Consider the following 136,963-nt stretch of genomic DNA (forward strand, 5'->3'; position numbering starts at 1 on the left):
AAAATCTTTCGTATCATTTGCTTATTCCCTTCTTATGTTCACTCACTGAGTTTAGACTCATTCTTTTCAACTTCATGTTTTAGTTTTCAGGATCGAAGATAGTTGGATCCTAGGTCGAGGTGCTCCCTCCTATTCATCTTTCGGTAGGTTCACTACAACTCTCAATGATAGCACCCATGCCCAGAGTCACTCTGCTGGTTGTCAAGGGTCGGTTGTATGTTTATATGTGATGGTTTAATGTAAATTGTGAGATTTGTTGTGAACTTTGTATGTACTTGATTTTCACGATTTAAATTTGAAGAGATTGTTATTAGAAATCACGAGTCTTAAATCTTAAAAAAAAAGAAGTAATAGATGGACTACTAACGGGTTTACATAGAAAGACTTGCTTGGGCCTAATGGGCTAGACCTATTGGGCCCATGCGTTAGTCATGGACCCTAGCGAACTTGAAGGCAAGTTCTTTAGGAGCCTAAGAATAACATGTGGTGTAAATTCAAGATAATGTAAGGATATAGTATTAATATGTATCTATTATAATTTTTTGATTTAATATATATTTTTCTTGGTTGTAGGAATCTTTTACATGGGTTGTTGTAGATGCAACGGAGGTCTGGTCTATATGGGAAAAGATTTGCAAGGATCGTCTCAAGGATCTAGTAGCGAATAAACGCAAGAAGGTTAAGATGGACTCAGACGCATGCACGTCGATCTCCTATTGATGAAAGGTAAGGCGTGACCTTGGACCAACTAATTGATAACATATAGTTCATGCTTGAGTAGTAGTCACACACACACACAAGGCCAAGCAGAACAACCTAACAGAGAAGGACAGTAATGTTGCAAAACATACTAAGGGTTCCTTGCCTTTCACCCTACACCAGAACAGGATGGTACGTGATTTTATTTTAATACTACAAAAATCATTCACTTTAATAATACAATTCTTTATGTTGTTAACGATTGCGATACTATGCAATGATGTGTTTTTTATTCTTACTCTTTTGTTATTATTATAGTTCGAGGAAAAGCAGCGTCAAGTGATGTTCTCTGACCTCTTCGAATGCATTCACAAACAATAGAAGGGTACTAGAGAATTTGTGGACAATAAGTCCAAGACTGTTTATGTAAGTAATACATGTGTTTATATATATATATATATATGTATATTGCTTATCGATTAAATAACTTGATAATTTTAATTGCTTTTCTATTTATAGTAATCATACGTTTCAGCTTTATTACATAACTACAGTAAGGAGCTGTCGACTCAACCGAAGTTTGATCCTGAGGCATGGATCAAGGCCATTGGAAGGCCCAATAATACTCGGACCCACATCTACGGATTTGGTACTAGAGTCCTCGTTTCAAGACTTCTAGCTCCATCCATGATGTTTGAGTCTGCTTGTGGTCTTGATGTTGCATGACCTCCTCTGCCCCCTACACTTGAGCTCGGAGGATATAGACAATTGGTTAATACTATTAGTACCTTGATAACGTCGATGGGTAAAATTAATAACTTATTGGAAGTCATTGCAGCAAGGTTATTACCTTTCAACGCCTCTAAGTTTTCCTCATCACAGTAATCAAGTCTGCCACATCCACCACAGTAATAGCAATAGTAGCCACCCTCATCCCCTCAGTGAGCTTTGTATTAGATACTTATTTGGATTATTATCAAATGTTTACATTGAATTTTTTTATTAATTATAATTTGTATTACATTTTTATATTTTTTATATGCATATATGTTTGCTATTATCAATAACAACATCATACAATAATTTCATTAGGAACAAGACAAAATTTAATATAAAAAAATCGGTTATACAATTATTACTGACGAAATTCATCCATTACTGAAGAAATTCATCAGTTACCACCGAAATTATTGATGGAATTCATCCTTTACTGATGGAGTTCATTCACAATATCAACAAAATACCTATTGATTTGAAGTCATTGCTGACGAATACTGCTAGTGATCTTTAAAGTCAACTCCATTGACTATCCATCTATAATTACCAACGGATCCTAATTTGCCAGTACTGTTATTGACAAAAATTATCGATGAAATTTTCCCATTATTGACGAGAAACCGACCAATGAATCTGAGCCTTTATAGACATAATTACCAACGAAATATTCGACCTGTAACTTACCGATGAAATATTTCATCACCAATGGATTTGCCATTACCAACCACAGTATTTTCAACTGAATATCAATGAAAATATTCGTTGGTTTTTCCGTTGATAATATAACATACTAACGGAATCTTAACTATTACTAGCGAAATTTTTCATCAATAGTGTCTTGTTTTTTTGTAGCATAATGAATGTTATTCCCAATACCAATTTTTATTTACTGTGTACATGGGAAATGACGTAGGAAAGTGGTTGTTCAAAATACATAATAAGGATCAATGACGTGAAAATTATTGTTGTCAGTGTGCCTTTTTTGTCTTTTTTCTCCTTTCACCTGTCACATGTCAAAGGCTAATTGGCTGGTTGAAACAAGTAATTAAGGTAAAAATGTTTGAAGAAATCAACCTAACAGGAAAACCCTAATTTTCTTATTTATGTTAAACCTTGTATGAAACCTAGAACCAGAACCTCGATTTGGAAAAGATTTGAATAAAGAAGGAGAAAGAGAAATCGATTTCAAAAAAAACAAAAGAGAAATTGACTTCGAAGGGAGATAGATAAATCAATTAAAAAATTAAATTTAATGTTTCAAAAATTAAAGGTAGGCCTCACTTCGAAACTAGTAATCCCAAAACACGAAGAGGAATCTCTTATTTTATTAAGGTACTATGAATTTTGGATTTTTATCTGTTTTGAAGATTAATGTGTTTAGAGTTTATATTTGTTATTTGTTTTCAAAATTGAGTGCCAAATACATTTTGGAGATTGTATAATCGGTTTTTAATTTCGACTTATGGTATGAAAAATTATTTTTTAAGCCTTGTATAATAGTAGCTTCTTTGTGCTTGCATATGCTTATTTGTTTTGACAAATAATGGCTTTTGTTGGTTGGACAAATAGTTTTTATTGGTTAGACCATTAAGTCTCTAAATTATATCAATCTTTTAATTAAGTTTTTATATTTTTATTGTGTCCAAATAAACTTTTTTCTTTTATTTATATCCAAATAAGATCCTATTCTTAAATTGTTTACCCAAAAAAACCTTTATCTCGTAAAGGAAATATAACAAATGTTAGTCTTAATACCAGTTGTCATTTATTGTGTACATGACAAATGACGTAAAAAAGTGGCTATTCAAAAGACATAACTAGGATCGGTGATGTGGAATTTGTTGCCGTTGGTGTGGCTTTTTTGTCTCTTTTCTCCTTTCACCTGTCACATGTCAAAGGCTAATTGGTTGGTTAAAACAAGCAATTAAGGTAAAAACGTTTGGAAAAATCAATTTAATAGGAAAACCCTAATTTTCTTATTTGTAATAAACCTCATATGAAACCTAAAACCAAAACCTCGATTTAGAAAAGATTCGAATAGAGAAAGAGAAAGAGAAATCAATTTCTTAAGAAAGAAAAATTGATTTTGAAAGGAGAAGGAGAAATCAACTTCGAAAGGAGAAAGATAACCAATTACAAAAAGTCAAATTTAGTGTTTCAAAGATTAAAGGTAGGCTTCACTTAGGAACTGATGATCCCAAAACAGGAAGAGAAATCTCTTGTTTGAGTAAGGTACGATGGATTTTAGATTTTTGTCTTTTTATTTGTTTTGAAGATTAATATGTTTAGGGTTTATATTTGTGATTTGTTTTCAAAATTGAGTGCCAAATATATGTTGGATATTGCATAATTGGTTTTTAATCTCGAGTTGTGGTATGAAAATTATTTTTTAGGCCTTGTATAGTAATAGCTTTTTTGTGTTTGCATGTGCTTATTGGTCCCTATAGCCAACATAAAATTGCATCTATTGGTTGTTTTGATAAATAATGGCTTTGGTTGGTTGGAAGAATGGTTTTTATTGGTTAGACCATTATGTTTGTATGTACTTTTGTTAATAGAAAATAGTATAGCTAGACCACTGATGTTGACAGAACACTTTAAAAAATGCAAATTTAATTCATATGCTATGCAATTTTGATGTTGATAAACCTGAGGTTATATATTCAATTGGAATTGTCCATGGTGGAAAATTTATATATTTTCTGAAAATGGACTATTTGAATGGCATGCATGTTAGATTTAAAATTGATCTTCATATGTTATTCTTTTTTTGACATAAAAGGTTTATTATAGAATTAAGGTATTTAAATGTGCCATTTATTTACCTTAGAATCCCTCAGATGGAGTTTTTCAACAATTTGATGGTGGTATATGATGATGAGAGTGACTTAAATTGAATTTGTATATTGACAAAATGGGCTTTTGTAGATTTATATTGTGACCAAGTAGTTGATGTGTCTGATATTATAGATGACACTCTTTTTCTCCTTTAATATGAAAATGTAAAAGGTAAGAATGATGTGGAAGGTAAGGACAATATTGGGGTTGATCACAATGAAAACAACAAAGTTGATGTCGATGAAGACATAGATGTCGTATATGGGCCCCAAGCCCATGAGACAATGAATAATCTTGATGTTGAAGTTGATGATGAAGATAATAATGTGGTGATAAGGAATGACTTGAAATCGAGACATACTTTATTAGTTGATGTTGAGTGTTTAAGTGAAAGTAAGGATACAAAAATCCAAGAAATTAAAAAAGTTTAAACAAAGAAGTTGTAAACAAAGTGATGACTTAGAAGACACAACTATTCTAGTTCCATCTAATGCTGTAAATGAAAATGCTATTGATATGGTAAATAAAGGTCATTGGAAGGTGAATATGGACACGCAAGTGATGATGAGTGTGATAGGGTGAGTATTGAAGAAGAGGATCAGGAAAATGAGAGTGAGTGCGTGAACTCTGATGATCTTAGATATTATTCCAATGATGTCCAATCTAATGATAAGATTCTTACAAGGAAGAAATGTTTGGGATCTAAGTGTGATCCTAACTGTGTCATTTCAATATAAGATCAATGTATGAGATTTAAGAATAACAAGCAATTTAAGAATATGCATTTGCAAAAGGTGTGCAACTAAGGTCTGTGACAAATAAATCACATAAAGTTAAAGTAAGTTGCAAAGAGGGTTGTGAAGGTTGTGTGCAAGCTGCGAGTCTAGATGTCACTGTTTTTGTATTAAGACATATCACCATGAGCTTAGGTGTATAAGGAGCAACAAGAATAAGTTGTTTTCGATATAATACATCTTTAAACATTTCGAGGATAAGATATTATCTTAACCAAGTTTGAAGATTAAGAATTTAAAGACATTATGCAACAAAACGTAAGGTGGCGTTTGGTATCTTACAAAGCAATGTGATTATAGGAAATGTGATTGCAGGTAATGTGATTGCAGGAAAAATAACATTACAGTATTTGGTATACAAGTAAAGTAATAATTAAAATGCAGGAAAGATAACATTACAGCATTTGGTTTACAAATACTTTATTGGGAATGTAATATTAATTTTCAGAATTACCCTTATTTATTAAAATGCAAGTTTAATATACTTGTATTTTTTTATTGTTAATTTTTATATAATATCAACTCTTAAAATATATTTTTAATGTCATATATTTTATTTTCAATTTTTATTACAATCTTATATATTTTATTTTCATTTATTTAATATAATTTTTTGTATTATATATTTTATTTTAATTTCTTTTACCTTATTATATAAATTTTTAATTTCTTATATTTTATTTTATTTTGATTTCTAATTCTTATATTATATATTTTATTTTAATTTTTTTATTAATTTTAACTTTACAAAATGTTTTTAACAAAGTAATAAAATTGAAAGGCAAATGTCTTTAATAACATTGCAGAATGCAATGTAATGTGATTGCATTGATTTTGGATTGGAATCACATTACATCCTTAAGTTGTAATGTGATTGCATTACAATCTTACATTGTAGTGGTTTGTTGCAAATAAACACTACAATATAATTTAATTTGACACATTATAAGAAATATACTCTCACTTTCCTCATACCAAACACTACCTAAAAAATATATACCACAGTGAGCATATATTAGAGGACTAGAAGGATTATGAGTCATGAGAAAGGAGTTAATTGCATATAGGAGAATGGTAGGTTGTGAGGTTATGCATTAAAGTTGATGCATGGTAATCTAGGGATCCCAATTAAAATTCAAGTGGACACAAAAAATGCAAAAGGTAGGTAGTGCTTTTGAGGTTTTATGTATGTTTCAAAGCTTATAATAAGGAAAGGTGGATTAAAAGTTGTAGGTCTATTGTATGAGTGGATGACTGCTTCCTTAAAGGTGTTTGCAAAATAGAGTTGTTGGTAAGGGTGAGTATTCAGTTAACTTGTTTAATTCAATCAAAAAATTCCAACTAATCGACCTCTTTTTGAATTTTAATCGTATGGACTGAATTCATCTTTTTATGACAAGTGACATTTTGATTAAGAAAAATAGTTAATCGTTAATTATAAAAGTCTATTTAAATCAAAATAAAAATGTAAAAACTTGATTGAACGTAATAAAAAAATAAAAACTTATTTAAATTTTTTAAGTAATTTTTTTAATATTATGCCAAATTTAATCTTTGCAAGCCTTTAAAATTGCACAATTATCAAGGAGGAGTAGATTTTTATGAGAAAACTTGTCTAAATACAAAAATATGTAATTAAAGAGAATTCAACCTAAACTTTGAAAATATTCTCATAATGTCAGCTTTGATTTAATATTGGATGTTTTTATAAATAAATTGAATTCAAATTTTATCCATATTATTTAAGTGAACATGGAATTTCTATAAAATAGTGTAAAAAAAAATTCAGAGTATACCAACCTACACCTTGTGTAAGAAGCAATACCACCCCTACCAACCAATATAAAAACATTATTTCTGGGTTTCTCTCACTGTCTTTACAGATTTACTCGCTTTGATCTCCACCATTTTCTATTTTCCGTCAACTTTTCTTTACAACGACCTCTTCCTTCTAGTTCTACATTTTCTTTTAGTAGCAATCATTACACTTTGCTTTCCTACAATGAATCTTGAGTCCACGAAGAATCTTACTGGTACTCTTTATTTTATTATTTACCTCTCTCATTTACTATTGTTTCAGATGATTTTGCTTTGTTTTAGAATTTTTTTAATACAATTTTCACTACCCTTTTCTTGATTTCCTCTACTCTTGCATGCATGAAAAGCATGCATCTCGGTTTTCATTATCTGAGCTGGTTTTCATGGGAGCTTGATTTTGGCGAATATGGGTCCTTGGAATTTAAGTCTGTAGTATGTTTTTGCTAAGGGAAATCAAAGTTGATTTGTTTCTGTTGATGCAACATTGTCATTTTGGATTTATTGGTGCACGACTGCTTTTCTTAGCTTCAAGCCTTCATTTAACTAAATTACTTTGTTGACTACATAATTGCTTCGTTGGTATTCATATTTGTAGTCTACGGATACCATGCTTACACTCACCCAAACTGTTTGAGCTTAATGTTCTTTCGTTTCCCTGGCCTGTTATTTATTTCCTCTGCTTCGTTTTTGTTTACCTTTTGCAGCATTCTTGACATTCGTTGGATTTCGTCGTATATTCTTCTTTAGAGCTCAACATGAGCATTTTAAACGTCGTAGATGTAAGTTGTGACAATGTGACCAAAGAGACGAATGCAGAGAGTGGGAGAAAGGACCTGGGTTCAGTTTTTGGACCACCCCAAATCATAGATAATGATCAAGTTGGAAGAGGTCGACATCGGAACTCGAACCTTCAATCTATGATACAAGAAGAAGAGGAGAACAGAGACGTAGAGGCTTGTAGAACTGGAAATAGTAACTCCAGTGTGCCATATCAAGGGGGTTCTACAGTTAATGAATTATGTCTTTCATCTTCGCCTGCTGCTTCCTGTGTTATACCAATTTGTCGGCAATTTTGGAGATCTGGGAACTATGAAGTGGGGGACAGGTCGAAGCTTAAAGCAGCAAAGCAAGGTAATTGGCTGCCACTTGCTTGTCTCAACATATTATATGCTCTGCAACATGTATGGGATGATGAAAACTGATAGAATAACTAAGAAACATAACCATCAGCATGCTTGTATGTACATGCTCTCACCAATATGATTGTTCCCTTATTTTGGTTGTTAAGAAACTTTATTTTATGATCTTGTTTGACAGATGGGAGAAATCAGTTTCGTGTACATCCAATGTTCCTTCATTCCAATGCCACCTCTCATAAATGGGTCTTTGGTGGTACGTTCGTTTGTAATATATGTTTTATTTGTTTTCTTTTTGTAATGTTATCCATAAAATATAATGCTAATATATGTTTTTTTGCCTCTGTCTCTATTCTTCCTTTATGTTTTGCCTTTTGTTGCTTACTTTGGCAGCCATAGCTGAGCTGCTTGATAATGCATTTGATGAGGTAAGTTCCCTTTGTATACTTTTTTATCAGAACTTGTTATAAAATTTTGATTTGGCAGAAGAGTCACAACCAGGTTGGATGATCAGGTTAAGAACATTGTACTATGAAACATAATTATTAGAGGATGTTGAGCTCTTCAAATTCAGCCTGAAGTTCTCGTATTCTATGCTGGCAAGGAGATTGATCATTGCTTAGTTGTCAACAATGTGCTCCTTTTATTATTTTCCTTTCTATTAAATTTTATTCTGAATTATGCATGCATACCAGTGACCTTACGTAATAAAGAGAAAACAAAATAAGAATCTCCAAGAGAACATGGCGTAAGAGCATTAAGGCTTCTCATTCTTGTTAATTGCACCTGTGTCCATGTGTATTACATCGGCTCTATGGTATAGGTACGAAATGGTGCTACTTTTGTTCATGTTGACAAAATCTCAAATCCTCGGGATGAGAGTCCAGCTTTGTTAATCCAAGGTACTTCTTCCACCCACTCTAAATAGTGTTGAGATTTTATTAGGAAATCTTAGTTGTGTTCTTCTGCTCCTTACAGTTTTCTCATTTCAATTTTCTGTTTTCCAAACTGAATTTTCAATAAAGATAATGGTGGTGGAATGGACCCAGAAGCTATAAGGCTTTGTATGAGCTTTGGATTTTCAGATAAGAAAATGAAACATGCTATTGGACAGTGTATGGTCTTTGCTTTGCAATTCTCTCTCTCTCCCCCCCCCCCCCCCCCCCCCCCCCCCCCCCCCCCCCCCCCTTTTCTTTTTTTTCTATTAATTGGTGGATTGTGGAATTTCAGATGGAAATGGTCTCAAGACTGGCTCTATGAGAGTGGGAGCAGATGTTATAGTCTTCACTCGTCACATGAAAATGAGGTCTATTGTCTTTATTTTCAAAAGCTTCTAAAATATTTTATGCTTGACATCCTGCTTCAAGGAGGCAAAAGAGAGGGTAAAACTTAAAAGGATGGGGAAAAGGAAAGGGAAAATTGGTACCATCTTAATACAGAACCAGTCATCTTATGTTGAAATTTAACTTTGGGCTTTCATGAATGTCTCTATTGATTTCTTGCACTGATATTTACTTGGAATCCTAACCAGCAAATTCTGCTCCTTTATGGCTAATATTGCTTGGCATTGCACACAAGAACTTTCTGCTAATTATGAGTCCTTCTTTAATACCTAGTTTTTAACTGTGTATTTTTTTATTCAATACAAGTCTAAAGAAAATGATAAACTATCAGAGTCTGGTTTTGAATAGTGGGGGTCCAAGTACAACTAAATTTCTTATTGACTGGACAAAAGGTTAATATTTTTCATGTACATATGAAACACCTGCTCATGTGCTGTCTGAGTACTTATGATCCTTTGTTTATTGTTGGTATAAACTTGTGCAGTACTATGACTCAAAGTGTTGGACTCCTCTCTTATACATTTCTGAGACAAATGGGTTATGACAGGATAGTTATACCAATGGTAAGTTATCATTTATGCAGCTAATTTCTATGGATATTTGGTGGTCTATCTCCTTCATCTGCAAACTGCACATTGGTAATCAATTCACAAAACTCATGTCCCTGTTAATTATTATTTAGTTAAACACAGGCAAGAAGTCAAGGTTATCCACTTGAGAATTGTCTCCCTGGAGAATAGAAAACTGGCCAAGCTGATAAGTCAAACTTATTTTCTGCATCAAAATTTGTTTTATGTATAGAAATGTTACTTTCTATCAGATAAATATGCACATATCCTGGCTAACAAAAGAAAATGGAGGACTAGATTTGGAGGTCATTAACTTGTTGGAAGCACTAAAGTCACCTTCCTTTTTGTTGATATTTTTGAGAAAATTAAAAGTAATGCTTCACTTCTACCTTGGTTTCCTTAAGAGTAATTTGAGACCTTGAAGCTATTGTACTCGAATATGGTCATTTCCTGCCTTCAAACTCACTGTTAAATCTTTCTCACTACACAGGTGGATTACGAGTATAACTCATCAACTAAAGCATTTGGGCCCATACCTGAACATGCCAAAGAACACTTTGCTTCAAACCTCTCAACGTTGTTGATGTGGTCTCCTTATTCAACGGAAGAGGAACTTCTGAATCAAGTAAGCTTAATTAGGAAATTTTCACTTTTGCTTGATTAGAATCATATATTTGTGCAATCTTTAGAAGAGTTTCCCTTTTACAATCAGATGTTTGTGCAATGACAAATGGTATTAAAATTTCTCTTCACTTTTGCTTAGTTATAGACTTGCTGTGTGAAAACCAAAAAGAACAAAAAAACAGGAACTATCTTGATTTGGTTTAGCTGTAGAACAACCACAACACTAAAAAAAATATATAGATTCTTTTAAATGTCTTGTTGGGCCTTTATACCCATAGTACAGATTGCTGGCTTCAGAGGTGATGGTGGCTGTGCAGTTGAATCGCTGGTGATGAAGGTGATCCTTTACTGGCACTGGTTTGTCATAATTTGGATGGCTGTGTACAAAATGGTATCCTTAATTTGTCAACTGAGTGTTATCACTGCACAAAGTTATGAAGATTGAATAATTGGTTCATTTAATACAGTCGACAAAGGAGCATAGGTTCCTTACTTTTGCCTTGTGGGATTTTGATAAAAGATGTTGTGTATCTGAGGCTTGAAGGGTGCGGTTTTCTTGTGGTTCTTGTTGCAGATGTCATGACTTTCCCACTTTTCTAAAGCTTTATGTTCCATCATGTTTTTCATTTCCCTTGTTTTGGATGATGATGTTAACTCAGTTCTCAGTTTGATGATGTAGGCCATCATGGAACAAAAATTGTTATCTACAATCTTTGGTTAAACAATGATGGGGATATGGAGCTAGATTTTGATTCTGATCCCAAGGTTTCCTTCACCCCTTTGCCTTTATTTCCTTCTGAAGTAGCAATTGCAATAATGTTTTGATGGTTTAGCACTGTGTGATCGATTGTTGCAGGATATTCGTATCCATGGGCACCCAAAAATATGTCCGGGAGGTGACAGCACAAAACAAAGCTTTGATCAGCACGTAGCCAACAGATACCACTATTCACTTCGTGTACGTTTAAGATTTACATCTTGATCTTGACAACAAATTTACTTTTACTTACTCCTTCAAGCTTTACAGGCATACTTATCGATCCTATATCTGCGGCTACCATCGCGCTTCAATGTTATACTACGTGGACAATTTGTCAAGCACCATAATATTGCTGATGATCTCATATATCGTGAGTTCATAGTATATAAGCCTCAGACTGGTAACACTGAGGTTCGTGCTAGATTCTCTACTTGTGCTCTGTCTGTGCAGAATATTGTGCGTTATTGTGTGCTTGCATGTATTGAAGCCATCGATGGCTGCCTGTGGCTGATGGTTGCATTTTTCAGGCTGTAGTTGTTACTACCATAGGTTTTGTGAAGGAAGCTCCTAGCGTAAACATTCATGGTTACTGCATCTACCACAAGAACCGCCTTATATTGGTAAAACCTTTCATCATTTTGTTGCAGCCTTAAACTCATTTGATATGTTTAGCTTGTGTGTCCCTTTTTTTTTTTTTGTCCCTTTTCTTGGATTTGCTTGATTGAATTGTATATCGGACAGTGACACAGATCCAAACACCACTAACCAAATAATTTTTCAAATTTAAATCATGTGAGCTTTAAACGTTGAAATTCAAGTTACCAATAATAATTGATTTAAATTTTTATAACTTTTCTCAATCACGCACATCAAATGTGAAATGAGATATTACAGTTCTATCCATTCAAATCTTTAATATTCTTAGAAAGGTCACATATTATAATTATAATCAAGACTTGCTTTATAGGATCAAGATCGCACAGCAAATTATAGAAGTTTACGTTGGATTGGTACATGATCAGATTCTAATTGTAATAACCTAGATTCAAGCACCGTTAACCTAACAAGTTTTCAAACTTAAATCATGTGACCTTTAAGATTTAAAACTCCAAGTTACTAGTAATGATTGTCTTGGATCTTTATAAACTTTTTTGCTTTTGAAATTTCATGGTATATTGAAAGTTGAGGTAAGTAAAAACGTTACCCCTGGGAAAGAACAAAGTGATTCATGTCTAAATGCTATCTTGGATCTTTATATGACTTTTAACAATCACGCACATTCGATATGAAATGAGGTATTATGATCTTATTTATCTTATCTTTTCAAATTTTTTATATTTTCATCAAGATCATACATTATAATAACAATTTATGTACACTCTATAGGACCGAGACTTCACCAGCAAATTGTGAAAGTCCACATTGGGCTAATACATGCGATCAAATATCAATTATAACAATCCAAACTGAAGCACCATTAGCCCAACGATAATTAAGATCTTAAACTCCAAGTTACTAGTAATGATTGTTTTAAATCTTTATATTATTTTTAGTAATTATATTCATATCATATGTGATATAAGATATCACAATTTCAACTACTCAATTCTATAACACCTCAAATCCACGTTGAAAATTTTTAAAAACCTACTATAGTATATATGTAGAGATTTAAACTTTTACTTTCGAGATGTTTTTCGTGAATAAAATCGTAAAACCTTTCAATTTGAAGGGAGACTGTAAAGTCTCGTCAACTAAGTTTTCTTGGTGACGTAATTCTCTAATTAAGCTTTAACTAGATTATTAATATATATGCACATCATATTAGTTGCATATGCACATCATATTAGTTGCTTCATCCTTTTCTTGGTCTTCTCATATCTTCAATTTGTCCATGCAGCCATTTTGGCATGGACGTAAAACTACAACAGGCAGTCGGGGAAGAGGTGTTGTGGGTGAGAGCTGCTCATGTGCTTAGTCTCAATTGTTCAAGGGGTTTCATTTAAATCAAATCAAATTGTTGTGAGCAGCTGATGATTTGTTTATGGGTGTTGCAGGTGTTCTTGAAGCAAATTTTATTGAGCCAACTCACAATAAGCAAGATTTTGAGAAAACCTCCCTCTCTCGAAAGCTTCATGACCGCTTAAAGCTAATGACACAGGAGTATTGGTGAGTACATTGGGTATCATTGGAACTTTTTAATAAGTCAAAAAGGTGAAAGAAATTCAAATATACTCAGCATTGAACTGCCCCTTACCTCCACCATTATTGAACACCCAAGGAAAATTGTTATTTGGTTTTTGATTTAAGGCATTTGCTCCAATATATAAGGTGAACTTATTTAAATCATTAAGGGTTGGATTGAAGGCAATTCCTTTAATATCATAATTTTTGTAACTTTCAAGATATCATAATCAACCGGAAGTCCTTTATAAACTTTTCTTTTAATTTAAATTCACCTGGATTTGAATTCATTCGGCTCTAATGAAAAATGTCACCTCAAATGTGTCTGGATCTCTTATGTTCTGGTGAACTAACGTGTCAATGGCACTTTTGTATCTTGGCAGGCGTTTGCACTGTGAACTGATTGGTTATAAACCAGGGAGAAAAACTAAAGTAACATTGTCTTCTCGGGCATACTTGCCAGATTTTGTGGTCCCAAAAAGGAAGAGATCTGCTTTAAACCAAACCAGGTCCCAACAAGGTGCTTAACCTATCAAAAATTATCAACAAAGATGCAAATGCTTGAATTTTTTGTTGCTGGCACCAATAAGTTGATGTGGATGACTTGTTGGCATATCTTACAAGTTCCTATTTATCTTAAACAGGTTCAAATATGAAGAATAAGGAGCTTAATCCCCCAGAAACTGATATTGTCCACCATGGAGAATTGCAGGTTTATAGAAATATCTCTTTCTTAAAGTTCAGTTGTGGTGAAAATATCATCAAGCTTATATTATGAGATTAGAATAGGTTAACTGATATAGAATGTCTATCTGGCTGCTTTCATTGTAACTTCTTTTCTACAACTGTTTTATTAATTTTACCGAGTCATCCCTGTGTAACTTAATTTCAACTATTTATGGAAGTAAAAACCATATCCGTCGACGATGATGTTTGAACTTGTCTTCATAAGTGTTAGCCTCCAAGGATCAGTCTGAGTACCTAGGAACATGATGGGATAGCAGTTTCTACTGTTTACCATTTTAGTGTGTTGTCTACACTCTTCAGCAGCCCATCTTTTTCTTCATTGTGAGTGGTGGAAAAGGGGCTTATGAACATATCATATCATTGTTCTGCGGAATGATGTTCACACTGGGTTAATTGGAAGTTCTCAGGTAAAACTGTTTGCTGTGCATAAATGATTCATGATCTAGCAGACATCTTTTCTGCTGCTTTACTTATATTTACTTGAACATGGATCTTATTACTGTTCTCTCCACCCATTATTTCATATTCAGTTGATTTACTGGATGAGGGATCATTATTACCATTCCTCGTCATATTGTGTTGACAGCCTGAAAAAAGAATCAAGAATGAAGTGGAACATTCAGAGAAAATAATTTTGATGCAAAGAAACAAAAGGCTGCGGTCACAGTGAGTAGAACACTTCAACAATTTATTGTTATTTTCCTAGAGATGGTATTAGGTTGGGTGGGAAGCTTTTGAAAATGAAGATAGATAGTTTATGCTTAGACAACCTAGAGCCTGGCCTGACTTGCATCCCAACTGCCTGCCAATACTTTCACAAAATAACTAGTATACATCATCTTAGCTGATTTCTTGCGTGATTTGCAGGCTATTGGAATTAGAGAAGAGGGAAAAAGAACTTAACATGAAGGTAAAAAAGCAATCTGATTGATGCATTGGTAAACCAGTTGGAAAGACTTTTCATTTGGTCAACTTTTGGCACACCTTAACTTCAAGTTATATACATCTGCTCACACAAGAAAAATATATGCACTGCGCAGCCTTGATTTGGCTTCACTTTCATTATCTCATCCTCGTTTGCAATTGTTGCAGGTGCAGCAACTTCAAAGTGAATTACAGGATGCCCAGCATGAGTATAAAATGCTGGAGTCAAAATTACTCGACATGTCTTCGAAGGATAAGCCTGTAAAGGGGTAGATTTGGGGAAAAAAATCTCCCATCTGTGATGAATATTTGACTGTGATCTTCTTACTTCACCTAGCATGCAGCCCTCCACCTGCATGCTCAGACCATTCAACCCTGGTTTTCTTCAATTGAAACCAGGACTCTCTTGTCTTTGGAAACAAAATTTCAAAAACTTCTTTAGCTGAGAAGAGGGCGAACCTTTCCCCTCATGGCTTAACTTAGTTTGGAGGACAAAGGTATAAGTAGAGAGACTAGACACAAGACTTGATATGCTCTGATTTTGCATCAAGAACTGCCAAACTTGTCTCTCTGATGTTTATGCTACAGCTGCAACCGATATACAATTATGTGCCCTTATTTGCAGCCCTTTAACTGTCTGCTCGAAAGATGACAATGCACGTTTTCTCGAAAAGGTAAATGGTCTATTCTACAGCATAGAACATCCTTGAAATCTAGATCATTTCAGCAAGTCAGGGGAAGGTGAGAGTGTCAGTTAGAGAAGATATTTCTAGGAGCCCAGCATTTCAGATCTCAAGAGCTCCAAGATATCATAAATCTCAGCTGATTCTGAGTGTGTTCCATCTTCCGAATAAAAAGAATGTACATGGTTTCTCACCTCAACCCAACTGCAGCCACCACTCTTTTTCAATCCCTTCTCCCTCATTAACTTCCTAATATTTGAAACATCAATCCATCTCCCAGCTGAAGCATATATGTTAGACAACAAGACAAATCCAGCGGAGCTTTTCTCTGCTAGTTCACCAAGTTTCCTAGCTGTTCTCTCTGCTATCTCCTCATTTTTGTATGTCTTACAACCACTTAGTAGAGCTGCTAATGCATTGGCTTCAGGTTGAAATGGCAAGGAATTAATGAAAGCTTCAGCTTCGTATAGGCGTCCAGATCGAGACAGCATATCCACCATGCACGTGTAGTGTCTTCCCTTTGGCCTTATACCATATACTCTCTCCATTTCTTCAAAGAACTGGAGCCCTTTATCAACTAACCCGGAGTGAGAACATGCAAATAGAACTGATAAAAGCATGAGCTCATTAGGAGCAACAGAGGAAGTTCTTCTCATTTCTTCAAACAAAGCAAGAGATTCTTCCACAAAACCACTTTCTGCAAGTCCTTGAATCATCACAGTCCATGAGATTTCGTTTCTCTCCGGCATTCTATCAAAGACCTGCTTGGAGCTCGCAATATCTCCCGATTTTGCATACATGTCAGTTAAGGCAGTGCCCAAGAAAACATCATTTTGGAACCCAAGTTTTACAATCTTTCCATGGAGATCCTTGCCTTTCTCCAACGAGGCCACGCTTGCACAGCCACAAAGCACACTCGAGAAAGTGGGCTTGGTTGGAATTTCCCCTGTCAAAAGCATCTCATTAAAAACTTCAAACACCTTATCAAATTGCTTATATTCCAAATAGCCACCAATTATAGCACCCCAAGAGACATTATTTCGAGTAGGCATGTGATCAAACAAATTCTTGGCTTCATCCATTTGTCTATTTACACTGTACCCACCAACCATAGAATTCCATAAAACCACATTCTTCTTTTCAATTGAGTCAAAAACCAAGCGTCCATCTTCAGTCTCCCCACATTTACAGTACATGTCAACAAGAGAGCTACTAATGAAAACATCTCCCTCAATCCCAATTTTCTTAACATGTGCATGGATGTTCCTCCCTGCTCGTAAAAGCTCAAGGCTAGCCAATGCACTGAGAATACTAGAGAAACAAGAGATAGTTGGCTTGAGGCCTAGTTGAACCATTTGTCGAAAGAGGTTCAAAGCCTCTCGATGGTCACCACTCTGACTATACCTAGCAATAATTGCACTCCAAGAAACTTCATTTCTTTCCGGCATCTCATCAAAAATCCTCCTTGCCTCTCCCAAGTCCCCCAGCTCCACATACATATCTAGTATTGCTGTCCACGAAACAACATCTCTAGTTTCCATGCGATCAAACAGCCTCCTCGCCAAATCAAATTCACCCATTCTTAGACACAACGTTATCAAAGAGTTACAGACCGATACATTATCCTCAAACCCGGTTTTAACTATCAATCCTACAACACTCATTCCCAACTCGAAGTCACCTGTCTCTATGCACGCGCTAACTACAGAAGTAAAAGTAACTTGATTTGGCTTAACCCCAGATTCAAGCAACCTTACGAAAAGCTTCAGACCATGAAAACTGAACCCGTTTCGCACGAACCCACTGATTCCCGCGGTCCACGAGACTACATTCTTAAATGGGTTCCTTTCAAAATACCACATTGATTCTTGCACTCTTCCATGTTTCATTAAACCTGAAATCAACGTCGTCCAGGAAACCTCGTTTCTCTCAGGCATTTCATCGAACAGTTTTCGAGCTTCGCCTAAATTTCCCCACTGAACATTGGCATTTATCAAACAATTTCGGACAACTAAATCAAACCCATCAAGCTCCTTCACAATCTGATTAGCTTCGGGTAATTTCCTAAAATTAAGGTACATTATTAATAGCTTGATAGCTATAAATCTCTCAGAAAAAACACCCTTTTTAAATAAAAGGCTATGGAGGAGAGTTCCTCCTGAGACTAAGCCTTTGTCTGAGAAATTTTTCAATAAAGAAGCACATTTATGAACATAAGAGTTGAAGTTTTTTCTTGGATCAGTTAAGAAAAGGGCTTTCAAAGCAGAGTTCATGCTACGAAAATGGGATTGGAAAAATTGTGTTTGATAAAATTTGGTGGGTATTTATAGGGAAGATGGTTCAATGTGGCGGGAAAATTGGAGGAAACGACATGAATTTTGGGGTAAATTATAACACTTCATTAAAAAGAAAGTAGAATGTTGTGGCATACATATTTTATTTCTTTAAATTCTTCTTAAAGTTTTATTAATTAATAGGTTATGTATACTATATGTTGTACTTATATGAAGAAAAATTATCAAAATCTAGTAAATAAATAAAAAAATTAATTTAAATTAAAAAAATACAAGTAATAAGCATAACCTAATATGTTTATTGAATTTTTTTTAATTAAACACAATTTAAAAAGGATATATATATATATATATATATATATATATATATATATATATATATACACATATATATTTGCATGCATCATGTGGTCCTATGATTGAAAAGTGGAGCTAATAATCATATTGGTTATAAAAATAACCACATCTATTCAAGAAAAGAATTGCTTGGATTTTCACTTTTATTTCAAGATTGAATGCTTTCCAAAAGTTGTATGAATTATATATGACATTAGATAATACATTTTTTAAAAGGAGAATTTTGATATAAGAAAATCATTCATTATTGATGGAAATTTTCCTTCTGTAATAATTCGGAATTTTTGAAATAAATTAAACAACATCAAATGGATTTTTTTCAAATAAAAATGAAAACTCAAATGAAATTTTTGAAGGAATATTTCATCGATAATAAGTTGATGCGATTAATTACTACAAAAATTTTAATTGAAAATATTGGTTCGTATCAAATATTTATTTAACATCAAAGATTTACTAACAATTTTTTTCACAAATTATTTTTCATTGTTAAAATTCGTTGATAATCCATGAAAAATACTTCTGAAATCCATAAAACTTGTTCCGATAATCCGATTAATTATAATAATAACTACACTTTGAAATGATCTATGTTTCCTATACTATACTCTAACTTAAATAATTGCAATAACAATAAGAAATAAAAATTCCCCCTGTATCTAGCTTCATACTTGTATCACTATGCCCACCCAGTCCTTTATTCCTGAAATTCACATAGAGATTGTTGAGAAGGTGCTTCACATCCAATGCCTTGCTCAAATGAATGTATCTCTTTCACATTGATATGCCTTAGGTGGCTGCCCACATGCCAGCCTGATTTTGGACCCCATATAGCAGCTACCCCAGATCACAACAAGCAATGATTCTCTCAACACAGTAAGGCTCCATACTCACATCTCATAAAGCTATATATATATTTACTTAAATTTTAATCGATTAAATGTCTTTTTAAATTAAATTCACTCTCATTATATATACGAAATAATTAATTTTGATATTCCAATTCAAAAAGGTTTATTTTATATATATAATATCATTTAATTATAAAAGGTCACTTTATAAATTTATAAATTATTTAAAATAAATATTTACTTTTAAAATTTTTATTAATAATATATAAAATTTAAACAGAAATAATATTCCAAATATAAACTCAATTCAAAATATGTACGCCTCCAATCCAATGTCTGCGTCAAACCAAAAGAACTCAACAATTTTGCTTCTCAAGTTTGAAGTTTGTACAAAGGGCATATATTTCTTTGAAAAAGATGTTTGGGACCTAAATTATCTAAATGCCTGCCTGCATGTTACCTTCACCGGATGGTCTTTTAGCAGCAAAGCCATCCCACAAATTACAGCAACAAAGAGAAATTGCAAAAAAGAATAAAACTTGATAAAAATTACAGCACCTATTAACTTAATTAGATTATGTAATAATTAATTTGTTCTTATTATACATCGGTCAATTAAATATCTAAAATGTTAACTTTAAATAATAGTGTTAGAATATAAAAACTTGAACAATAAAATGACTTGAAGACATGTTCTGTTAGTATGCAAAAGAGTTGCAAAGGATGAATTTAGAGAATATAATGAAACTTAATGACTGATTGCATCTTGTAATTAAGACCTCCAAGACAAAATTCATAGCCAAACGTGATACGACAACCACCATGAAAAGGCATGCACGAGGCCACATTACTTCCTCAAACGCTGGAACTTTTCGTAGAATCGATGGATGATGCCATGCTATGACCTACCATGCTTGTTCTTTTCCTTCTGTTACCCCCATACATTATCATGTCATTATCCTCTGCCAAACCACAAATTATATAAACTGGTTCACTGTTTGGAAAAAGGGCTTCATATTTCAAGGAGAAATTTTATATTTCAAGGTTCTGAAATGGAGAAAACAGTAAGAAAAATAATTAAACATAAAGCTAGTCAATCGATCTCAAATGAAAAGTACCCAAACATATAATTTAATAGCCAATGCATAATTTTTCTACTTAAAAAACAGAGTTCGAATCTTTAAAAAATATTGATCTCAAATGAAAATCATGCATGCCCCATAGTTATTTTACCATAAGAGGGCCATGATTTGATTGAGATAATAATTACATCCTTGCTATTAATTAATTACCACTTATTTAATTTTAGCAACAATTCCATTATTATGACAGAGATGAGATATTAACTTCCATTAATGACTGGCGACAAAACGTTAAAGGAGCCGTGTAGTCCAATATGAACAACCCAACTTGGCTTATCTTTATCAATGCAAAGAACTTCAAGAAAGCTTCTCTAAACCATTAAACACATTTCTGTTTCTGTTGCAAAACCAGAATATCCTTACCTCCATGGAACCTTGTTCCACGAGAAAGCTTCCCTTCTCTCTGCCTGTAGACTCTGATAACAAAGCAACTGAATTCCACCCACTGTCCTCCTCACCACCTCACATGCGTGCCTTTCACCTAGCATGGCTCTCTCTTTTCGCTTGTTTCCTTTCCACCTTTTCCATCCCTCCCCTTATACCAGTTATCCGCAATGACCTTAACCTCTCCGCCACTGACGTAGGCACTGCCGGCATAGCTGCTTTCGTTGGCTCAATCTTCTCTCGCCTTGCCATGGGACCTGTATGCGACCTTGTTGGCCCACGTATCGCCTCCGCCTCACTCTCTCTCATCACCGCACCGGTTGTTTTAGCCACGGCTTTCGTCTCGTCGCCAACTTCTTTCATTCTCATTCGGTTTCTTATAGGGTTTTGTTTGGCTAACTTTGTTGCTAACCAGTTCTGGATGAGCTCAATGTTTTCTAGCTCTGTCGTTGGCCTTGCTAACGGAGTATCAGCTGGGTGGGCTAACATGGGAGCTGGGGTGGCTCAGTTAGTCATGCCGTTGATATATTCCCTAGTAAAATCCTTTAACGTACCAGAAAATACTGCATGGCGTGTCATTTTTGTTGTTCCTGCTGCTTTCCAGGCTCTAACAGCAATATTGGTCCTGGTTTACGGCCAAGACCTGCCTTGTGGGAACTATAGAGATTCCGGGGAGGCTTCCAACAAGCCAAAGGACAACTTCTTTAAAGTTCTCTTTCATGGCTTGTTGAACTATAGAGGGTGGATACTAGGTTTGACATATGGTTATTGTTTTGGGGTGGAGATCACAATGGATAATGTTATAGATCAGTACTTTTACTATAGATTCGGAGTGAATCTAGAGGTTGCGGGTACGATTGCAGCTTGTTTTGCTTTGACAAACAGCTTTGCAAGGCCAACGGGTGGGGTGCTTTCTGATCGGTTGGCTAAGACGTTCGGAATCAGAGGCAGGCTATGGGGCTTGTGGGTGGTGCAGACGGTGGCTGGCTTGCTGTGTGTATTGCTGGGGCGACTCAACTCCCTGGGGGCTTCTGTTGCTGTGATGTGTGCCTTCTCTGTGTTTGTTCAAGCATCTTCTGGCCTCACGTTTGGGATTGTCCCTTTCGTTTCCAAAAGGTATGATCTAGTACACTTTGTTTGCTATGATGACTTTTCACAATTTTCTATTGCCTACAGACCATCAATATTTTAGCGAGTGCCGTCACCAACTGAAACACCATTGTCTTTAAACTGTTCTAACAAACAAACATGTTGAAGAAAAAAAGTAATATATTTTAGCATTTATTGTTGATGTAAAGACAACAGTTAACAGTAATTGGGATATTACAATTCAATGGTTGAAGGTCACTGGGAGTGATATCAGGGATGACAGGAAGTGGAGGGGCGCTGGGGGCTATTGTGACACAGATGCTGTTATTCTCAGGGAGTACATTCTCGACACAAACAAGCATTTCTCTCATGGGCCTTATGATGATAGTATGCACCCTTCCAGTCACCTTAATACACTTTCGTCGAGGGGGAGGCATTTTTTGTGGTCCATATTCCTTCAGTGAAAATTCAGCTGATGAAGATTATCGCCTGCTCGTATAAGATGAAGAGGGGAAGACATATAAATAATATTTATTAAAGTTGGTTTCAGATGAAAGAGATCAGAAATTGAAAAAATGAGACAAATCGTGTGCTGATACAAACTGGTGACAATATTTAGTAGAAGCTTGTTAGAATGTTTAGAAAAAATTGTGAGAAATAACTCTCTTCAAAAGCTTAATTTAAAAATATTTTTCATTATAATTTTAATTATTTTTAGTCAATTTTTAATATAACTTGACAACAATACCCTTTAAACAATTTTAGATAAATTAAAACGATTTCGATTTTCTCTATTCCGCCATTCAAATAAAAATTTTAAAATTAAATCCTGATTTCTCTATCTTGTCAAATACTGTCCATCTCGCAATCCTAAAGAACAGAAATGAGATCAACGTATATGTTTTAGGTTCTTAGATTTATTAGTTTATACATAGAACCTCAAAGTTGAAAGTTATAACTTTGATAACTTAAGCCTGACTGCGAGCAAGCAAATTAATTAATTATTTATTAGGTATTGTATTACTAGTTTTTAGGCATTGTGTTACTAAGTTTTAAGCACTACGATATTGATTTTAAGTATTGCGTGACTTAATTATTATTTTTTTTTATAATTGAGAGAGAGGGATTTGAACCCTACTCTATAGATAGGAGATAATGCATCAACCAATGAGCCAAATACTTAGGTGCAAATTGATTTTAGAAATTACGTTATTGATTTTAAACATTACATAACTGGTTTTAGGCATTGAGTTACTAATTTTTAGGCAATGCATAAGTCACACAATGTCTAGAAACTAGTCACGTAATGTTTTACTAACTAATCACGCAATGTCATATCAACCAGTCACGCAATACCTAAAAATTAGTAACATAATGTCTAAATACTAGTCACACAATGTCCAAAAATCGGTTATGGAATGCCTAAAAACCACCAAAACTACTTAATTTCATTTAACAAAATCAATAACTTCAAACAATACATCATATTCCACTTACCAACGTAATCAACGAATATACCTACTTGCCGTAGAATGCTTAAAATGCTCAAAAAAAAATTTTTATATATCAAAAGTCACTCCAAAATACTTCAAAATACTTAAAACGTTCAAATATTTTTTCTTTTAATCAAAAACCACTCCAAAATGCTTAAAAGTTTTCCTTTCTGGTAATGAATACTTCAGAGATGAATGGTATTATGAGAAACGCTCAAAAGATATGAGTCGGTTTGAGGCGCGGACCTACACATATGGGTCGATTTCATTAAGAGTAATTTTGTCCAAAATTAATTTCTATTGGTTAAAAACAGTTAAAATTATAAAGATTTTATTTTCAAAAACACCTTATGTAAAAGGAATATTTTTGAAAAAAACTCAAATGTTTATTATCTATAATGTAAATGATCCATACCCCCAGGAAAGTAATGATTGGGTTTATCAAGTCTCAATCTTGTATTTATAGAGGAAAAAGAAAACATTGAAGCAGAAAATACTGCATGGAACTATAATATTTTTTTTTTTTGAAAGTTGCAAGGAACTATATATTGAAGTGCCATCTAGTCTGGTTCACAGCCATTAAGTACAAATAGGAACATTTGTACAAGAGTAATAGGATTTCCTCATCGAATTAGAGGTAATGGCTAATGCAAAGGAATATTATGGGTCAATCCTCCAGATAAGGTTGTGCGTTTCCATTTTTGCACCTAGAGACCATTAAATGCAATCTTTTTGTTTCATATTGCAGTGCAAACAACGCATATGTTAAAAAATAAAAGCATGGAAAGGGAGAAATTAACAATGTAAAGGACAAAGGGTTCTTCAAATAGATTGTAAGCAAAGAACACAGGTAAAAGAATGCCTTTTAATAAACAATAGTGCTTGAAGCTAAACATTAGGAATCCTACCTTAAATAGTGGCTACTTTGAGTTGAACTTCAATTTACCTTGTTATCTCTGTGGTGAACTAGAGCACTGCTCCTGATCAAGGAAATATATACCCAGTGATGATGGCAACGTCCACCAACCACCAAGAATCCCAATTACACGTAACTTCTGGTCCCCAATTTCAACTTTAGCAATGCAGAGAAGCTTATAATCTTGGACTTCAACGTTGCTGGCATGCAGTGACTGCATGGTAAAGTAGTTGTCATTTAATACAAGCAGCTTAAAAGCAAATCCAGCATATTACACCATGAATAGATTCTAGACTAGACACTCATTGCAGTGATTATTCCTGTTATCAGATGACAAATAATTTTCTTTCCATAAAATTCCATTGTTCACATGCCGATAGGAGTTGGAGAGAAATGTTATCCTTGTCAGAATAAGTCAATAAAGCCCAGCCAAGAAGTAAAACTACAAGCAGAATGGTAGTTGGTGAGGCAACTTTAGTTTTCGCTCGCTATTGATGATAATTGGCAAAAAATTCCATGCCGATGACAGACAATTTATTGAAACTAAATGGGAAAATATCAGATTAAAACAAGAATCTTTAATTAAACCTCAAACAATTGTTCTTTAACAAGCATTAAAAGAAATAAAGCAATAAGAATAAGAGCATACCTTATATATGTAAAAATGAGGTTTGTGGTGCATATATCCGTGACATAACTGCAAAATCAAAACTGCAGTCAAAAGGTTGTAATGCATGAGGCACTTTATCAGATTGCAACTTAGAAGGTGAATTCCAACCCAATTCTATAACTAGAAAAGGACTAGAGCAATCATATCAGAGTTCTGATACAATAACAGGGCAATGAAACTCAAGTCGCAGCAATCATCATCTCTAATAAGAAGGCACCCCTGCTTTTCACCTCCCAGTTCAACAAGAAGACCTACTACCTTAGGCATCAAGCAAAGTTGTAAAGTGCTGGGTTGGGGTGGGCTTTCCTTGCAAAAAGGGATTATAGCATCATCCACTCAACTACTCAATTTGGAGTCATGCCTGATTCATTGGCCACAATGTTAACCCTATTGGTCTTTATTGCTCTTCAATCAATCGCTAATACTATCATCCTCGTAGTTGTACCAACTCATTTAAAAAATGAAGGCGATCTGGACTGCTGGTGATGATGATCATCACACATATTTATCAACATATAGCAAAGTTGTATTAGTTATAATTTTCACTTTCACATATGCTCAAAATAAGTATATAAAGCATTTATAAATCTGACATCCATCTTCAGCCTATGGAGCCAGACACGCTGACACCAGGATGCAGATTGTATTACAATCATTCCCAGCAGTATGCTCACAATGCAATACTCTTCAAGCTTAATAAATTAAATCTCCTCATTAGGCTTACTGCTAACATTTAAGTGCTAGATCCAAGCAACTAAGTCAAAGAAAGGATTTTCTAACCCTTTCAACAAAAAGATAAATTGATGAAGGGCTTGGTTTGGTGCTGAGGAGAAAAAGAAGGACTCTAATTGCAACTGCGGAGGGATTATCCCAGTTCACCAAGATAGTAAATACGAAAAAAACAGGCAGCCATAATTTTTTCATTAACATCCAGAGTTTGTGACGATCATCTTCTCCTTCTGAAGCATCAAATGACTCTATATGATAATCATCTACCAAAATGTCGAGACCTACATTGTTGAAATTAAAAACATGCAGGCCAGTAAGAACAAGTATCAAAGGACAAGGAACAAGTATGTGTAACTAAAAGTAATAGTTTGCAATCATGGTAGTTGGTACTATACCAGACAATTGACTTACCATCCATCGCATATGTAAAACGTGGCCAACAGTAGACAACTCCAAATACAACTGATACACCAAAAATGCTTCTGGCATTTCTACTTCCTGGAACAATTCCAACATCAAGAAGGATTCTCAACAATAAGGACCAAATTTCATCATGAGCAAACAAAAAACCAACTATTACAATGATAACCAATGCCTCAATCAAAAAGAAAATAATAATCAGCCTTCAAATTAACTTAAACTGCAGCTTTAGGAAGATTGCTACTTCAAAGAAAACCTGACAGGATTGCTACATAAGAAAAATAGCATGCACTAGCAATTTGTGAATAGAAACACCTACTACTAGAAGCAATTTGATCATACTAATGAGTGCAAAAATGGCTACTTCCATGAGATCTATGGCAATGGCTTCAAATCATGAGATTCAAATTCTCTGAGGTGACTCATCAACCTTGTTCATTGTAGGCGAAAATTCAGTGCCAAAACTCAGAAAACAGTTCCTTCAAGTCATAAACATTGGCATGGAACAATTTTTAATCTACAAACCAGTTCAACAATTACAAATAACATAACTTCAGAGAGAAAATAATCCAGAAACAATGAAATTCATATAAACAAAAAAAAGGGTATTCGTAAAACCAATAATCAATAAAAGCTGCAAGTTTAGTAAAATGGGTAACAGTCAAATTTCGCTAAAATTCAATCAAAAAAGCAAAATTTACATGAACAGGCAACTACAACAGCAAAGAAAAATCATGTAAAAACGAAACAAAACAAAACTTTCCTGGTAAGCAAAAATCTTGAACATATTTTCTGTGTATATTTAGTTTATACTCAAACTTTGAGACCCTGTTTTGTAGTGTAGGTTCCATACTCTCTGCCCATGTTCTCAAAGGTCCAAATTTTCCATGAACTGCAAGGGAAAAAAAACAGTGATAAATTAAAAAAATTAAAAATATATAAAAAGAAATGAGAATTTTGTTAGATAAAACTTACATAGTTGCCGGGATTGAGAAATTGATTGTCTAATCGGAAGCAGAAATTTGGCTGTCCATGCCATCTTTTTCCACCGCTGCAATTGCCTCTGCTTAGGCGCCGCTCTATAGTTAATAACGAGTAATGACAGTACATAAAAAACGACGTCGTATTTTCTCCTTCCAGCTGACAAGGCATCTTTCACTCCTATTGTCCCTAATTGCTGACGTGTGAAGTTGGGATTGGTTGTTGGGTTAAAAAGTGAAAGCCGTTGAATAAATATCCACTAAAATATCTATATATAGAAGTAAAACACACCTGAAAAGGACAATAAAATCAATAATGATAAGCTGTGGAGTTCCAATTTACCAATTCTCAGTCCCAAAATCTTCTCATATTTATGGCAAGTTCAACCCAAACAAGTCTAATTCAAGGTAATTCCATGCAAATCTTTCAAATCTTTTGTAAACTTGCGGAAAGTTATATGATTGTTTTTCTTTGTCAAGGTGGGGGAAGAAATGGACTGAGATTAGATGTTGCAACCAAAGGGTAGGAGAGAAGGCTAGAGCAAAGAAGAATTATTATGAGTTGCTAGGAGTTTCTGCCGATTCTAATCCCCAAGAAATAAAAGAGGCTTACAGGAGGCTGCAGAAGAAGTATCACCCTGATATTGCTGGCCAAGAGGTCCAAACTTTTGCTTACTATCTCTTTGATCTAAGTGTTTTCCTCCTCCTGATTGGAAATGCTAGATTAAGGTTGACAGAAGTTCTATGGTCTATTTCTTATGTTAATGGTTTGGATTTTAATGGAGTTAACTTGTATTGTGATGGGTTTCTTTTGTTTAGGGTCATGAGTATACTCTAATGCTGAACGAGGCTTATCAAGTGCTGATAAAAGATCATCTGAGGAGAAATTACGATGCTTCCATTGGTCCAATCAAAGTACAATTTGGAAACACTGTATCTGGTTATAGCTCTTGGAAAGGGCCGTTGAGACCCCAAGCTTTATTTGTTGATGGAAACGCATGCATAGGTTGTTCTTTTACCCCGTTTCAAGTCACTTATATTGCATGCTATGGTCTAAATTCCAGCCTCTATTGCCATGCAGATGGATTATCTAGGTAATGGATGAATGTGTTGCTATACAAATTGGTTTGTTGGCAGGTTGCAGAGAATGTGTCCACCATGCAAGCAACACATTTGTAATGGATGAAGCTCTTGGATGTGCACGAGTTAGAGTTCAATATGGAGACGATGATCAGAAAATCGATGTAAACAATATGTTGAGTTAGAATCTGTGTTCTGCATCATAGCATCAGTTTGTTTTAACTGCTTATAGGGATGCTTGGAAAATTTTGCAGGTTTCAGTTGATTCATGCCCGGTGAACTGCATCCATTGGGTGGATAGAGAAGAGCTGGCAGTGCTTGAATTCTTGATTCAACCTCAGCCGAAGGAAGGGTATGGCGTATATGGAGGAGGTTGGGAAAGACCTGCAAATGTATTTGTGGCAGCTAAGGCTTTCAGCAAGCAGTTAAAACAACAGGCTGAGGCTGAAGGACAACAAAGAAATGGTATGACTTTAACCTCTACATTAATGAATTCACTATTTTCTATTGTTTATGATATTTGTTTAAGTGAAGTGATTCTTGACTGCTGCAGGGAGAGTGGCAGTTGATGAAGAGACCCCTGCTCAAGCAGAGGCTCGAGCCAATGCTAGCATGAAAATAAGGATGGAAAGGTTCAGCAGAATTTGGAATAACTTAAAATCATTTTTTGGCTCACATATATGAGATTGGAAGTGACATATGCAAGACAGCAAAAGAACATCTTCAATCTTATTATCCCCTAGAGCAAAAAGATGTCACTCAAATGTAAATAACTGGAGCATGATATAGATACAGAGATAGGACCAAAGACAGATCTGCTTCATCGTTGTTACCTCTATTTTGCATATATGAACTGCATACGTGGTAAATGGAGGACTGTGTATACTGCCTTAGTTCTAACATCTCTCTTTCAATCTGTAGTATGCTGTTCTCTTTCTTTTCTAGTTTCAGAAGCTGTCATCAATGTGGCCACATGATCTTAATCTAGAGTTCTTTATACGGAATAAAACATTACACAGGATATTAGTGAAACTATGTTCTTTCAAATAGCAGGTCAATAGAAACAATACATCATTATGATGGTGAAGTCAGCTATGAAAAGTGAAAAGGATGTGAACTTTTATACCAACAAATAACTTAATCTGTATTGCACATAAGATTTTACAAATCATGTTTGGTTGGTTGCCTGGAAAGGAAGAGTGGCATAAATTATAGACAGAACATCCAGAAAGATGGGAAAAGAATAAAATTACAATGCAACAATTTGCATTAACCTGTAACTCCTATGCTAAGATCTCCACTTTCACCAAAATGGGAACCCTCCCAATATTCAATCCCAAAAACTTAATTTTTACTTCCATGAGTCAATAGAGCTTGCACTTGCTTGTTCCGGCACATGCTGCACACTCATCTGCATCTCCTGCTACATGGCTCAAGCAGTGTTTGATCCTATCATTCACAACATCCTGCAATATAGAACAAAATTTAAAGAAGAAGATACTTCACAGTCAGGTAAAAGTAACATAACATGAGAGTGAAACTATTCATGACAATGATAGTAGATCAAGAAAAATCGAAAAACAAGACAAGCAAAAAAAGAGCAATTCACTTTTGATGTTTGAGCAATAACAAAGAAAGTTTCACAAAAGTCCTGTACTTAATAATATATTACAGACTCCTTTGTCTCAAAATCTTATTACACAAGCTAAAGGCAAAACTAACGACCATTTTGAAACGTAGCAGGAGGAAAATATACAAAACTCATACAGAGTCTATGGCAACCAATGCAAAAAATAAGAGAGTTCATACCACAAGCAGCTCGTGCAGGCCCAGTGGTGCAGTTACCATATATGATACACCAGGGTGCTCTTTTGCAGCATCAGCAGTTAACAATGGGATATCCTGCAAAACAACATGGTATCATACAGCAAAATGGTATTAACCAAACCTCTTTAAATGCTACATTTGTTCTTTGTCAAGTTATCAGATGCAAATATAATGAACTACCTGGTACCAATGCCTTCCAGGGAAGAGAAAGAATGGGCTTACAATCACGCGATTTGCCCCACTCTGAACACACAAACCAAATGCATCTCTTATCGATGGCTCTGCCAACTCCTAGTTACATGTAACTGAAAATGTAAGAATTCAGTGCCCCATATATGCTATAGCATCTTAATAAGCATAAAAGACATGACATCTACTTCAAAACACCGAATACAAAAACACATCAAATTGCCTTCTAACAGAACACATTCAAACTGGGAATTCCTCTAGCATTCACGGTTAAAAAGCAGTAACTCTTTTTCACTGAAGAGAAAGAATTTACTACAACGAAAGATAAAGGTCCAGTAAAAAAAGAAAAATGATTTACCATATGAGCTGGCTCAACGATTGGGTACCCGGTTTTGTCTCTAAACATAGCTACAAACTCATCTGGAACTCATTAAAAATGAAAAATAATTAGCAAAAAGAGATACAATTACCAGTTTAACCAAAAATTAAGAGTGTATGAAGCTTACTTAACATAAGATTCGATTCTCTACGGCGCGAGCCATGGTCCACGATGATGACTCCATCCTTTGCACCAACCCCATTCGGGAACTGTTTGTATCCGCCATTCTCGAAGCTCAAACTAGACCTTGCTGAGAAATTTCTGCTTTTTGGAGGGACCCTTTGAAAATCCGAGGATTTGAGGGGTCTCCATGCTGATTTTCTTACAGGTTCATTAACAGAAGAGCTGCAATTTGAAGGACTTAATTGAAAAAACGAAAGAGTATAATTTTTAAAGAAATGAAAGAAATATCAATTACAGCTTTTTTTACCTTTTAAGGGTGAGAGTTTGAGGGATAGATAACAACTCTATCGACATGGTTGCAGCCAAGCCAGCTTTCGAGGACGTAGTGAAAATGCTTTGAATATGAAGAAGAAGGAATAAACGACCCCGTATCGGAGATGAATTCTTTATTTAATTTTCTAAGTCTCCCATTTTTATTTGTTGATATGGGCCACAAGAAAACTCCAGCCCAACTCTTGGTTGCTCTTTAAGTTAGGGATAATTGAGTAATTATCTAATCTAATGAGGAGATTTGAGGGTTGTGGGTTGGGTTTTTAATTTTTTTAATTATTTATTTTTTAGTCCAACTGTACAACGAGATCGTTTTTGCTCTTGTTAGTTAAAATTTTGAAAAAAAAAAAAGAAAGAGAGCAAATGAGAAAAAGAAAGGGGATGTAAGAAAATTAAAATAAAGGTTTTAGAGAATAAAAATTTAGGAAATTTTTAAAAAATTATGTTTATATTAAATAGAGAGTTGACAGTAAATATGAAACTTTTTAATACTTTTTAAAAAAAGATTTTATTTAATATAATAATTTTAAAGTATAATATCTAAAAAATCCTTAAATTATTTAAAAAAATTCAAATAAGTTTTTAATTTTTTATTGTATTCAATTAAACTTTTATATTTTTATTTTGAGTCAAATAAACTTTTATAACTAATTATTGACTTATTCAAAATTTTATTTTTTATTTTATGTCACATAGCATGCTGACATGTTATAATGGATGATGACGTGACATGTTGATATGGTATGATGACATAATCAAATGATATTTTTTACCTTTCATATCAACGCCATATAGACCTAAAATAGTAAGTGACATTTTAACCAGTGATAATTAGTCAACCATTAATCATAAGAGCTTATTTGTTTCAAATTAGAAGCATAGAGATTTAATTGAATGTAATAAAAGAATAAAAATTTATTTTAAATTTCTTATATAATTTAAGAACTTTTTTGAACATTGTATCTAATTTTAAAGAATAGTCGAAGGCTTTTCTTTTTCATTACCATCATCGTTTACTTAGAAATGACTGATAGGGTAACCTTGAATGTTACGGATTCTACATCAATAAGAGATAAGGTAGGTTTTAAGCATATAAATATGGGTCTTCCACTACTTATCAAGAGTGTCTTTTGGATTGGAAATGTGAGCTCAAGATTTATAGGTTTACTTAAACTATTTTCAGAGTTTAAGACTACATGAGGTTGGGTTTAAGTATTGACTTGTAACATTTGGTATCAAAGTAGATCCAGATCTTCACTAATGGGGGACCCCATGAGAGATACAAAGATCGAGGTACATAATAAAAGACATCATCGAAATCTATATAAAAAAATAAATTATAATATTGTAAAATATTTTTAACAGAGTAATAAAATTAAATAATAAAATTATCTTTAACAACATTGCAGAGTGCAATACAATCTTACATTACAGTGGTTTATTATAAAATAAACAATACAATATAATTTAATTAAACACATTAAAGAAAATGTGTTCCCACCTCCCTCGTCCCAAACACTATCTAAGAGCATACATATATCTTAACAAGACTATATATAAGTCCATCATTTCTTTCTTTTTCTTTGTTCTCCATCTTGCTATGTTTGCAAATGAATACTAAAGTTATGTCAATAGATATATTTAAATTCCCTTAAATTGTTATTTTATTAGTTAATATTTTTTATTTTAGAAAATAAAAAATGAAGAGTACATTTAAATATAAGAAAACTTATTTTTTTAAAATTGAGCTTTTATGAATAACGATTGCATATTTTAATTTGATAAAAAAATTATAGTATATAATTAGATTCAGTAATTGACATGTATATATTTTTTCTCAAGTAAATAATTGGATTCAAATTTTTTTAACTTTTAATGTAAAGAAAAGATAATTACATTTTAATTACTATTTTAATATTTATTAAATATGACTTGATATTTAATAATAACTGTTAAAAAACCAAAAGAAAAAAAAAGAGAGAAAGTAATAACCATATAGAAGAGGCTTTCCACAATATTGTCAAGTGTCAAGTAAGGAAGGCCCAAAAGATTCAATAATTAATATATATATATATATAAGTAAATAGTTTGATTCAAATTTTTTTAACTTTTATTGTAAAAAAAATTATAATTATATTTCAATTGCTATTTTAATATTTATTAAATATGACTTGATATTTAACAATAATTGTTGAAATACTTAAAAAAAAGAAAAAATAATAACCATATGAAAGGAAGGAAGCCCTTTGTGGCTTTCCTCCTTTGTTGAATTAAAGAGTTACTTTGAGTTGGCCTTACCTGTTTCACTTCTGTTTGGAAGTGGTTACTAATAAAGAGCGTACACAGCTCTTCATTTATCAGTTCAACATGCAAGCTATACTTATGGCATGTGAGTCCCAATAATTGCTTAGGTCAATCATGAAAGAGTCATTAAATTAATTTATTTCCCTTATGGAAAAAGTAAAAAAATAAACATACCGTTGGAATAAAGAAAGCCTTAAAAGAGTTGTACTTATAACTTATGCATCACCTGCAATAAATATATTCTTTATATAAAAATAAATTTTTTATCACCATAAAAATATTTTGATGCAAATGAGTTTCCATTTGATAATAATCGATTAAATTATACGTATTAAAATATTATCCAAATTTTGATTTTGTCAAACTCTTTGATTTTGTCCTCAATGTTATTTGGATCTAAACGCGATGATCTTGCAGTCAATCTTAAACACGAATAAGGATTTGAACCAACTGGAGTTAAAAGAATACATATTATATTTTTTTATATTTTTTAAAGATATTTAAGTAAAAAATGTTAATCAAAACATTTTGATTATATGATAAATGTAATAAGATCATAGTTACTTGTACATAATGACTAATTATACGATGGTTGCTTAAAATTTCCTTTACATATTTCAGATGATTAAGTGGTGAGAAGCTCTAGACTTGTGTGGAGCTAGCGGATCAAACTTAGGAGTTGACTTTGGTATTGAGATATTTATCGATTATTTGATACTTTATGAGATTTAATGATACTTGAGCTTCTATTTGATTTGATTTACTTCTCTTAGAGACTATACCATCCTTTGTATCAGATTCAGGATATCATTTTGAGTTAAGAGAATTTTCAATGAGATTTTATTTAACTAAATTTCTTTCGTAAATATTAGAAGGAAGATTTCATATTATTTTGGGGAATCGCTCTAAAGGAATATGACATTATTTCAAGGTAATATAATCGTATTATGTCTCGATTTTAAGACGTAATAGGTTCATTGTTATTATATAGAAATATTTATCAATTAATTTTTTCTAAGATAAATTTATTAAAGCATTGTTACCTTAATTGATTATATATATATATATGTTGGAGGATTGAGGTGAAACTTATCATTGTGTTTATATCTAAAACACTACAATCCAATACTATTAATTATTGAAACTTTAACATTATAATGATGGAATATAATTATTTTTTGAGGGGTAAGTAATTGACTTTTCTTCCAAACTTAGCAGGAAAACAAAAATTGCCAACAACAAGCAATGATATCTTATTTTATATATGATAATATCTTTTTCATTTTAAGTTAAAAGTTTCAAATTTAAAGCATTAGGGACAGGATAGAGATAATTATGCAAACAGTGATGGATCTAAGATTTTAAATGAGAGATAATTAAAAAGTAATCATACAAAATTATAAATTTATATATTTCAAATTTTATATATATAATAATAATAATAATAATTAAAAATTAAAAAATTCATAGGTGACAGTCATCACCATCTCAACTCCGCCACTGAGTACAAGAGAGTTATTCCACATTATATTACTCAACTCATTGCATTACCAAAGGGACAGAAGGGTGTTGATATTTGGGTAACATAAGGACGAAAATGGAGGTTGGAAGATCACTGTATGGGCATTGATCAAACGATTTTGAGATGGGGAGATGGACAAGCCTTAGGCATTACCCCACTTAGTAGTTGCGTTTCTTTGGGAATAATGAACCACTTTGACCATCGTTACATGGTATAAAATATTATAAGGTCCTCAACAAATAAGTCATTATAATTCTGTAACAACTGGTTAGTTAGCACTTCTCTTTCTCTCACCATACTATTTTTTTATGTTATTTGCTTCTCTCAGCAAATCATCTCAGCATTTCATCAAATTCACCATGAATCCCTCAATTTATTTATTTATTTCTTCTTTTTTATTTCATCATCATTAATTCTCATCATAGCAAAGCATAGCCTTAATGTCATTCTTAATTATTGCTTTTCAACTTTGATTTTAACCTTTAAATCCAACCATATCTAACAACATGAAGAAAGAGAAGATAATAAAGTCATCCCCTAATTCTTTAAATTGTAGAAACAATAACAAAGAAAATAAATATATATTTACGCGCATATATATATATATATATATATCTTAATTTATTATAAAGGGATGAAAATTAAGAAAAAGAAAAAAAATTGGAAATTGATAAAAAAAAAAAACTAGAATGTTGGGAAGCCTTCATTTGATCATTATACCCTTCACTAGAATGTTTTGCAGACCATAAAGATAATAAAAAAAATTGAAGCAATAATTAAGAAATATGATGTCAAATTTGAACATTTAAACTAAAAACAACCATTGTTACTTAAGAGATGAAAATTAAGGATTATTATAAGAAAATTATAAATCAAAGATAAAGTATCTCATAAGTATTCAAGTGTTTCACTTTCGAATGAATTCACACTTTATTTTTTCTAAAGAAGAATATATATATATATATATATATATATATATATATATATATATATATATATATATGAAACCTTTAGGAGTTTTTCAGAACTATAATATTTTAAAGGAGAACATGTTAAATAAGGAACTTAAGTACCTACAATTCCCTGTTTAATAATTTGTCAATTATTAACATAACTCTTTTACAGTGTCACCAATATAATTAATCATATATGTCATAAATAAATAAATACACACTAAAATATAATATATGTGAGACAATAATTAATATAAAAATATAGTTATTTAATTAATAAAAAATAAATTTATTTTTTAAAGGTATGTGTCTAATAGTTATGTAGGTGAAAAATTCCCCTTGGAAGCATACATAAGCAATTGGATTTAGATTAATTGGTCCATTTTTATGACAAATTTATGGTTTTATAATAAATAAATAAATAAAGAATCCTTTTTTATTAAATAAGATTATAAATATGTGAAAATGCTTTGTATAAGGTTATAGTTGTAGTAGGTTGATAGTATTTTTTTTAAAAGAGAAAATTTGAAAGAAAAAAAAAATAAACTCATTAAAGAAAGTGTGAGAAAATGAAAGCATCAGGAATGACAGCGGTATATTGAAAAGGGGTCTGATCTCCAACATCTCACGCAAACTTTTGTAAAAGGTGAAAACTCTCTTCCTTTACGAGTCCCACGTCAGAGGGGAGACTTCCCCAGTCCTCCACTTGAAAAACAAAGAAAAGCCCAGCTCACTTTCACTGCTCCACCATTTCCACCGCTCTTTCTCTCTCATTTCACTTCCTATCTTTTCCTTTCGTTTCAATTCAATTCAACTCAAGAAATCAGAATCTCACCTGAAACTTCCCTCGCAATTTTCCTCCAAATTTCTCGGGATTTCAGCTGAAATCTCAACCAAAATTCAACTAATTTGGAGCTACACAAGATTACACGAGACAGTGACTAGAAATGGTGGGGGTGTTGAAGTGAGTGGGAGAGAGAGAGAAAAAAAAGAGGAAAGAAGGATGAGTGCGATGAAGCGAAAAGCGGTGCAGCAGAAATCGCAAATTAGATGGAAGAGGAAGGTTTTGGCGGCGCTTTTAGTGGCGTTCTGCCTCGCGAGCTTAGCGTTGATGGAGACGCAGTACTCTCGAATCGTCTCGCTGGCTTCCTTACGACACCGTTTCGCCGTCAAGCCGAAGATCGCCTTCCTTTTCATCGCGCGGAATCGGCTTCCTCTTGATATGGTTTGGGATGCTTTTTTCAAGGTACTTAAATTCATATAATTGATCATCAGTTCCTTCTCTTTTATTTTTTATTAATTATTCATAAATTTAATTACTCCTACTTAATATGGGCGTTCTTTAACGTGCTTTACGGTGTTTCCAATTTTAGCATATATGGATAAAGTTTGTGTTCTTTGTTTCTTTTTGTTTTTGTACAATTATTAAATACTTAATTAGATAAATATATTACAGATTTGAAAATGGAGAAACTATTACGCCTCTTTCGAATTATGATCTTAATCATCATAATCATCAAGTGTTAATACTTTTTCTTTTAAGGTTTTTTTTTTAAAATTTTTGTTCATTTGTTTTAAATATTTATTTTGCAGGGAGAAGATAACAGCTTTTCAATTTATGTTCACTCTAGGCCTGGCTTTTTGTTCAACAAGGCAACAACAAGATCCTCTTATTTTTTGAGTCGGCAAGTTAATGACAGTATACAGGTTAAATTTCTACCATGGAATCTTATTTTAAAACTATAGTCTCTTTAGAAATTTGAACATGTTTTGATTGTCAAAGCTGATTCATGCTTCATTTCGGTGTTTATTTGTGATATAAATGTTAAAATAAACTGATAGTGATCGAGTGTGCTTATATTATTTGTTATAATGGCATTTGTACATGACACATCAAATCATGATTTACGAGTGGTACAATTGACATGTTGAGAAAGGATTATGCAATAAATTTTCCTTGTAAATGACTGTATGAGACCTCAAACTCTTTGGAAACACTACACTCTGTCACCAAAGCCACAAACAAACCATCGTGGTGCCACCTTAAGGTCACTGTTGTTACATGGACTTGTGTGTGGGCCTGCATGTGCACGCATATTTGCCATATGAAATTATCAACTTGTTTACTATCCTTGATTACTTGGAGTTGTTTTTCAATTGCCATGAATCTCAACCTTTAAGCTTTTAGGACTTAAGGTTAGTTAAGCCTGAAAATCTGAGGATAGAATATTTCATAATAAAAAAAAAGTCCGGGGGAAAAAGTAGAATCATTTGACATGTTAACATTAAGACGGGGTTGTTATACTGACAAGTTTGTTGGTGTATGTTGTGTATATATCTGAAATTATCATAAAGCCTTTTGTTTGAAATAAATTTATGCATCCAATCATAATCGGTAGCGTAATGCTTATGAAAAACTGATGATAGAATGTGACCTCTAAATTACTGTTATTGTTGATATGATAAGATTTAGTCCTTGCGTTCTATTTCAGGTAGATTGGGGAGAAGCAAGCATGATTGAGGCTGAGCGTATATTGCTTAGACATGCATTGACAGATCCTTTCAATGAACGCTTTGTTTTTGTCTCAGATAGGTGAGGATTGATTTGTATGATTATTGTGCAGTTAAGGTGTTTCTTTTTTTTTTTTTTTAATTATTTTCGGTTTTGAAGTTAAGAGGACACTATTTTGAAACTTTGTTATCTAACAATGCTTCAGTTACTTGATTTTTTCTCAGCTGTATACCACTTTACAACTTCAGTTACATGTATGACTATATAATGTCAACATCAACTAGTTTTGTTGACAGGTTAGTAGGCCTTGGAATTTTATTTTAGTATATGAATTTCTTGTATATCCATTTGTTATACAAATTGGTGACTAAATTTTGGAATGCTCAAATGGTTCTTGAAAGAGCTTAGTTTTATGTCTCCCATAGAGAGAAATGGTGATTTAACTATTAATTTTTGGCTGCATGTTTATTTCTTATGTATATTTGCCCTGCATATTTGAAAGCTGTTGTGTATTGCATTCTGATGCTTTCTCAACAAGCAATAAAACTTGAGACCATATCAAGAAAGTAAATCTTTTTATGTTGTTCCACCTATAATATGTATTTTCTGACCCCAAATAGTTTTCTTCATGAAGACCTTGCTCGGGGAATAGATACTAAACTGAAAATGAGTTTGAATCCTTAAGTCTGACCAGCTTTTAGATGCCAATATTATTGTCCAACAGTTCTTCTGTTTCCTGTTAACATAAACTGAAATCAACTGGTTAATAACTTTTATATAAACTTCTATGCTGCCTTCTCAGTTCTTGTAGTATTTTGCCGTACACCAACCTTTTAGCTTAAATGGATTTTAAGATTGTCTTTCTCTGAATGTTCAAATGGTTTGTGAGCAGCTTTGCTGATACGAAAGAGGGTCGCTATAACCCAAAAATGAATCCTATTATTCCTGTTTACAACTGGAGGAAAGGTTCTCAGGTAACTGTTAGAGTTATGTGATTAACATTTTCCTGATGTTTCAATCTATATTAAAGGAAATGTAAAATAATATGAATAGTTTGAATGTTAGCTGCAAGAATTTTGTGGTGGATTGACTATATTCATCTTATGATTTGGTCATCTTGCAGTGGGTTGTGCTGACTAGAAAGCATGCAGAGGTTGTTATAAATGATACTACAGTCTTTCCCATGTTTCAAGAACACTGCAAGGCAAGTTGTCATGTGTTTATGAATGCTGGCCCTTTTATAATTTTTAAGAAGATCATGGTCTTTGTAGTCACAAAATGATTTCAAGCTAACATTAGTGCTTAGACAATGAATATTACAAAATGGATGGTTATTAGCAAAGTAAATCATTTTTCCTTTTCTGAAATATACTTGGGCCAATGTTTTCACAATGTAATCAAGCTAATTATTTTCTGAGAAGTTTTCTTGGTTGTTAAGGATCTGCTATTTTCTCATACTTTACCTGATCAATATTATGCAGAGGAGATCATTGCCAGAGTTTTGGCGAGATCACCCCTTTGTAAGTATGAATATAGCATATTGCTATATATCTTCGCTACTATTTCAAATGCAATTTGAAAAAAGTTTCTTGATACTTCTAAGAGGTTTAATAGTTGTAATTTTTATCATGTGCAGCCAGCTGATCCAGCGAAGGAGCATAATTGTATACCAGATGAACATTATGTTCAGACATTACTTGCTGTAAGAATTTATTCGAACCCCTCCCCTCACCCCCTCTATCTCAAAGTTTGCAATTGCTGGTTCTAATGTGCATGAAACTTTGCAGCTGATTTCCTTTAGAGCAAATCAATATGTTGTTCGGAAAACTGCATATGTAAACTATTTTTTGGTTCTCATATATAGAAGCAGCCTCTAAAAGAAAGTTAAATTTTGCTAATTTCCTTCCTTTTTGTGCAGCAAGTATTTCAATTTTCAAGTTTGTACATGAAACTTCTTGAAAGGCATTGAATTAAAGTGTTAATGATAGTGCTTTTGTTATTCCTTCTTTTTGTAGAATTATTTATCTCTTTGTAATGCCATTCTCTTTCCAAACATTCAGCAAGAAGGCTTTGAAGGAGAACTCACACGCAGATCATTAACCTATTCTGCGTGGGATCTTTCAGCATCCAAAGATCGTGAACGACGTGGATGGCATCCAATGACTTATAAGTTTTCTGATGCCACTCCCGAGCTTATTAAATCTATAAAGGTAACTTTGCCATTCCATTGATATCCACTTCTCGAAATTCCTTTCAAACCTAAAACCGCACACAAAATGATATTTAGTAGACATTTAATGCTTGCAATTTGAATTCAACATATGCATTGGAGACTAATTTGAAGAAAAGCTCATCAATTTTATTAAAATTGAAGTGTAAATTATTGTATTCCATAAAGTGATGGAGGCACAAACTAAATGAATTTTAATGACTCATGCAGGATATTGACAATATCCATTATGAGACTGAAAACCGAAGAGAATGGTGTAGTAGAGAGGGGAAGCCATCCCCGTGCTTCCTTTTTGCGAGAAAGTTCACCAGGCCCGCTGCTCTCCACCTTCTTAATCAGGTAAGTTTCAACTTTACACAAGTATCATAGATGTTGAATAATGCTAAGAAAAACCAGGCATTGCTAGGGGCAGCCATATCTAGATATCTTTACCATGGATGCCCATTCTGCGTTTTTGCATGCCTCTAGAAGTAGCCTTAGCTTATATGGTTCATATTTTTCTGTTGGACAGTCGGTTCTGGGAGCTCGCCGTGGACCAAAAAATGAATCTTAACCATGCAAGGTACTTTCTATAGTAAATCTAAGGTTAGGTAGCATTTGTTAGGATTAACATGTTGTATTTTGTGGTTAAAAAAAGATAATAATGGAGAGAGCTGTAAATTAGATGTGGAAAAGAAATCAAAAGAGTGTTGTTGTATAATAAAAGCATTAATTTTTTTAGAAAAAAATACAGACAATAAAAACGAAAATATCATCGTGTTATAGTTACTTTATTATTTACTATTACGACGGCCCGTAGTTATTCGCTAAATTTGAGAATTACCATTCTTTAAACGAGAAGAATTTTTCAAGGCTACAATATTGTAGAGGTCGGTTGTGGGGATGGAGGCTTAACTATCAGCCCATCAGGAAACTCGAATTATTGAGTCACAGAGTGAGGGGAAGGTTAAGTTTGGAATTAAATATCGAGGAGGCCCAAACTTAACAACTTTTTTAGGTAGTCAGCTGCGGCCCATTAATTGGAGGAGCATTTTAATTTCGTAATTAGCAAATATTAAAGATGTACGATTATGTTACTACTAGGATCCAAGCATAACTGACATGTGTACTAACAAATTATTAGAACTCTGTAAACGGTTGATTTGGTCTGAAAAGGTTGAAAATCGAGGGAATATCTGAATAAATAAAAAATCAATCAAGTACGGTTGGTTTGATCGATTCCCCTTCAAAATTGAAATTTTAATAACACTTTATAATTTTATAAAATTAAAGCATCTAGATTATATCATATATATATATATATATAATTTAACATTTAACATCGTACAAATATTATCTAATTAACATTTAACATCTAACACAGTATATATAATCCATACCAACTTAAAACAAAATGAATTTAAGTGAACACTCAACGAACGTTCTCAAAGAAAGAGTAATACATACGGATATGGTTGAGTTAATTATTATTAAAAAATAACTATTCGATTGATTAGATTAAAATTTTAATTATTAAAAATCGATCTAATAAATTAAACCAACTGAATTTTAATAATCAAATTGACCATTGATTGAATTGATCGAGCTCAATTAACTTCAATTGATTTGTTCAAATGGAATCCATTTTGCTTAACCCTTAATTGTAATAATTTATGCCGAAATTTCTCAACATTCAGAAAATGTTAAAAGGTAAAAAGGAACTCAAAAAGTCAAACCTGAATTTAACATGCAATGAATTACATGGTGGGGAGTTGGAAGTTTCATGGGTCTGATATTAGTGATGTAATTAGTGTGGTTCCCATTAATTGCTCCTTAAATGGGACAGTGAACAGTGAAAATAGCTTTGAGAAAATAATTAGTCACCGTCCCACAACTCATTAAAGCAATCTTATATAATCCTGATTTACTCATTTAACACACACAAACACCTCCCCCCCACCCCCCATTAAATAAGATTGGACGCGTACAGCCCGAAACATCAGCACGTCACTTGATTTGATTAATTTTAAAGATTTAAGGACCAGTCACCTTCCCTGGATTCACCGGCACTCAACAGAAAGAATCTTATCCTTTGCAATTAAAAGCTCTCATGAATTGCACTATGCCCATGTGCTTCCCCCTACCCGACCTGAAAAGAAGAAGAAGCGCATGGCATTCGGCCCCCATGCCCATGTCCCTACAATGCTGCCTTTAGCCATGGAGCTAATTCCACATCTAAAAGTTAACTTGTCATAAAATTATCAATTAAATTTTGATTTTAATCTATTTTTTCAAAAGCTTATTCACATCACAAAAGAATTAATTTTTCAAATCACATAAATTCTTATAAATATCATAAAAGTTTCGTAATTTAGATCATTTTATCTTCACCAATTGCACACGATATATATTACAATGTTTTTATAATGATTGATAGTTTATTGACATAATATTTTTAAAAATTCAAATAAAAATGTATTTAATCAATTTTTTTTATTTTGCTTACATAAGTTGTTTATAACAAACTGTCATTAATTAAAATAGTACTTGTTATTTTCTATATCGCGTGAAGAGAGAAAACATCATTTGATCATGTAATCATAATACAGCAAGATGTCAAATTAACACTGTATGACATAAAATAACAAATGATTTTTTGATTATTAATAATTAATTAAATATTAATCATAAGAGTCTATTTGATTCAAAATAAAAATAAAAATATTTAATTAAATATAAAAAAATCAAATTTTATTTAAAATTTTTAAATAATTTAAAATCTTTTTAAAATATTATACTTAATTTTTTTAATGTTTTAACAATAGGTTAGAACTTTCTTTAGAATCAATTGGAATCTTATCTCATGGATCTTTTTCTATAAATTATATTCACTCAAGAATTCTAATTTAGGAGGTAGTTAGGAGCATTAGCTTTTAGCAAAGGAAAAGAGGTTTAGGTAACGGTAGCACTGACCGGCTGATCCAAAATCTTTGTGGCAACACCTTATTGGGCCTTTGCAAAAGTGAATTACTGAATGCCGCAGACTTGATTGCCCCTCCATTTTTAGCGCGTTTCAAGCGCACCCAATCCAACAGCGACGAATTCACCGACCCTGCATTGTCTAACTATGGGTAGGTTTCCTAACATCAAGCAAATACTAATTACTCCCCTTTTTTTTTTAATAAAAGAAAAAAGCAATTATTATTTATTTCCTTAACTCGATATGTTGTAACTAACCTTGGGATTTGGCTCCATTAGTCAAAACAAGCACAAAGCGTGTAAATACTTTTTATTAGTTGGATTAATTTTTTATTTCTTTTTCTGATTTTTCATTTCTTAACTCAAAACCATGGGTTTAAAGCTTTTAACAAAAATAACAAGTCAAGACACTTTAACTTTCTACTATCTATTCAATTTCGAAGTATTATCTAGAAAAGCATATTGTACTAAAGAGAAAGATAACAAGATTGATAATTTTATATATGATACAATAATATAATAAAAATAATTATATTTCGTGTATTAACTGTATTGATATTATTAAGATAAAAATAATTTATATTTTAATTGTATCAAAGTTATTTAATTTGTTTAAATATGAATAATTAATTATATTAAAAAAAAGATAACAAGCAAAAATTAATTAATAAATTATTTTCTTGACAAAAAAAAAAACTCACATGTCATTGTCATAACTTTGTCAAAAGTAAGAATAAAATCCGTTTTCTAGATGATCAAAATTTCCTCCAACGACCGTTGAACTTGGGTGACTTGGAATAAATTGGCGCTGCTTCCAAGTTTGTGCTGGACCCACGAGCGAGTTCTTCACCGCTCCATTATCCTATCATTGCGTACCACGTGTGCTGATTAACTGACGCGTTAACGGCGGTTCATACGTGGAAGGATACTATTGGCTCCACTGGTAGGTGAACAATTTGATCGTGAGAGGAAACCGTCACCCTTCTCACTAAACGTTTTGCAACCTCCAAGAACGACGTTGGGGTCTCCAACACAGATTTCTTCCCTCAGAAGTATTCCAAGTGGCGCACTCCTGAGCTTCCACGTAACCTTATCTGTTCTTAAAAAAATTCGGAATGTCGGTGGATGATTTTATTTCTTTTATTTCCATGCTTACACGTGGCAATGTCGGATCCTGTTGGTACAATTGCCTTTTGCTCATAGTATCATTTTCCTGAGATTTTTTATTTGAAATTTAATTTAATTTTAATTTAAGAAATAATTTTTTGTTTTATTACACCTTTGTAAAAGGCCGCGGAAAAGAAAAAAGAAAAAGTGAAGAACACAACTTGGCAAAGGGTTAGAGGCCAGAAATTAAAGAAGGCCCAAAATACTTGCAGGCCCACTAAGGGCCCACACGACTTTGAATCGGAATAATGTTTCTTTAATATTCCATCCCCACACCTAAATTCTCAAGTCCATTTATTTAACAAAATAATAATAATAATAATAATAATAATACAAGTGGATTTAAGAGTTTTAAAGGTCTTCAACAATTTTTAGTAATAAGTTAACTCTTAACCACTTACTTGTTATTTTTTATTCTCAGATCATGCACATTCAAAATTTTCATTAACACCATAAAAACGATATAGTTACGAAGTAATCGCAAATGTTATACGAGTAATTATTTGTAAGAATATTTTTCTTTCTAAACTTAATTTGCTTTTAAAAAAGAAAAATTTGAATCTTTAATTGAATTAATCAATATATGGTAATTTGTCCGATCACTTTCCATAGAAAAATTATTGTATCACGTTAAAAGCAAGTAGTAGTTGTCATTTTTGTCACACATACAATATTCTTGAATTTTGTAAGAAAAGTGGGGAAATTAACTTTATTCCTTATTCTTTGTTACATGTTTTTTTCTCTCTTGTTCCTTGTACTGTGATGGAACCGCACATTTTCACTACATTGAATGTCAAGTTCTTATTGTTTTTTCTTTTTTTTTTTTTCATTTTATGTTGGACATGCTTTGGGTTTGAAAGGGAGGTGATGAATATATGGAATTCAACTCAACATTCGGGTGCAAGTTTTAATTATTTTTATGTAATTTAACGTCTCATGTCTGACTAATTTAATAATCTCAATTGATGTAACTTTTTGAATCGTAGACGAACTTTCATTAAATATATTTAAATTTTCTTTAATTTCCCCTTATGGGAAAGCTTAACTGACTCTGACCTACACTAATTGCACCCAATTAAATGCTCTTTCTATGGTTTATAGAATCGATTTTCCTTCCTTTAGCAATTATCCTTTGGAATTAATGAGGAAAAGTCCAAGATTTTCTTAAGAAAATTAAAATGTGTAGTGATTTTGGAAAAGTATCAGGAAAAAGGAACAAGTTTCCTTTACAGAAAAGCTAAGGAATTTCTTTTTGGAGGAAGACCCTAGAAGCTTGTACTAATTGAAATTAAACTCCCCTTTGAAAGGGCACACATACAACATAGGTTTATCCTTTGGGGAAATCATAATTGTGAGATTGATTCCCTACCCATGTCTCCATCCTTCATTTATAATGGAAATTCTTCAATTTGATTCCATGAAACTTAGGTGACGTTTGATATTTTACAATATAATATGATTATAAGTAATGTGATTGTAAAGAAAATAACATTGTAATGTTTAGTATATGAACAAAATAATGATTAAACAAAGGAAAAGTAAGGATCTTGTGTATCAAAATAATGAAATTCCATACATGCTTCTGTTTACTTTTTGAAAAATAAGTTTTGGTTTCCAAAAAATTCATTATCATTTTAATATATTTAGTTATATTTTCTCATCCAAAAGGTTTATAATGTAAATAGTATTATAATTTTATATTTCTAGAAATTAGTTTAACTATTGATGAATATAATATTGTTCATTGAATAAGTTAACTATACCTTATATAATTTATATTTTATAAGTTAGTTTATCTATTGTTATTTTTATATGATATCGAAATATTATTAATCTTTAACTATTATATATGGTTATTCTAATATTTTAAATAAAATGATATTAACCCAACTATTAATGTTTATTTCTTCGAATATTGCTTTTACCATATATGATATAATCCAAGATTTTTTTTTTCTTTATTTTTCTTTTGGAGGGGCAAAGAAATAATACTAGCTAAAAGTCTAGGGAAATATATCCGCGAATGTTGGACCTGATTATATATAGAGAGTCAACTAAGATTATGACTAATTTAATGGGGTTAAAGATTATTTTTGAATTTTTTTAATGAAAAATAAAATATTGTTGATAATATGTGTCCCCATTTCCTACTAGTCATACCAGGATCTAGCCTATAGGAAGTCTAAACTTTACATTTGTCCAATTCTTGACTCTCTCAAATCTTGCACATGATGATGACTCCATTTAACAAACCAATAAACATGGAAGAGAGATTTTTGGATAATCTTTTGCTTTACCTGCTATGATCCACTAGATTAAACGAAAAATAAAATCCAAACCCTCACTTTCTTCTAATATTTGTTTTTTATTGCCTTTTCCAGCCAAGGAAACCCCACCTCATCTTCCCTTCCTGGGGTAGGGGGAGGTGGGGAGCTAAGCCTATAAATTTGGGCAGCTGCCATCTTCTTTGAGCAACAAATTAGCAAGCAAAGTTAAAGCTCTCATTAAGGCACAGAATCAAAGCAAACTGTTTTACCGATTCTATCTCAATTCTTTCCTTTATATAAACAACCCTTCATTCATCTCTTTCTGTACTCTTCTTTTCTCTTAACAAAGCAGGAACCTGTTGTTTTTGTTTTTTTACATTATGGCTCCAAGCTTGAGCAAGGCTAGCTCTGGTGTTTCAGGCCTTGTTGATAGCCATCACCAGTCTCCATTCGCCCTGGAAGGCTCAAACTTCATTGCCAATGGCCATGTTTTTCTCTCTGATGTCCCTGATAACATCACTGTAACTCCTTCCCCCTATGGATCCTCAACCACCGACAAATCAAAATCCACCGTTGGATCCTTTGTAGGATTTGACGCCGTTGAACCCGCCAGCCGCCATGTTGTTCCCATCGGCAAGCTCAAGAACATCAAGTTCATGAGCATTTTCAGGTTCAAGGTCTGGTGGACTACTCATTGGGTCGGTTCCAATGGGGGAGACCTTGAAAACGAAACTCAGATGGTTATTCTTGATAAATCAGACTCTGGCAGGCCCTACGTTCTCCTCCTTCCTCTCCTTGAAGGTTCTTTCAGGGCATCCCTTCAGCCTGGAACAGACGACAACGTTGACATCTGCGTCGAAAGTGGGTCCACCAAGGTCACATCCGCCGGATTCCGGAGTGTTCTTTACGTGCATGCCGGTGAAGATCCCTTCAACTTGGTCAAAGAAGCCATGAAAGTGATCAGGTTTCATCTTGGAACCTTCAAACTTTTAGAAGAAAAAACCCCACCAGGCATCGTGGAAAAATTTGGGTGGTGCACGTGGGATGCATTTTATCTTACCGTGCACCCTCAAGGCGTTTGGGAAGGCGTCAAGGGTCTCGTTGATGGTGGGTGCCCACCTGGGCTCGTGTTGATCGACGATGGGTGGCAATCCATCAGTCATGATGAGGACCCAATCACCAAAGAAGGCATGAATTGCACTGTTGCTGGTGAGCAAATGCCGTGCAGGTTACTGAAGTTCCAAGAGAATTACAAGTTCAGGGACTACGTAAGTCCTAAAACTTCGGGCACTGGCGCACCTAATAAGGGCATGGGTGCCTTTATCAAGGACCTCAAGGAGCAATTCAACACTGTAGACTTTGTTTACGTCTGGCATGCCCTCTGCGGATATTGGGGTGGTTTAAGGCCTAACGTCCCCGGATTACCGGAAACCAAGGTGGTCCAACCGGAATTGTCTCCGGGAGCGAAGAAAACAATGGAGGATCTCGCCGTTGATAAGATCGTCAGCACCGGCGTCGGGTTGGTGCCGCCGGAGATGGTTGATCAACTTTATGAAGGAATTCATTCTCACCTTGAAAAGGTTGGAATTGATGGAGTCAAGGTGGACGTTATCCATGTAAGTTACTAATCCGAAATTCTTTTTTAATTATTTTTCCATTTAAAGTAGATTTAATTTTTAAAATTTTATGACAAAAAAAAATGCCAAGTGCCCTTTGGTTCATAAAAAAATGCCAAGTGTCCTGTGACAGGACCAAATCTCAATCTTTTCCTGTTAGTTTCACTAGCTTTAAAATAAAGACAAAACGTTCTGTTGGTTCTACTGCAGTTTGGTCGGCACGAAACTGCTGGGTGTGTGTCATTTTTTAGTTTCACACGTTATGTTCTGTTGTTCCGCAACAAATCTTTGTCATCCTCGTAAATAAATTCCGACCATATTATAATCTGATTTAAGCCTAGACTAATCTTTTAATTAATATTATGTTTTCCAACAGCTGCTGGAGATGTTGTGTGAGAACTACGGTGGAAGAGTTGAGCTTGCAAAGGCTTATTACAGGGCCCTAACAGACTCTGTGAGGAAGCATTTCAAAGGCAATGGCGTTATTGCTAGTATGGAACACTGCAACGATTTCATGTTCCTAGGAACAGAAGCCATATGCCTTGGTCGTGTCGGTAAGTAAATGCTTTTTGTATTGGAAGAATACTTTTACACGATGATAAGTATTGTAGCTTGGGCCTAGCTGAATGTATGTATGTATGTTTGCTTGTAGGTGATGATTTTTGGTGCACTGATCCATCTGGTGACCCCAACGGCACATTCTGGCTCCAAGGCTGTCACATGGTGCACTGTGCCTATAACAGTTTATGGATGGGCAACTTTATCCATCCTGATTGGGACATGTTCCAGTCTACTCACCCTTGTGCTGAGTTCCATGCTGCCTCCAGGGCAATTTCCGGTGGCCCAATTTATGTTAGTGACACTGTTGGGAAGCACAACTTCCCCTTGCTTAAGCGGCTAGTGTTGCCTGACGGGTCCATCCTCCGGTGCCAGTACTATGCACTTCCAACCAGGGATTGCCTCTTTGAGGACCCTCTCCATGATGGCAAGACCATGCTCAAAATCTGGAACTTGAACAAGGTTAGTTTGTCATGTTGGATTATATGTATTATTATTTACCGAATCATATTGTTTTGCATTCATCAGAGAGATTGACAATTTAGTCTTGGATGTAACAGTACACTGGTGTGATTGGGGCATTCAACTGTCAAGGAGGTGGATGGTGCCGTGAAACCAGACGCAACCAATGTGCCTCTCAGTTTTCTAACATGGTCACTGCTAAGACCAATCCCAAGGATATTGAGTGGAAAAGTGGCAAGAATCCGATTTCCATTGAAGCTGTACAAGTTTTTGCCCTGTACTTGTCTCAGTCCAAGAAGCTGGTCCTCTCCAAACCAGCTGAAAGCATTGAAATTTCCCTGGAGCCATTCAATTTCGAGCTGATAACTGTTTCCCCGGTTACTGTCTTGGCTGGAAAATCAGTCCACTTTGCTCCTATTGGGCTAGTCAACATGCTCAACGCTGGTGGTGCCATCCAGTCATTAGCCTACGATGAATTCGAGAGCTCATTGGAAATAGGAGTGAAGGGAGCTGGTGAAATGAGAGTCTTTGCATCAGACAAACCAAGAGCTTGCAAGATTGATGGAAAAGATATTGGTTTTGAGTATGAAGGACACATGGTCATTGTTCAAGTACCATGGTCTAGTCCTGCAGGTTTATCTACGATAGAGTATTTGTTCTAACTTGTAAGCTAGGTCTATTACAAGAAAGTCTCTGACTTCTTGACATTACAAGAAGCTTAATGGCTTACTTCCAACCAAATCACTGGAAAAGTAACTATGTGAATTTAAGTTAATGAAGTTAATTACTACTGTTTCTCTCTACTTTATGTTCTTCAGCAAATCATTGCTCTTCACAGCCTGCACAACAACTGAAAGGATAAACAAAATTTCTGATCCAGGGAGAAAGGAACTGAAACTGAACATATTGCTAAACTGATTAGCGACCTGAGAAATGGTCCTAATGATACAAGCAGAACAGGAAAGGAAACTGAACATTTTGCTAGACTGATTAGCTTCCTGACAGAAGGGTCTGGTTTCTACCAGCAATCTTCTAGACATTTCCAGTCTCTGTAAGGCCGTTGTTTTGAAGAATGGCAATGGACAACAGAGAAGTTCATGACCCAAACCAGCAATCTTTTTCCTTTTCTTCCAAAGAAACTATGGGCCTTGAACTCAAGAATCCGACACTTACTATAGTATTGAAACTGTCATCAAGCCACAACACAAGTTCACTGGAGCTGCTTTGTTCCTTATGGCCTTGAGGAAGCTTTGCCCACAAAATTCTACTTGGACCAGAGCTGAGTAGTGTAGCTGCAGACTGCAGACTCCTACATGGGCCTAAAAGTGGATTCAAAGTTGGCCAAGCTCCAGCAGTTGTTTACCAAGTTTGTCAATGCAATTTCCTGTTCTTTTGGGCACACATGCCTGTGCTTACTACTAATTTATTTATTGCAATTTATTTAGATTCTAAAATTAAAATAAGAAGCTCAACCATGTACAACAGATATTAATTAAAAGAACAGGAATACTTAAACAACTGTTTTTATGTTGTTATTATAATTATATTAATTGTAATTAAAAATAATTTTTAGACAGGAATACTTAGAACAAGTTTTGGAGATATAGAAAATCAATTTTATCAATAATTGTTTTTTTAATAAATATGTCACACAGGAATACTGATTTTCCAAAATTAGAAAACGAAAATACATTTGAATATTAATTAATAAATATGTGTACAAGCACTTAACTCATTAAACCTGAGGCTGAGTTGCAGCGGCTGGGCTGGTCTGGGTGTTAATCTAGTTGGAAATACCTATCGGAGTTGTCGTGTTGGAAACAGACGAAGGATCCATCATCTCTTCCGGAGCAAAGATAATGATAATGCTGTTAAATTCAATCAAACATGCGGCAAAATCCAGTCCAATTCTCCTGCTGAAAAATGGTAATCGTAATTCTGATTCTTACTCTTACTCTTGTTTGATCCTCTCCCAATCTCGCTCTCCCAACAACTCCTCATCACCCCATCATCTCAACCTGAGCGCCGCGGACGTGGTAGCATCCTTCAAGGACTGGTTCAAGGCTCGGAACACAGCTCTCCTCGACCGCATTTTCACCATCCTAAACTCCCAAGGCCAAGCCGCATTGGACGATGCATCCTCCAGGCGTGCCGCTGACCTTGCTCTGTCCCACCTCAACCTCCGTCTCTCCGAGACCTTTGTCCTCCAGGTCCTCTCCTACGGCCGCACCTCCTCGCAAGATGTTCTCTCCTGCCTCAAGTTCTTCGACTGGGCAGGCCGCCAACCTGGGTTTTACCACACCCGAGCCACCTTCCATTCCATCTTCAAGATTCTGTCGAAAGCGAAGCTCATGTCTTTGACGCTTGAGTTTTTGCAGGATTATATGGCCCATAGGTACATTCACAAGGTCAGGTTCCACGACACTTTGGTCATGGGCTATGCCATTGCAGGGAAACCAGAGATGGCACTCCAGCTGTTCGGCAGAATGCGGTTCCAGGGTCTTGACTTGGATGACTTCGCCTTCCACGTGCTTTTGAATGCTCTTGTAGAGGAGAGTTGCTTTGACGCCGTTGACATGATTGCTAAGCAGATTTCTATGAGGGGTTTGGAGAATGACATGACCCACTCCATCATGCTGAAATTCTGGTGCAAGCAGAATAAGTTGGATGAGGCGGAGGCCTACTTGCGTCGCTTGGCGGAGGGTGGGAACCATGTTGTTGGGCATGGTCTCAGTGTGATTGTGGATGCGCTTTGCAAGTGTAAGAAGTTCAAGCATGCCGTCACCTTGTTGGAGGAGTTTAGGGAGCTGAATGTGCCAATGGAGCAAGCCTATGGGATGTGGCTTAGAAATCTTGTGCAACATGGGAGGTTAAATGGGGCTTTGGAGTTTCTCATGAGCAAGAAATCATTAGACGGATATGTTCCTGACGTGTTTCGATACAATTTTTTGGTGTTAAGACTATTAAGGGAGAACCGCCTTGAGGATGTTTGTGATTTGTTAATTGAAATGGAGGAAGATGGTATTTTACCTGATAAGGTTACCATGAATGCTGTTTTATGTTTCCTTTGTAAGGCTGGGATGGTGGATGTTGCCATTGAGTTGTATAACTCCAGGTCAGAATTTGGACTCTCGCTTAATGGCATGGCTTATAACTATTTGATCAATGTCTTATGTGGAAATGGGGGTATTGATGAAGCTTACCATGTGTTAAGAAATTCAATTGATGAAGGTTATTTCCCTGGTAAAAAAACCTTCGCTATTCTTGCGGATGCCTTGTGCAGGGAGGGAAAACTTGACAAGATGAAGGAGCTGGTGGTTTTTGCCCTAGAGCGAAATGTTATGCCCAGCAATTCTCTATATGACAAGTTTATTGAAGCTCTGTGTAAAGCAAAGAGGGTTGAAGATGGATATTTAATACACGGTGAACTTAGTAGAATAAACAAAGATATGGCAAGGAGTACTTACTTTCACTTGATTCAGGGTTTTAACAAGTCAAATAGGGGAGATATTGCCGCAAGATTACTACTTGAAATGCAGGAGAAGGGCCATAGAGTAACTAGAAAATTGTTTAGAACTGTTATCTGTTGCCTGTGTGATATGCAAAGTCCGGAAAACCAGTTCTTCAAATTGCTGGAAATCCAATTGTCTCGTTGTGAACCTAGCTCTCATACTTATGACTTCTTCATTGATGGAGCTGGTCATGCCAAAAGGCCTGAATTAGCTAGAGAAGTATTTGAGATGATGCTAAGAAGTGGGATTAAGCCCGCTCTGAGTTCCGACGTTCTTATGTTGCATAGTTACCTAAGGAATGATAGAATTTCTGATGCTCTAAATTTCTTTAATGATGTACGCCAGAGAAGAAGGATAGGCAGAAGACTATATAGTTCCATGGTCGTTGGTCTTTGCAAAGCCAACAGGGCAGATTATGCATTGAAATTCATGGAAGAAATGAGGGCTAATAATGTATTTCCAAGTATGGAATGTTATGAGTATCTTATACAGCTGCTGTGCTCAAAGAAATGCTATGATTTGGTTGTAGGTCTTGTTAATGAGTTGGAGAAAACTAGGGGTCATGTTACATCTTTTATTGGTAATGTACTTTTGTTACATTCTTTTAGGACTAAAGATCTGTATAGGGCTTGGATTCGATTGAGAGGTGTGCAAGATGAGACATCAGATGTTTCATTGCTTGGGCAACTCATTGGAGTATTTTCCGGTTGTATTGAAGTGAGCCAAGAGGTTGAGAGGTTGGAAGAGATGATTGAAGTGTGTTTCCCACTGGACATCTACACATACAATTTGCTATTGAGGAAACTAAGTGTAAGCGATGTGGACCATACTTGGGAGTTGTATGACTGGATATGCCAGAAGGGGTATGAGCCGAATCGATGGACTTACGACATCATAGTACATAGTCTCCTCAGAAAGGGGAGGAGGGATGAGGCCAGCAGATGGGTGGAGGAGATGTTTAGAAAAGGGTTTGATCTAACGGAGAATACCAAACTGTTAATCTAGCAGTTTCTTTTTGGTAAAACTACAATCTAGGTATTCAATAGTAGCTAATCATTCAGAATGTCTTTGTGAAACTGTAGAGAGATGGACATGTTGGAGGCCTGATTCGATTGATTTATGTGGAATCAATAGTCATTTCTTTTTTGTATAATGCTGTATTGGCAATCAATTGTCATTTCTTTTTTGTGTAATGCTGCATTGACTATGGGTGAACTTGGTCTTCTGTTTATACCATGAATGTTTTGCCTTCTAATCAAACCAATTGAACTGTATTCTGTTCAAAATGTCCTTCGATTAGAACACTACAGGAGCTACTTCTTTTTTTTCCTTCAATTGAAGTGATGAATGATCTTTATGAGCCCAAATAGGCCCAGCTCGAAAAGAGAGCAGTACAAATGTTTGGATCATGCCGTTGCCAAGGGGGCAGAATTAATTCATCAATTAAAAAAAGCCAAACAAGCTTATTCTTCTCTCCAAATCCATCTCTGGAACCCCAAATTTTCTACTCATCCCATTTCCAACAAAAACTTTAAAGAAGCAAAAATAAGAAAAAACAAAAAAAAATAGAGAAGCCAAATTCCATCGATGAATACATCTCAGTTCATGGACAAGCAGATAATGGACTTAACGTCTTCTTCTTCTTCACCTCCCCACAATACCAACAAGGATTTCATCGATCTGATGAATAACCCTCAAAACGAAGATAATCACAACCAAGGCTCCGGAATTAGTAACAAGGAAGGTATCTTTCCCAGTTATGATTTCCAGCCGATCCGACCCGTCTCGACGAGCCTTGATGCCGCTGCTGTTAATAATAACCCCAGGTCTTGGAGTTCGGGTGATTCTAAAACTAAGGTAAACCCTTTAACCCCCATTCTTTTTGTTGATTAAAATTTGTGGGTTTTTCTGGGCATTTGATTTTTGGTGTTTCTTTTATGTGGTTGTAGTTTGATCAGTAAGTTTTGTCGATTTGAACTTCATTTCTTGGTGGTTCTTTAGATTCTTTTTTTCAAGAATTGCTTGGGATTTTTGGGATTAGTTTTTCAGGGTTTATTCAATCAATTTAGTTTGATTAGTAATTTTGTGGTTCTTGTGTGGATTTTTGAGATTATATGTGCTTGGGGTCTTTTAATGCATTACAGTTTGATTAGTAAATTTTCTTCTTTTTCTTAATAGTTAAGGTATGAGTTTCAGTTGGGTTTCTTCGACTGCATTACTGATTACTGTTTACTTGACTTTTCTTTGCTCTGGACAGAATTATGGTTCTCTTGACTCCGTTGAACCTGCAAAAGTCATTCTAGAAAAGGACCGAAATGCCTTTGACACATCAATAGTGGCTGAGATTGATCGAACCATGAAGAAACATACTGATAATTTGATCCACATGTTAGAAGTTGTTAGTGCGCGACTGACACAGCTGGAGAGTAGGACTCGTAACCTTGAGAATTCTGTCGATGATCTGAAGGTGTCTGTAGGAAACAATCACGGAAGCACTGAGGGAAAAATGAGACAGCTGGAGAATATTTTAAATGAGGTATTTTCTGAAACAATCTTCTTCCTTGTTATTTGTTTTTGCTATGGCTGCCTGTGGCATATCAAGGTAAAGATAGATGTACATTGTGTATTTCGTGAGTTCAAGTTTGTTGAATTTAAGAGTTGAATAGATTGTTATTCTTTATGAAGATTGGTATTTTATCCTGCTTATGTTGAATTTGGAGAATTTTATGTCTCTTATCGATTTGTTTAGTTGTTTCTCGTCAAAGAAATGTATCATTTGGTGCCAAACATTGTCAAAAACTTGGAATGATTCTTTATATAGGGAAAGTTTGTTCAGTTTAGTTATAGGAACTAAGCAGAACAGGTACTATTAACGAATAGCAGTTAAATTAGTAAACCACAGTGGAAGCCATGATGTTGAGGGATATGAACTTGTCACAACATCCAAACACCTTTATTTGTCTCACTATGTTCTTGGTCCCACTAAATTGATGTCTGATCCAATTATGTATCTCACTTTGGCAATGTCTTTATCCGTTAGTAAAGTGAAGACATCATATGTAGCTTCCAAAGCGAAGGTAGATTTGTAACCCACCTTCACTAAATCCTAGAATATGAATATTCTAGTAATATGTTATTCAACTGCAAAGATCTTCTATTGACTTATGATTACTTATTAGAGGACAAAAGGTTTGGCTGATTTATAATGGCAGTTAACAAACTTACAAAGAGGAATAATGTTCTAGCCCCATGTAAAACTAAGCTGGGTACTGAAGGTCCTGATTATGTTTCAAATGGTTCACTTGCAAGAAATATTCATTGATGTGGTATGGTTGGAGGACAGAATTTTGTCATCTATAGTGTGATTTGATGGTAGGTCTAATGCGGACTTATCCATGTTTTCATATTTTGATGATTGGCTTGTGTTTATTTGATGTTTTTGATCAACCACATGCAGGTTCAAACAGGGGTGCATGTTTTAAAAGAAAAGCAAGAGATAATGGAAGCTCAGTTACACCTTGCAAAGCTGCAGGTGACCAAGGGAGATCACCCATCAGAAACCCAGAACACTGTGCATGTGGATACTGTGCAGCAAGCTGCATCTGCTCCTTTCCAATCTCACCAGCAGCTTCCTCCCGCTGCCTCTTTTCCACAGTCACTTCCTTCTGTTCCTCCTCCACCGACCGTTCCTCCTCTGGCTCTTCCCCAGCAGAATCTGCCACCTCCAGTCCAGCACCCAAATCAGTTCCCTCAGAGCCAAGTTCCTTCTGTCCCTCAACGAGATGCTTACTATCCACCGCCGGGCCACACTCAAGAGGCTCCAGGTCAGCAATTCCCAGTACCACCAACTCAGCAACCACAGCTTCCTCCTGCGGCACCACCTCATCAACCATATCAACCAGTCCCTCCACCGCAGTATTCGCAGCCACCACAGCCCGTTCAACTCCAACCTTCCTTAGGCCACCATCCTGAAGAGGCTCCTTATGTTCCTTCTCAGAACTATCCACCAAACCTGCGCCAGCCACCCTCTCAACCACCCAGTGGCCCCCCTTCCTCCCAACAGTATTATGGGGCTCCACCTCAAATGCATGAGCCACCATCCAGTAGGCCTGGTTCAGGGTTTTCAGCTGGATATATCCCACAATCTGGGCAAAGTGAACCATATGCTTATGGTGGATCACCTTCACAATATGGCAGTGGCTCCCCAATGAAAATGCAGCAGCTCCCATCTTCTCCTATGGGACAAAGTGGTGGAAGTGGTTACCCACAGCTTCCGACTGCTAGGATTTTACCACATGCATTGCCCACTGCTTCTGGGGTTGGTGGTGGATCAGGTCCTTCTGGACCTGGAAACAGGGTACCCGTTGATGATGTGATTGACAAAGTGACAAGCATGGGATTTCCTAGAGATCATGTTAGAGCAACCGTTAGAAAGTTGACAGAGAATGGCCAGTCTGTTGACCTCAATGTGGTGTTGGATAAGCTAATGAATGATAGTGAAGTCCAGCCACCCAGAGGTTGGTTCGGGCGGTAACCTGGCATCACTGATGCATGCTGATGTAAATTACTATCACTTGATTCTGGTTGAACTTGTCTGGAGCGTAGGGGCTATTTCACCCCACTTGGTTTCTCGTTTCCCCCTTTCCCCCCTTCACTCTTTCTTGCTCTTGTTTCTAAAATTTCAAATTGCTTTCTTGGCTTAGCCTTCAGTTGTTTAATTTCTGGTTTGACTGTCCAGCCTTTTTACATGTGTCTATACTTACAATAATCAGAATTAAATTGTCAAGTTCCCATTTTGTTGATATATTTTGTTTTTAACTTTTGTAATATGATACTGGCAAACGCTTCTGGCATTTTTTTTTTTTTTTTGATCTTGCATTTAGAGGAGGCAAACAGGTGGGGTTCATGTTTTGGTTGTCTCATGCTGGTTCATGTTCGGATCGTTTTAGATTCGTATCGTATCAGAGTTCTATGTAGTTTCGAGTCATTTTAGATTTTATGTAAGATTTAAGCATTTCAACATGATTGTCGGGTCCATGTTGTTTCAGGTTCGAATTATTTTGAATCCGAATCATATTTGGTTTTGAGTTACTTTGAATTCGAATCATTTCAATACGGGTTTTGGGTTCGGGGTTCGGGTTGACGATAAAGTAGAAGATGAGTGCAGGAATATACCTGCTGGGTTGGTAGATGTCTTTGGGAATGAATGAAACAATTCCATTGTGTTGACTATTACGTAACAATTCTTGGATAGCCCAGGGGGATACCTGAAGAGGAACTAGTAAATCAGTCGAGTCCATGGCTCACATAAAAATACAAACGTGGAACCTTATTTTTAAAGCAAGTGATCAAGAACAAAACGACATCGTGCTTCATTTTTTTTAATAATAAAGTCATAAATCAATTGTGGCTTGCTCATAATTGACTTAATAATGCATGCCTAAGTAAGTTGGAGCATTCAATTGGTGATTATTGAACAAAATCATAACCCAAATTGATCTACGCTTTCAATCCATTCACTATTTCTCTCACATCAATAAATTGAATAAATTACTGCAAGTTAATTTTTTGATAATACAGGTATAATGACGAATTAAAATTACTGAATTGAAAAGATGAAAATTCTAAAGACCTACTAATGAAATTATAAAATAAATAAATGGGTCAAAATGTAAATACACATAAAGTATGGGGCGTAAAATAAAATTGCCCGTTCTCATTTCCCTCCTCATATAAATTTTTATTTATTCTTTTTCGGGACTCTTTCGGCTCTCTCTCCTCCATCTCCTCCTCTCTCTTTTCTTTTTCTCTCAAAAATCTCGTTTGTAACTTTTTTTTTTTCTCACAGCTTTCGTCAAACCCTCCCAAAGTACTACCATAAACCCCCTCCTTCCCTCTGTCTCCCTCTCTCACACACAATCTCCTTTCCCCTGCACAACGTTCTAATCAAACTACCCCTCGATTATAACTATATTACGATCCTGCCCCACCCTGCCTTCCCTTCTTTCCGACTTATTCTTATTCTCACTTCCCGAAATACCCTCCGTCGCCTCTAAATTACCTTCTCCCTCATTTCCACGTCGGGCCGGATTCAGTCCGGAATCAAATGATAGCTCCGAAGACATTGTTCCTTCGATTCTTCTAGAATATTCTGTAAGGTTTCCTTTTTGCTCATTAATATATCGTTTTTTTTTCTGCGAAACCTAGATTTTTTTATTTTGTTTTTTGTTTTAATTATTTGAATTTCGTCTACCTAATTGGGTTTTTACACAACATTTTTTTTTTATTTTAAGCTGCGAAAATCTATTTAATATATATTTTTAGAAGTTTTTGGATTAGGTTTTGCTTTTCTAGTTATTTTTCTTGATTCTCGACTTAAAGTTGTGCGTAAATTTTTGACTTTTTAGCTTTAATTTATTTCAAGTGGAAAATGCGGTTTTAATCAGCTCGAAGATCGTTATGGAACTTGTTTCGCTTAGGTTGACATGAGAAATCAGAATTCAGACTCAAGGAGCAAAGAAATGAGTTGTAGTGAAATTTTTTTTGTCATCAAATAGTCTGTTTTTTTGCAATAACTTATTGCTGAATGCAATTGTTGAGCCAGTTTTAGTTATTTATTTATTTATTTATTGCAATGATATTTGAGTTCAAGCTGACTGTTATATCCTAGGATTTAGTTTTTTTCGGCGTGTAAATGATTGTAAGTTATTTATTATGGTTGCGTGCTCTAGACTGGCAGGTGGTTCATCATTTTGTTGAGTTCTGGTTTTTTGACGCATTGATATTCTTGCTTTAGTTTGTGCTAATATGATAAACTTTCAGGCATGTTGAGCGAAAAAGAAGTTCCATAGTTGTTTTGCAACTATTTTATGTAAATTACTTCTGATATGAGTTTAAGGAGCAGGAAAACTGTGTCAGTGTTTAAATCTGTATTTTTTTGAAATTCATATTTGGTTTAATCAGAATGCGCTTTGGCATTTATATTAGTATTGGTTTTTGGCATTTGAATTGATCGGTATCATTGAGCATAAGGTCTGCTTTGGAATTTATAGTAGTTATATTTTGTGGAAAATGATAACATGAAGATAGTTCTTGTAAGTTAGTGATGGGGATAATTTTTAATGTAGACCAAAGAGTGGTGTTAGATGTCAGACTTACCGACTTTCCATAGTCATAGTGACACAGCTGTGTGTCTGTTTGGTGTGTGTTCTGTAACATTGGTAGATGGATGTGAATTTGAAAACTTAAATCTAATATTGGATATGGGCCTATGTCAACCACAAATCATAAAATTATGGAAATACAGTTCATCTGCATTGAACTTAATATTCCTTACTTTTGGGGTAGCATATAGAGTTCTTGCAGCATCAGGACCTCATTGGGAGGCATTGGAAATGCTATCAACTTGTATAGATGCTAGTTCATTGAGCTTGCTGACCAAAATTGGTTTATGGTTTTTGGGACTGTGGGTTTATGTAAAAAATATATCTGCGTAAGAAACAAACACAATATCAAGAAAGGCAATAGATTGATAAGTTGACGGAGTTTACTTTTTATGGATTTAATATTGGTATTATATTGATATGTCTGCTTGTGGAACCAGCATTTGATGCAGTGTATGTTTGGTTATATACAGGGGCTTCTTGGTGTTACTATATATCTCTTGCTGGAGTCCTTTTAGCTAGAGTTCTGATGGTTGTTTAATACTTCATGTTCTGTTGTCTGTGAGCTATGGATTACAACATTTTTATTTTTTTTTTGAATGTGATTGTCTTTTACCCTCAGCATTCACATTGATGTAAATATGCTTAGCATCTACGAATTTAATTTTCTTTTTGCATAAATTGCTCTCTTCAATACTGTTTTATGTGATTATTACCTACCTTAACTCTTTCCTCTATTCTTAGGTTTTCCGTCAAATTGCTTCTCAAGTTGTTTGACTGCTTCATTTGGTTAGAGTTTGGAACTTTGCATGCTGTAAAGGAACACGGAATTTTTATTTATTTCAAAACAATCCAATGGAGTTGAAAGTTGCATCGCCTAAGCTCGGTGGTCTTTCTCCTCCTGACTGTGTTAGTGATCCTGAGGAGAAGGAAGTCAGCGATGAGGATGATGATGATCGCAACCATAAGCATCGTAGGCGGGAGACACGCTCTCAATCATTAGAGACAGACTGTACGGATCCAGTTTTTACAAGGCCATACAGAAAGCATAATAAACCTTTGGAAAATGGACATCCTTTCAGAGAAAATGAATCTCAAGCAGGTGAAACGTGGAAAAATTATAACAGTTTGCCGCTAGACAAAGACTTGACATCTAAGTTTGATAGAAGACGCCCTGGATTAGCATCACTTCCCCGAGGACATTTGGATCTGAACCAGAGAATTAGGTCAAACCAAACATTTAGCGGAGATTCTGGTCCTGGTAGGGGAAGAGGAAGGGATAGCACTTCTTGGAATCAGCGTGATTCTAGGTTCAACTCAGTTGATATTGCTTCTCAGATGGTTCAGCCAAGATCTGTTGCTCCAGGTCTCTTTGCAGGAAGGGGATTGTCAAATGTTACAAATGCACAAAGCCCATCTTGGAGTGCCTTTGGGCTTATGTCAGGAATACCAAATGGCGGCCTAGATACACTGCATCCTATTGGTTTACAAGGGGCGCTCAGGCCACCTATGAATTCTTCATTGAATATGGGTATTCCTCGCCAAAGGTGTAGAGACTTTGAGGAGCGTGGATTTTGTTTAAGAGGAGACATGTGCCCAATGGAGCATGGTGTTAATCGTATTGTTGTTGAAGATGTTCAGGTAAGCACTTTGCTAAAGTCTATCTTGATACTGACATTTGGTGGCTTCTTAAGTTTCCCATGAGCCTTTACTAAATTGATAAAAAAATATTGTCATGTAGCAATGCAATTTCAGTAAGGACCAGCCACGGAAGTTACCATTTGGTCCAGTTTATGTTCTCTGGTTCCCAACAAAAAGTATGGGATGAACACTGCACTAAAGATTTTTTGACTGTTAATATTTCCGTTTTAACACCTTTTAAATGCTTGTTAGCTGTGTACCTGCGTTGCAGTGCTGCACTATCACTAGAGGCAGGGCATTAATACTTATTGCTTTGAGTTCATATACCTCAGGCATAGCCTTGCTGTTATGTTTTTAGTCTAAATTGTCCATTTCAGCAAAATATTCTTATGTTCACTTTTTAATATTTTTGTATGACACCTAGTAATTGTATTGTCTCTCACCTTTTTCCCCTTCTAGTTTTCCATTTAATTTTGCTGGTCTCCTTTTTACCCTACTGATAAAAGTAACACACATACCAGATAGATTGCCTGCTTCTACTGTTTCTGGTAGGATAATTTCCATCACTTTTGGTCCTTAAGCATATTCTTGAAGGGAAGTCCTTGGATTGTACAGCGGGGTTACCTAGACAAAAGAAGCAATTTTATGCTTATAGATCAATTATCTGCTTTGAATAAATGTACTACATTAATAGAGATCTCTGCAATTAGACTTTTCTGACATCCTGGATATTTGATTGATGATCTATATTTACTGGTGGAATGGCTTTGTTTCCAATTTATATCGTCTAACTGATCATCTCATTCGTAATGTATACACTGTTCTGGAATCCAAATTGCCTGGTGTTCCTTCCTTGGCTTTCATTCTTTATTATACATTGAAACAGATAGCATTCTCCATGTTTCAAGTCAACAGTAACTTCTCTTCTGATTTGCAGAGTCTGTCACAGTTTAACCTCCCTGTTACAGTTCCAAATGCACAACTACTGGCAACACCTGCTGGACCTGGACCCCTAACTTCAGGTGTTCCTCCTTCAACCACTTTGATGAACAGCAAGGGGATACATAGCAAAAGTAGCAAGACCGGAATGGCTGATGATGTTTTAGGTTTGAATGGTATATACACTGGTTCTACCAGTGCAAGTGGTGCTGATTTATATGATCCTGATCAACCCTTGTGGAATAAGAATGGCCCAGAAGCATCTGCTGCACTCTCAGGAATACATTCACCCAAGCTCGATGAAGCCGAACCCTTGCTAAATGATGATATGTCTGATCGTCATCATGGCAGATTACGTGATAGTGTTGATAATGAATTGCCAATTAGAGGCACAGGGTCACAGGGCACTAGTTTGTCTGTTTGGGGTAGAATTGGTGGCTCAAGAAGTAGAATAGACACAAAAGAGAAAATCGATCTCACATCCTCAGACTATCTTGAGAATGAAACTAAGGAAGAGCAAGAAGCATTTCCCAGCTCTCAAGGCACTTCCCGTCACGTAAAGCATATCAGCACTGAGGATGATGGCTCCAAAGTTATGGATTCATCTTTCAAGTCACAGACAGACAGTATGCGTAATAGTAGAAAACCAACTCAAAAGGCACTTCGTACACTGTTTGTCAATGGGATTCCCCAGAAAAGCAACAAAAGAGAGGCTCTTCTTTCTCATTTTCGTAAGTTTGGAGAGGTTGTTGACATTTATATTCCATTAAATAGTGAACGGGCCTTTGTCCAGTTTTCAAGGAGGGAAGAGGCAGAAGCTGCTCTGAAGGCACCTGATGCTGTAATGGGTAACCGCTTTATTAAGCTCTGGTGGGCCAATCGGGATAGCATACCTGATGATGGTGTGAGCAGTGGCAGTGGCATATCAATAACTCCACGTGGTCTAACAGCTTCTGTTATTCCATCTCAGACATCAGTTGCTAATAGAGGAAAGGATAATCTTCAACCTATTCCTCAGAAGAGCAATGTTGTCCATGGTGCTGATGTGCCTTCCCTGAATTCCCCTAAGCCTGTCAGTGCGAATGGTCCCAAGGTTCCACCTCCATTGCAGAAAAAATTTGAGACTCTGGAGCAGATGAAAGAAGAACTACGCAAGAAGCAGGAAATGCTGGAGCAGAAGCGGAATGACTTCCGGCGCCAGTTGGACAAACTTGAGAAACAAGTACTGGGAATTTTCTTTACTTTTATATACTATTCCTAAATATGCACTTCTTAAGTAACATTACGTGCCGCAAGAACTGTTACATGTAGAAAATCAGGTTCAGAAGTTGCATGCTTTCATAGGTTTTTGAATGAACCTGAATGCTTTAGCTAAGTAATATGAAAATCTTCAATGGTGGCAATTGGGTGTTGTCAAACATGCGTGCCTTTTATTTGGTATTGCATCTTCCAATAGTTTGACTATGTGCACATGCTGACAGGGGTCAAGAGACAATAATGAGCAGAACATGAGAGTTTTACAATATAAATGTGGGATATTATCCCCTATTTAGGCATGTTTAACATTTATTTCTATTTTAACCTTATGCAGTCTAGTGGAGTCAAGGGTGATCTAATGACTGAGCAAGCTGCTAAGAGGCAAAAGGTGGGAATTGCAGCTGATCCGGCAAAAGCTTCAACTCCAATGTCATCTGAACCTGGTGCTTCTGCAGCAACACCATGCACTATAGGGATGACAGAGAAGAACAAATCAACGGAGAATGTTGTGTCTCACAGTCCAAAATCCAATACCACCATGGCATTGCAGGAATCTATGAGCCCCAAGCAGCAGTCTCGTCCATCAGCACCTGCAGGGCATCCATTCCTGATGAATAGATACAAATTGGACAACCGGCCTCCTGCTTTTAGAGTTATTCCACCATTGCCCTCTGGTTTTGCTGATGTGAGTCACTTTCTCTTCTTTTCCTTCTCTGAGAAAATTGTACCTGGTCCATCTTTTTATGGGGATGGATTTGACCATGATTCTTTTTCTTATCCTTTTTGAAAATGAAAAGATGCACATTTCACAAACAATGGGCCTTAGTATGTCTAGCTATTTGTAATGAATTCAAAAGGTGAAAGGCATAGCATGAGCATGTGGTAAAGAATAGAGAGCTTTATGTCCTTGCACATAAAAAAACAAGTGCAATCAAATGTATCGGTTTGTTGTTTACATGATTATTGATAATTAAATTATACTTGTTTCTGATTTCTCTTTTGTTAAAAACAAAAAATAGTCATAATATGTTGATTCATTGTGCATATCCGAACGAATATGGCTTCTTTTTTGGGGGGCTGGTGTACTTAACCCCCCAGCTTACCTAAGATTCTAGGCACAAGTCTTTCTCCTCTATCTAAATGAAAAGGTCTTCACTTAATGTCTAAGCTCGATTGGCTTTATGTTTTTGTTTGTTGTCACTGAGAGGTAACTCAAATATGTGTGTCAATTAGGTTGATGCTTTGAAGGAGCACTTCTTACAATTCGGTGATCTTTTTGCTGTGGAGCTAGAAGAAGTGGAAAATGATGGTGATGGTTTGGGGTCAGAGGCATTGAAGAATTGCTCAGCTCTTATAACGTACAGCACACGCCGGGCAGCAGAGAGGGCATTTGTAAATGGTAAATGCTGGCAAGGCAACAATTTGCAGTTTACATGGTTGACATCTACTAGCAATGACCCTAGTAGTAAAGAAACTTCATCTTCCATACCCAAGGGGTCTTTAGATGCTGACGTGCAGAGAGAAGAAAAATTAACATGCAGCGTCTCCCAGGAAGTTGTTGGTTCAGGTAATGGGGAATCCGAGAATTCAGAAGGAAAGAGTTTTGTTGAGCATATGGAATTGTTTGAAGAAGTTTCACGGCATAGTCCATCCTCATCAGCTAGTGAGAAAGAGTCGCATAAAGGCGATGCTTGTTGAGGTTGGGCTGTTCTGGGATTTGTACAGTGAGGTAAAATGTTCAATCTACTGAACTCTAATTTTGAGGAGTCTTTGCATTCTCAATTTACTGAAATTTCATTTTCCAAAATATCTTTGTTTCATGCATGGGATATTATGTAAAAATGGCAAAATTTTCTGATCTTGAACTGTGCCACCGCAAGGGTTAACACTTACGGGAGTGGCAAATTGTACGTCTTTCGAGATTAGTTTTGTAGGACAACAGAATTAAAAGTAAAAAATTTCTTTTGAGATTACTTCAATTCTGCATGGAAAAATCTAATGGGGTCGCGCAGTGATTCCCATTTCAGAATCTCAGTTCACATGTTTGCTTGCAGCTAAATGGCTTTGTGAGTTGGCGTTGTTGCCTTTGATTTCCATCTTGCTTGGATTATTGATGGTGACTCATGTAATAATGAATGAAACACCTTTATATCTGAAGTGGGAGACTTAATTATCGCTTCCTCTTCTCCTTACCACTAGTGCATAGGAGAGGATATCAGTGTCAGTGCCAACGTTGTTTTACCAATCAATTGCGGAGTAACGTTTGCTTACTTGGGAAATTTTCTACATTAGATAGAAAGACAAACGACTCAATTTTAGCTATGTCGTGTCCCTCTCAATCTCTTTCTTTCTTCCCACCCTTATTTATTCCTCTCCTCTACATAGCAAAACCCGAAGAAGACTGAATCCCCAAAATGCCCACGCAAAACGGCAAAAATTGCACGAAACATCACTCAATACTGACCAAGGAATAGGAACATATCATGCAAAGTTTCGTTTTCGTAAAGGTTGATAACCTAGTCCTGTATGAATACAGGAGTAAATTTCATGGGATCAAGCATCAATTGGAAAACAACAGGGGACCCTTTTATAAAAAGTAAAAAGTTGCAGGGTCAAATGTATAACATATAATACAAACTGTAAAAGAACCCTAACTGGTCAAATGCTGCTGATTATTACAACCTTTTTTTTGGCATTGTTTGCAACGTTGTCCCATTTTTCCAAGGGTCCTCCGGCAGTCTCCCTTAGAATTCCCTTCAAAAACTCTCCAGTTCTCAACAAGCTTTCGTTTTTTTCCAATCTAGCAGTAGATTTCAATAAACCATGGATTACAAGTTTGCACGTCAGGCTATTAGGTGCAAACCCCACTTTCAGCATTCTATCCTGAAGCTCCATTAACTTATTCATATCACCATCCTCAGTTAATACACTGACAAGACAATTGTAACTTTCAGTATCAAAAATTTGGAATTCCTTGGCAAAGAAGTTCAACATCGACTCTGCTTTATCAAAATCCAATCGCTTGCAGTAGCAATGTATCAGTGCCCTGCATATTTGGGGATCAGGAAGAATACCAGATTTAAGCATTTCTTTCATCAAGGATTCAGCCTCGCGACATTTACCTGTTCTACACAAGCAGCATATAAGAGCTCTATATGCAACAAGATCAACCTTTATTCTCCTTTGTGCCATCTCGGCTTTTAGGTGTAATGCATCTGCCACACTATCACATCTGCAGAATGACTCAATCAATTCATTATAGATATCCAGTTTAGGCACATAACCATCCTCAGAGATTCTTCCAAGGAGATTCTTTGCGGCAAATGGCCGATCCTCATGACATAAAGAAACCATTAAATAATCATAAATACCTGAAGACACTGACACCCTGAATCTCCTAAGTTCTACAACCAAATTCAAAGCTGAAATTAACCTACCCTGTTTCCCATATCCTTCTACAAGAACTCGACAAGTAAAACTATCTGGGCAAATCCCATTTCCTATCATCTCATGCATCAGATATTTTGACTCTTGCATCCTCCCCTCCTTACAGTAACCAGAAATAAGAGTATTATATGACACGATGTCCGCACTCAATCCTCGATGAACCATTCTATGGAATAACTGATGAGCCTCTCTCACCCTCCCTTCTTTACAAAGACCATTCATCAATGCAGTATATGAAACCAAATCTGGCACCACATTCCTCCGATACATAATCCTATACAAATAGAATGCATCATTCAGTCTCCCTTTCCGACAATAGCTACTAATCAGAGTATTATATGTGACCAAATCAGGATCAAACCCTTCTTCTTCCATCCTCTCCAAAAACTCATTAATTTTATCAGCATTTCCATCTTTACAAAAAACATGAGTCAATATATTAAAAGTGTAAGAATTTGGATGAATCCCCACTCTACACATCTCTTCATACAGTAGCCAACATTGATCAACAAAATTCAACCTCAAAAGCCCATTCAAAAGACAATTACAAGAAATCACACTGGGCAAAAACCCAACCTCCAAAATGTTTCTAAAAGTCATAAAACCTTCTCTAACCCTACCCTTTCTTACGTAACCCTTAATAAGCATATCAAAAACAACAGGATCAAAGTTACAATCTTTACTACAAAAAACCAAACTTCCAAAAACATTTTCACAATTTGAACAATCCTTAACATAATCAATCAATTCACATAACAATTTCATTGCTAAAGAGAACTTCTTACACCAAGCCAATATATGGATAATGTAACAATAGTTATGTGAAGAAAGTTTAATACCCAGATCATTTTTAACCCAGTTGAAGAAAGTTAAAGCTGAAAAACCATCAGACTGAAATCTCAACAACACCCTTGTGATTTCATGGCAACTCAGATGATGAATAAGGGGTTTTATGTCATTTTGGAGATGGATTAATTGAGAATTGGTCTGTTTGAGAGATGAGGAAATGAGGTTGACTATTTGATTGGGGTTTTGGGTTTCAGGAAGAAGGTTGTAAAGTGGATTTGAGAGTGGTTTGGAGTGAGAATTTTGGATGGTTTGAAGTGATGAAGAAGCAGAAGGAGAGGAAGAATAGGGTAATTTTGGTATAAAGTTTACATAGAAGTTGGTTGATTTAGTTAGGCTTTGGTTTAGGAGATTGAGTGAAGCTCGAAGCATCAAGAAGAAAGAGAAAGCGAGAGAGAAAGGTAGTCAATACTATACCAGGGGGCGTTTAGGTTATGTTCTGAAAACGGTATGTACCTATACCAGTGTGTTTCAACGTACCATTTCAAATTTATCTGCATTGCATAATATTTACCTGTTAATATGTATTTACGTAAAAGCAATTTCTAAAAGAACTATAACATTTAACGTTACAAATGCTTTCAAATATCAAAAAGCTGGAATCAAATCTAAAAATAAGCACACAACAAATCATCATCAATCAAACAAACATAGAGAATTGAAGTTCCAACTCAAAACATAATTTAGTATTTGTCAAGCATGCAGATTTTGGCTCCACAACAGATCAAATAATGAAGTTAGTCAATATTGAATTTTTTTACCTTATCAACAACCACTCATTCTAATTAAAGGTTACTTAAGCAGTTGTGAGTACAAACTAGGAAAGTACTTCTTTTGCCAAAATTTTCATGCTCACAGCAGTTAGAGTTACTCCTAACAGCAGCATTCAGTTAAAAAAAAGGAAAACAATAAAATTAAAATTCTGCAGCAGCAAATAAACAAAAATGAAAATGTCTCCTCAAGCTCACTGCAGAGCCACGAAGTAATTACATTGAAGACTACCCATCATAAGAATCTCACTAATATCACTAGTAAACCCGAAAGTTAGAACAAATTCAAGCCATCAAAGATACCAGGCATCTCGTACATGAGAGAAGAGAAGGACTTGGAAGATACAGTAAATAGCTTACCCAAATCAGCGAAGAGGAGAACCCGAAATCTTTAATCAAATCTTCCACCAGAAATCAGATTGATATGTGGGTAGGCGACTGAAGAGAGAGCTTGGTTTGATCGGAAGCTATTAAACTTAAAATAGAAAAAGGAAAAAACTACAACCATGGATGAAGGAAGTGAAGTGAAAGCGTTCGGAGGCAATTGGAAAAGATGAACCTGAAACCCAATTCTTGCGAGTATAGCACTAAATTTTACGGGCCTATGGACCTACCCTTTATTCCACCAAGAGTTGCACGACACCACACACTACCTTTCGAGACAAATCAGATTCATATTCTTGAATGAGCCTGCCTGGATCTTTTGGGCCTGAGGTTCGGCTAAATTATCATTTATATATAGACATATACATGGCTTGGTGGCTTGTCCCAGCCCGCAAGCAGGCCTATATTGGCCCAAGTAAGATCCATTTAAGGCCAAATTCGGCCCATTATATATGAAAAACCTTTGGACTCATGGGCCACACTAGAATATTATCATATTAAATAAATGTATTCCTATATTACTAAAGCTGGCAATATTTAACAATAATATGACACTTGTTATACAAATTATGCTACATAACGTGATTAGCAATTTTAAAAAACAATTAACTTATTTAAACACATAACTAATATTATTTTTTAAAATGTTAATATTTAATAAATAAATTTAAACAAGTTAAATATGTTTGGTAATATGAATTAGCTTATTAACATAATTAATTAAATGTGAATTTACATAAAAAATGAATATTTTTAAGTTAAACAAATTGAAACAATTATTGGCACGAATAAACACACATGAATACACAAATATGATTATACAAAATCAAAATACACTTAATTTTGTATCGAACTTGTGTTGTGTTGAGAAATAGTATCCAAAACTACCAGGTCTACTGTATAAAATGGGATATGTAATGTGGAACGAAATACAGAAAAACAGTGATACAAATATATACGAAAACACGATGCAATCCGACAAAATCAAATATGCTTGACATATTTCAAGTTGGTTTTATGGATATTGTTGTATGCTCATCACAATGACTCCCATTTCCAAAGTGCAGGGTTCATACCTCACATCACCACCATGTTTGCGAGTCTAAGCTGCTTCTCCAGAGGCAAGTAATCTTTCAAACAAACACAAGCATGATGCATCACACGCAATAGAAATGGAACCATATCATTTTCACTTTTGTCAATAGGTTGTGAGCTGGGTGAATCATCAGCCACTGATAATTTAGTAGCCCAACTGTAAATGCGTTCTGTCGATGTCAAAAGATAAGAGGTAAAGGTTTCTGCAATGACTTCCCAACTGGGCTCTGAGAGAAGAGAAGTAAGGGTAACTGGTAGATCACTCAGAACAGAAGATGGATCCAGAATAAGAAGGGGCATATATTTGCAGCAGCTACCAGATAGGAGACCAAGAAACTGCAGTACCTGCAGCAAGATAAAGAACAAGTTTAATTAGTACAATAGCGACAAAGACTTAAAAGCATAGGTGAAAACAAATTTTAGCTGGCCTCCCCTATCTTAATGGAGAAGATTTCAGCACTTAACCTTACATCCATTGGCCAAAATGGCAAGCAACCAAAATCAAACAAATATGCATGCCAATTCACAATAGTGGAGATGTGATTTAGTAAGTGCATTTTTGCATGGTGGAGAGGGAGAGGGGACCAGCTTAATTTTATCAGAAGATTAGTGCCTACCGTGGAAGGATAGCTTGAAACACAGCTAATTTCTACTGCATCAACCAGCCATTGTCTTTTCACACTTCCCTCTGCCGGTTGCAAAGTTGCTACAACTTCAAGAAGCACACCCCAGGTACCTGAAACAAAAGCTTGTAAGTTTGTCAGGTTAACAATCTCCAAGCTGTAGATAAGAGAACATACGAAAAGCACAAACAGAAGACCCCCTTTCCACATGGTGTCAACAAGCAAATATTACCTTCCTTTTCTTTTGTTCACATCTGAATATTTATATAAAAGAACACTAACCTAGTGATTCTGAGTTCAATAAATAAGATTTTAATTTTCCCAGCTCAGTCAGTGAGATGGAACCGATCCTAGCTAGCTTGGCTTTAGCTTGAATCTTCTTTAGCACTTCTACAAACTGGACATCTCTTTTTCTTGAATCCAAATGTGAAACCTGTGATGAGCAAATGGTTAACAAAACAAACAAATGTACATTAAAGAGTACAAAGCTATCAGTCTGTATTTGAATGATGCCAAAGTGAATTGCAAGTATTTTGCAAGGAATTTTTTTGGCCAGAATCGCAAGAAATTAACTTCAACAAAATCTGTGCTTTAATAAAATAATACAGATGGACAAAAGAAATGTGCAATTGTGCATACCTGCAGAAAATCCAATAACCAGCCCTGCCGAGCCTTTGCCAAGCATCTAACTGCCTCAGACCACTCAATAGAATTCAATTGATCCACTTCCATAACAGCAGCAGATTGAGGTGTGGGTAACAAAGAAAAAAGCACTTCCATGCACCTTTCAATATTTTTAATGTATTCTAGAGAGTCAAGAGATGCTTCATCCAGACACTGATAGAGACCCTTCCAGCAACAAATCTGTAATGAACTTTTCTGCTCCAAATCATGTACTTGGTCTGATGTAACTGAAGACAAGTAATTAGTCACATCATCCAATAATTTCTCCAGCCTCGAACCTGAGAATAATTTTATCAGGTCTCCTACATGACTGAGCAGACAAGACTGGAGACTTAGCTCAAGTGTCCTGAACCTAGAAAGGTCAGCCAGCTCATCAAGGAAGGTTAGGAGAACATCAAATTGCTTTGCATGGACCAGGGCAAAATGCAAGCATTCCTCCCTGAGGGTTCCTTCCTTAAGGGCTATATGTGGCATCAGCAACCCAGTAACTTGAGCTTCATATCTCATACAGCGTCTGACAATTGCACCCCAATCCAAGGTTGGTAATCTGGGAGCTAGTGATAGGCACCTTAAAATAGTGGCAACTGTGCACATATGTGTATTGCTACCTGTCTGAACTTATTGAAGCAAGAAATTATAAAAATAAATTAACAAACTAGAAGTGGAGAAGTAGATGAGGACAACAAATAAAAAGTTCACTCCATCAAACATGAAGGTATAGCATGGGCTTTTCTAGCTACTTAATCTCACATCACAACAGAATATGTTATAAAGGATGATACTATTTTTTTCGAAAACATGATGGACTAAAAGCATAAGTATGTGTCACTCAACAGAGGCATCCATGCCCATCTTAGCCCAGAAAAAGAAAATTCCAGTTACCATTCAGACAATACAAATATTATATGAGGAACTTACCCCAGAATGATTAAAAGATTTTAGCCACAGACCAAGCTTCATGACTGCACTGTCCTCAGGAACACCTTGTGAAACAGGTTTTGAGCCTGCAGACTCAGATTGTGTAACACTAGCACTATTTAATATTTCTCTGGACCACAATCGATATCGAAGAAATGAAACTGCCCATGCAGCATATTGTTGCAGCTGATGGTCATCAGAATTTTGTGCCACGAGAAAAATCTCTTGCATCAATGATGTTGAATGCTCTTCACAAGCAGGATTGACAAGTATGGGACCCGAAATATATGAATGTTCCTGTTGACTTAAGCATGTGAATATTTGGGTACACAATAACCAGCAGAAGTTAGGCTCTCATGAACATCAAATAAAACAGAGTAATTAAACTACCTTTTGATCATAACCAGAATGCACCAAGGAGTTTAAAGGATGAAAATGAAATAAATTTCCAGCATCTGCCCCCAAAGCATTAACAACTCCAAGCATCCCACCTAAGTGGATGATAGGAGGGTAAGTACTAGAGTAACATTTTCTAAGCAATTCAAGTAAACATTTTACACGTTCCACTTCAATAACATGCACGCCTTCATTCAATATGCATGCCAATAGGCTTCCAGCTCCAGCAGTTGATGCCATCAACAAACTCTTGTGAAAGTTGTCAGATTTATTAACAGATAATAACTCAGATATGAGCTCCATGTAGCCATTGACTAGATGGTCTAATTCATTACCATCCACCATTTCCACTCTTTGGCAAAAAGCCACTACGAGGGGAAGTGCAAGACAGGATCCTACTGATAAAAGTATCTCAGATCTTTCACCGCTTGAATCAAAGTTTTGAACCAATGAAGTCATATGAGGAATCCAGGATATGATCAAGTCTTTTATCTTGAGCACAGCATCATATGCACCCCTTCTAAATATTGCACCAACGCAGCTCCCTAAACCAATGACTAGACCAGCTATACCCCATATATCGTCCTCCAAGTCATCACAATTATCATATAACAAGCCAGAAATCACACTGGTATCTATATCATCTGTGCTTGCTGGAAAATGTGCACAGAGACTTTCTAGAGTATTGGCTGAAGAGTCAGCAACTGGACATAAAATGAGAGATAATGTTCTAACTATTCTTCCTAATAATCTTTCTTCCTGCATCTTGTGGTTTTCCTCATTTGCAGTAGAATCATCTGTAGCTTCAACTCTTGAAAGAAGATCTTGGCAGGAAAATCCTAAGCCAATTCCACAAGCTCCTTTGACAAGGGGGCTTTTGCTACAGCACAAAACCTGAAACCAAGCAATTCCAGTAAAATAACCTGCCAATAAAAATTTATCAATAATTCTCAAGACTCATAGAGCCCTTTAGCTAATGATTACAACTGCTAAAATAGTTCTAACGTTCCTTGCTCTAATGCAAACACTATGCAATTCACAACTCCATCATTGAACAGTAATTCTTCTACAATGAGGAATGATCATAATTTTGTATATAAATTCTCTCTCTGAGAGATTTCTATATATAAATAAACTCAGCCAAGGACGAGAGAGAAAAAAAAGCTAGAATGGGAGGTATGGGATGGTTCTAGAAATTTTTCTTTATTGCAGCATTCACATTCCTGCATGTGCGTGTGTGTGAGAGAGAGAGAGACACACACACACACACAGATAAGATCAATCTCTGATAGTGTGTCAAACATCTCTCTTAGGTGAAAGCATGTGGAAATGATACAGAATTATGTAAAAAAATTGAATGAATGAAAATGCCACATTCCAAATTCATACTCAACTTTTAATAACTGAAGGAGAGAAGGGGGCATTGTTCTTGAACCATATTAGTAACTGATAATGACTAGTCCAATAATCTGGTATCTATTCTTCTTTAGAAAGTGACAGATACTTTTAATCTATACTTAGCACCCAGTTGAGTTGCAAATTTCCTTAGACGAGAAAACCCTTAGGAATTGGGATTAAAACAAGAAAAGGATTTATCAGTATACTAAGCTCACTAGCAATATTCAGATTCTTTTAATAAAAAAAAAAAAACTTATTTTTTTAAGTTCTAACTGCTTCCTTCACTTTCTAGAATAACTTGAGTGTACCATATGATAATAAGACAAATTTTAATTCTTCTATTATGAATGGTACAGTCAATGCCCAACCTACGGAAGAGAGGGGGTAAGGTCCCAGCAGTATCAAAGAGACTACCTCAAGAAGTCCAGTAATGTTCTGAAATTTCGGCTTATGATCTGTCACATGTAAGGAACTTGAGATCAATCCAAGAGACATGGCAGCTGACCATTGGCGATGCTCATGTTCATACTGAAACAACCAACCCAATAGAAACTTTGAAGCAGTTGATTTTATGGTATGAGCAGATGGTGGCACGACCTAATAATAGCAAATAAAAAAAAAGATATCAGGAGAAACCAATACTAAAATTTTTTTATGAGAGTTCCTTAAACCTTGTCATCTATCTCCATAGTCCAGGCAAATTTTTAGCAAGCTGTCCAATAATGAAGCCTAGAGATGAAGCTATCATCAGTTTGAAATCTCACCGCACAAAGTGCAGCAATTGCTAATGCAATATTTTCAGCAGATCTTGGAATAGATTCTTCTGCAACTCGCATCATGATCTGCATGAGAAAATTAGAGGAAGACAAATATCAGTTTTGTCAAATGCATTCTTTTGAAAGAGGACAAAAAGTTGACTGGAATACAACACAGAACAGCACTAGCAGAAGGCAGTTGCAAACCTTCAGAATATTATTAGCAGCTTTAGAAGTTTTATCTGAAACCATAACTGAGACTTTAGCATCAATAGACAAGATATTAGCCCTCATCCAACGTCGCACAAAGGCTTTCCATGATTGCAGTGAAAGAAGTGCAACAAAAATGTTTCTTGAGAGTTGAAGAGATCCTGCTATTTGCACCATCATATCTTCATATCCAGAATGGGAACCTTCCAACCCCTAAAACCTTAAAAATGTCAGACTTAGCAAGCGTGATAAATTTTAATGCAAAGAAGTTGACAATTCAGATTATCCTACCCTTGCTGTGCCTTGGTTTCTCAAATCATTCGAAGTAAAGAAACCACACAATAAGGCTGCACCAGGTAGTTCTCCAGCATTACTTCTTTTTCCTACAAATGGAAAAAGAATGGTGTACCAGTGAATACAATGCACCAATACACCTTATAATTAAGAAACCTAAAACTATTAACATAAAAGAACCCACCTGCTTTGCTCTGCTAAATGATTAAATTTATTGAATGAAAGAAATTACTTCTAGTGACATGGGGATCTGATTCTAGAGAAGAATATGTTGCCAAATTTCAATTCAAGAGTTATAATATTTTTAATTGTTCCGCAGATGGACTAACTTTAACTAATAAACTTCTTCTAGTGGACTAACTTGTCATAAGGACATAAAGCTCAGGAACAAAAGAGTAAAATTTCAATTTGCAGTCAATCTTTTCCACAAGAACCAAAATTTCTCTCAGAAGGCAAAACAACCAATCACGTCATACCTGAAGAGAAGATAACCTGTGGAAATACATCTAGCAACTTCTCAATCTTACTTGCTGGGACCTTTTTCTCCTTCACATATCTTCGCCGGATGCTGGAGAAAGTAGACAGAACGTTATGAGCACAGGAAACATGACTACTTTCTTGAGCATGTGAAGGACAGAGACTAGCAGGTTCAACCATATATATCTCATTAAACATTACCTATGCTCGTATCCTATAATTTTGACTTGAAGTCCTTCCAAAGCCTTAAGTACATCTGGATTTATCTCAGAAAGAAGTAGATCCATGACCATTTGTTTAAAATTTGAAATATTATTCACAATACTTGGTATCTGGAAAAACATTGATTACTTTAGAGGAAAGTCTTGTATGTGTATACCAAAAATATAATAGACTACAGAAAAATGGCACAAAGACCAAAAAAAAATAAAAACAGAACAAACACTATTAGAAGGACAAAAAAAGTTCTGATTTCTAAAACCTCATATTGGGTTAAGGCCTCAAATGCAGAGGCCTTTGCCTTTGCCCATTGTGATTCATGACCCATCCGTAAGGAGCACCCAACACCCCATACAATCTTCATTACTTCCCTTGAGGCTTCTGGATATGCATCAGCATCCATTGCACCCCATCTTAGAAGAAGGCAGACACTGCCAATAAGCAGAGATTAGTACAGTAGACTTTGAAATATTTTAACTTGAAAGAGGCAATTAAGTATGATTTATCTAATGAGTATGTAAACCTCATATTTGTATCGTAAAAGTGAATACTGTAAAGCAGACAAAAAAGGCATCAGAAGTGACTGTCACATTCAAATATAACAATAGAACATATTGTGCTAGGACAAGATAACAAGTTCAGCCTTTTAAAGGAGTCACATGTTTGCACAGGAGAAATCTAGAATTAGTGGCATCATGATGCAAATTGTCACCACAAGAAACCAGGAGTTATCCAAGTACACTTTTTCCCATTTTCTTTTTACACAAGTTTTTGCATAAATTGACCTGCTCTCATGACTTGGAACTGCATTTTTGCAATCTTTAGCCCCGGACTTATGCTACTGCACCATTAAATTATTAGCATGTTGCTAAGATCACACTAAGCCTCAGCTGGAAAACAATGTGCAGACTGCATAAGGCTAGGCTGCGCTTGTTATTTTAAACTCAACCTTGCCTTACCCCTCCTACCATCAATTAGGAAATTGGTCAATATCAGTTAATACCAAGACATTATTACCTATAGGCAAGAACTGGGTCCTCATGATAGCCTTGCACATGCTTTGCAATAACATCCCACGCAGTATAGAAATCTGAATGGATATAATAAATAGAATATAAATTCACTTCAAAATCAGAAAGACTAGTTCATAAGATTGAAAAGAAAACGAGAAGACAAGAAATGCAGTTAATTCAAGAAATGAATTTGGACAATGTAATATTGTAAATGAACCAGACCATTGATTAAGTAGCAGCTATCATAGCATTAAGGGCATTCACAAAAAATTACTCAAGCTACATTATTTTCTATAGCCTTACCATTAATTCTAGCAAATTAACAAAAGAATGTTAAAAGATGAGGAGAGGTTAAGACTACATGCAGACAAACACATAATAGTAGACATAGACATTATAGTGAACTTTTTCAACTGAAACAAAGAACTTAAAAAAAATTCAATCCTCTAAGAACACTGGAAATATGAGAAATATGCATCTTCAAGTTTGAAAATCAAGATTACCAATCACATCAGCTTCACAAAGGTGGGAAAGGCTTTGAAAGCCAAAAGATTGAATTGTGGGATCCGGACTCTCAATGCAAGCCTGTTAAATGGACAGGATCTTCAATCAATGTGCAAAAGAACAAGAAAGCAGGAAACAGCTCTGGAGAACTTCATACCGAAACAGACAAGATAAGGTCCACACCCCTATCAGGGTTCTTTCTGCAAACATCCCGGATGGAAACGGCCATACTTATACAGATGTTTCTCTCAGACATAAATTCAGTGAATCCTTTTGGAAGTAATACTCCCTATATGCCGAGGAAAAGCAAATAAGAAATAAAGGACAGCATATAAATCAGCTAGAGGAACTAGGTGCAAGCACCAAAAAGCACAGTCAATCACCCTAATGCAGGTTTTCAAAAATTGACATGCAAAGCAATGTACATGAACATGTTTAAAAAAAAATTATATTTGGCTGATGAACATGCTAAAAACATTTTTCAATTGAACTTATATTAAAATGAATAAGAAAAGTCTTCTCAGTGAGACAAATATCACCCCCGTCATCGAGCTGGCCCTAGATTAAGACTAGAGTTGAACCTCTGATCTCTGGTTGTTAGATTTTACCAGAGGACCACACTATTGGGCTTATTGTGGTATATTAGTATTATTTCCAATTGATTCTCTTAAAATCAAGAGTTAAAACAAGAAGTTACATTTTGGACATAAAGGTAAACATGATATACCAAAGGTCAAATACTAGATCATCCAGCAGGGCATCCAACTAGAAACCAAGTTACAAAAAAGCAAGAGCAAATAGTGCCCTGCCCTAGGCCTGATCAGGCAAATGATTGGAAAATTGTGACCTCAGTCTACAAGACTAAAAGAGATACAACAATCTTCCAGCATTCCCATCCAGGGTTGGTTAAATTCCTTTTTATCAGCAGTTGCAAATGTTCAAAACACAAATGAACAGGGTCCTTTGGATAGAGATAATTTTGCAGATTGAGAAGTTGAATAAATCTCTGCAGTAAACTATGGCAATATCTTTCCTTATTTTCACCAAAAAAATCTAACAGACGGCCTGATGTACATGCACATATATAAATAAACATAAATACATTAGAAAAAAAAATATACATAGAAACATTAAAGGGCTACGTATTAACACAGGTCCTCAGTTGGCTAACTAGCATGAGGCAATAAGGGAAGAAATGCTATAGTGCTTACTTGCAAACTTCCAAAGACACGGTCATTGACCTCCCAGGTTTGACAAAGCAAGCGAGTAGCTGTGGCATACAACACTCTGAATATGAAATAAGCATATGCTGAGACAGGATAAAGAAGATTCTTCATAGCAAAAGAAAACTTTAACGATTCGTCAAAAACAGAATTGAAGCACAAAAGTAGAGCTTAATTCTTCAGGAAACAATCAAATGACTATTGAAAATTCTCAATAAAAAATTGGGGCTCTTATCCTTTCTCAGAACACAACTTCTCATGCATACAAACAGCAACCATCTAAATAGCACCTAATTAACAGTCATAAAAGTTGGAAAGACAATAAAATTTCTGTGTTGCAATTACTAACGATATCATGTAACAGTGTGTTAAAAAGATGGCGTACTATAATATCACGGAAAGAAAACAAAATAGTTGAAAGAGAATGAGAGAAAAATATCTAAAGAGCACATACGGCTTTGCATCCTTGTGCAGCATTGGCAAGAGAGTTTGAACTACAAGTGGAATCATCCCAGACTGCAATGCAAGTGACGGAAGCATTCCCAAAAGCTTTAACTGCAAAATTTTATCATGGAAGAAAATAAACAGATGAAAGAAATCACAGAGAGGGGGGAGGGGGGGTGCTATAATGCCCTGGCATTAGTAGCACAAGACATGAATTGACATAGTGTGTGGGGAAGTTAGGTAGGAACTCTCACCTGCATATTCTTGTAGGTAACATCTTTTCTGGTGAATATGTTATTATAAAATAGAATTGCTAGCAACAGAGGAACACCGAGTTTTGGATCCATAATGCCAATGGAAGCCCAAGCATCTATAGCAGCACTCCCAAGCGACGGATGCATCACCAAAACAGCAGCAATTGCTCCGAGTAGCAAGGGCATTTCTACAAGATGAATGATAGAAAGATGAAGTAAAGATTTTATCCTCTAAAATAAATACGCTGGATGCTTTCAGCATTAGGAAAAATGAGGATTTATAAGCACCCTACCAGTTAGAAAAATTTCTTGAGATAGTGGGACAGGTAGACCTAATCTTCTTCTCTCAACAATCCATAGAGCAAGCTCTTTTAGTTGATAAGCCCAAGATCTTGGTCCACCATGCATTTCTTTGACATCAGTTTCACGAAGAGAAGCAAAACTTAGAAAGAAAGAACTAGACAATGAAAATTGATCCTGTAAAACAAAACATAAATAGTGTAATTCTTTGATCACCTTTTGCTACCAATACTAACAGTATTATTTCTTACATCATTTATCAGTATCAGCCTTGTCATCAAAATTGTAAAAACAAATAAATAAGTGTTTTCAGTAAATGGTAAGTTTATCTTGGCTATGATCTTCAACACCAGTGACAATGACTAATATTTAATTGAATACATCGACTGCATATAAACAATTTAATTCTTCTAGTAGACATTATCACCAAAAAGAAACATATAACTTTTAAACTTGTGATAGCAAGAACACACCTGAAACCATAGATGTTGCAAAAGTCTGTAAGTAATCAATTCAGGTCTGCTAATTGATGGATAGCCCCCCTTCTTGGCTAGCTTAATCTTTGGTGTTGTTAATAATTTTACTAAAAGCCTTTCTAAAAGGACAAGCAAATCAGTTGCTGCTCCTTTAACTGATTTAGAGGGAGATGATATGAGGCTGATGATGGGAAATATAACCAAAAGCTCTTCACTAAGGAAATATTCAGCTCCATCAACAACATATTCTACAAAAGTGAGTACAAGAGAATACTATAAGCGCTAAAGGTCCAGGAATTCAACCCAAAAAAATGGCAAATGGTGAACCAGCATTCCTCATACTGTCCACATGCACAAGATAGAGAGGGGGCCTCCATGTTCATTTACAAAGCAAAACACAAACAAGGATATAGTTAAATAAAATATAAACAACAACAGCAAAAATATTATAAACCAGAGGTCTAAATTATATTGAGACTTCCAAGATGGCTAAGAAAATTAAGCAAATGTCACATATAAATGTATTAATATTTAACACACTTCTTTAACATGGATTCATAATCAAGTAAAGCTAAGTTAGAAACTTATAATTATAGAAATAAAAGTTTAAACTACATCAGAAATTAATTCAGTAGATAGCAATAAAATCTCTGAAGATACAACTTACAGGTGATCAAGCTAAAAGAATCAACATAACAATGTTGAAAGTACGTACCACTTTCACTTTTCCACTTCAAAAGAAAGTGGATGAATTTCAATACTGAGAGCTGTTCATGTTCAAGCTCGGACTCAATAAGTACAACAGATAAAGATAGTATTACTGATGATAGTTCCGGTATATATTGCAGTGCAAGATCTTTCTGGGCAGTCAACATGTGCTTTAATAACTCAACTATAGGTTCAGCCCCACCAGACTGCTTGTGAGAAGATGTATAGAGTGAAAGCACATTCTCTATTAACTCCACCCCACACAGTTGAGCCTCAGTAATCAACTGCTAACATAGACCAAAAATAAATATGGAATGATAAGGCAACAAAAGGAAACCGGTGACATCATTAAAAAGAACATCAACAGCAAAGTAAGACAAATTCCAAGTCAAAACATAATGGTCTGAGTGAAAACTGAAGTTTCTAAAACTTACCGATCCTTTTCCAACCAATTGTCTCAAAACCACAATAAATGAGTCAATTACACATTCTGCTACATAACCAAAATTCCTGGTTTCCTGAAAATTTTCAAGAACGTAGAACCCAATAAAAAAGAGCCTTCAAAGAGACCATAATTATGAACTTAATAGAGCTATAAGTTCAGAAATCCGAACAGTTTGAACTTACTTAAGAGTTACCCATATTCAACATGACGTGAAATTTAATCAACATGACTAATTTAAGAAACAATTAACTTTCCATTTAGTTGTTGCTTTTGCTGCTTGATTTCTGCTTATTAAAAGCTTCCTCAAAAGCAAAAGCAAAATCATATTCGACTCAAAACCAGCAAATAATTAAATGTAACATGTGTTCAAAGTAATCGCTCCATATAAAAGTAAAAATCACGCATTCTGCCGTTGACAAAAGTTATTAAATCTAAATTTTAAATTAGTTAAACTTATTACTTGTATTTTTTTCAAATATATATATATATTTTTTTTTTTTACTTCTGAAAGAAAAAATTAAGTAGTTAAAAAGGTAAGCAGTCAAACTTACTTCTAAGCTTTTGCGCGGGAAATATTTCAGGCAATTTATAAGTAAGCTGAAAATTGGCATTGCCTCGTTAGGAAATGAACAGCAAAACGATGCCATTGATGAAATTAACCGCCTAACAAACAAAATCGATGAAGAATCCGAGAAAGGTATTCTTAAAATTGAAAAATTCAGAAAAGGTCTCAAGAATTCGCAGACTTCCACCATTCCCAATCCCTTATTTTTTGCCATAAATAACAAAACTTGATTCACAAGCTCCGCTTCAACCTCTCTCCTACTCGAAAGAATCTGAAATTTTCAAAAATAAATAATTAAAAATTATACAGATGATGATAATAAAAATGACTGTGATAACTCAATTTAATTTAATGTAAACCTTAACGAAAGGGTGATCTTCATGGGACTCGGGCGTCCACGACCTGCTACTACGCTCGAACCCGACGCGAACGAGGAAACCTAAGGATTTCACGAAGAGGGTGGCGAATTTCGGATCGGATCCTTCCAAGACTGATTGGAGGTCCAACAAGGCCTGAAAGAGGTCCAGGTTGGAGTCCAAAACGAGGCGGCAGAGCTCGCGAACGGTCTGGTCGACAACGGCTGGGGAGGAAGAATGGAGGCATTGGGAGATGGCGTGGCTTCCCGGCACGGAATCGGGTCCGAGGTGAACTGGAGCTGTTCGTAGCTTCGAGAAGATGGAGATTACGGCGAATTTTTGGAGGGACGGTTGGGGGACCCGGGTTTTCTCGAGTAATGAAGTGTATGAGTCCATTTTCTGAGCTACTACTCGGCTACTCGTCTAGAGTGAACTCACCAAGTTGGATAACCGAGTCATGAGTTGGGAGGACTGAGGAAAAGGAGCGAGGGAAAGACTCAATTGTTAGGATCCTGGCCTTTCTAACGTTCCGATACTCTTTATTTTTTTTATTAAAAATAATAACAATACTACAAAATTTCTCAGTTACGTTCGTTTGGGCAGGCTGGGCGTGGGCCTCAGAGAATTTGCAAGAGTTAGTTCAGGCTCGTTCATTAGCTTGGAAATTAATTAAATTTTATTTTAAAAATAATTAAACTATTTCATCCTATTTTAATTTTTTAAATGTTTTATATTACTTTATTTAACTAAATAAAGCTAGTCAAAGCGGAATTCAACTCAAGCTTAAAAGTGGCTAAAATATTTTTTTGTGAAAGGGAACCTATGTTATTTCAAAGTTCTCACATAAAATTTTTTTTATTATATTTAATTAAATTTTTAAAATATTATTTTTATTTCATTAAATCTTTATTTGAATGAAAACGATTAAAGTGCTAATTGAAGTGAGACTAAAATGGATTTTGACATGCTTTAAGTGTAGAGAAAGGTTAAAGTCTTACCAAAGGTTAGCCATCGCAATTCTGAAGAAGATGATTTGGTTCTTTTTTTATTACCATTAACAAATTTATAAAAGTTTAGATTTTTCACTCGATGAGTCCCGATTACATCTCTAACAAAAAGAAATGGTTTATTACCCATAAAATCATTGACAAAATATTTTTCTTAGGTGATGATTCACTTTTCCCGATTATAGTACCACATAGATATAAAATAATAATAGATATTTTAATTAATTATAATTAACTATTAATTAATTGTTAATTATAAATTTTTATTTAAATTTAATATAATAAAAAATAAAAACTTTTTTAAAATTTTTAAAATAATTTAAGAATTTTTTTGAATATTATATTTTTTAATTTTTAATAAAATAGATTTTAACATGCTTTAAGTGTAGAGAAAGGTCAAGGACTTACCAAGGTAGCCGTCGAAATTATGAAAAAGATGGTTTGGTTCTTTTATTCCCAATGACAAGCTTATAAAAGTTTGGATTCTTGACTCAACAAGTCTTGATTAATGTAACATAATTACATGATCATATTACATTTTTCATCTTTTATGTTAACATCACATGAATATAAAATGATAATAGATATTTTTATGAATGACAATTAGTTAATTATTAGTTATAAGGGTTTATTTTATCTAAAATAAAAATATAAAAACTTAATTAGATACAATAAAAGACTAAAGACTTATTTAATTTTTTTAAAATAATTTAGGGACTTTTTTGAATATTATACCATTTTATTTTAATTAAAATTTGACCTAACAAGTCTTATCAATTGTAGCCCATCACCCATACAGGTTACTAGTGATGCGGTTCGCCCAAAGCCAATTCCCATAACAGCTCTCCCTTGATAGCTCCATGTGAAAAGCTTAGCCACTTCTTATAACCGACAACATTGATGTGCCTATGTGATATTATCTAGGAAACTTATAGGGGCTTCATTTTATATAAAGTTATAAATATTTCTTATATCTTTAAATTTATTTTTTGAACTCATCAAGATGGTCTTTCGTTCATAAACATATCTTCTTTCATGTGAAACTCAAACAATTTCTATTTTAAATAAAAAAATATTTAAAATATTTATAAATCACCATGGTTAGGGCAAAAACACCTGATTGTAGAGTTTGATTCTAAGACTGTAGTCTCTTGGGTGCAAAATCCACTGAAGAGACCATGGAATGTTAGAAAATATTTCAGCATATGGACTTGTTATGTGAAGCAATAGGGGGAGTGACTTTCTATCATGTCTTTAGGGATGGAAACCAGTGTGCGGACCAGCTTGCAAAGCATGGTGTTAAGCGAAGCAATTTGTTTATTGTTTGGCTGTAGGGCAATGTCTTTATATGTAACGGTGATTGTAAGGTATTGACATGGTTTATATTGGTTGGTTGTAGGACAATTTGAATTCTGAAATTAAGATCCCATCGTCTAGCTGACCTTTCTACAGTTCAACCTCACTTGGGCTGCTTAGAAACCAAGAGACCGTAAAAAGGATTAGCATTGTCCTCCTCACTGTCCTCAAGAGCTCTTAGAATTGGTATAAGAAGTAATTGTTTCCTTGAAGTATCTTTATTTGGGCTTTAACACAATCTTTACACAAGTTTCCACTTCTTGCATGGGTTATTCCCATTAGTTCTACATTTCGACCATCTCTTAGGCTTTATTAGTCTACAAACAATTGGTTAAGCAAGTTAAAATTTCACAAGAAATTTATATTAAGGCTAGGGTAAAGCTGGCTAACATAATTTAACATATTACTCTAACATTGTAATTTCTTTTAAATGATCAAAATTTTTTTTAAGATATTACATAAAAAAGATTATTATGTTTGTCGACTATAAAATAATGAAAATGAAGTAACTTAACGGGTCAAGCAAGTTGAAATTTCATAAAAACTTCATATTAAGGTTGGAAAAAAAAGAACCAACGTTATTAAAGATATTACTCTAACATTCCAACGTCTTTTAAATGATCAAAATTTATTTTAAGATATTACATCAAAATGACTATCTTGTTTGTTGAATATAAAGTAATGAAATTGAAGTAACCTTATGGGTAAAGTAAATTGAAATTTTATAAAAACTTTGTATAAAAGCTGGGCCAAAGCTTGGTGGAAGCTGAGTTGTGTTTTTTTTGGTAATGGTCACTGTAGAAAGGCAGCTAGACGATGGGATCTTAATTTCAGAATTCAAATTGTCCTACAACCAACTAATATAAACCATGTCAATACCTTACAATCACCGTTACATATAAAGACATTGTCCTACAACCAAACAATAAACAAATTGCTTCGCTTAACACCATGCTTTGCAAGCTGATCCGCACACTGGTTTCCTTCCCTAAAGACATGATAGAAAGTCACTCCCCCTTTTGCTTCACATAACAAGTCAATATGCTGAAATATTTTCTAACATTCCATGGTCTCTTCAGTGGATTTTGCACCCATGAGATTACAGTCTTAGAATCAAACTCTACAATCAGGTGTTTTTGCGCTAACCATGGTGATTTATAAAACAATTCCAAGGTAGTTTTATAAAAAATATTTCATCCTATTTTAATTTTTTAAATGTTTTATATTACTTTATTTAAATAAATAAAGCTAGTCAAAGCGGCATTCAACTCAAGCTTAAAAGTGACTAAAATATTTTTTTGAAAAAGGGGACCTATGTTATTTCAAAGTTCTCATATAAATTATTTTTTTATTTTATTTAATTAAATTTTTAAAAATTATTTTTATTTCATTAAATCTTTATTTTAATGAAAACGATTAAAGTGGCAATTGAAGTGAGACTAAAATGGATTTTGACATGCTTTAAGCGTAGAGAAAGGTTAAAGTCTTACCAAGGATTAGCCGCCGTAATTCCAAAGAAGATGGTTTGGTTCTTTTTTTTATTACCGTTAACAAGTTTATAAAAGTTTAGATTTTTCACTCAATGAGTCCTGATTACATCTCTAATGAAAAGAAGTGGTTTATTACCTATAAAATCATTAACAAAATATTTTTCTTAGGCGATGATTCACTTTTAGTACTACAGAGACATACAATGATAATTAATTATTAATTGATTAGTAATTATAAAAATTTATTTAAATTTAATACAATAAAAAATAAAAACTTATTTGAATTTTTTAAAATAATTTAAGAATTTTTTGAACATTTTATTTTTTAATTTTTAATAAAATAGATTTTAACATGCTTTAAGTGTAGAGAAAAGTCAAGATCTACCGAGGTAACTGTCGAAATTCAAAAAAAGATGGTTTGGTTTTTTTATTACCAGTGACAAGCTTATAAAAGTTTGGATTCTTGACTCAACGAGTCCCGATTAAATCTATAAGGAAAAATAGTGGTTTATTATCTATGAAATCATTAAAAAAACATTTTTTCTTAAGTGATAATTCACTTTTCCCGACTATTGGTACAGTGAAAATTTTCATTTTTTTATTTTTATTTTTTTATTAAGTTCAATTAAGTTTTTTTAATTAAATAAGTTATTTTTTCAATCAAATAAATCTTTATGTCAATCGGTAAACTTAATCAAAATAGTACTTAATATTTTATATCATGTGGCGCCTATGTGAATCTAATATGACATGATTATATGGTTATATTACATTTTTCATCATTTACATTAACGCAACATGAACATAAAATGATAATAAATATTTTTATTATTAACAATTAATTAATTATTAATTATAAGAGTTTATTTTATCTAAATAAAAAATATAAAAACTTAATTGAATGTAATAAAAGAATAAAAACTTATTTAATTTTTTTAAAATATTATACTGTTTAATTTTAACTAAAATTTGACTTGACAAGTCTTGTTAATTGTGACCCGTGATACGGTTCGCCTAAAGTCAAATCCTATAACAACTTTCCCTTGATGATGCCACGTGGAAAACTTAGCCACTTCTTATGACCTACAGCATTGATGTGCCTATGTGATATTGTCTAAAAACCTTACAGGGGCTTCATTTTATATAAAGTTATAAATGTTTCTCATATTTCTAAATTTATTTTTTTAACTCATCAAGATGGTCTTTAATTCATGAACATATCTTCTTGCATGTGAAACTCATACAATTTCTATTTTAAATAAAATCGATCGATGAGAAATTTAATCAAATAAATACTCTCAAATTTTTTCATACCCGATCAAGAATATTTTACGAAAAACCTCATTTAATATACATATTGCATTATACTCAAAGCACAATTCAAGCAATATTTCTTATCTTATTCGCTCATCGTACTTTTTTTTCCTCGAAAATTGGCCAATAGGCTTCATATGAATTAGTTGGGTAATTCCTCCATACTACCAAACCTTTTATTTGAGTTGCATTTGATCCTTAATCTTTAAATTATCCATGAAAGACCGAAACCGTTTTAAAAGGTGCCAATATGGTCCTTCCATCAAATTTTGCTATTAAATAAAGACATGTTAGCATCCATGTGGCTTTTGAAGTGTGACATATCAAAATCCACATGGCATTTGAAGTGTGAGAAATACTTATAGATATTGTTTTAAGATATATATAATATATAAAAAAAATTTAAATTATTTAAAGAATTAAATAAAATTTTTATATTTTTATTACGTTCAATCAAACTCTTATACTTTTATTTTGAGTCAAATAATTTTTTTTTACTTTTATTTTGAATCAAATAAATTTTTATAACTAATGATTGATTTAGTTGGCATGATAACATAATTATGGGATTTTTTTCATTCTCTACATTAACGTCATGTTAGTATCATGTGAACACAAAATGATGAGTAATATTTTTACTAATGATAATTAATCAATTATTAATCATAAGAGTTTATTTGACTCAAAATAAAAATATAAAAACTTGATTGACAATAATAAAAGAATAAAAATTTATTTAAATTTTTTAATAATTTAGGGACTTATTGGAGCATTATGTATTGTTTTAAAAAGGTTAGAAACTTTTATGAAACAATTTAAAGGTTAAGGGTCAAAAATGAAATTTAAATAAAGGTTTGGGGTTACAGATGGAATGTACTCCAAATTAGTTAATACAATAAAGAGCTTTAAAAGAATAAAAAAATGAGAATGTCCACGAAGGTAATCCGTCTTCTACGACGTCGTTGAGTTTCATCTGCCATTCCGTCTTGTCTTTCAATCCTAAAACCCTCCATCTCCAAGAAAAATCAGAAGAAAAAAAAATGGCGACGAAAACGACGATGTCAATCACAGAGCTCAACGACGAAACGGTGCGCAGCATGTCGATTGGCGCAGTTTTCTCAGACTTCGTAATATTCCACTACTATTATTCTCTTTAATTCCCCCATTAAATCCAAAAATAAATTAATATTTTTTAAGCTACAAAAGAAAAAAAGCACAAAACCAGCTGCTTCACGCTTCTGATTTATTTTATTTATTTTCTTCTTTTGAATGCAACAATTCAGATACTGGAAACTTATTACTGGAGCTTACTGATTTGAAATCCGTTTTGAGTATTCAAATTGATTATTTCCTTCATTTTTGGTTTATATTTTCCAGGGAGGAAAGATAAACTCACTTGACTTTCACCGGAAAGACGATCTATTGGTGACAGCCAGCGAGGACGATTCAGTTCGTCTCTACGACATTGCCAATGCCAAGTTAGTTTTTCGTTCTTTTCACTGAAGTTGAGTAATGGAAGGAAAATGAAGATATTGCTCTTAATTTAATTAGATATTCAAATTGTTACCTACATTGCAAGTTTCAGCATTATATTGCTTTTAATCCTTAACTGTAAAAATTTATCATTTGAGAAGGCTTTTGGTTTGTTAATATGATTTGAATTTCGAGTGTTCGGGTGATTTTAATTGGGCTTAGTGCTGGAACATTGTAAGTCTTAGGAACCCTTTTTATTGGTTGCATTAATGATCATTTAATTTTGTGCCTTAGGTTGTTAAAGACAACATATCATAAGAAACATGGGGCTGATTGCATATGTTTCACGCATCATCCTAGTTCTGTTATATGCTCTTCGAGACACAATTTGGAGTCAACTGGAGGTGAGTTTCTTAGTATGGTTTAGGCCTTATTGTTATGTTTTGATATGATAACAAACCAATATTAACTGCTTCTGCTCTTTTCTTTTGTTAACAGAAGCCCTACGCTATCTTTCGATGTATGATAACCGATGCCTTCGCTACTTCAAAGGACATAAAGAGAGGTTAGTAATTCTTAGTGTTAATTCAAGCAAAGGTCTAGACTGTTTGCTTAAAGGGAGCTCAGTATTGATTGTAGAAGAACAGAGCGACTTGAAAATCCATGTTTAATGTGTGTCAATTATTGAATATTTTAATGAGGGTTTTAGATGTTAGCTTCATGTAGCATGGTTTTGAGACCTGTGTGTATATCCATACATTAATCTGCATCACTTGTTTTTAAGAATCTATTGAAAATATGAAAACCTTTGGGTTGTTTTTTTGGGTGTACCTCTGCTCATCTTTTTTTTTTTTTTTTCTTTTTCCCTCTTTCTTAAGGAGTTGTTTCCTTTTCTGTTTTGTAATTTTCCAATGCTATAATGCTAATAAGTTTCATTATATCTGCTACTGTAGAGTTGTTTCCCTCTGCATGTCTCCGGTAAACGATAGCTTCATGTCAGGTTCTCTTGACCACAGTGTAAGGATATGGGATCTTCGTGTAAATGCCTGTCAGGTTGGTTTCTGGTTTCCCATGAATTCTATGCAAATGTTGGGTAATTAAGAAAGTGATTTATGAAGGAAACTTACTTATGTATGAGAAAAAGAATGCTTAATTCAGAGCAGAATGCTCCCTCCTTAATCCACTCCCTCTCCCCCAAACAAGGCAGAGAGAGAGGCACACTAAGACTCTATCCATGTAAAATGCTAATAAAAAAGGTTTCCCAATGGCGCAAACATCATTACCCAAATGTATTGCTGTAATAATGGTCTGCACACGGGCTTACGCTTTCAATCTGCATTTCGTGATCTAAAATTATACACAAATGTGATTTATGCTTACTGTTGTAGTTTTCAGGGAGTTTTACGACTGCGGGGTAGACCTACTGTAGCATATGACCAACAAGGCCTTGTCTTTGCTGTGGCCATGGAAGGGGGTGCTATTAAATTGTTTGATTCACGCTCCTACGACAAGGTTCTAAGTTTTAACTCGTTAAGCATTTAAATGTGTTTTGGCATTATCAGTGTTATGAGTTTGATTTTCTTTCTTTTTTTTTTTTAATAATTAGTATAATGAGTTTGACTTATTTCTCCGAATATAGGGACCCTTTGACACATTTTTAGTTGGTGGAGACACAGCTGAGGTTTGTGATATCAAATTCAGCAATGATGGCAAATCAATGCTATTGACAACCACAAATAACAACATCTATGTTCTTGATGCATATGGAGGAGAGAAGGTTAGTTACCCTGCCAGTCAATGCATCCAAAAGATTTTTGTTAAAAGTCTCTAGCTCAGTTTTTTCCTAAGGGCCCAAGCTTGTATCCTATAAGATGATGTCTGGATTTAATACTTAGATTAAAACTTTTACTTGTGCAGCGTTGTGGGTTCAGTTTAGAACCATCTCCAAATACAACTATAGAGGCAACCTTTACTCCAGATGGTCAGTACGTGATCTCAGGTACCAATTCCTTGTCCTGCTTGCTACTTGAGAAGAATACATGCATGTGTGTTATCTTTTGCATTAAGTTTATCTTGAATAATTTTTAACATCCTATAGTGTAAATTGAGTAGATATCTTCCTATTAAGGTTCAGATTGTTGATTACCTTTATTTTGTGTTTTATTTGGATACATGGTTGATTGAGCTCAATGTTAACATATTGAAGGGTCAGGAGATGGAACCTTGCATGCTTGGAACATCAAGATGCGAAATGAGGTAAAGCCTTTTCTAATGGAGCTTCTCATGTTATACTTGTGGTAGCTTCACTGAAACAACACATACGTCATATCTCGGCACTGAGTATGGGTTTATTATGCGCTGCTCACCCCTTTTCTCTTTCCCTTCTTATACTAAATAAGGAAAGGAGTATATGCAAAGATGCAAAAGGCCTAGCAACTTCAATTTTGTTTGCTTTTGAAACCCATTTATGCTATCTGTGCTCTCCTGATTCTTTCTTTGTTGGGGGATTAATTCTCTAGTGAGCTCCTTTTTGTTTTTGTTCTGATTTTCATGATCAGCCATCAAGCACATTGTTCATTGCTTACTCCCATTGCTTCTCATTCTACATTTTGCTAATAACTTGGGCATCTGTCTATATGTTTGACCAGTCTGTCATTATGTTCTCTGGCATCCTTCTTGAGGCGTCTACGAAGTTCCCTAAAAGGAGCTAACCGTATTTATTGTTATGAATAAAGATGTTTCCCGGGTTCATTGTGCAATTCTCATGCAGGTGACCGCTTGGAACAGCCACATAGGTATTGCAGCATGCTTGAAGTGGGCTCCTCGTAGGGCCATGTTCGTCGCTGCATCAACTGTCCTTACATTTTGGATACCTAACAATTCAAAGCCAGCTGCTGAGCCTGGTTCCACCGATGCCCAAGCCGGGGCTCAGTCTGAGCAAATTGGTCAATGAATTCAATACCTTTTCTCGCTGGAAACCAACTCCCATAAGCTATTGTAATGTCGGCCGGCGGAAGAATTTTGTTACATGTGTTTAAGATTGGTTTCACTTTGTAAAATTAGCAATTAATCTTATGCTTGGAAAATTTGTGTTCTGAATTCCGGTAATATTCTGTTTATTGTATATGTTCAGTTAATCAACTGTTAATAATCTGTCTAAAGATTATGTGCCAAGGGAAAGCTGCTAACGGGTCAGCATTTTATAGCTATGGAGAAAGCGACAAGGGCATATTAAACTGAAAATTCTGTCCACAGGCGAAACTGTTTAGCTGCATCTGGAAGTGCAATATTGGGTTCTGAGGGCCCTTTGCAAGGCCGGCAGATCAGACAAAAGTACTAGCTACAGCGCTAATACCGGAGATTCAAGAGGTGATCCTTGATGATGTGATTGATATTCAAGAGGTTCAAAGCTGAAGGGTTGAGAGATTTAACTGGAAGTCACTAGCTTTTTCACAGGAGATAGAGAGACTGACTTAAGATAAAGAAAAAGCATACATGGAATTGAACAAATTAAACTCAAAAACAGACAGCAAATACGAGAGTCTAATTACATTGCCCACTATCTCTCAACTAGTATGGCTAACCAGACATACACAAACAACTGCACAGACAACACCTTGAGAATGAAAAAGACTACACTTTATTGCCCTCCCCATGCAAGCAGGTACCCCTCCTATCAAATTCATGTCCTTACGGTACCCTCATTAGCCTTACCCTCGATCTTCTGTCCAACCTCCTTAGTCTTCTGTCCTACATACCCTGCCATGTCCTGCATGCGCCTCTTAGCCTGGTCCATGTCCAGCTGCTCCGTACCGGTGGCCCTCCTCAGGCGATTAAAGACATAGGCGAGTGAGGACAGCCCCGTCAACCCGAAAGCCCCGGAGGACAAGAAACCAGCCACTGCCAAGCCAACGGCAATGGCTGCTGGGACAAGAACCGGGCTGAAGATGATGAACAGTGGTGTGGCCACACAGAGCCCAATGACGGTGCCAGTGAGGGTCAGCCCTGCTAACGCAAGCAGAATGCCACCGACTGGGAGGAGGGTAAGCACAGCCAGAACCTGGGTCGCTGATGGTCCACTAGCGGATTGATAGTTCTTACCACCCTGGTCAAAGCGGTGATGTTGGTGAACCTGAATCTGGTGAGGGCGGTCACGGTCAGCCATTGGTAGAGATTAAATTATAAGCTTTCACAAATGCAGAAATGATTATGTTAATGACAGCAAAAGTGAGAGAGAAAGAGAGGTGAAGGGGGAGAGTTACGGTGGTGGATCTTTATAGAGGAGTGAGGCTTGCAATGTGGAGACACGTAGGGGGATGACATGGTGAGCTGAGGCTTTGCATGGGAAACAAGTTTCACTGTGATTCCTGTACGCCAAAAAACCAAAGAACAGGAGAGAACCCATCTTAATGCCTTCCCGCATTTCTTTTTTTGCCACATTGCTTTTGCCCTTCTGCAATAATGCTGCGTTGTGCTTTTGGGGTGGGAACAAGTGGGTTGTACCTCATTTTTAAGAGGCCATGGCCGTATATTTCTTTGCCTTACCATGCACACGTCTTTTCTCTAAATTATAAGAAGAATGTGTTCTTTTCTCAACCGATCACGCAGAGTCCAAAGCCTCTCCACCTCAATGACATCCCAACAATTTGAAACTAAATTTCCTTAAAACAGTTCATAGTACCAATCAGGTTTCTTAGCTTAAACCTCATCCTGTGATTAACTTGCTAGTCAATGGGGTTCCACTTCAGATATGTAATTTACTGATACAGACAGACCTCCTTAAAACACTTCTTCTGGTTAAAAAATTTTGACTGAGGCGTGTGGATCATTACAGAGAATAGTGCAGTGGAAGCTGGAGGAATTTGCGTAAGTGCTTGTGCCAGCCAGAACCTTTCAATTCCTTTTGTTTTTTTTTCACTCTCAGAGGGTAACCGCACCGTCTGCCCTGCAGGATAAATGCATCCTTCGCAAGAAGACATTCTTCATTCGTTCACGTCATTGCTTGTTTCCAAGCATTGTCCCTTTTCTATTTGGGGTTTCCTGTATTTGTTTTTTTCTTGTTCTCGCATATTCGATCCGATCAAATAAGATTCAAGCAGTATTCGAGACCTCGTCACGGATTCGGGTAAATTTTGGATAGTAAGTTTATGATATTTATTATTTGAATTTGATTATAAATAATACTTAATTATAATTAAAATATTTTAATTATATATATTTGTTTGTGAAATTATTTATAATGAATGTAATACTTATTAATAATGTATACATAAAAAATTAATTTTGAATTTATTTTAATTGGATATTTAATGAATTTAAGTATTTAATAAGTAGTGTTTAGAATATTATATAATGATACGATTTTGAATAATAATTTTAAAATTTAATTTCATAAGCTTGACGATTCCCTGCTTTGAGCTTCACATAAAATATCTGGACCGGCCCTTTGAGTAGCATTTGGGCCCTCTGTTATAGGCTTGTGATATCTCTGATTTAGGCTTATCTTGATTGATTTATGCTTGATTAGCGTTGGACTTTCAAAGAACTGGACCCAACCAGAACTGCTGCTTGGCTTGAGTCAGGTTGGGCTTCATGATCGTTTCTAATAAGGCTTTTGTCATCTCTCTGCATTATGGATCAGAGTCTGAACCCAACAAGTTCATGCCATCTCCTATGGCATCAGTCAAGGGCTGTTGCCCAACAATTGTATGCAGAACAACCAAACTATATCTAGTTTTAGATATGAGCCTGTTTCTTCTTGACCATGCATTAAAGACAGCAATGGCACTTCCCAAATGATTACTCATCTTCTTCTAGCTAGCCAACCAACATATACAAACCAAATACACATTTGATCGTAAGACATGTGTAAAGAAGAAATACGCGTACTTTTTCTTTACCGAACGTGAATTTTTTTTTACTTAACAAGTATATTTTTTAAATTGAAAATATAAGTTCGTAACAATAATTTATCTACGCAAACATGTGGATGTTATTAAACGCGCGTTTCTCGCGCCAAAATACATAAACAAAAACCTACACTGACAAATGGCACACCGAACGTGCGGGTGCTGGACCACCCTCAATGACTATTGCACCAACCAAAAGGGGCAAAGGGGAATGTGGGTGGGGGCAGGGACCAAAAAAGAAAAGAGCAACCTTTGCATCAATCTCATCTCGTTGATGTAGAAGTTTTGGTTACATTGAAAGATGATTGCCCTGTTCATATGACATGTTTGGAGGCCCACTGGGCCTTAATTGCCCCTTTGAAGGGCACGTCTAATCAATCAATCAATCAAAATCTTCCCCAATCGCCAAAACATTTGTGTGCTTTGGGTCAGTTTGATCCTCCCCTTTTCCTCTTTCCCCTTGGGCGGTTGTGTGGTGGCCCGTCCAGAACCCCTTGAAAACGAAAGATGAATGCAAGTGAAATGAATGGAAAATGGAAATGGGTTAGCATGGTAGTAGACCTTTTGGGGACCCATGGTTCCAGCCCTGTTCACCATCAACTTTTTTCTTGCCTTTTTTCCGAGTTTGCGCTCGCGTGCTTCTCCCTTGTATGTCAATGAAAGACATATAGGATCTTTGAGGTCATCCCAAACCCCAAATATTCCCCACCCCCCCAACCCTTTCTCCCCCCCAATTTCTTCTTCTAACCAAGTTTTTCTCATCAAAGTCCCCCTTCACCCCTCTTTGCTTCGATCCGCTTGACCGATCGAATCAAAACCCCGTGTTTTATTTTACTTATAAAAGCTCAATCCGTTAATATATTTTGGATTTTACTTTTTAAGTTAAATTATACTAATTTTCAAGTGACGGATTTGTACGTTTCTTGATGAAATTACAGTGACACGTGCTTAAAACATAAGTGAATAATTATTTAGTTAATTATTGTGTTGTAGTACAATGATAGAACCGTCTTTCTTTTACTATAATGTTTTTGATTTAAAGTGACAATACAAAAAGAAAAGAGAGATTAAAAAAAAAAAAAAGGGAAGGAGATGATAATGATCAAGATAAGGAACAGACACACCCCCACTTCCCCCCCTCCTCTAAGAAAAAGAGATGTGATTGAGTAGAAGGAGACATTTTCCCTTACCCTTAAGCATCACACGGTACTAGCTAAGTTCAAAGTGGGTATCTGATAATCATAGCTTTATCTAAATTGGGCTTGATTCTCATATATTTTTCTTCTTTCTCTTTGAATTTAGCCTTTGTAGCTTGACTTGTATACATGACATGTGCACTCACATCAATTTCGTTTTTTATGGTACTTTTGAATGTCATTAGGGAAAGCAAAATTCGTTTTTGTTGTTACCCTTTTATGCCCTTCCAATAGATTAAATGATATGCAAAATGCATGGGCAATTTCGATATTTCACACTTTTCATTAACGACGTTTAGACTTTCGGGATAGACTTTTCATTTAGAATATTAATGAACTCGCGTGGAATTATACTTAAAAATTAAGAGAGTTAGGGTATTTTATCAAAAAATTGAACTTATATTGAGACAATTCTAAAAAGTCACATTTTAAGCATCCTTTAAAAATATGACACATCATTTTTTTTTTATAAAAAATCTTAAAATCAAATCCCGTTAATTTTTCTAACCCTAATTAATCGAACGAAATTAACAATTTAGTGGCTTCTTTTCTTGTTCTCTTTCAATTTTATGTACTTGTTGTAACTTATATTAATGAAATCTTTCAACTGTTTTTTGAAAAGAAAAGAAAAAAAAGAGTTTATATAATTTTTTTTTTTACTTTTTTTGTTAATTAAAATTTAATTAAATTTTGATGTTGGCAGTTGTTAGGCATGGAGGAGTATATTTGAGGAAATTCAGAGATTTGCCTTCGATCTATCCTTTTTGTTTCTTTTTCTCATGTGTGTACATTAATAAAGCCAGTGATTTGGCTAATGTGCAAGCTAGATTTGGCTCTATACATTGTTGGGAAAGGTTACACTTCCACTTAGTTTTTGTATCTAATTTTCATTTCCATTTATAAATTGCATTATTTTCAATAAAAAAATTCGTAATTATATAGTTTTAGTTAATTAATCAAAGATAATAGAATGAAAGAGGGTTAATTTGGTATTAATGATACTAGCATCAAATTTTAAACAAATGGGTACCTAAAAAGTGACTTTTTAAAATTATCCATATATATATATATATATATATATATATATATATATATATATATATATAAAAACTCATATATTCATTATATATCTGTGGCAAAAACAAAAATCATAACAGTTGCAAGAACAAGAGTAAGGATCTGCTTTGGATACATATAATTAATGAACATCAAGTTTGGGTGGTTAGGCTGTATACCTCCACAGCATGTGAAGCAGCAGTAAATTTGTTCCTCCAATGTCTGTGAGGGGTCTAATTAATGTGGGAGGTGAGCAGTGAAGAATATAGGGGGTGAGAGAGACAAAGGCAGAAAGGTGAGAAATCAAAGCTAAAGATCTTCATGCAATTTAATTTTGCTGTTGGTGCAAGTACCCTCACATGGGAAAACAATCCCTTTATGCTTCCTACAATGCTAGGCACCTGTGCCTTCCACTGTTTACAGATAATGACAGTGCTGCAGAGATGGAATGGAAAATTTTTACAATCAAAGATATTATATTTGTGGGGTTAAACTGGTTTTTAGGAAGGAGAAGGGGAAAGGGAAGGGGGAAGTCAACAAATTTACAGTGATACTTTTACAATCTGTCCTTGGAAAATCAGGTTCTGAATTGAACCAAGTTGCAACAGGCTCTTTTTTTTCCTTTGTTCACACTTAGGTCCCTATATGGCTATGGTATATGCTTGGTTGAAAAAAAGAGAGAAGTATTGTTCTGTTGGATTAGATTTTGAGATAGTTTATTTTATGCTTTTCCTTTTACTACCTTTTCTATGATGGTGATGTTGATTTATTATGTTATTTAGCAGATAACTGAGATTACATAATGGGGTGAAAACATCCTGCCACTCTTACATATAAAAGCAACTTTTTTTTCGTTTTCTATACCAACTACCAAGAACTTCCATTTGCTGAAATATAAAAATCCAGATGCACTGGCCTGCCTAGCTCTTGACTTGGAGACTTGGAAAATTGTTTGATGCCAAGTAAATAAGGTGATCATAAATTAATAATATATATATATATATACACACGCACACCAACTTTCTAATTAACTGTAAGTGTAGACAACCGCAGCACAGTTAAGATCTGCACTTGGTTTGCCATGCAGTGCTGTCTGCAAAGGAAATTTGAGAGCGGATTAGAGGAAGAAATTGGATTCATGATCAGGAAGTGGTAGCCTGGTATGATGTAAACATCATGTTAGAGCATGAAAATGAGTAATGATTGTGTGTGTTAATCAATCAATGTATGAGATCCTGTTACTTAAGCTGCATAAACCTGCGGTATAATTTTTATTAAGCAGTTGGTGGATTGTAACTGTTGACGTTTGGCCAAAGTGGGCGCAGGAATATGTATAAACTATGGAAGGCTGGTGTGGCCTCAAAGAGTATAGTACTGAGTATGAAATGACCTTTTTAAACCATTATTGTCAAGGCAACAAACAGGCATAACTTATAATTGATGGGCATTTTCAATATCAATTCTCCCAGGGAGAAGGATATGCAAATTATAATATAATCGAGTTGCAGTAGGAAGCTTCTTACTCAAAAGCTAGGGTGTTAATTAATTTGCCATAAGCAGAAATGCAAGTTTCAAGTTTTATTTGCCTGATAAGATAGAGATTGATATGGGTTAGAGAGGCTTATATTCTGGGTTTGATTTCCTATCCAAAGCTGCTTCAAAGCAAGCAATGCACCAAGCATGCACACCATGGAAGATGAACCTTAATGCAAGCTTGGAAACCTTCTCGGAAGCTGTAACAGTCACATCAAATGCTATATATATATATATATATATATATATATATATTAATGGGGATTTCAGAAATTAGGTAAAATAATTAAGAAAACACTAACATTTCATCAGGGTAATAAATGGCATACCATAAAATAGCATGATATGACACATAGTCCCTTATCAGATTCCCACAACTAGCTAGAAACCCTAGAGCTAAAATGGGTGTACCTCCCAATCCCACCAAGTAATAATTTTGCACATGCATACAATGCTACAAACTTACATTCTACAATGCTTAAAATTTATGCCTAGCTTTATTACATGATACAGGCTCACATGCTTCCACCTCCTGATGATCTCTCATTGTCGCCACAAGGGTCATCACTGTTCCACTGAGAGGGATAGTAATAACCAGAATTTTGGTTGAAAGAAGCAGCTCCTGCAGCACTGCCATGATGGCCTGTTCTTCTTCCATACTGGGATATCGAGGCTGGTGGCATTTCATTGCAGGCGAAGCGAATTAGATCAGCGTTAGTAGCATCCAATTCCCTTTGGAGTCTCATCACCTGTCTTTGGAGGACCGAAATGGCTCCAACACAGCCATAAACAGGATCTTTCATCCGTGCCTCAGCTTCATAGGCAAGAGAGTTCACTGCATCTTCCCTCTGATGTGGTGGCACCTCATTAAGCAGCTTGCTGACGTTGCTTGCACCAAATATCTTGTGGACATTGGCAAATTTCTGCGGCTCTTCAGGCGGAAAATATGGTGCAAAAATACAATCTGGCATGCATTTTCTCCTCAAGAACTTACAGGCAGCACATGGAGAATTGGAATAGCTGGAGGAAGCCATCTAATTCTCTGCAGCAAAGAATTAATGCATGCATCAAGCATCATAATTTGTCAACCATAATGTTTTATTCTGTTAAACTATTGCAAGGTCATGGTTGACGAATTCAAAATTACTAGTATCATCTATTTTCTTCTTTAAGCTAGCTAAAAGCTCATTGACTTTGCTAAACTGGAAAAAGGCCTTTGTTCTGAATTCAACATATCAAGACTTCAAGGAAAAACATCTGGCTAGGGTATAAGGACCACAAGGATATACTTCATGACAAATTGCATAAGGAAAGCACTATCTGCCATCTTCTTTTTCAAGCACACTTTTGCTTTTTCTGACCTGCCAAGCAGCTTTCCTTGAATTTAAATAATACTGTCAGAACATTTTATCTTGAATTGTAGCCAAAAAAAACCCAAAAGTCAAAAACAAACCATGGAAATAAAAACAGAAATACAAGAGAGGAAACAAAACATGTATCATTACATTAACATGCATAGACTCCTGTCTTAGGATTCTCTTGAATTTGGTCAAACAGTTGCACAAATTGAAACAACCCTTCCAATATGGTTGAGGACCACTAAGATTTCCCAAGATTCCATAGAGCTTCCTGGCACTATGTAAAACCCCACAACAGTGCTAACATATAGATCTTCTTTTTCATGTGGAAAGAAAACTATCTGTTGAATTGTCAAATTCTTTATGGGACAAGCTTGATCAGACCTTATAGTAAAGCATGATTCAGTAGCTCAAAATGAAGCAAAAGAAAACAGGAAGCAAAAAGGAAAGAAGAGCAAAAGCATTAAATAGGCTGCTTGTAGTTGTAGTTACCTATTTATTACTAGGCTGTTTAATCAGGAGGGGAAAAAAGAATACTACCTCTATTCCCCTTGAGTAGGCTCTTTCAAGATCTCTGTCCCTTGATTGTTTGTCCCAATGAAAAAGACTATGCAGCCACAGAAAGATGAAAATTCCTTAGGTCTTATTATTGAATGTGAGAGTTTTTAAAGGGGAAACCCTAGTTGCAGGACAGAGAGAGAGGCCTGCAGACACAGTGGCAAAAGGTGAGGAAGATGGGAGAAAAGGGAGGCAAAGAGCATTTTGGTGAGAAAACAAATGGAAAGCAAAAGACAAGGGTAATAAATGGGGCTACAAAAGGATGACTATGACACTGCAATTATAATAATATCAACCACTGTTCCTGGAACCGGTGAATCCAACTTGAATACTCACATCTCTTCATCTCTCCCCCCAAAAAAAGAACAAATTTTTTTGAAATACTAAAAGTTTATACACAACCATATGGGTTGGCTACGACAAAATATGATCATAAAACTCATGAGACCAATAAAATTTTGACTTCAACCATGTGAGAGATTTGGATATGTACAGATAGTTATGGTTGAATATAGCAGGTTGGTTATTGCATATTCAATAAACTAGCAGAAGAAAAAGAAAAACCACACATTTAGTTTAGGTAAATATGAAAAAGACAAATAGCATATGATCAGAAGGGTTGCCAAACAATCTGCACAAGTCTTTTCCTTGATATGTAAATATTATCAAGCTTTTAATCACTTGTCATAGAGCCAAAAAGCACAGGCGTTTTATACTTGTAAATTGTCAACTAATCATCCAATCAACACAACTTAACCAACCGCGTGCTCCCTGTAGGGTTGGTTTAGACGTAGACAGATTCTTTTGCGTTCTTCTTCTTGTTATATATATGCATTTGTATGGTGCTAAAGTATATGTATTTTTATGTTGAATCAATCAGATCAATATATCTGCCACAAGACAGTCTACCTAAAGTTTTTCTTATCTCTCTCTTATATGCTACTGCCATAGTGAAAAAGTCTTTGAAAATGATAGCATTTCCTAATCCAAATATGTGTAAATGTGCATGCATGAAATACCCAATTTCCCTTTCTGTCAACTATACAAGTTCAGCCTGCAGGTGAAGAAAAAAGAGTCTTAACATGAGATCAAGCATAAACCCAGTTTTTATATTAACAGATGTTCATTAAATTAATTCCCAACTCTCTGAAACTGTGCTCAGTTGGGTTCTATCATTGAGTTCAACTATTAGCAAAGAAGCTCTGAGACCTTTACTGTTAACTTCTATTATTGAATTTTCATTGATCAGAATTGCACTATGTATATCAAAATTGTCACTGTAGTTACAGACAAGCTAAGACTGAAATAATATAAGGACGGATACCAAATAAAAACTGTGGTTGGGTCTCTCTCACTTTCAGTCTCCTCGGTTTGCTCTTTACAATTATACCATATCTTGTCCCTATAGCTGGCACAGCCGACAACCCTGCATATGTACTCATGAATTTTCAGCCTGAAACGATTTTAAATTTTCTGATATATATATATATACATATGCACAGATTGAAGACAATGGAGATAACTCAATATGTTAGCAATTAATTTTCTCTCAGATATTTCACCCTGTGTAGCGAACAACTTGTTACATGTTTGCAATTGCTAGTTAGGGAAAAAGAAAACCAGAAGAAGGGTTAAACATAAATATATTGACAATTGCATATAAATTCAAGAAATAGCATTGATTTGACACATGTACATATAAATACTGTAATTATTTAATCTAAATTATTCGTGTGAGATGCGTTCATGATATGAATAAGAGATGAATAATTAGTTATATATATAGATATAAGGATTGGATTATATATTAAGTTCACAAATGTTAATTAAGGAGACTGAGCAAATAATTAAGAGGCAGTTTCATGCTTTATATAAATTAATTATTTCTTAAGTAGTATTGCTAAAACCAATTATAAGTATATGATCAATCGCAATAGAATCTTCCACCTCATATTGTAAAGAGATCCATAAAGGGTTTAGCCTCCTTTTTCTTTCTTTTCCTTGTTATAAATTCTTGAATGTTAATTAATGTGGTGCATATGTGTAGACATGATGCCTAATTAACTAGTCCACATTATTTCCTTTTAAATAGAAAAGAGGGAGTTGGTGCAAACAATGATAGAAGAACTCATGATAATCTAATATAGATATTCTCATTATGATGCATTGGATCTACTATTCTTTAATGCATGCGTACCCTTATATTCACCAAAATCCCTGCATTTCCAATTATGTCTATATTCTCTTTCTATCACATTGATGCAATGATAGCTTAAGGGTCATGAAGAATGAGCATATAAATATGTACTTAGAAATTAGTTTACATTAAAACCCATTGTCTTTAGCTAGCCTTTTCTGTGGGAGGGAAGCCAACATGATTCATTGATTCTTGCCTCATATTATTAAATGCAAATTATTGGTATTGGGCCAGATTGTGATGGGTGATGCAGAAAAGTTGTAAGGGGTTGGGAAGGAAATAGGGAGGAATAATAATTTTAAGTTCAAATGATCATGGCATGGCCCTAATGATTAGAGAAGTTATTATTGGCTGATTAAAGGTGTACATATACTTTATTTTAATCTTAGTCCAGTATTAAATTATTTATATGTTTGATTAATCACAAATGGTAACCATAACCAAGATTGAATATCTTTGGCTGCAGTTTGGACTTTGGAGACATGACGATGGAAACATGAATGTCTGATGATTCATTTCCTACTAACATTCATCTCCATGTTACTATGGTTTCCATCAAAAAAACTTGAGCGTTTGTCCATAGTTTCGAGATTTAATCTCGTGATATGATGCATGAACGTCAAGTGAAAAGATAACGTGTACATTACTTCGAGCATATAATCACAAATGGTTTAGATACATCGATGGATTTTCATGTGAAAAATTAAAAGTCTTGTAGACTTGAAAATCGAATCTTAAGACTTTTTTTTATTAACGAAAAGATAATGACAAACAATTGATTGGATAAAAATTAATAAATATATATATATATATATATATATAAATATGGTACTAATAATAACCTCTATTTGTCTCATTTTGTGATTACTATTAGCCCACAATTTCAGGCATTGTTAGTGGCTTCCATAGTTTGGATTGATTCATTAGCCGATTTTGCCAATTTTGGTCTATTCTTAAACGTCTTTTCACCTGCTTAATAAAGCTCAAAGATTATTGTGGAACTAATCAAAAATCTTAGTCATAGATTTGTAGGGAGGAATCAGATTCCACTAATGATATTTACACTTGATAACAATATAATGATGAAGACGATGATGATGATGGTGATGGACCGACCTTAATAATCACATTTCAAGCAAGTGGGATCCAAGATATTTCGACCCGATTTAGCTTTTCTTATAATTTTTTTTGTCTATCTTATATTCAGACTCTTAAAAGATCATTCATACTCGAATATAATGTTTGTAAATTATAATTTATTTTCTTTTTTTTAATTCGAAGTATTCATATTGTCTAATGAAGTTAGATTTAATTAGTTTATATTTTTATAATTTAGATCCGCGTTTAGTCCAGTTCAATATGTCTATTCAAACTATATTTATTTTTTAAATTAAATAAAATATTTGTTAATATAATAATATACTTGAATGGAGTTAAGTTTAAACTTAAAAAATTCAATTCATGTCCCGAGTCAAGTTAGGTCAAACTCATGGGTATGATAAATAGCTTGATCGTGAACTATCTATTTCCGAGTTCCGATCACCTAAAATTGAGTTTTTTTTTTTATTTCTTAATACAAATGGTTTAACAAAGAATTGAGCTGTGGATCCAAAATGAATAATGATGGGCTAGCCCAACATATGCCGTGCAATGATGTTAAGAGTCCTTCAACCTGGGCTTGGACTAGCTTTAAGTATTTGATCATGGCCCATTTCACACGTGGCTGTCTTTGATTAGTCAAAAACAAGAACTGCAGAGTTTGTAACTGCAACGAACTCAACTCCCGTCGTGTTCCGGATGGTGAAGACAAGAAACTACGAAAAGTAACTGCCTAACAAAAAAATGTCTACCGTTAGCAGTTAATCTCAAAAACTCAGCTGTACGGGTTCCTAACTTGTGAGTTTTTCTTTTAATTTTAATTCTCGCAAAATTATTATTAATTATCGTGTGCATTTGCTGAATTTAAAGTTTTGAACTTGAATTTGGTGTTATTTTATATCAGTGGGGGGTTTTTTATGCCCTAATTTCATGGGACTTTGAATTGGACCCTTTATGTCTTTAGTGGGTTGTAGCAGAATTTTCCTCTGATTTTGTTAGATTCTTGAATCATGATTGGATACTTTGAAATTCCACGTGAATGGGCAGTAAAAAGATTCGCTTCTTGTTTTGCTTGATAATGGCACTTTTTTGTTTGTAAGACATGTTATTTTCAAGAAGTTTTTGAGATAATGAGACTGATTCTGCACTGGACAGAGTGAGAGGGAATGCATCAATGTGTACTTTATTGCCATTTTGAGTTATAATGGCGGGATTAGAAGAGTTCAGGAAGAAGCTAGCACCTTTGTTCGATGCTGAGAAGGGCTTCTCAGCTGGATCAACACTTGATCCTTGTGATTCTTACATGGTAAGCTTCACCTTGTGATAAGTAGTTTTATGTGAGTTTGAAGTTAGTTTTATTTCTTAATACGTACGTGCTTTTTTGGTTATGTGAAGCTGTCAGATAGTGGAACTGTCAACTTACTGAGTAGATCATATGGAGTGTACAACATCAACGAGCTTGGATTGCAAAAATGCACATCTTCACCTGTGGATGAATCAGATCAAGGAGAAAAGACATATCGGTGTGCGTCTCATGAGATGAGGATATTTGGGGCAATAGGTAGTGGTGCAAGCAGTGTTGTTCAGAGAGCTATGCATATTCCATCTCATAGAATTCTTGCCTTGAAGAAAATTAATATATTTGAGAAGGTACTTTTGATGCAAAGATGTGCTTGTTAGCTGTTTCTTATTATCTAATTGTTGCTTAAAAAGCTCGCTATATTTGTTTCTAGAGTGAAGAGCATCATCCAGTTTGTAGATTTTTCTTAAATCCATATTACTTTTTTGGATAATAGGAGAAAAGACAACAGCTTCTGACAGAAATAAGGACCCTTTGTGAGGCACCTTGTTCTGAGGGTCTTGTTGAATTCCATGGAGCTTTCTATACCCCAGACTCAGGGCAAATAAGCATAGCTTTGGAATACATGGATGGAGGGTCACTGGCAGATATCTTAAGATTACAGAAAAGTATACCAGAACCTGTTCTTTCATCTATGTTTCAGAAGCTCCTGCAGGTAACTATATCTCATTTTGTTTCAATTATGGTTTTCTGAATGAAAAAGGTTGCCATTGGCCAGTATATACTGCATCTTTTTAAGCTAACACACAACTTGTATCCTTCTATTTTCAAGGGGCTAAGCTACTTGCATGGAGTTAGGCATTTGGTTCACAGAGACATCAAGCCTGCAAATCTGCTTGTAAATCTGAAGGGGGAGCCAAAAATAACAGATTTCGGCATAAGTGCTGGCCTAGATAATTCAATGGCAATGGTCAGTCATTAGATATTAATCAATTTGTGCTTGCCTTTTTGTTGCCTGCCACTGGCTTTGGTCTATGTTGATTTGGTTTGTTATGAATATCTGTTATCTAATTAAAATTCATTATAAATGTCTAACAACTGCTTCTGACTTGTTAGTAGTGTGCTACCTTTGTTGGGACTGTTACATACATGTCACCTGAGCGAATCCGAAATGAGAGCTATTCTTATCCTGCTGACATATGGAGCCTTGGTCTTGCTCTCTTTGAGTGCGGCACTGGAGAATTTCCATATACAGCTAATGAAGGACCGGTTAATCTCATGCTGCAGGTAACGTGATAATGCCTTTAATACAGATCTTTCTGTATTGAATGTTGCTTGAAACTTTACCACCTGGTTCTCAGTTCTTTTAATCTGACATTAAAATTGCTGAATTTTCATGGAAGATCTTGGATGATCCATCACCATCACCACCAGAACACAAATTTTCACCAGAGTTCTGCTCATTTATTGATGCTTGCCTGCAGAAGGATGCAGATGCCAGGCCAACAGCTGAACAGGTAATTATTCTGCACATAATGAAGACATGACAATGTAAACTTAACATATACTGAATTGATGTTGTCTGATTGCAGCTTCTTTCCCACCCGTTTATTAAAAAGCACGAGCACACTAGAGTAGACTTAGCAGCATTTGTTCGAAGTGTGTTTGATCCAACTCAAAGGCTGAAAGATTTGGCTGATGTGAGTATAAGAAATTCATACTTTACACTACATTCAGACAGTTACACACAGCAAGAGTTCATAGTTCTTTTTCATCTTTTGGATACTCCATTCAATCTAGCCATGAAGTTTGAGACATTTAAACGTGAAATATATAGCCAAATGGTATATAAATAAGCACAGCATCTGGCATCTACATAATACTGAATTAGTATTACTGAATTATATGATAGCATTTGTAGGTTCTTACTTATGTAGGGGCATAGGACCTGAAACCCCGCTGCTACATATTCTCAAAGTTAGTATATTAATTATAGAATTGTGCTAGTTAGTGTATCAATATGTTAAAAAACTTCCTGTGGCTAAAGTCAAAAGGCCAGGTTCACCAAGGATGACTAGAAAATCAGGTGTAGTGGTATCTCCTGATCTATCTAACTATTGATTTGTTGCCATCAGAGCTCAGTATCTAATGGAGAAATGCATAATGAATTTTTATCTAAACTTTGGGGTTAAGATAAAACAGATAGTCTCATCATGCTATGATTAATTACTCAAGTCAAAATATTTGACTTAACATAGAAAGTTATTGGAACTTGGTATTTACATATAATATTTGACAAAATCTTGAAGAGGATTATCATTTTTATTTACGCTTAATGGATACTAACACTGATATTTACATGATCAGATGCTGACTATACACTATTACTTACTATTCGATGGACCTGACGAAACCTGGCATCATACAAGGACCCTATACAATGAAGATTCAACTTTTAGGTAACAAACTATCTAGTAATAGTCTTGCTATCATTGTTTACATAGTAAATCAGCTGAATGATCCCCATGCTTATATATTGTATGCACTTTAGCCCCCTTCAAGGACATTATGATTCTAAGATAATTAATTCCTACTCAATTGGAAAAGAACATTTCTGCAGAAGCTAGTTAAAAACAGGATAACTATCTAAAAGTCTGTCCATATGGCAAAAAGTACTATGCATGATTTTAGTTACAAAACATGTTTGAACTTGGTCAAAACTATTTGGGCAACACTTTGCGCCTTTATGTTAATGTCTAATAAGATGATTTCTCCTTTTTATTTTCAGTTTCTCAGGGAAAAAATTTGTTGGTCCAAATGATATCCATGCAAAATTGTCCAATATCCGGAGTACATTATTAGGTGACTGGCCCCCTGAAAAGCTTGTGCATGTTGTAGAAAAACTTCAATGTCGTGCTCATGGTCAAGATGGAGTTGCAATCCGTGTTTCGGGATCCCTGATCATCGGCAATCAGTTTCTTATCTGTGGGGACGGCTTACAAGTAGAGGGCATGGCTAATTTTAAAGATCTTGCTATCGATATTCCTAGTAAGCAAATGGGTACTTTCCAGGAACAATTTATAATGGAACCAGGAGATCTCATTGGCCGATACTTCATAGCTAAACAAGAGCTTTACATTATCCAATAACTGAACTACAAGCATGCTCTCTGAGATTCTACAAGTTTTTCAGCACCTTCCTTCCATTGTTGGCTCCCTGCTCATGGAGTGCAACATGGCTTGTGCCACTAGAAATTGATCAAGTGCATGTGGTACTATGTATTTTGAAACAAAACCACATGTTCTGATGTTGTAACATATAAAATTATGGTTCTTGCCATAATTGTTAATGTGAATGATAATGAGATCAATTTATGGATTTAAAGCTAATTAATTGCTTCTTCTGTTTGTATTGATCATTGAAATAGCAGTAGTAGACAAAGATGTGTATTGGCAATTGGTTCCAGAAGTGATCAAGAGTAACTGATTGAACTGTCAGATTTAATCTTAAATTTTTTTCTCAATTCACATTTTACAAATAACCTTTATTCTCCTAAAATTAAACTATTAATTTTATCTAATAAAGTCATTAAAATATTACCAATCCAAAATCAATCTATTTATTCACTTGAAAATATTTTTATAATTTTATTAAACAAAATCAACAACCTAATTTTTCATGAAAACAAAAATAATTCACAAAATTTAAGTAAACAATATCTACAAAATATTAATTGAAAAAAATCCCACAAATTACCATGCAAAAAGAGTTAAAATCATAAAAAAAAAATTTACCCAACTTAAAATTAAGTTTAAATTTAAGCTAAGTGATTCAACTGTCATCCTCTGAACTGTGCAATTTTGTCTGCTGCTCTCATGTACATGCCCGAGGGGTTTGATCAAGTCTTTTCAGAGAATGATTCGCCAATATTTTTCTCTGATGTATCCATCACTCGACTTGTTCATGTAAAACGTTAAACAACAGAGACAGACAAGTCCAAGAAGAAGAAAAGATTTTCTGTAAATATATCAGCAATATTTAAATCCATGGGTTAGAGGGGAGGGGTGTGAAAAAACTGTTGGTGACCCACCGCTTTACATTTTCAATTGCAAAACCTGCAAAATCAAAAGCTAAACCATTAAGCCTGTCGTTTTTGTAGTTTTATATGAATGAAAGCAAGAGGAAGAAGGGATGGGAACTTACTCCAAGCAAAACCTGAAGGAACTTGTCCACCTGACTTTCAGACAAATTGACAGCGTATCTACTACTGACCCCGAGTAATGTGCCAGCAAGTTTTCATGGAGCTGCTAGAAAGTAATCTCGGATGGTTTTCCTTTTCAAAGAGGATGGAGGATTTAACACAGAAGATGGACTTTTCATTGCACCTTCGGGTGTCTTCTCAAAGGTTTCATTTGAATCTGAAACAGATGAGATGTTTTTCTTCTGGGCTTTGGGAGTACTAAGTAAAGGTGCAGTGGAAGGACTAGATGAGCTAATTTGGTGCAATGCTTCGTCTGGAGAATGTGAACTGCCAGGGTCCTTTGTTAGAGGCATTGGGTCTTCATTCTCATTCATTAAAAGTTTTCTACATTCTGCACTAGGAATTGCCATTACTCTTCTTCGGATGCATGATGGTGATCTTGACCTTGAACAATGGCTGGTCTGAATGTTCCATATCCGTACCTAACATATAAAGATTTGAAGAATACGAAGTATTGTTACATGTCGGGGTGAGTTTAATAGAATGATTCGAACTGGCTGCAAAAGGAAAATCTATGCAAGTCTTGTTATTAGAATAGAGCAAGCATAATAATGTTTCTAATGCTTAATCTTAACACTCACAGTGAAATCATCTGCAGAAGTTGCTACCTTCCCAATCTCAGATGGGCACCTGCAAAAGGAGGGAAAAATGATTTAACATTGGGCACAGGCAATTATGCAATTTTAAAAATAGGAGTAACTATGGCTGCAATAAAAGCAAATTACCAATCAACGGCCGTAACTTCTCCATCATGACTTTTCAAGGTGATGGGCTCTACTTGAGGCTTGTTTACCTGGTTTCCATTGAAAACTAAATTATGTAGTGAAACTGAACAAGAAACGTTCATTTTAAGAGGAAATTAACCTTCCATATATAAGCATTTCCGTCACTGGAACCACTGACTATGTGATCTGCATCAGGACTGATTGCTGACTGCAATTGCATATAATTCAGTGTAAGACAGATTACCAATCTTACAAAAGTAATTGTATACTTGGGATGATTAAATACTTAAGAAGAAGAATAGAGCACAAAATGAAGCAGCACGTACCTTTACATAAAAAGACTCTATTCGAGGTCCACATAAAGCTTGCATTGGGCCCTTATCAAGCTGAAGTATATTATACAAATATATTCTAGTAAAAGGAAAAAAAATTGCATCCGAATTAGACATTCAGCAGTAATTAATAGAACATATTTATTTAGTGCCCAGCCACCAAAACAGAAATTCTGTCTCGACAGTTAACTAAATGCAGGTTTAAAGAAATAGATGCTCGTCAGACTCAATACCTGTTGTCCATGCATGATGCTGTGAGAAACACTCCTTTCAAATCCTGGGACAAGCTAGATATACCCTGAAATTAAGAAACAAGAAAAAAGTTCATAAAAAGCACCAAACCTGCCCACGATATACAACTCTTATTAAAGCTCAAGACCTATGGATCCCCATGAATCCTCTAGCAATCATCACTGGACAATTGGCAATCGATTGCCGGATTATACAGCATTTTTCAATTCATCTGTGAGGAAGACTTCGTTTTCATGGTAAAATACTCATTTAAACATATACTGCAGGACAGAAAAACAACCTTTTGAGTTGAAGACTCTGGGTGGGGACATGCTTGAGTAACATTAGATTTCAGATTTCTGGTGTCCCAGAACTTCACAACACTGAAATAACCAGGCATAGCAGGAGAGGAGATTAAGTCAGCATGATATAGCTTATGCTTAAGTACTCAAAACTATCTTTGGAATTTTACTGCGGCTTCTAACATACCTGTCCGCTGCTCCAGCCGTAGCAACGGAATTCCCATCTTTGAGATAAAGAACTGACGTAATGCTCGCAGCAGCAGCCTGAAAAAAGAACGTAAAGTATTAAAAACTGCTTACAATATATTGAAGAAACTTCAGCAGTGAGCAAACCTTGCCACGCCTACCCCGCCTTGCTTGAGTTGAAGGATGAGCTCCTTTGAGCATGGAAGTTGATCTGGATGAAGTGACAATAACAGCGATGAATGGAGTGGCAAACTGGCAATTATTACCGAATATAAAAACGCATAAAATCTAAAGCATGTGAGACAAGCAGTAACTCACGGAGGGCAGACTTCATCACATCTACTTTTGGAGTTAATCTTGCATCTTAGATCCCAGATGGCAAAGGACCCGTCTCTTGAACCAGAGATAACAAGATCTGTTGAAATACTAATGGTAAAAAACCAGCTCTATCTGAACAAGGAAAAAAAAAACAAAGGTTTTCAAGAAATCTACCACAATTAGTCGGATGAGAACTCAAGCATTTTACACTTCCCGTGTGCCCCATCAAGACTCCAGTGCATTTCTTTTCCTGTGCATCCCATATCTTTATCTGCACAATGTCCGAAAGGAAAGGCAATGAACTAACTTTCATTGTATCGTTCTTACTGAAATACAAAAACAAACTGTTTTTACACATGGCTACTTACAGTTTGATCCCCTGAAGCTGTTAAAATACGGGTATCTTTCTGCAAGAAAGATCGGTAACATTAGCATCAAAAAAGTATATAGCATAGAAGCATTGACTAGAAAAATTTGCATGACACCTCACAATCCTTCAGTTAAACCAAAAACATACACAAGTATTGACTTGGAAAAACTTCTCAACCCCTTGCTGATTAATTATGTTTAAAAAGTTGGGATCAACCATTCTCTGCTAGCTTTCCAACCAATAATTCTCAGTGCACTCATTTGAACCATCCTCACGGCCAGGCTAACCCACATGTGGATGGTCCTAAGATACATATTTACATGTTAATAGATTACCAAAGGATACAGCACTAAAAGGGTGAACACTTGAGCCAAGGGGTGCATTGCCACACTAACATAGACAATTTCTCCATTGGACATTTCAAATTCTAGCTACGACATAGATTGAAGTTCAGCTCATATTCATACATAAAATCTCATCAGAATCAAACGCTTAGAATGAGAGCAAAAATGCGACATACCTTGATCCAGCATACATCAAATATGGCATTTTGATGTGCAACCCAATCACTGATTCTTGCTTTCTCTATACACAAATTATTATTAAAAAAAAAAAAAAAGAAAAGGAAGCACCATTATTAAATCTCAAAGCAAAAACTCGTTTTTTAAAAGATGAAGCAAAATGGATTTTAATGAAATTAACCTGCATTTTCCTGGTGCAATCCAGCAGAAGAAAGCTTCTTTCGAGAATCAAACAAGCTTACATATCCATCCTCATCGGATACGGCAAAAATATGGGAGTTTTTACTTGCCTGAAATTTGGGATTACAGATGCAAATTTTTAATACAATCCGCAAAACTAAGACAAAAAACAAAAATGAATGGAAATTTAAACCTTAAAAGAAAAACAAATGGAAATAAATATCTATATTTGTCTGTCAGAGTCGGATTCAAAAATCAAACGGACATAAACCATTTTAATATAATAATTAATTAAAAATGGAAAAAATTGAAGAGTGCCTTGCAAAAGGAGATGGCCAAAGGAGGCGTCTGTACAGCGTCATGTTCGATGGCGACAGCTCCGATTTCAGTAAAATCCGAAGCTAATTCATCAATAAATGGTCGTTTTCTAACTGAAATTAAAAAAAAAAAAAAAAAATTATCTTAGCTAAAGAAAAATAACAAACAGAGAACAAAAAAAGAAAGCAGATATGAAAAGAGGTAAGGGGAAAATGAGAGTTACCTCGAAAGCTACTGAGCTCTCTGGATCTGACGCTGTGGAAGAAAGATTGAGATGCGGACGAATCCATTTGCATTTTGCAGAGGCCAAAAGCTCAGACACAGAGAGAGGTTTGAAGAGGAAAAAGAAAGAAAATGAAAAAAAAAATGGAATATTTTTTTTTCCGGCCGGAAAATTTTGGAATGAAATGAAGAGGGAAATCTTTATATTTCATTTGGTTTTGGCGCGAGGTGTTAGCCGCTTTGAGCTGGCGGGAAAACTCAAATTTTCTTTTTTTCCCGGTTTGACGGCGGTGCTGTTTTCAGTGCGTGCAGTAACTTTTAATATATATATAAAATAAGTTTTTTAGAATAAAATAGTTTAATATTTAAAATATTTAATCTAATGGAGTAAATACTTAAATTGTCATGGTAAAAAAGCTTAAAAGTTGACTGAGACCGGGTAAAAAATCTTGATTTAAAATTTTACTCTTAATTATATTAAGGAATTTTTTTTTAAAAGCAAATTCTATTAAGTAGTTATTAAGTACTTAAATTTGATTGGATTAGGCTTGATTATTGTCGATTGAGATTAAGTTGAATTTTTTTTATATGACATAAAATTTGAAAAGATTTTTAAATAATTTAAAATAATTTATATTTTTTATTATATTTAATTAAATTCTTATTTTTTTATTTTGAACATACTTATTTATTTATGTGCAAATATTATATTATAAATTATATTAAATATGCAACTTACAAACAAATAATTTAATATGATTAGATTTGTGACTCACTCAAACCAAGTATTTAAATGTTGATATGTACTGAATTTAGAACCCAACTTGTTTCACTACAAGAATTACGGAAATTCCCCTCCTGTCTAGTTGGTATAATGCGAAATGAATAAGGTTTTGATGAATTTTATTTTCATATAATTTAAACTTTATCAACATTATGCATGCCATATATTATAGGTACACAATCTTATGATAAGTAGATATATTTAAGCGTATCCGTATTGAATCTATATTTAATCCATAGTAAGTGTATGTGTCACACGAAGCATGTTTTGAGTCTTACCTCAGATGTATACGAGAATGATATTAACTTATTTAAATAAGTTAATTTTTTAGGTCAAGACTTAAGCTCGTAATAAAAAAACTTTATCACGTGGCAAATAACATGATATAAAAATATTATGTTTATCGTTGACTGATTTTTATTTATTTAACTCAAAATAAAAACTTAAAACTTAATAAATTGATCTAAATAAATTAACTTTTGTTTATGTCCTAAACGGTGTGACAATAAGAATCATGCCTTGGTATACTTTTTTTTAAAAAAGAAGCCTTCATATTATTTGAGGTGCAAAAATATTTACAATATCCAATATTACCTTTTCATTTATTTCTTTTATTTTCATATAATGTGGACAAAAAAAAAAAAGAGGAGGAATTAGATTTGCAATAACGTGAGGAGTACGTAGGTGATGATGATTAAAAAAGATTAAGGTATAAACAGATGAGCCTGGTTTCTTAACATAATAACATATTAAATTTTATTTTCCTCATTTTTTAGCATAAAAACTATTAAATTAATATCCACATTAAAATATATGCAATATAAAATATCTTAAACAGTTAATATTAAACAATCCCACTATAATTCATTTAACCATGAATGAATACATATTATAATGAATCTTATAATTCAAGAGAAGATCACATGTCAATTGTCAAGACAAATACTCAAAGTATTATTTTTAGTATGAATTGAAGTAGTAATTGTTTGACAAATAGAATTAACCAATACATTGTATCCGGTCCAAGTATCATAGTCTCTTCAAATATCGTTCTTGAATTCAGTTCAAACAGTTTGAGTGAGGTACAAGTTTCAGTTCCTTGGTGTTCAAGATTTTCCAATGAAATCTTAATATTTTTTTCCTGTTTTTTCTCTATATTGAAAGATGGGTCTCTATAAAAACTAAAACATTTCATTTCTTGTAGTACCATGAAAAACCATCATCAAATTAAAGTCAAAGAGAGCTTGCAGAAGCAAACTAAACATGGAAGAAACAGCAATTCTTTACTCCTCTCTTTCTCTTATCTTTCTCCTCGTTTGTTTAAACTTCTTCTTTCAATCTAAAAAATCCCACAAAAACCTCCCTCCAAGCCCGCCCTCGCTTCCCATTGTTGGCCACCTGCACCTCGTCAAGCCCCCCATCCATCGCTTGTGCCATAGTCTTTCACAAAAATACGGTCCAATCTTCTCCCTCCAGCTTGGGTCTCGGCTTCTGGTTGTAGTGTCATCTTCAGCCGCAGCGGAGGAATGCTTCACCAGGAACGACATCGTTTTGGCTAATCGCCCCAAGTTGATCAGGGGGAAGCACCTAGGCTACAACTGTACCACAGTTGTATCCTCGTCTTATGGTGAACATTGGCGCAACCTACGTCGGATCGGTGCCATTGAAATCTTCTCATCAAGTCGCCTAAACATCACCATATGTGTTCGAAGAGACGAAATCAGGAGCTTGTTACTGAAATTGTCGCGTGATTCGCGCCAAGACTACGCTAAAGTGGAGCTGAAATCTATGCTTGCTGAGTTGACGTTCAATAACATCATGAGGATGGTAGCAGGGAAGCGGTACTTTGGAGATGAAGTGACAAATGAAGCAGAAGCAAGAGAGTTTAGGGGCTTAATAGCAGAGGTATTTAAGAATGGCGGAGCAACAAACCCAGCAGATTTCTTGCCGATGTTGAACTGGTTCGGTCAATATGAAAAGAAGGATAAGGAGCTTGGAAAGAGAATGGACGGGTTCTTGCAAAAGTTGATTGATGAGCACCGAAGTAATAGGCAGGAAAATACTAGTATGATTGCTCACCTTCTTTCCTTGCAAGAATCTGACCCTCATTACTACACTGACGACATTATGAAAGGGCTCATATTGGTTAGTTAAATCTTTTTCCTTTTCGTTGTTTGTACAGCTGAAGTCCATTGAAGCTCCAACTACACAAACCCATCATTCCTTTCCGAATACTCAAACATGATATGGATTCTTTTATCTTGTTCTATTGTATTTGCATCCATGTTTAACAAACATTATTGTGCAGGTGATGATACTTGCAGGAACAGACACGTCTGCAGTCACATTAAAGTGGGCAATGTCCAATTTGCTTAACCACCCATAAGTGTTGAAGAAAGCTAGAGCTGAAATAGACAGTCAAATCGGCCAAGAAAACTTGATTGATGAACCAGATGTCGCCAAGCTACACTACCTTCAAAGTGTTGTGTCCGAGACTCTTCGATTATATCCTGCAGTTCCTCTCCTGCTTCCACACATGGCATCCAGTGATTGCACCATAGGTGGATACGACGTGCCACGTGGTACGGTTGTACTGGTCAACGCATGGGCTATTCATAGGGATCCAAAACTATGGGATGATCCAACAAGTTTCAAGCCAGAGAGATTTGAAAATGAGAAAGGAGAATCACACAAGCTCATGCCATTTGGGTTAGGAAGGAGGGCTTGTCCTGGAGCAAGCCTAGCTCAGCGTTTGGTGGGATTAACTCTGGGATCATTGATTCAATGCTTCGAGTGGGAAAGGGTTGATGGCAAGGAAATTGACATGACAGAAGGAACGGGAAGCACCATGCCTAAAGCTCAGCCATTGGAGGCTATGTGTAAAGCTCGCCCTATCGTGAATAAGGTATTTTACAAGGAAAATATTGTTTAATTTATTTGTCATAAGTTTGATGAACCTATTGCAAAAAGAGGTTTTGATTTCTTATCTAATATACATATTCTTGTAGCAGGACACTCTTAGTGCATTGTATAGTTTTATTTTTGTTATTAATTATTATATTTTGGATGATTTAGATTGTATATAATTGTTATAACCAGTGCTAGCATTGATGAAATAAACTTGTAGGGATGAACTCAGGGAAAATTCTTTCTTTCCTCATTAAAATGAATCTAATACTGTAAGAAACTAAGATATTGATTAAAATTGTGTATCTATTTCATTAACCAAATCAATTGCAAAAAAAGGCTTTATATAGTTTGTCTAGATTAGAGAAGGTGTAGATGTTATAATGTATGAGTCATGTAATTCAACCATTTGATGCAAAAAGAGTCGTCATCAATATTTTTTGCTTAAGAACGATTGACTACCTAACTAAATTTTTTTTCTAATGAGGAACTAAGTTTGACTGAGTTTACTAAAAAAAATCGATTTCGATCTATGAAACAAGTTCGGAAGTAGTTATGTGTGAGGAAGCTATTAGCACCGTCGCGATTGATTACCTAACTAAATTTTTTTTTCTAATGAGGTAGCTTGACTTAGTTTATTAAAGAAAATTAGTATCGATCTACGAAACAAGTTTGGAAGTAGTTATGTATGAAAAAGATATTAACACCCTCACAGTGTTTATTTAAAATCGTATTTAATTAATTATGTGTTATCATTTTAACCTTCATAAATTAATTTTATTTTGATATTCAAGTTAATTTTTTGTTATTATTTTATTATTTTATTTTATCACTTTAAAACAAATAAAAATCTTTTGATATCGAAATGTTTCTTGAATACTCCAATACTTATGGCAAAATTCAAGAAAAATCTCTCACAAGAAATTTTCTCAAAGTTATTATTTATGACATTCTCGAATTTTCATTATAGGAGAATTTTACTTATTTATGTTTTTATTTATTTCATTTTTATTATTTTGTTATTATTGTTATCCTGCAAATCCTTGTATTGAGAACCTTCCACAAATTTTCAATAGTTTTGGAAAAATTTTAAAAATTTTCCTTACTTAGAAATTCTTTTGAAATTGTTACTTATAACTTTCTTAAGATTTTATCATCAGAGATTTTTTATTTTTTTTATATATTTTAATTATTTATTATCTTTGTTATTTATGTAAATTCTTATATTGAAAATTTTTCAATACTTATGCCTAGAGGGAGGGAGGGCTAGTAGGGCGCCCACCCCACCCCCACCCCCGGCAAACTTTTAAAAATTTATATTTTTTTCTTTGTTTTATTTTAAAATTTCACTTTTATTTTTTAAAAATTTTATAATTTTGCCTCCTTAAATATTAAATTTTTATTTTCACTCATTCAAACCTAAAATCTTGACTCCTCCAGTGCTTATGGCAAAATTTTAAGAAATTTCCTCACCTAGAAATGATCTCAAAATTACTTCTTATAACTTTCTTGAGATTTCATTATTAGAGAATTTTTATTTATTTTTATGAATATTATGATATTATATTTTAATTTACAAAAATTACAAATATTTATTATTATTATTATTATTATTATTTTATGTTTATACTAATCATTTATAAAAAAACTACTTTGTAAAAATTAACTATGAGATTACCTCCCAATACTTATGGTGTAGTCTCATAATTATTCTTACTTTGAAAAATTTAAAAGATTTATTTTAAATAATTAGGAAATTTTATTTATCTTTTATAACTTGACTTATTCTATCCTATTTTACCAATTATTATTGTTGTCTTTGTATTTGTAAATAAATTTTGTGAATACATATATATTCTTGTAATTTTATAATAAGTTCTTATTACTAATGATTGATTAATTGTCATTGGTAAAAATACCACTTGTCATTTTATATCAACATGACATTAATATAGTATTTAAATTAAGGGTAAAAAATGTCATATAATTATATTATCATACCAAATTAACATGTTATGTCACCATCAATCATAATACGTCAGTATGCTACATCATAATCAATTATAATATTTTAACATATCACATAAGCGTCATGCAACATAAAATAACAAATGACATTTTTACAAGTCAATCATTAGTCATAATGACTTATTTGACTCATAATAAAAAGTGTAATGGATTATTTGATTCAAAATAAAAGTATAAGAGCTTAATTGAACACAATAACAGGATAATGATTTATTTAAATTTTTTTAAATAGTTTAATTTTTTTTTGTATATTATGCCTTTAATTTTTTTGTCTGCACCTATTGCCAAAAAAGACTTTGATTTCTTATCCAGTGTACATATTCTTGCACCGAACACTCTTAGTGCATTGTATAAATTTATTATTGTTATTAATTATTATATTTTTGATGATTTAGATTGTATATAATTGTTAAAACAAGTGCCAGCATTGATGAAATAAACTTGTAGGGAATAACTTAGGGAAAATTCTTTCTTGACTCATCAAATTGAATCTAATACTGTAAGAAACTAAAAGAATGATTAAAATTGTGTACCTATTTCATTAATCAAATTGATTATAAAAAGGGGTTTTATATATTAGGCCTAGGTTACAGAAGGTCTAGATGTCATAATGTGTGAGTTCAGTAACTCAACCGTTTAACGTAAGAGGAGTTGTCATCAATTTTTTTTTGTTTAGGTGCTATTGATTACCTAAATAAATCTATTTTTTTAAATGAAGTATTAAGCTTTACTTAAATTTATTAAAAAGAATAGGTTCAGATTTACTAAATAGACTAGATTCAGATGTACAGTTACGTGTGAGGAAGATATTAACATCCTCCCATTCAAAATGGTACTTAATTAATTACGTGTTATCTTTTTAGTCTTAATAAGTTAACTTCATTTCGATATTCAAGTTAATTTTCTTTATTATTTTATTTTATCATTTCAAAACAAATAAAAATATTTTGATATCGAAATGTTTCTTAAATATTACAATACTCAAAGCAAATTCAAGAAAACTATCTCACTAAAAATTGTCTCGAAGTTATTATTTATAACCTTTTCGAAATTTCATCATAGGAGAATTTTTACTTATTTATGTTTTTTATTTATACATTCTTTTATTTATTTCACTTTTATTATTTTGTGATTATTGTTATCATGCAAATCCTTGTATTAAGAATCTTCCAAAATTTTATAAAATTTCCTCACTTATAAATTCTCTCGAAATTTTAGAACGAACACTAACAATACTTTATAGCTCCCCACATTATTTTTTATAAATATGATGTATATATAGGAGTCCTGACTATGTTTGCAGCTTTTGAAACGACTCCCAGTGCAATGCACGAGCAATATACTAGTTCTTATATAAAACAATTCAACTTGGTTACTATAAATGCTTCTATTATTTATTTTCTTTGCACCAATTACAGAAAACAAATATTTTTATATGATTGTTCTTTATACATCACTTTCATATAGGTCTTATTTCTATAATATATCAACATATACAAAAGGAAGAGCATAAATGTTCATGCTAAATGCATACCAACTTTATTTGAATTTAAATGTTCGATCTAAATCGAGTATTTATTATATCATAAATCGAAATTCTTCGTAATTTATTTGCCAAATAAAATATGCAATTAGTAAAAATAATTGGGAAAATTTCTAATTAGCCCACTAAGCCCAACCCAATTTAACTTGGTCAACGACATAAGTCTAAAGCAATCTGGCCCACACAATCGCAGCTTTGCAACCAAACCCAACCCCACCAAAAAAGAAACCCGACTCGGACAGCGATCAACCTACCATTTTGAAACCGGGTCGGATCCTATATTAACTTAAACCCTAGTCATCTTCCTTTGTGCGCCTCTTCCAGTTTTTCGCCTTCTCAGTTTCTAACTTCTCTTTACAGCGATGGGGAAGCCGAAGCACTATCAACCGCCGGCGAGTTTTCTCCTCTTCAACGATAACTTCAAATTCTCAATTCAAAACTTGTGAATTTCTGCTTTTTTTTTTTTGGGTTTTTTCTCACAATTTCTCGTTGAATTTTACAGGGAAAGAAGAAGGAAGGAAATGCTGCGAGATACGTGACGAGGTCACAAGCGATTAAACTTCTTCAAGTCAGCCTCTCAGATTTCAGGTTCATCTCTTCTTCCACACTTTTTATTTTGTTATTTTATTTTTTTTTTCGAAGTATGCATTTAAGGTTCCGTTATTTACCTTCTTCTATGCTTTATTTCAACATTTTTTTTAGCTCCAAAGGTTAATTAGCTAAGCGTGTGAAGTTGTTATTAAGCTGGGCTTAGTTCTTTAGTTAGTTGTTAAGTTTGCTACTTGCTTTTTGCTCACGGAAGCAAAAAGAAGAAGTGTATTTGGAAAATATTCTTGAAGTAGTTTTAACTTGTTTTTGAGTATGATTTTTCTTCTGTCTGAAATAATAACTGTATTTAGCAAAAGTCCATAACCTTATGAAACCCGGATTATTTAATTTTTAATTTTTAGAGTGAAATGCTTGCAGAAGGGAAGAAGTTTTGGAGTTATTCTGATAGTGCATGCAATTTTGTATCCAATTCAAAAGTGTTGGATATGTTCATTCTTTTTAATGGATTTGGTATTGTAGGAAATTATGCATTCACAAAGGAGTTTTTCCAAGGGAGCCGAAGAAGAAGGTGAAAGGGAACCATCATACATACTATCACTTGAAGGATGTTATGTACATTCTTCACGATCCGTTACTCGAGAAGTTTAGAGAAATAAGGGCATATAAAAAGAAGATAAAGAAAGCTAAGGCAAAAAAGAATGATGAGTTAGCGAGACTTCTTCTATCTCGTGCACCTTCTTACAAGCTTGATATGGTCATCCGGGATAGGTTTGTTAAACCATCTGCGTACTTTTTTTTCTTATTTCCAGTCAGTGGTAATTGTATGAGTTCTTGAGTATCTAAGTAATGTTTGGGATTTTAGGTATCCAACATTTGTTGATGCACTTAGAGACTTGGATGACCCTCTTACAATGGTGCACCTGTTTGCAATGTTGCCTGCCATTGATAGGCTGAAAATTGAAGTGAAGTGCATCCATAATTGTCGAAGGTAGGTAGATCTGATTTTTTATCGAGGAGAAGGAAAAAAAGGGAAGAGAGAGATTGTAAGGTTACCTTACTTCTATCAGTTTATTGGTTGCATCCTTATCTTGCTGTTCTTGGTCTTTTGTCAGGTTGTGTCATGAGTGGCAAGCCTATATTTCTCGTACTCATAAATTACGGAAGGTTTTTGTGGCTGTAAAGGGTATATATTATCAGGTATTACAACTTTCTTTTGTTGAAATTCCTGCTTCTGCTATAATGCTCTTGCTGTTACTGTTTCTGTAATGCATGTTGCTTAAGATGACGCTCTGTCCTGTGCAGGCTGAGGTTGAGGGTCAAAAAATCACATGGTTAGCGCCACATGCACGGCAACAAGTATTGACCGATGATGTTGACTTCAATGTCATGTTAACATTTTTGGAATTCTATGAGGTTACATCTCTCACACACATGTTTTCTAATTTTGTTATACAGATGTAGACTTTTTATTATTAGTGATGACTTTCATAGATAGAAAGGAGGAAGTTTCTCGTAAAGTCTGAGAAAAATGGGCAAAATAAGCTCAAGCCAAGCATGAATAGAAGAGCTGTTGTTGCTTTTTATTTAAAATTTAAATTACCTATCAATTAAACTCCTCGTGAAATTTTATATTGGTATTTTATTCCTACTTTCTCACTTCAGTTTTTGTCCATTGTTTCAAGCTACTTTATCCCCTGCTATGCTGTTTTCTGCTAGTTACTTCAACTGAATTGCTTTATTTCTTTTTCATATATTTATTATGTGTGCAGGCACTTCTTGGCTTTGTCAATTTTCAACTTTATCATTCTATGAATGTGAAGTATCCTCCTATTCTTGATCCTCGGTTGGAAGCTCTGGCAGCAGGTTTGTTTATTGCTTTGCATTTTGTAATGAAACTTACGTGTTCTTTTCAGAGTTATATGCAATTTTCAGTGGTGACTATGAACGAATCTTGTAAATTTCTTCCTCTTGGCTGCCAATGGTAATAGCAATTATGTGTTTCTTGAATACTGCAGATCTCTATGCATTGTCGAGGTATTTTGATGCTAACTATAAAACCTCTGTACAAGAACCTCAAGTTGCTGGTTCATCTATATCAGAGCAAGAGCAGGAGGAGTCTAACTTAAGACTTGCTCAACTTCAGCGTCAACTGCCTGCAAATGAACCTGGTGCACTGATGCACCTTGTGCAAGATGCAGCTAGTGAAACTGAAGAAGATGAAGCTACAAGGGACTGCAAAAACCTTTTCCAAAATATGAAAATTTTCTTGAGTCGTGAGGTGAGATTAATTGTTCCTTGCATGTCAGTGTAGGATTGCTGTTCCCTTTTATTAAATAATAATTTTGTTTCAGTTTCATGAACTTGGCAATTACAGTACAATAAGTGGCTTCCATTTCTTTATCAGTTGATATCTATTGGGACACTGCCTAATACTCTATATGGTTAGGTTCCAAGAGAGTCTTTGCTTTTTGTTATTCCTGCTTTTGGAGGTATTGTTTCTTGGGAAGGAGATGGAGCTCCATTTGCGGAAGCTGATGACAGTATTACTCATCAGGTGCGCCAATAAAAGGGCCATGTGTCAGATTTGCAGATATCTATGAATTTTGGTTCTAGGGGTTTCAATTTTTAGTGATTGCTTTTGTTTGTGTAGATTGTCGACAGACCAACCCAGGGTCATGTATATCTTTCAAGAGAATATGTTCAACCACAGTGGATATATGACTCTGTAAATGCACGGATCATCTTGCCAACTGAGGCATATATGGTTGGGAGGTAAATTTTGGTAACTTGCTCTTGAAATATCTGTTTGATCTCCGAGTGTTGGACTTCATTGCTTTTGCTATGATAGAATGAATGACATGCAGTTCTCATTTTCTAATATGGTAACTTCATTTGCATGGATTGCATATGTATCATAGTTTGCGAGGATAAACTTGGAATAATTTGGAGGTCTGAATCACTCAATATGAATTATTTAATTGCAATTGAAGATGAAAAATTGTCTTGCTATGTCAATGCCATCGGCGTTTGATATTGCCGTTTTCCTGCCAATAGGGATCCACCCCCACATCTGTCACCTTTTGTTGATAATGAGGCTGAAGGTTATGTTCCTGATTATGCCAAGACCATTAAAGAACTACAGGCTGCTGCGAAAAACGATGTTCAACCTTTTCCTGGTATGGGAAATGATGTCTTGGATAACTCTCAAAATATGTTGGCCGAAGGGTATATCAGTAGAACAGAGGCTATGGAAGCTGCTGAGAAGAAGCAAAAGGTATGTGACTGGAGCTTTGGGCATATGGCAACTCAATATACAATAGAGTTTCAAAAATTATATTGCTTCTACTTGGGAAGATCCTATGATGTTTAGGGTTGCCCCTGCTGACTACATCAAGTTTTTGATTGCTTGCAGATGATGCTTCTGGAGAAGCAGTATCATGATGATTTGAAAATGGAACTTCAGGATGTCTCAAGTATAAATAAGCAGAGCTCTGCAGAGGACATGGAGTCTAAGGAAGAATTGCTTCGTGATGTGCAACAAAGTGCCATGGATTCCGAGGATCTGTCAAGACTCATGATGTCACGTAAAAAGAGGGGCCTTGCTAAAGCCATTGAGGTAACTTTGTTGGCTATGTTATGCTTCATTGTCTTTTATTGTTTGACATGCAATGCTGCAGTACACCAAAAAGAAAAGAGAATTAATTCTTCAATAAAACAAGTTTTACTCGAGTGTGTATGATTGAAAGGGGTATTGATCTGGTACATAAGGTTTTTTCTGTCCTGAACACCTGAGTTTCCTGTTGTCATAGTTTGACTCCTCTCGACCAAGTTTGAATGATTAGAAAGTCTGCCATTTGTTAGATATGGATTCCATCATAGTAGTTTCTAGTAAACAATTCCCTTTGGAGAAAAAGGAAAGGAGAGGGGATGATGGTTAAAATTGCTACTAAAACATTTTAATAGCACCTGCGGTATATTGCTGGGATTTCATCTTTTGGTGTTGACTTGAATGTGTTTTTCTTCAATCAGATGAACAAGCAACGGAAGAAGGATCATGTTGAAAAACTTAAGGAGCGAAAGAGGAATATTGAAGCAGCTCAGAAATCTGAGAAGAAGCATAAAAAAGCTTAAATTTCGTGATTTGTGTCATATTGCTTGGTTACAGAGCTAGTGTTTGTAAGTCATTTTGCCAATTAGTCTTGTGATTGGCTAAAATTTTGCCATGTTATGTATGATTTTTTTTTTTCCATGTTCCCAACAATGGGAGAGAAACAAAATCTGATGAATTTTATCTAAAACTTGGTGATTAAAGTAACCATGCTAAGAGTAATTAGTACAATTTTTATGTGTTCCCATTCTCGTTGTGCTGATGTAAACCAACACGGCATTATCTTACATGTGAAGCCATTGGTATAACCCAAGGAGAGAGTTCAATATCAGCAGAGCAAGCAGTGACAAAAGAATGAAGACGACAAAGAGTTACAGCCTCGGGGCCTTTATGTGCATGTTTTTATTGACTTTCAACAAATTATATATCAGACATGGCTCTTGATGGAGGAACTGTACCCTGTTAGATCATCATAGTATTTAGACCACAGCATTACACCTCCATACTTGTCGGCCTTCTTGATCAGAGGCAGAATCTGTGATATCAGGACATTCTGAGGGATGAAACCGCTGCTGGCGCCGCTAGGAGCGGCCGGGAGCCCCAGGAAGAACTTGGTTGCTGGTACACCGTCGCTCCATTCATCGAAAGTTGCCTTCACGTCAGAAGCATTGCCTTTGTATTCGCAGTAATTGTTGTAGAACTGCATCCACACGTAATCGAAGAGTCCTGTTGATAAGGCTTGCCCTACGTACACGTCTGGAAAGGGACATTGTGGTGCTGCTGTCAGATAAACCTTCTTCTCCGAGGTGTAGTTCTTCAGGTGCCTGTGTTACAAGTAGACCATGAAAAACGTAAAGTATATACGCAAGTTATGTGTTACTTTCATAAATGAGATTCATATATGCATGAAATAAGATAATTACAACATTTTTTATTGTAATTTAATGAGAAGTTAAATGTCACGATTTTAAAAAAAAATTATAAATCTCACATCGATTGTGTATTAAAATATAATTGAATATTTAAGTGTTGACATTATATTTAACTTGATATTTTTTGTAGTATAAAACTATAATACTCAATTGGTTAAAACAGATAATACTTTATAAGTTAGTGTGGACTGTGACACTCAACATGTAGACTCTTTGCCAATGCACACGTTACCCTGCTAGTTCATCATAGTGACTAGGGCTTCCACCTTCAACATCAAAATCAATTCCATCCAGCACAGCATCCCCGAGAGGTCTATCCGTGGAGTTTCCACCCAAATAATTGTTCCAAAGGTAGTCAGTCAGCAAACTCCTTCGCCTCTTCCGACGACACAAGGATGTAGACACCATCTCCACCTCCGATGGACAGCAACACCTTAACACCTCTGCTTTGGCAAGACCGAATATCGTCAGCTAAGCCAACGCACCCCTTGGTAGAAGGATCACAATGATCATCCAGGTCGAGCTGAGGAATTTGGTTATTGCCAAATACACAGAGAAAGCTTATAATAACATACTCAAATCTCCCAGTCTTGCATGTGTCAGCTAGCGTTCCTTCCTGCTGATTCTGTCCCCAGTAAATGGAGATGCTGCCAGAAAAACAATGGCTACTTAGAACAGCAAAAATGAGCAGCAAAACAAACATCTTGGTAGCCATAGAATCTAGTCCTAGTAGAAGCCTAGAAGGGACTTGCTGAGAAAACTAGAGCCAACTTAAATACTAGTGCTCCACTATGCTTTTCATGAACTTATTACTTTCCTTGAAAGGGAATAGTTGGATAGATGGCTTTTTCAGTATGATGGAGACAAAAGGGTCTTTACAAGAATCAATTTTTAGGTGATGATAACAATTAACCTAAGCTTTATCAAACAAGAACTAAGAATTAATGCTTGTTCCACATTTTTTTTTGTAGTTTATCATGTTCCCAAAATGGTACCTTAGTCCAAGCAAAATCAAAGTAAATTATTCTTATAATCACCTCAATGAGTTTACAATTAAGTTTTGAAAATATATAATCCATTTCTATTATGGGTTTTACTTTACATGAAAAGTAAAAAGAAAAAGAAAAAACATATTTCACGTATGCAATTTTTTTTTAACTTGTACACATGACTTGTTTTAGGTAAACTTTAAGTTTTAAATTAGATATTTAAATGGCATATACTTTAAAAAATCTCAAATTATTTATTATATTCAATCAAGTCTCTATATTTAAAACTAAACCTATTTGTGAAGTAAGGTGAAAAATGTCACGAGGTTGTATTATCATGTTACATCATCATCCAATATGATAAATTGACATAATGTATTATAAAATAATAAGTAACATTTTGATTAAAAATAATTAATTAATTGTTAATCATAGTGGCCTAATTGACTTGAAATAAAAGCACAAAGGTTTGATTAGATGCGAATTGAAAAATGAGAACTTATTTGAATTTTCATAAATAGTTTAAGAGATTTTTTTTAAATATTATACCTATTTAAATTTGAGGATGAACAAACTCGACTTGAAATCATTATTTTATTAATAAAAATAGTATTTTTTAATTTAATTTTTAAATTAAAAATAGATTTAATATTTTCTTCTTGCCAAAAAAAATGGAAACTAAATTTAAAATTATTAAATATGTTAATATTAAAACATTTTTATTATTTTAACAGTAAACAGGCCTGGTTTAACTCTCGAGGAATCACGCTTGAATGAAATTGCCCCTCAAAGCTCAGCCCATAAGCATCCTTAACATTGGTATGGGCCAAAAATTCCCAATTGGACTGTCCATAAATCTCAGGCCCGACCGGAAAGATCCTCTCAGTGTATAAAACCCCTACTTCCACAAACCAAAAAACCCTAACCCTAATTTTGTCTTCCAATCTGCAAAGCACCAGCGAGCCACCCAGCCTCCCAAAGAACCAACCATGGGCCGCGTCCGAACGAAGACAGTGAAGAAATCGTCCCGCCAAGTGATCGAGCGGTACTACTCCCGCATGACCCTCGATTTCCACACCAACAAGAAGATCATCGAAGAAGTGGCTATAATCCCATCCAAGAGGCTCCGCAACAAGATCGCCGGTTTCTCGACCCATCTCATGAAACGTATCCAGAAGGGTCCCGTGCGTGGCATTTCTCTGAAGCTGCAAGAAGAAGAGCGCGAGCGCCGCATGGATTTCGTCCCCGATGAATCTGCAATCAAGGTCGACCAAATCGAAGTTGATAAGGAAACTCTTGATATGCTTTCAGTTCTTGGGATGGCTGATATTCCTGGGCTTGTTAAGGTTGATCCGGTTGCTGTTCCGGTTCCTCAAATCGGGTTCGGCCGAGGTGGTGGACCGGGGAGGAGGTTTTAAGTGGTGGGGCCCCATGGACTTGATGGGTTCTTAAGTTTGTTATGTTTCTTTTCTTTCTGGGTAGTGTTTAATTTTGTGTTTTTTTGATGGAACAGTTTTAGTTGTTATGTTAAATGGTACTGAAATTTATTAAGTTTGATGTGTACTTTTTTTGAAGATATTCGAAATGGGTAATTTTTAGTTTTTGGCATGGTTGATTCCCATTGATTTGGTTTATTCTTAATTTTATTTTAGATATTGAGCTAGTATATGGCCTTCCAATTCAAGTTGCATTCAATCATAATGCTGAATAAGGTAAAGAATTCCAATTCTGTTTATAGGGAGTCTGTTTTCTATCGCAAGCTTTTGTTCTGCAATTTTCATTGACAATTTTTGCAGGCAAGAAACTAAAAGGATTATCTTTGCTTTATTACGTTCATGACTTAAAGTGAAGTATGGTTATTAGAATTTGGTTTCAAGAAGTCTTTTGTAACCCGTTTTGCGTCCTTAAAGCGGCTTGTAGGTTTGTCACTTATTACATTAGTGTTACGAGCTTGTACCATTGAAAGTAAACTGGAATGTGTGTTTAGCACTCGTGCCTAAAAGCTACTAACTTCCTTTCATTATCAAACAATTTTGTATATATGTGATTATAGCATGTTCAGAGAGACAGAAATATTGGAACTTCTTAATATTTAACAATCAAATAACTCTCCAAGTATTTTTATACAAAAAAAAATTGAACTACTTATTCAAGCTGAACAAAAGCACACAAGCTTAAAAAATAGTGTGATAAGAAAATATTTGACCGAAAACAAGCTGTTATAGAACATATAAGAACATGTGATGTGATTCTTTACTGACTGTGACTGTGATCCTCATCATTTTTCGCTTCCCTTTGGTGATATCGGTTTTGGATCTTTTGAATGAGAGGATTTGCCAGTAATAGCTTTCTTCACCTTGAAAATTGAATGCTTGACTTTTGATCCGACACCTGATAGTATGTTATGAGATTTCTTATGTGGTTTAATGTCGGTATCTCTAGGTGCTTCTACCATGACAGGAGCATCTGAAACAGAGTCTGCCTTGTTGTGTTCATCTCCTTCCTCTCCTTCATCTTTCTCTTCATCTGTTTTTGCTTCTTTAAGTTGAATCGCTTCTGCTTCTTCCTCCTTTGGTTCTTCTTTGCTTACTATTAGCTCCCTCTTCTGAATGACATCTTTAGCCACTTGCATTTGTTCTCTTGTGGATCTTTGGAGTAGGTCAGACAGTGATAGCTTAGGTGAATCTGGTGATGCAGGTTCCTGGGTTATTCCCACAACTGAATTATCTGTCTTTTTCTCTGCTTCACGATCAACTCCTGCTTCTGAACAAATCTCTTGAGCACTTCCAGTTTCCAGATCTCCTACTTCAGCTTTCTCTGAAGTTTCTAAAGCTCTATCCTGCTGTTCTATTGGAAAATGGTCCTTGCCAATTGAACTTGTTGTCCTTGTGCTCTCTACAGGATCTGCTTCTCCTTGAATCTGTTTGTCAAATGTTACATTACTGCTATATCTAAGCTAAATTCATGATATAAATGAAACATATAGCTGCTCAGCATGATTTTTCCTATTAGTTTTTTTCCCTCTATGTTATAACTTGTGATGTTTTGGCACCATTTGGGGACCTTGAGAAAAGATTGAGGGACCAGATAAAGTAAACTTCTTTGTTTCTTTGTTTTTTTAAACCCCTTAAACCTAGATTTTGTATTCAAGTTATTTCATTGCCTTCTCTAGTCATAAATTCTCATTTCTCTTACTAGTACCCGAGTTCTTTTCCATATTTGAACAGACTTGTGAGATCAAAAAAATTGTTACGCTTTATGGTCAATCTTATTTTAGTGGATTTCCTGAAGTATACTCTTCAAAATATCTAGTTTATTTGTGTTTTCATATAAGATTATGAAAAGGCAAGTTAAAAAGGAGGATCATATATGTATTCTCACCTCTTCCCTTGCAGTTGTGGCTTCTTCCATGCCAACGGAAGCTTGTTCTAGATCCTTGACAGTTTTATCTTCAGCAACGATCTCTTTCTCAAAATTATTCTTTGCACTGTCTGTCTTAGTTTCCATTGAGAGCTGTTTGTAAAATAAGCTTCAATGTCAAAAGAGAGGCAAGAAAAGAACAAGATGAATAAAGTTGAGTGTCTGTACACTGACCTCTTCATTCTGAATTGCGTATGCTGGGGCCATCAAGGTTTCTTTTGTCTTGTCTCTGATATCTCCTTCCTTTAGCTCATCTTCTTTGTGGACATCTTCCAACTTAGAAACCGGTGTTTCAGCAAGTTCCTTGTCCTTAAGCTGTCATTTTTGTTCCCAGCATCAGCAGTAGTTTGGGTGAATAAATAAATTACAGCAAAGCAAGAAGAGAAAATATAACAAATAAGGAATGCATGCAATTATTATGGTTTGAATTAGTTCTGTCCAACCTCTGTTGGTGGAGCCTGAACAGCAACAGTTTCTTGCTCCATAACAGCTCTCAGCTCCTTGATTTCTTCCTTTTCATAGCATATCTCACCTCCTGTGTTTGTATCAGAAGAGTCATTATCTGGAGTTTCCACTTCCTTCAGTTCCTCTTCTTTTACTGCATCGACTTTAGTTGTAACTCCATGCTCCTCTTCCTCACAAGGAAATTTGGATGACGGAGCTGGAGACTCCTTCTCTGGTTTGTCCACCAGAATGTGAGTAGCACCAGTTTCATCTTTTTCTTCTCTCTCTTCAATCATGTCTTGAGCTGTTACTTGCAAAGTTTTCTTTGTGGAGCTTTCAACAGGGTCGGATGTTGATGCTTTGGTCAAATCCTCCACTGATGTAGAGTCCTTGGTTATTTCTTCACCTAAATTATCTGTTGTTTTATCTCCACCATGTTCAACTTCTTCTACTTTTGGATAAATCTCTTTGACATCTCCACCTTCAGCCTTCTGTGAGGATTCTGCGACTCTGTCCTGCAAATCTATTGGAACATCTTCCTTTCCAATTGAACCTGTTATTTCTGTGATCTTGATGGGATAAAATACCCTTGGAATCTGCTTATCAGATGCTATATTAGCCGTTTCCTCTGGCTGCTGAATATCGTCAATTATCTCATTGCCTTCTGCAAGGTCCTTGGTGCCTTCTGCCTGTGCTAATTCTATGCTTGATTCCTGGTAAAAGATTTAACATAGAGCTTCTCAGTATGAGTATTTCTATCAGTTAGTTTCCTTCCTTAATGATGTTTAAAATTCATTTCTGGCTCCTAGAATGATTGAGGGACCTGATAAATTGAAATTTAAAACAATAATATAAAAAACATTAAGAATTTTCTTTGCCTTCTTTCTTGTATAAGATCTCAGTTCAACTACTACATCCTATTCTCTCTCTCTCATAATATTTTGATTTCATATCGTCCTTCAATGAACTGAAACCCTTTTATTGTTTCAAGTTTGTATGAACTTACTATTTTATTACTAAAACCTGGAAATCTTTATTGACATTTGAGCAGATTCATGAAATCAACAAGACTGTTGCAGTACCTATTTAACCTTATTTGAGTTTCGAGCAGTAGAATTCTTTTGAAAAATATTTAACCTAATCCTATTACAGTTACATTTACAGAAAAGATTCTTTAATGCAAAGTTTGAAAGGAGGATTAAATGTAGTCTGACCTCTTCCATTACTGTTGCTGTTTCTATCCTGGCAACTGAAGCTTGGCCTGGATCCTCAACAGTTTTATCTTCACATACGGTCTGCTTTTCAATGATCTCATTTTCACTGGACTTTTGAGCTTCCACAACGAGCTGTTATAGATGAAAGCTTTAATATGGAAATAGAGAGCAAGAAAAGAATAAAATAAAGTCGAGTTTCTGTTTCCTGACCTTTTCATTTTGGCATGTTGTGGTTTTGAATGCTTCATTTGTCTTGTCTTCTACTGGTTCATCCTTTAGCTCATCTACTCCACAGCTATCTTTCGTCAGTCCTTCTGACAGGGAAGTTGAATGAGATGTTTCAATAACTTCCTTGTCCTCAATGATCTGTCAGTTTTTTTCCCCCACAGTTAACAGTTGTCAAGATAACAACATTTTACAGCAAAAGAATAATAGAAACGAGAATGACTAGGGAAGTGCGTGAAATAATTAAGGTTTAGACTTGTCTTGCTTACCTGTTCTTTTGAAACTTCATTCAATATGATTTCATTGCCTTCATTTGTTGTCTCACACTGATTTTCTTCATCCCTTGTCTCATCTCTTGCTTTGACAAGTTTCTCCTCAATTGCAGCACCTTCTGTTTCAGTGAGTAATTCATTGTCATAAGCCTTTTCATGTGTCTCCATTTTGACATTTGAGGCTTCCTCAATCTCTCTTGTTTGTTCTGGAGCCTTTTCTGGACTCTCATCTTCTTGCAATTCTGGTTCCCTTGTTTCATCTTCTTGTTCCTCAGAAGGCAGTGTAGAGGTTGTAACATGAAGTTGATCTGCTTGATTCTCTCCTGGGAGAGTCTGAGCAGCAGTATCTTCATCTTCCAAGGCACTTTGAAGCTCTCTTGCACATTCTGATTGGGGGCTTTTGTCATCTTCCAGTGTTTCTGCTTCTTTTATTTTCTTTTCTTCGCTTAAAGTTCCATGCTCCTGTGATTCCTCTGCAATAACCTGAGTAGTGATAGTTTCACCTTCCAACACAGCTCGGGGATCCCTTGTCTCATCCTTCTTAGAGCATATCTCTTGTATTGTCTTTGCTTCATCAGAGTCTTCATTTTGCATTTCTTCTTCCTTTACTTTCTCTTCTTCTGGCTTGTCAACTTCGTTGACAGTTTCATGCTTATGCTCATTTGATGGCAATGCAGCAAAAGGGCCTGAAATTTGCTCCTCTGATTTCTCTGTTGTGATAGTATGAGCAGAAGCACTGTCATCTTTTGCAATAGCTTCATCCTCCTGAAGCTGTTCCTTTCGCAAGCATTCATGTTCTCCATTATCATCTTGTAAGAATTCTGCTTCCTCTGTTTTCTCACTTCCTATCTTCTCAGTTGTACTTGTACTTCCACATTCCTCTTCCTTTGAAGGCAGTGCAGGGGTTGGATTCTGAACTTGTTCTTCTAATATCTTTTCAGTGAGAGTGTGATCAGCAGTTTTTTCATCTTCTACAACAGCTTCAAGCTCGATGGACCTTTCCTTTTGTGAGCATAGCTCTTCCGTTGTCCTCGCATCTGAAGCATATTCTGGACTCTCATCTTTTATGATTTCTTCTTCATTTGTTTTCTCATCTTCTGCCTTCTTAGTTTCATGCTCCAGTTCTTCACTAGTTATAGCAGAGGTTGAAATATAAAGTTGCTCATCTGATTGCTCTTCTGAGAAAGTCTGACCAGAAGTAATTTCTTCTTTTGAAAATACTTGAAGCTCACTTGGCTCTTCTTTTTGCAAGCATATCTCTTCTGTTTCCACAGCTGACGAATCTCCGCTCTTCTCATTTAGCTTCTCAGCTTCTTTGCTTTTCTCTTCGTCTAGGTTCTGAATGGTGCTCATTGTTTCAATCTCCAGTGATTCCTCTGTTATTGAAACCTGAGCAACAGTAATTTCTTGATCCAAAACAGCTTCAGGCTCCTGAGGTCTTTCCTTTTCTAGTGTTGCCACTTCCTTCACTTTCTCTTCTTCTATCTCATCAACTCTAGTTGTATTTCCATGCTCGAGGTCCTCTGAAGGCAATGTGGATGATGAAGTTAAAGATTGCTCTTTTGGTTCCTCCACTTGGAGAGCCTGAGTAGCAGCAGTTTCATCTTTCTTAGCATCTTCAAGCTCCTGAAACTCTTCCTTTTCCAAGCACATCTCTATTGTTTTCTTTGCATCAGAAGAATCTTCCAAAATCTTGTTTTCTGGAATTTCTGCTTCCTTTATTTTCTCGTCTTCTATCTTCTCAACCCTGCTTATAACTTCTTCCTTCTGTTCCTTGGGAAGCAATTCAGAGCTTGTAGTCCCCTCCTCTGATTTATTAGCTGAGAGATTTTGCTCACCTTCATCTCCAGAAATAACATCTAGCTCTGTGTGCACTTCTTCCTTTGTTTTGTCATATTCTATATCCTCACTTATGGCTCCAGTTCCATGCTCCCTTTCCTCAGAAGGCAATGTAGAAGATTTATTCTGAATTTGCTCCTCAGGTTCCTCTTTTTGAAGACCTTGATCAACAATAGTTTCTTCTTCCGAGACAATGCTTGGCTCCCTTTGCTCTTCCTTTTGCAAGCATACCTCTTCTGTTGTCTTTGTGTCAGACGAATCTTCTAGAGTCTCATGTTTTACTATTTCAGCATCCTTCTGTATCTCTTCTTCTATCTTCTCAATTGGGTGTGCAGTGCTGTCATCTTTCTTAGCATCTTCAAGCTCATGAAACTCTTCCTTTTCCAAGCACGTCTCTATTGTTTTCTTTGCATCGGAAGAATCTTCCGAAATCTTGTTTTCTGGAATTTCTGCTTCCTTTCTTTTCTCTTCTTCTATCTTCTCAACTGTGCTGATAGCTTCTTCCTCCTGTTCCTTGGGAAGAAATTCAGAGCTTGCAGTCCCCTCCTCTGGTTTATTCGCTAAGAGATTTTGCTCGCTTTCATCTCCAGAAAAAACATCTAGCTCTATGGGAACTTCTTCCTTTGCTTTGTCATATTCTTTCTCCTCACTTATGGCTCCAGTGCCATGCCCCCTTTCCTCGGAAGGCAATGTAGAAGATGTAGTCTGAATTTGCTCCTTGGGTTCCTCCTTTTGAAGACCCTGATCAACAATAGTTTCTTCTTCTGAGACAGCGCTTGGCTCCCTTTGCTCTTCCTTTTGCAAGCATACCTCTTCTTTTGTCTTTGTGTCAGAAGAATCTTCTAGAGTCTCATGTTTTACTATTTCAGCATCTGTCTGTATCTCTTCACCTATCTTCTCAATTGGGTGGGCAGTGCTGTTCTCTTCATCCTCAGAAGGCAATGTGGAGACTGAAGTTTGAAGTTGCTCCTCTGGTTTCTCTTTTGGGAGAGTATTATGGGAAATAATTTCATCTTCCACAATAGTTTCAACCCTTTGAGATATGCAATCTGATGATGTTTCTGGTACTCCTTTGGTTTCTTCAACTTCATTCTCATCCTGTTCTTCTGCTGTGAGGCTTTTCTTGGTTTCTGCATCTTCTTCAGTGCCCTTGTCTTCAGACACATGATTTCCATCTGAAGCTAATTCGGTTTTCCCCGGTTCTCCCGTATTTGAAGTTTTCGAGGTTTCACTCTTTGTCTCAACAAGCTTTTGATCACTACTTGGGAGTTGATCCACCTTTTCCACTGTTAGGCTTTTCTCAGCTTCATCAATCTGATCCTTGGACATGTGAACTGCATCAGAATCTCTCTCGTTTACCTCAGCTTCATCCTTGTCTACAATATCCACATTTATACCCTGCTTTTGTACTTCATCATTGTCATTACTTGGGATTTGAGTTGCCAAGCCAGAGGATATTTCTTCAAGTTGCACATTCTCAACTTCTTTAGTCTCTTGATTTGCATCACTCTCAGTAGTTTGTAGACTCATTTTGCCAGAGCTAGCATTCGATGTATTTACAAGCTCCTCATCCACTTCTGTGTTGTTTAAGCTTGTCTCTCCTCTTACTTTTGTCACAGCTTCACTATCATTCTCGTCTTGACAAAGTATTGATTCATTAGCAATGTCCTCCTCAATTCCTTCTTCTGACTCCCTTTCTTCTCCATGCACACTTACAGGGTCTCTAGACTCTTCATCCTGTCCCTTTTCTTCTGATTCTTCTATGATGAGGGATGTTTCTCTGTCTTTGGTTGAATGTGCTTCAACCTCTGGGTGTTTTGCTTCTATCTGTTCCTGGGAGTCTGCTTCCTTGAGACATTCAGTTGAGACTGAACTGTAGTCTTC

At 35.0% G+C, this 136,963-nt stretch overlaps 23 protein-coding genes and 1 pseudogene across 37 annotated transcripts in view; 14 read left to right on the plus strand and 10 right to left on the minus strand.

Annotated features, from left to right (window-relative positions):
- Positions 1-7,681: 7,681 nt before the first annotated feature.
- Positions 7,682-15,486, plus strand: LOC18600806 (protein MICRORCHIDIA 6-like). The gene is made up of 17 exons (XM_018118947.2): positions 7,682-8,057; positions 8,244-8,318; positions 8,456-8,490; positions 8,886-8,964; positions 9,088-9,177; positions 9,293-9,368; positions 9,890-9,968; positions 10,465-10,599; positions 11,265-11,363; positions 11,455-11,556; positions 11,626-11,769; positions 11,886-11,978; positions 13,259-13,313; positions 13,416-13,527; positions 13,926-14,062; positions 14,187-14,254; positions 15,382-15,486. Exons 1-17 carry the CDS (start codon positions 7,682-7,684, stop codon positions 15,484-15,486), a joined length of 1,860 nt encoding a protein of 619 aa, XP_017974436.2.
- LOC18600807 (pentatricopeptide repeat-containing protein At4g14050, mitochondrial-like) lies at positions 15,217-18,249 on the minus strand. The gene has a single exon (XM_007031481.3). It carries the CDS (start codon positions 18,167-18,169, stop codon positions 15,983-15,985), a length of 2,187 nt encoding a protein of 728 aa, XP_007031543.2. The 5' UTR covers positions 18,170-18,249; the 3' UTR covers positions 15,217-15,982.
- Positions 18,250-20,090: 1,841 nt separating this feature from the next.
- LOC18600809 (uncharacterized) lies at positions 20,091-27,321 on the minus strand. 4 transcript variants are annotated; one of them, XM_018120158.2, is made up of 7 exons: positions 27,217-27,321; positions 27,001-27,133; positions 26,233-26,315; positions 25,873-26,102; positions 25,072-25,119; positions 24,453-24,636; positions 20,091-20,360 (listed from the first exon to the last, which is right to left on the minus strand). In XM_018120158.2, exons 1-6 carry the CDS (start codon positions 27,278-27,280, stop codon positions 24,457-24,459), a joined length of 738 nt encoding a protein of 245 aa, XP_017975647.1. In that variant the 5' UTR covers positions 27,281-27,321; the 3' UTR covers positions 20,091-20,360; positions 24,453-24,456. The 4 variants fall into 4 exon arrangements, with proteins under 4 accessions (XP_017975647.1, XP_007031545.2, XP_088662098.1 ...); XM_007031483.3 differs by lacking the exon at positions 20,091-20,360 and adding an exon at positions 22,176-22,502; XM_088805972.1 differs by lacking the exon at positions 20,091-20,360 and adding an exon at positions 22,176-22,502 and having other exon boundaries at positions 24,415-24,636.
- On the plus strand, positions 20,834-22,955 carry NRT2.7 (high affinity nitrate transporter 2.7). Its single transcript, XM_018120157.2, has 2 exons — positions 20,834-22,040; positions 22,268-22,955. Exons 1-2 carry the CDS (start codon positions 20,908-20,910, stop codon positions 22,512-22,514), a joined length of 1,380 nt encoding a protein of 459 aa, XP_017975646.1. The 5' UTR covers positions 20,834-20,907; the 3' UTR covers positions 22,515-22,955.
- A 197-nt stretch (positions 27,322-27,518) lies between the features above and the next one.
- LOC18600810 (chaperone protein dnaJ C76, chloroplastic-like) lies at positions 27,519-29,261 on the plus strand. The gene is made up of 6 exons (XM_007031485.3): positions 27,519-27,629; positions 27,702-27,879; positions 28,041-28,227; positions 28,359-28,465; positions 28,556-28,766; positions 28,855-29,261. Exons 1-6 carry the CDS (start codon positions 27,538-27,540, stop codon positions 28,983-28,985), a joined length of 906 nt encoding a protein of 301 aa, XP_007031547.2. The 5' UTR covers positions 27,519-27,537; the 3' UTR covers positions 28,986-29,261.
- Positions 29,262-29,398: 137 nt separating this feature from the next.
- SIRB (sirohydrochlorin ferrochelatase B) lies at positions 29,399-31,250 on the minus strand. Its single transcript, XM_007031486.3, has 6 exons — positions 31,127-31,250; positions 30,824-31,041; positions 30,676-30,737; positions 30,309-30,419; positions 30,111-30,203; positions 29,399-29,767 (listed from the first exon to the last, which is right to left on the minus strand). The coding sequence occupies exons 1-6, from the start codon at positions 31,171-31,173 to the stop codon at positions 29,666-29,668; spliced, it is 633 nt and encodes a 210-aa protein (XP_007031548.2). The 5' UTR covers positions 31,174-31,250; the 3' UTR covers positions 29,399-29,665.
- A 5,327-nt stretch (positions 31,251-36,577) lies between these two features.
- On the plus strand, positions 36,578-41,438 carry LOC18600812 (Core-2/I-branching beta-1,6-N-acetylglucosaminyltransferase family protein). Its single transcript, XM_007031487.3, has 11 exons — positions 36,578-37,174; positions 37,522-37,635; positions 38,421-38,521; positions 38,665-38,736; positions 39,333-39,414; positions 39,564-39,644; positions 39,922-39,960; positions 40,077-40,142; positions 40,501-40,650; positions 40,881-41,009; positions 41,182-41,438. Exons 1-11 carry the CDS (start codon positions 36,932-36,934, stop codon positions 41,221-41,223), a joined length of 1,119 nt encoding a protein of 372 aa, XP_007031549.2. The 5' UTR covers positions 36,578-36,931; the 3' UTR covers positions 41,224-41,438.
- A 5,748-nt stretch (positions 41,439-47,186) lies between these two features.
- Positions 47,187-50,501, plus strand: LOC18600813 (Raffinose synthase family protein). The gene is made up of 4 exons (XM_018120247.2): positions 47,187-48,678; positions 49,055-49,232; positions 49,331-49,698; positions 49,797-50,501. The coding sequence occupies exons 1-4, from the start codon at positions 47,443-47,445 to the stop codon at positions 50,358-50,360; spliced, it is 2,346 nt and encodes a 781-aa protein (XP_017975736.1). The 5' UTR covers positions 47,187-47,442; the 3' UTR covers positions 50,361-50,501.
- Positions 50,502-51,465: 964 nt separating this feature from the next.
- Positions 51,466-54,470, plus strand: LOC18600814 (Pentatricopeptide repeat (PPR) superfamily protein). The gene has a single exon (XM_007031493.3). The coding sequence runs from the start codon at positions 51,558-51,560 to the stop codon at positions 54,213-54,215; it is 2,658 nt and encodes an 885-aa protein (XP_007031555.1). The 5' UTR covers positions 51,466-51,557; the 3' UTR covers positions 54,216-54,470.
- Positions 54,471-54,624: 154 nt separating this feature from the next.
- LOC18600815 (basic salivary proline-rich-like protein (DUF1421)) lies at positions 54,625-58,014 on the plus strand. The gene is made up of 3 exons (XM_018119812.2): positions 54,625-55,067; positions 55,468-55,746; positions 56,668-58,014. The coding sequence occupies exons 1-3, from the start codon at positions 54,798-54,800 to the stop codon at positions 57,742-57,744; spliced, it is 1,626 nt and encodes a 541-aa protein (XP_017975301.1). The 5' UTR covers positions 54,625-54,797; the 3' UTR covers positions 57,745-58,014.
- Positions 58,015-58,979: 965 nt separating this feature from the next.
- LOC18600816 (zinc finger (CCCH-type) family protein / RNA recognition motif (RRM)-containing protein) lies at positions 58,980-66,183 on the plus strand. The gene is made up of 5 exons (XM_007031495.3): positions 58,980-59,363; positions 61,118-62,014; positions 62,952-64,175; positions 64,545-64,895; positions 65,444-66,183. The coding sequence occupies exons 2-5, from the start codon at positions 61,229-61,231 to the stop codon at positions 65,906-65,908; spliced, it is 2,826 nt and encodes a 941-aa protein (XP_007031557.2). The 5' UTR covers positions 58,980-59,363; positions 61,118-61,228; the 3' UTR covers positions 65,909-66,183.
- Positions 66,184-66,774: 591 nt separating this feature from the next.
- Positions 66,775-69,859, minus strand: LOC18600817 (Pentatricopeptide repeat (PPR) superfamily protein). 5 transcript variants are annotated; one of them, XM_088805319.1, is made up of 3 exons: positions 69,634-69,859; positions 68,921-68,997; positions 66,775-67,931 (listed from the first exon to the last, which is right to left on the minus strand). In XM_088805319.1, exon 3 carries the CDS (start codon positions 67,925-67,927, stop codon positions 66,869-66,871), a length of 1,059 nt encoding a protein of 352 aa, XP_088661445.1. In that variant the 5' UTR covers positions 67,928-67,931; positions 68,921-68,997; positions 69,634-69,859; the 3' UTR covers positions 66,775-66,868. The 5 variants fall into 5 exon arrangements, with proteins under 5 accessions (XP_088661445.1, XP_088661446.1, XP_088661447.1 ...); XM_088805320.1 differs by lacking the exon at positions 68,921-68,997; XM_088805321.1 differs by lacking the exons at positions 68,921-68,997; positions 69,634-69,859 and adding an exon at positions 68,497-68,631.
- A 587-nt stretch (positions 69,860-70,446) lies between these two features.
- On the minus strand, positions 70,447-83,534 carry RST1 (ARM repeat superfamily protein). Of its 4 annotated transcripts, none has more exons than XM_007031497.3 (25): positions 83,018-83,534; positions 82,645-82,929; positions 82,083-82,166; positions 81,656-81,932; positions 80,938-81,188; positions 80,458-80,641; positions 80,165-80,352; positions 79,921-80,021; positions 79,455-79,530; positions 78,401-78,532; positions 78,243-78,324; positions 77,744-77,816; positions 76,989-77,157; positions 76,709-76,839; positions 76,507-76,598; positions 76,028-76,119; positions 75,734-75,949; positions 75,536-75,613; positions 75,186-75,368; positions 73,368-74,267; positions 72,978-73,274; positions 72,015-72,671; positions 71,658-71,808; positions 71,370-71,488; positions 70,447-71,097 (listed from the first exon to the last, which is right to left on the minus strand). In XM_007031497.3, the coding sequence occupies exons 1-25, from the start codon at positions 83,408-83,410 to the stop codon at positions 70,735-70,737; spliced, it is 5,574 nt and encodes a 1,857-aa protein (XP_007031559.2). In that variant the 5' UTR covers positions 83,411-83,534; the 3' UTR covers positions 70,447-70,734. The 4 variants fall into 4 exon arrangements, with proteins under 4 accessions (XP_007031559.2, XP_017975617.1, XP_088661838.1 ...); XM_018120128.2 differs by having other exon boundaries at positions 81,656-81,935; XM_088805711.1 differs by lacking the exons at positions 70,447-71,097; positions 71,370-71,488; positions 71,658-71,808 and having other exon boundaries at positions 72,481-72,676; positions 81,656-81,935.
- A 5,588-nt stretch (positions 83,535-89,122) lies between these two features.
- On the plus strand, positions 89,123-92,753 carry LOC18600819 (Transducin/WD40 repeat-like superfamily protein). The gene is made up of 10 exons (XM_007031498.3): positions 89,123-89,308; positions 89,559-89,659; positions 89,949-90,058; positions 90,153-90,219; positions 90,608-90,707; positions 91,050-91,166; positions 91,294-91,431; positions 91,572-91,653; positions 91,861-91,910; positions 92,425-92,753. The coding sequence occupies exons 1-10, from the start codon at positions 89,222-89,224 to the stop codon at positions 92,605-92,607; spliced, it is 1,035 nt and encodes a 344-aa protein (XP_007031560.2). The 5' UTR covers positions 89,123-89,221; the 3' UTR covers positions 92,608-92,753.
- Positions 92,754-93,133: 380 nt separating this feature from the next.
- LOC18600820 (oleosin 18.2 kDa) lies at positions 93,134-93,899 on the minus strand. The gene has a single exon (XM_007031499.3). It carries the CDS (start codon positions 93,817-93,819, stop codon positions 93,337-93,339), a length of 483 nt encoding a protein of 160 aa, XP_007031561.1. The 5' UTR covers positions 93,820-93,899; the 3' UTR covers positions 93,134-93,336.
- Positions 93,900-99,621: 5,722 nt separating this feature from the next.
- Positions 99,622-101,682, minus strand: LBD25 (LOB domain-containing protein 25). Of its 3 annotated transcripts, none has more exons than XM_018118750.2 (2): positions 101,199-101,682; positions 99,622-100,390 (listed from the first exon to the last, which is right to left on the minus strand). In XM_018118750.2, the coding sequence occupies exon 2, from the start codon at positions 100,380-100,382 to the stop codon at positions 99,864-99,866; it is 519 nt and encodes a 172-aa protein (XP_017974239.1). In that variant the 5' UTR covers positions 100,383-100,390; positions 101,199-101,682; the 3' UTR covers positions 99,622-99,863. The 3 variants fall into 3 exon arrangements, with proteins under 3 accessions (XP_017974239.1, XP_007031563.2, XP_017974240.1); XM_007031501.3 differs by having other exon boundaries at positions 101,247-101,674; XM_018118751.2 differs by lacking the exon at positions 101,199-101,682 and adding an exon at positions 100,854-101,149.
- A 3,554-nt stretch (positions 101,683-105,236) lies between these two features.
- Positions 105,237-109,248, plus strand: MKK3 (mitogen-activated protein kinase kinase 3). Of its 2 annotated transcripts, none has more exons than XM_007031502.3 (10): positions 105,237-105,357; positions 105,715-105,865; positions 105,955-106,209; positions 106,356-106,574; positions 106,692-106,829; positions 106,979-107,146; positions 107,263-107,376; positions 107,452-107,559; positions 108,227-108,318; positions 108,648-109,248. In XM_007031502.3, exons 2-10 carry the CDS (start codon positions 105,764-105,766, stop codon positions 109,006-109,008), a joined length of 1,557 nt encoding a protein of 518 aa, XP_007031564.2. In that variant the 5' UTR covers positions 105,237-105,357; positions 105,715-105,763; the 3' UTR covers positions 109,009-109,248. The 2 variants fall into 2 exon arrangements, with proteins under 2 accessions (XP_007031564.2, XP_088661239.1); XM_088805113.1 differs by having other exon boundaries at positions 105,261-105,340.
- A 614-nt stretch (positions 109,249-109,862) lies between these two features.
- LOC18600824 (Transducin/WD40 repeat-like superfamily protein) lies at positions 109,863-113,933 on the minus strand. Its single transcript, XM_007031504.3, has 17 exons — positions 113,827-113,933; positions 113,604-113,716; positions 113,287-113,395; positions 113,105-113,169; positions 112,583-112,621; positions 112,389-112,485; positions 112,215-112,311; positions 112,044-112,107; positions 111,898-111,974; positions 111,710-111,791; positions 111,411-111,475; positions 111,172-111,256; positions 110,985-111,053; positions 110,846-110,913; positions 110,702-110,750; positions 110,063-110,542; positions 109,863-109,974 (listed from the first exon to the last, which is right to left on the minus strand). The coding sequence occupies exons 1-16, from the start codon at positions 113,897-113,899 to the stop codon at positions 110,156-110,158; spliced, it is 1,539 nt and encodes a 512-aa protein (XP_007031566.1). The 5' UTR covers positions 113,900-113,933; the 3' UTR covers positions 109,863-109,974; positions 110,063-110,155.
- A 1,898-nt stretch (positions 113,934-115,831) lies between these two features.
- On the plus strand, positions 115,832-117,743 carry LOC18600825 (cytochrome P450 81Q32-like). Its single transcript, XM_088805112.1, has 2 exons — positions 115,832-116,754; positions 116,918-117,743. Exons 1-2 carry the CDS (start codon positions 115,873-115,875, stop codon positions 116,993-116,995), a joined length of 960 nt encoding a protein of 319 aa, XP_088661238.1. The 5' UTR covers positions 115,832-115,872; the 3' UTR covers positions 116,996-117,743.
- LOC148763046 (cytochrome P450 81D1-like) lies at positions 117,146-117,541 on the plus strand. The gene has a single exon (XM_088805357.1). It carries the CDS (start codon positions 117,146-117,148, stop codon positions 117,539-117,541), a length of 396 nt encoding a protein of 131 aa, XP_088661483.1.
- Positions 117,744-121,404: 3,661 nt separating the features above from the next.
- LOC18600826 (pescadillo-like protein) lies at positions 121,405-125,951 on the plus strand. Its single transcript, XM_018119371.2, has 13 exons — positions 121,405-121,479; positions 121,590-121,675; positions 122,156-122,404; positions 122,499-122,624; positions 122,749-122,833; positions 122,939-123,049; positions 123,406-123,499; positions 123,652-123,914; positions 124,083-124,190; positions 124,287-124,408; positions 124,691-124,910; positions 125,049-125,252; positions 125,666-125,951. The coding sequence occupies exons 1-13, from the start codon at positions 121,450-121,452 to the stop codon at positions 125,765-125,767; spliced, it is 1,800 nt and encodes a 599-aa protein (XP_017974860.1). The 5' UTR covers positions 121,405-121,449; the 3' UTR covers positions 125,768-125,951.
- A 148-nt stretch (positions 125,952-126,099) lies between these two features.
- On the minus strand, positions 126,100-127,391 carry LOC18600827 (hevamine-A-like; annotated as a pseudogene).
- A 1,185-nt stretch (positions 127,392-128,576) lies between these two features.
- Positions 128,577-129,273, plus strand: LOC18600828 (small ribosomal subunit protein eS17-like). The gene has a single exon (XM_018119372.2). It carries the CDS (start codon positions 128,655-128,657, stop codon positions 129,081-129,083), a length of 429 nt encoding a protein of 142 aa, XP_017974861.1. The 5' UTR covers positions 128,577-128,654; the 3' UTR covers positions 129,084-129,273.
- A 457-nt stretch (positions 129,274-129,730) lies between these two features.
- Positions 129,731-136,963, minus strand: part of LOC18600829 (A-kinase anchor-like protein) — a 20,761-nt gene continuing 13,528 nt past the window's right edge. For both annotated transcript variants that reach the window (XM_088805287.1, XM_018119370.2), the window contains exons 18-24: positions 133,238-136,963; positions 132,954-133,109; positions 132,744-132,875; positions 131,529-132,242; positions 131,260-131,400; positions 131,047-131,178; positions 129,731-130,585 (exon numbers count right to left, since the gene is read on the minus strand). The exon at positions 133,238-136,963 is cut by the window's right edge and continues 3 nt beyond it. In XM_088805287.1, coding sequence (XP_088661413.1) covers positions 129,944-130,585; positions 131,047-131,178; positions 131,260-131,400; positions 131,529-132,242; positions 132,744-132,875; positions 132,954-133,109; positions 133,238-136,963 — 5,643 coding nt within the window. In that variant the 3' untranslated portion in view covers positions 129,731-129,943. The remainder of the gene's footprint in view (positions 130,586-131,046; positions 131,179-131,259; positions 131,401-131,528; positions 132,243-132,743; positions 132,876-132,953; positions 133,110-133,237) is intronic.

The sequence above is a fragment of the Theobroma cacao genome, chromosome 4 (assembly GCF_053813885.1).
Source record: "Theobroma cacao isolate CCN51 chromosome 4, ASM5381388v1, whole genome shotgun sequence".
NCBI classification, from domain to species: domain Eukaryota; kingdom Viridiplantae; phylum Streptophyta; class Magnoliopsida; order Malvales; family Malvaceae; genus Theobroma; species Theobroma cacao.

Bases quoted from the DNA above. Each gene is read 5' to 3' on its own strand.
- LOC18600812 (XM_007031487.3), top strand. From the start codon at position 36,932: ATGAGTGCGATGAAGCGAAAAGCGGTGCAGCAGAAATCGCAAATTAGA. The intron at 39,961-40,076 runs GTAAGTATGAAT...TATCATGTGCAG, and splicing joins TTTGGCGAGATCACCCCTTT to CCAGCTGATCCAGCGAAGGA. The intron at 40,143-40,500 runs GTAAGAATTTAT...CCAAACATTCAG, and splicing joins ATGTTCAGACATTACTTGCT to CAAGAAGGCTTTGAAGGAGA.
- LOC18600816 (XM_007031495.3), top strand. From the start codon at position 61,229: ATGGAGTTGAAAGTTGCATCGCCTAAGCTCGGTGGTCTTTCTCCTCCT. The intron at 62,015-62,951 runs GTAAGCACTTTG...TCTGATTTGCAG, and splicing joins TTGTTGTTGAAGATGTTCAG to AGTCTGTCACAGTTTAACCT. The intron at 64,176-64,544 runs GTACTGGGAATT...AACCTTATGCAG, and splicing joins TGGACAAACTTGAGAAACAA to TCTAGTGGAGTCAAGGGTGA.
- LOC18600825 (XM_088805112.1), top strand. From the start codon at position 115,873: ATGGAAGAAACAGCAATTCTTTACTCCTCTCTTTCTCTTATCTTTCTC. The intron at 116,755-116,917 runs GTTAGTTAAATC...ATTATTGTGCAG, and splicing joins TTATGAAAGGGCTCATATTG to GTGATGATACTTGCAGGAAC.
- MKK3 (XM_007031502.3), top strand. From the start codon at position 105,764: ATGGCGGGATTAGAAGAGTTCAGGAAGAAGCTAGCACCTTTGTTCGAT. The intron at 106,210-106,355 runs GTACTTTTGATG...TTTGGATAATAG, and splicing joins AAATTAATATATTTGAGAAG to GAGAAAAGACAACAGCTTCT. The intron at 107,377-107,451 runs GTAATTATTCTG...GTCTGATTGCAG, and splicing joins CCAGGCCAACAGCTGAACAG to CTTCTTTCCCACCCGTTTAT.
- LOC18600806 (XM_018118947.2), top strand. From the start codon at position 7,682: ATGAGCATTTTAAACGTCGTAGATGTAAGTTGTGACAATGTGACCAAA. The intron at 11,557-11,625 runs GTACGTTTAAGA...CAAGCTTTACAG, and splicing joins GATACCACTATTCACTTCGT to GCATACTTATCGATCCTATA. The intron at 13,528-13,925 runs GTGAGTACATTG...GTATCTTGGCAG, and splicing joins CTAATGACACAGGAGTATTG to GCGTTTGCACTGTGAACTGA.
- LOC18600828 (XM_018119372.2), top strand. From the start codon at position 128,655: ATGGGCCGCGTCCGAACGAAGACAGTGAAGAAATCGTCCCGCCAAGTG.
- RST1 (XM_018120128.2), bottom strand. From the start codon at position 83,410: ATGGACTCATACACTTCATTACTCGAGAAAACCCGGGTCCCCCAACCG. The intron at 75,369-75,535 runs GTGAGATTTCAA...TGCTATTATTAG, and splicing joins CAATTGCTGCACTTTGTGCG to GTCGTGCCACCATCTGCTCA. The intron at 71,809-72,014 runs GTATGCACAATT...TGCTCATCACAG, and splicing joins GGTTATTGGATTTTCTGCAG to GTTTCACATTTGGATTCAAG.
- LOC18600820 (XM_007031499.3), bottom strand. From the start codon at position 93,819: ATGGCTGACCGTGACCGCCCTCACCAGATTCAGGTTCACCAACATCAC.
- NRT2.7 (XM_018120157.2), top strand. From the start codon at position 20,908: ATGGAACCTTGTTCCACGAGAAAGCTTCCCTTCTCTCTGCCTGTAGAC. The intron at 22,041-22,267 runs GTATGATCTAGT...CAATGGTTGAAG, and splicing joins GTCCCTTTCGTTTCCAAAAG to GTCACTGGGAGTGATATCAG.
- LOC18600815 (XM_018119812.2), top strand. From the start codon at position 54,798: ATGAATACATCTCAGTTCATGGACAAGCAGATAATGGACTTAACGTCT. The intron at 55,068-55,467 runs GTAAACCCTTTA...TGCTCTGGACAG, and splicing joins CGGGTGATTCTAAAACTAAG to AATTATGGTTCTCTTGACTC. The intron at 55,747-56,667 runs GTATTTTCTGAA...AACCACATGCAG, and splicing joins TGGAGAATATTTTAAATGAG to GTTCAAACAGGGGTGCATGT.
- LOC18600824 (XM_007031504.3), bottom strand. From the start codon at position 113,899: ATGCAAATGGATTCGTCCGCATCTCAATCTTTCTTCCACAGCGTCAGA. The intron at 112,108-112,214 runs GTGAGTTACTGC...CACTTCATCCAG, and splicing joins TGTGATGAAGTCTGCCCTCC to ATCAACTTCCATGCTCAAAG. The intron at 111,257-111,410 runs GTATTGAGTCTG...TCCTTTTACTAG, and splicing joins GCATCATGCATGGACAACAG to AATATATTTGTATAATATAC.
- LBD25 (XM_018118750.2), bottom strand. From the start codon at position 100,382: ATGGCTTCCTCCAGCTATTCCAATTCTCCATGTGCTGCCTGTAAGTTC.
- LOC18600807 (XM_007031481.3), bottom strand. From the start codon at position 18,169: ATGAACTCTGCTTTGAAAGCCCTTTTCTTAACTGATCCAAGAAAAAAC.
- LOC18600810 (XM_007031485.3), top strand. From the start codon at position 27,538: ATGATAAGCTGTGGAGTTCCAATTTACCAATTCTCAGTCCCAAAATCT. The intron at 28,228-28,358 runs GTTGTTCTTTTA...GTTTGTTGGCAG, and splicing joins TGATGGAAACGCATGCATAG to GTTGCAGAGAATGTGTCCAC. The intron at 28,767-28,854 runs GTATGACTTTAA...TGACTGCTGCAG, and splicing joins TGAAGGACAACAAAGAAATG to GGAGAGTGGCAGTTGATGAA.
- LOC18600814 (XM_007031493.3), top strand. From the start codon at position 51,558: ATGATAATGCTGTTAAATTCAATCAAACATGCGGCAAAATCCAGTCCA.
- LOC18600813 (XM_018120247.2), top strand. From the start codon at position 47,443: ATGGCTCCAAGCTTGAGCAAGGCTAGCTCTGGTGTTTCAGGCCTTGTT. The intron at 49,233-49,330 runs GTAAGTAAATGC...GTTTGCTTGTAG, and splicing joins CATATGCCTTGGTCGTGTCG to GTGATGATTTTTGGTGCACT. The intron at 49,699-49,796 runs GTTAGTTTGTCA...TGGATGTAACAG, and splicing joins AAATCTGGAACTTGAACAAG to TACACTGGTGTGATTGGGGC.
- LOC18600817 (XM_088805317.1), bottom strand. From the start codon at position 68,422: ATGAAATTGTTATGTGAATTGATTGATTATGTTAAGGATTGTTCAAAT.
- SIRB (XM_007031486.3), bottom strand. From the start codon at position 31,173: ATGTCGATAGAGTTGTTATCTATCCCTCAAACTCTCACCCTTAAAAG. The intron at 30,420-30,675 runs GTAAATCATTTT...ACATGTAACTAG, and splicing joins TCGTTGAGCCAGCTCATATG to GAGTTGGCAGAGCCATCGAT. The intron at 30,204-30,308 runs GTAGTTCATTAT...GTTGTTTTGCAG, and splicing joins CTGGAAGGCATTGGTACCAG to GATATCCCATTGTTAACTGC.
- LOC18600809 (XM_018120158.2), bottom strand. From the start codon at position 27,280: ATGGCATGGACAGCCAAATTTCTGCTTCCGATTAGACAATCAATTTCT. The intron at 27,134-27,216 runs GTAAGTTTTATC...TTTCCCTTGCAG, and splicing joins TTCTCAATCCCGGCAACTAT to TTCATGGAAAATTTGGACCT. The intron at 26,103-26,232 runs GTAAGTCAATTG...TCAACAATGTAG, and splicing joins TTTTACATATGCGATGGATG to GTCTCGACATTTTGGTAGAT.
- LOC148763046 (XM_088805357.1), top strand. From the start codon at position 117,146: ATGGCATCCAGTGATTGCACCATAGGTGGATACGACGTGCCACGTGGT.
- LOC18600826 (XM_018119371.2), top strand. From the start codon at position 121,450: ATGGGGAAGCCGAAGCACTATCAACCGCCG. The intron at 124,409-124,690 runs GTAAATTTTGGT...TCCTGCCAATAG, and splicing joins GAGGCATATATGGTTGGGAG to GGATCCACCCCCACATCTGT. The intron at 125,253-125,665 runs GTAACTTTGTTG...TTCTTCAATCAG, and splicing joins GCCTTGCTAAAGCCATTGAG to ATGAACAAGCAACGGAAGAA.
- LOC18600819 (XM_007031498.3), top strand. From the start codon at position 89,222: ATGGCGACGAAAACGACGATGTCAATCACAGAGCTCAACGACGAAACG. The intron at 89,309-89,558 runs GTAATATTCCAC...TATATTTTCCAG, and splicing joins GCGCAGTTTTCTCAGACTTC to GGAGGAAAGATAAACTCACT. The intron at 90,059-90,152 runs GTGAGTTTCTTA...TTTTGTTAACAG, and splicing joins CAATTTGGAGTCAACTGGAG to AAGCCCTACGCTATCTTTCG.